The 141,231-nt window shown below is 50.0% G+C and overlaps 3 protein-coding genes and 1 long non-coding RNA gene across 9 annotated transcripts in view; 3 read left to right on the plus strand and 1 right to left on the minus strand.

Moving 5' to 3' along the window:
- Positions 1–4,582: 4,582 nt before the first annotated feature.
- NUP214 (nucleoporin 214) lies at positions 4,583–81,494 on the plus strand. 5 transcript variants are annotated; one of them, XM_029062477.2, is made up of 36 exons: positions 4,583–4,677; positions 7,565–7,760; positions 9,032–9,183; positions 9,961–10,159; positions 13,111–13,181; positions 13,324–13,387; positions 15,128–15,231; positions 16,755–16,861; positions 17,455–17,521; positions 19,207–19,333; positions 22,889–23,050; positions 24,160–24,646; positions 25,529–25,704; positions 26,858–26,949; positions 27,754–27,843; positions 28,027–28,176; positions 28,516–28,674; positions 29,934–30,037; positions 30,910–31,095; positions 31,952–32,037; positions 32,134–32,217; positions 34,477–34,743; positions 35,933–36,094; positions 37,467–37,569; positions 46,836–46,911; positions 49,264–49,321; positions 51,283–51,364; positions 54,049–54,116; positions 55,707–57,506; positions 58,381–58,451; positions 62,688–62,841; positions 70,597–70,746; positions 75,760–75,931; positions 78,416–78,555; positions 80,296–80,320; positions 81,292–81,494. In XM_029062477.2, the coding sequence occupies exons 1-36, from the start codon at positions 4,633–4,635 to the stop codon at positions 81,323–81,325; spliced, it is 6,270 nt and encodes a 2,089-aa protein (XP_028918310.1). In that variant the 5' UTR covers positions 4,583–4,632; the 3' UTR covers positions 81,326–81,494. The 5 variants fall into 5 exon arrangements, with proteins under 5 accessions (XP_028918310.1, XP_028918312.1, XP_028918313.1 ...); XM_029062479.2 differs by lacking the exon at positions 34,477–34,743; XM_029062480.2 differs by lacking the exons at positions 75,760–75,931; positions 78,416–78,555; positions 80,296–80,320; positions 81,292–81,494 and adding an exon at positions 74,090–75,386.
- A 16,568-nt stretch (positions 81,495–98,062) lies between these two features.
- On the plus strand, positions 98,063–98,983 carry LOC114811332. The gene is made up of 2 exons (XR_003759013.2): positions 98,063–98,536; positions 98,792–98,983. It is a non-coding gene; the product is annotated as an uncharacterized LOC114811332 (long non-coding RNA).
- A 7,197-nt stretch (positions 98,984–106,180) lies between these two features.
- On the minus strand, positions 106,181–117,806 carry FAM78A (family with sequence similarity 78 member A). Of its 2 annotated transcripts, XM_001506827.5 has the most exons (3): positions 116,828–117,806; positions 116,204–116,738; positions 106,181–107,316 (listed from the first exon to the last, which is right to left on the minus strand). In XM_001506827.5, exons 2-3 carry the CDS (start codon positions 116,524–116,526, stop codon positions 106,788–106,790), a joined length of 852 nt encoding a protein of 283 aa, XP_001506877.2. In that variant the 5' UTR covers positions 116,527–116,738; positions 116,828–117,806; the 3' UTR covers positions 106,181–106,787. The 2 variants fall into 2 exon arrangements, with proteins under 2 accessions (XP_001506877.2, XP_016082173.1); XM_016226687.3 differs by having other exon boundaries at positions 116,204–117,806.
- A 16,037-nt stretch (positions 117,807–133,843) lies between these two features.
- Positions 133,844–141,231, plus strand: part of PLPP7 (phospholipid phosphatase 7 (inactive)) — a 17,728-nt gene continuing 10,340 nt past the window's right edge. Inside the window, exon 1 of the mRNA XM_001506730.4 lies at positions 133,844–134,488. Coding sequence (XP_001506780.1) covers positions 134,038–134,488 — 451 coding nt within the window. The 5' untranslated portion in view covers positions 133,844–134,037. The remainder of the gene's footprint in view (positions 134,489–141,231) is intronic.

Genomic DNA, 141,231 nt, shown 5'->3' on the forward strand with positions numbered 1-141,231 from the left:
TCTAATCGGGGGAGACGGACAGACAAGAACAATAGCAATAAATAGAATCAAGGGGATGGTGGTTTGGGGATCAATCAAATGGTATTTATTGAGCACTTACTATGTGCAGCACACTGCATTTAGCGCTTGGGAGACTAGAGAGAATTAGCAGATACCTCTCCTGCCCAAAACAAGGTTACAGTTTAGAGGACTAGGGCCTGTGGAGAGCCTTGGGATGCTGTTCTGTAGATTTTGGCCCAGGATTGATAAATCTATACTCAATCACGTAGAAAATAATGGAGTCTTAATGTCTGCCTCCCCCCACCCACCAGACTCTAAGCTTGTTTTAGGCAGGTGACGAGTCTTCTTATTCTGTTGTATTGTACTCTCCCAAGCACATAGTATATGCTGTGCACTTAACAAGCAGCGTGGCTTAGTGGAAAGAGCCCAGACTTGGGAGTCAGAGGGCGTGGGTTCTAATCCCAGCTCCGCCACTTGTCAGCTGTGTGACTTTGGGCAAGTCACTTCACTTCTCTGGGCCTCAATTCCCTCATCTGTAAAATGGGGATGAAGACTGTGAGCCCGTCAAACGGCAGGGACTGTCTCTATCTGTTGCCGACTTGTTCATTCCAAGCGCTTAGTACAGTGCTCTGCACATAGTAAGCGCTCAATAAATACTATTGAATGAATGAATGAAGACCGTGAGCCCCACGTGGGACAACCTCATTACCATTACCATTACCTCATTATTAACCCCAGTGCTTAGAACAGTGCTTTGCATAGTAAGCACTTAACAAATGCCATAATTACTGTTATTAATATTAGTAGTAATTGCTCAGCAAATGTCATCGATTGATTGATTGATCACGTTGCTTTTTTTTTTTTAAAGTGTTCAAGTACTAGCCAGGTTGGCTCACTTTTGATGGGTGAATTAAGGCTGGGAACCACTGCTCGTTGTCTCTGGATTGTAAGCTCATTGTGGGCAGGGAATGTGCCTGTTTATTCTTATATTGCACTCTCCCAAGCGCTTAGTACAGTGCTTTGCTCATAGTAAGCGTTCAATAAAGGCGTTTAAGGGAATGAATGAAAATTGGTCCCAGAGATTCATTTATTCATTCAATCGTATTTACTGAGCGCTTACTGTGTGCAGAGCACTGTCCTAAGCGCTAGGAACGTACAATTTGGCAACAGATAATAATGTTGGTATTTGTTAAGCACTTACTATGTGCAGAGCACTGTTCTAAGCGCTGGAATAGACACGGGGGAATCAGATTGTCCCATGTGGGGCTCACAGCCTTAAACCCCATTTTACAGATGAGGTCACTGAGGCACAGAGAAGTTAAGTGACTTGCACAGAGTCACACAGCTGCCAAGTGGCCGAGCCGGGATTCGAACCCATGACCCCTGACTCCAAAGTCCATGCTCTTTCCACCGAGCCACGCAGATAGAGACAATCCTTGCCGAACAACGGGCTTACAGTCTAAAAGGGAGAGACAGTCCGCAAAACAGGTAGTCAAACGTCAATACTATTCAAATAGATAAATAGAATCATGGATTTATATACGATATATAAATGGGTAGGGAATGTGAATGCGTCTGTTTATTGTTATAGTGTACTCTTCCCAGGCCCTTAGTACAGTTTCTTGCTCACCGTAAGTGCTCAATAAATGCGATTAAATAAATGAATGAAAGTTGGCCCCAGAGACGGGCAGGGACTATAAATGTGTCTGTTTATTGTTACAGTGCACTCTCCCAGGCGCTTAGTACAGTTTCTTGCTCACAGTAAGCACTCAATAAATGTGATTAAATAAATGAATGAAAGTCGGCCCCGGAGACGGGCAGGGAATATAAATGCGTCTGTTTATTCTTATAGTGTACCTTTCCAAGAGCTTAGTACAGTGCTTTCCTCAAAGTAAGCGCTCAATAAATACGATTAAATAAATGAATGAAAGTCGGCCCCGGAGATGGGCAGGGAATATAAATGCGTCTGTTTATTCTTATAGTGTGCCTTTCCAGGCGCTTAGTACAGTGCTTTGCTCACAGTAAGCGCTCAATGAAGGAGATTAAATGAATGAATGAACTTCGGGCCCAGAGACGGGCAGGGGATATAAATGTGTCTGTTTACTGTTATAGCGTACTCTCCCAGGCGCTTAGTACAGAGCTCTGCCCACAGTAAGCGCTCAATAAATAGGGCCGAATGAAGGAACGATGGACCCATTTTCTTTTAACATTCAAATTCCCGAAGTCGAAAGCATCTAAACACTACTACCGATTGCCTTGAGCAATCCCCTAGCCGACAAGCTTCTCTCTCCCTCTTTCACCCGATTTCCGTCGAAGCAGAGAAGCAGCGAGGCTCAAAGGAAAGAGCCCGCGTTTGGGAGTCAGAGGTCATGGGTTCGAATTCCGACTCTGCCACTTGTCAGCTGTGTGACTGTGGGCAAGTCACTTCACTTCTCTGTGCCTCAGTGACCTCATCTGTAAAATGGGGGTGAAGACTGTGAGCCTCACGTGGGACAACCTCATTACCCTGTAATAATAATAATAATAATGATGATAGGATTTGTTAAGCGCTTACTAATTGCCAAGCACTGTTCTAAGCGCTGGGGGGATACAAGGGAATAATAATAATGGTGTTATTTGTTAAGCGCTTACTATGTGCCAAGCACTGTTCTAAGCCCTGGGGGGATACAAGGTAATAATAATAATGGTGGTATTTGTTAAGCGCTTACTATGTGCCAAGCACTGTTCTAAGCGCTGGGGGGATACAAATAAATAAATAAATACATAAATAAATGGTGTTTGTTAAGCGCTTTCTCTTTGCCAAGCACTGTTCTAAGCGCTGGGGGATACAAATAAATGAATAAATAATAAATAATTGGTATTTGTTAAGCGCTTACTATGTGCCAAATACAGTTCTAAGCACTGGGTTGGGGGGGGGATACAAGGTGATCAGGCGTCCCACGAGGGGCTCACAGTTTTAATCCCCATTTTACAGATGAGGTGACTGAGGCCCAGAGAAGTGAAGTGACTTGCCCACAGTCACCCAGCTGACAAGTGGGCAGAGCTGGGATTTGAACCCATGACCTCTGACTCCCAAGCCTGGGCTCTTTTCACTGAGCCATACAAGGTGATCAGGTTGTCCCACATAGGCCTCCCAGTCTTCATCCCCATTTTCCAGATGAGGTCACTGAGGCCCAGAGAAGTGAAGTGACTTGCCCACGGTCACCCAGCTAACAAGTGGGTGGGGTCGGGATTCGAACCCATGACCTCTGACTCCCCAGCTCGGGCTCTTTCCACTGAGCCACGCTGCTGTATCCATTCAATCGTATTTATTGAGCGTTTACTATGTGCAGAGCACTGTATTAAGCGCTTGGAATGGACAATTCGGCAACAGATAGAGACCATCCCTGCCCAGTGACGGGCTCACTGTCCATTCTGTAAGAAGAGGGGGAAGCAGCGTGGCTCGGTGGAAAGAGTACGGGCTTTGGATTCAGGGCTCATGAGTTCGAATCTCAACTCTGCCCCTTGCCCACTGTGTGACTGTGGGCAAGTCACTTAACTTCTCTGTGACTCAGTTCCCTCATCTGTAAAATGGGGATGAAGACTGGGAGCCCCACGTGGGACAAACCTGATTCCCCTGTGTCTACCCCAGCGCTTAGAACAGTGCTCTGCACATAGTAAGCGCTTAACAAATACCAACATTATTATTACATAGTAAGCGCTTACACCCACATTATTATTATTATTCTATGTATCTGCCCCAAGCGCCTAGAACAGCGCTCTGCACATAGTAAGCGCTTACACCCACATTATTATTATTATTCTATGTATCTGCCCCAGCGCCTAGAACAGCGCTCTGCACATAGTAAGCGCTTACACCCACATTATTATTATTATTATTCTATGTATCTGCCCCAGCGCCTAGAACAGCGCTCTGCACATAGTAAGCGCTTACACCCACATTATTATTATTATTATTCTATGTATCTGCCCCAGCGCCTAGAACAGCGCTCTGCACATAGTAAGCGCTTACACCCACATTATTATTATTATTATTATTCTATGTATCTGCCCCAAGCGCCTAGAACAGCGCTCTGCACATAGTAAGCGCTTACACCCACATTATTATTATTATTATTATTATTCTATGTATCTGCCCCAGCGCCTAGAACAGCGCTCTGCACATAGTAAGCGCTTACACCCACACTATTATTATCATTATCATTATTCTATGTATCTGCCCCAGCGCTCAGAACACTGCTCTGCACATAGCAAGCGCTTAACCAACACCCACATTATCATTATTATTATCATTATGATTATCATCATTATTATTATTATTATCATCATCATTTATTATCGGCCCCGAAAGAACTGCCCCAACAGCAGGGGGCTGGTCCTTCCTAGGCTCCTTCCCCCCCCCCCCCCGCCGCTCACTCTAAGTCAAGCAAACACCCCACGGCGCAGGCGCGGCCGAGGCTGGCCCCGCCCCCCTCCTCGGCCCCGCCCCCCTCCTCCCTCGCGCTCGCCAGAAGCGACCGTTGGCCGAGCGGCGGCGGGCGCCGCTCCCCGATTGGCCGCCTTCCGGCGCGGGGGGCGTGACGTCAGCGGGGCGCGCCGGAAGTGACGCGCGTCTCGGCGGGCCGCGGGGCCATGGGGGACGAGATGGACGTGCTGGTCCCCGAGCGGGAGATGAAGGTGAGAGCGGCGTCCTTTGCCCGGTCGTCGTCGTCTCTGTGGAGCGCTTACTTTGTGCCGAGCGCTGTTCTAAGCGCTGGGGGGGGGGGGATACAGGGGTATCAGGGGGTCCCACGTGGGGCTCCCGGCCTTCATCCCCATTTGACAGATGAGGTCACTGAGGCCCAGAGAAGGATAATGATGTTGGTGTGGGTTAAGCGCTTACTGTGTGCAGAGCACTGTGCTGAGCGCTGGGGGGGGATACAGGGTCATCAGGGGGTCCCACGTGGGGCTCCCGGCCTTCATCCCCATTTGACAGATGAGGTCACTGAGGCCCAGAGAAGGATAATGATGTTGGTGTGGGTTAAGCGCTTACTGTGTGCAGAGCACTGTGCTAAGCGCTGGGGGAGGTAGAGGGTCATCAGGGGGGCCCACGGGAGGCTCCCAGGCTTCATCCCCATTGGACAGATGAGGGAACTGAGGCCCAAAGAAGAAGAAGAATGTTGGCATTTAAGTGCTTACTCTATGCAGAGCACTGATCTAAGCGCTGGGGGAGAGACAGGGGACTCAGGGGGTCCCACGGGAGGCTCCCACGCTTCATCCCCATTGGACAGATGAGGGAACTGAGGCCCAGAGAAGAAGAATAATCATGTTGCTATTTGTTAAGCGCTTACTGTGTGCAGAGCGCTGCTCTAAGCGCTGGGGGAGAGACAGGGGAATCAGGTGGGCCCACGGGAGGCTCCCAGTCTTCATCCCCATTTTACAGATAATAATCATGTTGGTATCTGTTAAGCGCTTACTATGTGCAGAGCACTGCTCTAAGCGCTGGGGGAGAGACAGGGAAATGAGGCTCCCAGGCTTCATCCCCGTTTTACAGATGAGGGAACTGAGGCACAGAGAAGATTAATCATGTTGGTGTTCGTTAAGCGGTCACTATGTGCAGGGCACTGTCCTGAGCGCTGGGGGAGATACGGGGGAATCGGGTGGTCCCACGTGGGGCTACCAGTCTCCCTCTCCGTTTGACAGATAATAATGATCATCATGTTGGTATTTGTTAAGCGCGTACTGTGTGCAGAGCACTGTGCTAAGCGCTGGGGGAGATACAGGGTCATCAGGTTGTCCCACGTGAGGCTCACGGTCTTCACCCCCATTTTACAGAGAATAATAATCATGTGGGTATTTGTTAAGCGCTTACTATGTGCAGAGCACTGCTCTAAGTGCTGGGGGAGATACAGGGGAATGAGGTTGTCCCACGGGAGGCTCCCAGGCTTCATTCCCATTTTACAGATGAGGGAAATGAGGCACAGAGAAGAATAATCATGTGGGTGTTAAGCGCTTACTATGTGCAGAGCACTGTTCTAAGCGCCGGGGGAGATACAGGGGCATCAGGTGGTTCCACGTGGGGCTCCCAGGCTTCATCCCCATTTGACAGATAATCATCATCATCATGTTGGTATTTGTTAAGCCCTTACTGTGTGCAGAGCACAGTCCTAAGCGCTGGGGGAGATACAGATACAGAGCCCACGTAGGGCTCACAGTCTTCATCCCCGTTTTACAGATGAGGGAACTGAGGCCCAGAGAATAATAATAATAATGTTGGTATTTGTTAAGCACTTACTGTGTGCAGAGCACCGTTCTAACTGCTGGGGGAGACACAGGGGAATGAGATGGTCCCATGTGAGGCTCACAGTTAATCCCCATTTTAATAATGATGTCGATGTTCGTTAAGCGCTTACTATGAGAAACAGCGTGGCTCAGTGGAAAGAGCCCGGGCTTGGGAGTCAGAGGGCATGGGTTTGAATCCCGGCTCCACCACTTGTCAGCTGTGTGACTTTGGGCAAGTCACTTAACTTCTCTGGGCCTCACTTACCTCTTCTGTAAAATGGGGGTGAAGACTGGGAGCCCCATGAGGGACAACCTGATCACCTTGTAACCCCCAGCGCTTAGAAAAGTGCTTTGCACATAGTTATTCTATAATTTACACTGTTCTAAGCACTGGAGAGAGTCAAGCTAATCGCGCCAGACCCAGTCCCTGTCCCACATGGGGCTCGCATTCTTAATCCCCATATTACAGATGGGGTAACTGAGGCACAGAGAGGTTAAGGTCACAAAACAGACAAGCACCTGACCTGTGCTCTATCTACGAAGCCACGCTGCCTCTCTCTGTCTTCAGATTTTCTCTCCTTCCTCGGGAGCTGAACCTCTTGACCCGATTCAGCAGCGTGACATGGGTCCAGGAGGCACCGGAACCAGCCGGGTGATCATTTCCAGCTTTTATTGACCTACTTTAGTAGGATCATGCTTGTAACTGGCGTGGATATTGGCAGAATGACATTTAGTTTCTCCAGTCAGATCTTATTTGAGGTTGCACGAAGAATTTGGGTTTTCCATGTCGAGAGGTGTCTGCTGCCTGTCGATCAGGCTCTTGGGGACGTATCTTTGAGGAATTGTGGAGTTACAGCCTTAGAATTCAATCAGCAAATGATTTCTGTGATTAGCACAGGGTGAACAGGAAAAATGGCAGTTGATTTAGAAAACTGTTCCCCAGTGAGGGGACCAAAAGTTGTCACGAAGTGTAACAGTTCTTAGTCCCGCGATCATCAGTGTGAAGCAGTAACCAGCATTTGCTAAAATCAAACGAGAATAAAAGGATCAGCAAACACTATTGGATTTGTATCAAACTGAAGGAATTGGGCAATTATAGCCGACTGTTTTCTTGGTGATTTTTGGCTGTGCATTTTATGCTTTCAGTGGTGACTGTCGGTCTCCAGTTTGCCTTAGGAATGAATTAGGGAAAAAGAGCGAATTTGGTGAGACATCCCAGAAAAATGATCGAAACTTGGTTTCGCCCTTACCGATGAACTTTCTCCACCCCTGACTTGCTCTCTGGTTTGTCCTCTGGTGACAGGATTTTCAGTTCAGAGCACTGAAGAAGGTCAGAATCTTCGACTCCCCCGATGAATTGCCGAAAGAGCGCTCCAATCTCCTGGCTGTATCCAATAAGTATGGCTTGGTATTTGCCGGTGGAGCCAGTGGGATACGGATTTTCTGTACCAAAAATCTTCTCATTCAGAATCAACCAGGGAAAGATCCAAATAAAATTGGTAAGTTACTATTTTGTGCTAGATTTCTAGGCTTCTCCTTGTGCTCTTGTGTGTCCTTTTTTTTTTTTTTTTTAACACATACTGTTTGGGCTCTTCTTTCTGCCATCTGTTAATTATTGTATGTCTGGCTTCCTAGCTAGGTGGACAGAACTAGGTATCTTCTTGTTATTCTCTCCCAGGCTTAGGTACAATAAATACCGTTAGTGGTTGGATGGATTAGGGAGAGAGAAATTCGGTGAGGGCTAATGAAGTCGTCTCAAGTAGCGGGATCGACAACATTTGTCCAAGTTCCGTAACACTTGTGTACGTATCTTTTATACTTTATTATTTCCCCTCTGTAATCTATTTTAGCGTTTGTCTCCCCCTTTAGTCAGTAAGGTCCTTGTGGGCGGAAACTGTGTCTCCCAACTTAATTTTCCCCCTTTCCCAAATGCTTAGAGCAGAGCTCCCTGAACGCTGTAAGCGCGCGATACATACGACTGGTTGTGTCTACTATGTGCAGAGCACCGTATTAGACCAAGATGAAAGACGTCCCGTCTTTAGAGCTTAAACTGTAATGGAGACAGTACAGAACAACTGGTCCAAGTAATATGTGCAGGCATGTGTCTATTTGTTGTTATAGTGTACTCTCCCAAGTGCTTAGTACAGTGCTTTGCACACGGTAAGCGCTCAATAAATGCGATTGAATGAATGAATGAGTGGATATTGCACGGTGCTAAGGTGACTGGGGGGGTGACTTGACCAGTCAGTCGTATTTATTGAGCGCTCACTGTGTGCAGGGCACCGTACTCAGCGATTGGGACGGTCCGATACAACAATATAACAGTCAGGTTCCGTGTCCGCAACGCGCTTACAGACTAGAGAGGGAGACAGACATTAAGGAATAAATTACAGAGGTGGACATAAAGTTCCGTGGGGCTGGGAAGGGGGCGTGAATAAACGGAGCAAGTCAGGGCGATACAGAAGGGAGTGGGAGAAGAGGAAGGCAAGGCAGGGGGTGCCTCCTGGAGCAGGAATCTTTTTAAGGAAGGTTTCCGGTGGCGGGCAGGGGAGCGCATGATTCGGTAGGACTGATGGGGAGGGGCTTTCGATTAACGACTGAGTGAATGTCAGACTCGCAGTAGAGTCCGAGCATGAGGTCGGTATCAGGGCTACGTGTGTATCTTGCGTAGGAAGAAATGACAGCCTACGTAGCTCCGGATAGAAAGAATCATAGGCTCCTCACGCCCGGTCAAGAGTAACTTTTTTTCATCTTTTCTTTGGTTTTTAAGTCGACGACGTTGAAGGCACGCTGATTCCCATGAAGTTTCCGGTCCACCACTTGGCGCTGAGCTGTGATAACCTCACCCTGTCCGTCTGTATGATGTCCAGTGAATTTGGTTCTCTCATTGCCTTCTTTGACGTCCGCACGTTCTGGAATGAGGTGAGTTCCCGGCCACCGGCAGACCGATGAATTAGTCCCCGGGACAGAGTCGAACCACAGAAGGATTCCTAGGTCTGAGTCCTCACTCAGAGGGTTGGCTTCTCAGCATAGACTTGTTGTCTGACGTCAAGCTGTTTAGTGTGTCCTTTACTCTAAGAGCTCGGTTCTCTGCCGAACTTTTGTGAGCCCCTCAAGGATAGGGTCCGCACCTAACTCTCACCCGTGTACTCTTTCCCAGCATTTAATACAGTGCTCGAACACATTAAGTGCATGATAAATACTGTTACTATAACTACTGTAACTGGGGTAATGTTTATTATGATTTATTTTTCCCAACTCTTTCCCCAGTTATTTCCCCAGCTCTCCTAAGTGTCACTTAAGTCTTGTCGTAACACGTGGAATGTGCTTTTTTTTTTCTTATGGTATTTGTTAAGCACTTATGTACCAGGCTCTGTACTAAGTGCTGGGATAGACAGAAGCTAATCAGATTGGACACCATCCCTGTCCCACTTGGGGCTCACAGTCTTAATCCCCATTTTATAGATGAGGTAACTGAGGCCCTGAGAAGTGAAGTGACCTGCTCAGCAGACAAGCGGCAGAACCGGGTTTAGAACCCAAGTCCTTCTGACTCCCAGGCCTGTGTTCGATCTGCTAGACCACGCAGCTTCCCTTAAATGTGGCTGCTAGGGGGGCAGTAGGTTCCCACTGGGGTGAACTGCCTGGGACACAGATTTGCCCAAAGACGGGACGCTTCGACGGATGTGTTCATTTTCAAAGGCCAAGCAGCAGAAGCGTCCGTTTGCCCACCACAAGCTAGTGAAGGACGCGGGCGGTATGGTGATCGACATGAAATGGAACCCTACGGTCCCCTCCATGGCGGCGGTGTGTCTGGCCGACGGCAGTATCTCCGTCCTCGAAGTCACGGACGCGGTGAAGGTGTGGGCGTCCTGCCCGTCGTCTGGGGCGGTTACGTCAGGTGGGTAGCCAGATGACGTGACGAAACGTCGTAAACTTTCTAGCGGAGGTAAAGTGAATCGGTGGAAATAAAGGAGTCGATTTATCTCTCTCTTAAAAAAGGGGAAATTGATTCCTGAGGTAATCTTTCTAGAAGCAAAAATGCCCTAATGATGCAGTCTGGGCACATTCATTCCTTTCGACGAGATGATTTTGTCAGGGTTGAAAACTGAGAAAAACATACACTGTCGTCTCTGATACGGAAAAGGTCTCACACTGGTAGTCTCTATGCTTTTGAGAGGCAAATGCGCAAAAAACCTCCAAGCGAGAAAACTTTTCCAGTACTTGTGGAAAGATTTTTTCCACCATAACCTACTCACCCCTCAGCATCGTTGTCTATTTTAGTGGGTAGTCACCCTTTAACAAGCACCTTTCAGGCCTCAGCCTGATGGACAGAGTAAAGGAGTGCAACTCAGTGAAAACAGAATTATTTGGAGTTGTGGGGCCAATTTCAGTTGTGGGGAATAATAATAATTATGGTAATGATAGCATTTGCTAAGCACTTATGTGCCAAGCACTGTTCTAAGCGCTGGGGTAGATACAAGGTAATCAGGTTGTCCCACGTGGGGCTCACGGTCTTAATCCCCATTTTACAGAAGAGGTCACTGAGGCACCGAGAAGTTAAGTGACTTGCCCAAAGTCACACAGTTGACAGGTGGCGGAGCTGGGATTAGAACCCATGACCCCGATTCCTAAGCCCGTGCTCTTTCCACTGAGCCACATTGCTTCTCAAGCAGCGTGGGAGTCAGAGGACCCGAGTTATTAACCTCTTCATCACCCGTTTGCTGTGTGACCTTGGGCAAGTGACTTCGCTTCTGTGCCTCAGTTACCTCATCTGCTGTGAGCCCCATGTAGGACAGGGATTATGTCCAATCTGATCATCTTGTATCTACGCAGGTGCTTAGAATGGTGCTAAGACATGTACTAAGTGTTAATAATCATGTTGGTATTTGTTAAGCACTTACTATGTGCAGAGCACTATTCTAAGCGCTGGGCAAGATACTGGGTAATCAGGTCGTCCCACCTGAGGCTCACAGTTAATCCCCATTTTACAGATGAAGTAACTGAGACAAAGAGAAGTTAAGTGACTTGCCCACAGTGACACAGATGACAAGTGGTAGAGCCGGAATTCGAACCCATGACCTCTGACTCTCAAGCCCGGGCTCTTTCCACTGAGCCACGCTGCTTCTCAAAGCGTTTAACGAGTACCATTAAAAAAATGACACTTTCATCCAGCACACACCTCTCCATTCCTCAGAAACCTCTACTGGCTACCCATTTCTGTCTCCATCAGTCAGAAAATACTTGCCATTGGCTTCACGGTTCTGGCCCCGGCACATTGGCTCCCTTCACTTCCTACTCCCCGGATCGCATTCTTCGTTCCTCTCCACCTCCCGCCTTCTAACCCGATTTTTTCTCTCTCGACTCTCCCGACTCTTGTTCGTGTGATCCACCCTGCCTGGAAATCCCTCTCCTTCAAATCCACCAGGCTGCAACTCTCCCCATCTTTAAAGCCCTTCTAAAATCCAACCACCCCCCAGGAAACCTTTCCCAGTCGATTCGTGATATTCCAGGTCACGTCAACCCAAAAGCAACCCTTAGCGTTTCTGTATTTATATTCACCCCCAGCAGTGATGAATACATGTGTATTCCAATTATGTGTTCATTTCATCCTGACTTACTCTTGCCACTTCTGGCTATACCGTTATTCTCCCTTCTGCTCCACCTCTTTGTAAATTATTGATGTCTGCCTTGTCACTCCTGTAGACTTCTTGAGGGCGGGGACCACGTGTGTGTCTGGGGCACTTTCTCAAGCCCTTAATTCCATGCTCTGCAGTCAGTGGGTGCCCAGTAAATAATAATGTTGGTATTTGTTAAGCGCTTACTATGTGCCGAGCACTGTTCTAAGCGCTGGGGGAGATACAGGGCCATCGGGTTGTCCCACGTGAGGCTCACAGTCTTAATCCCCATTTTACAGATGAAGTAACTGAGGCACAGAGAAATGAAGTGACTTGCCCACAGTCCCACAGCTCCCAAGTGGCAGAGCCGGGTTTGGAACCCGTGACCTCTGACTCTCAAGCCCGTGCTCTTTCCACTGAGCTACACTTCTTCTCTGTAGAACTGATTGCTTTTTGAGCCGATCGTAATTTGGCTCCAGGGACTGATTACCGGTCGTGAATCGGACCAACTGCCCTAGGCCTCGAGGCTGCTTGTGGGCACTGACGTGAGCCGCTGCGGATCAGTTGTCTGGCCGAGTGGTTCCTGGCTGTTCCTTTATTTCTGGTGTTTGTTCAACGCTTACTACGTGTGCCAAGCACTTTACTAAGCGCTGAGGTGGATACAGGATTCTCAGGTTGGACACAATCCTGATCCCACATAGGGCTCACAGTCAAAGTCGAAGGAGGGAGAATTTAATCCCCGTTTTGCAGATGAGAAAACGGGGGCCCAAAGAAGTCAAGTGACTTGCTCTAGATCACACGGCAGACAAGTGATGAAGCTGAGATTCGAAATTAGGTCCTCTGACTCCGAGGCCCTCACTCTTTCCACTAGACCACACTGCTTCTCCTTTATCGCCATCCCGCTGCTCTAGTTGGCCCAGAGCCAGAGAACGGCTTGGAGCCGGAGAAGAGGGTGGATTCTTGACCCAGGGCCAATTTGAATGGCGAGACCGAAGCCGGGGAACCTCCCTTCTCCAGTCAATCAATTAATCGTATTTATTGGGCGCTTACTATGTACAGAGCATCGTACTAAGCGTTTGGGAGAGTATAATATAATAGAGTCGATAGACACAGTCTGTGGCTCTCGTAGTTTGACCCCTGAATCCAGCCCAGTTGACTCCGGGACTCTCCTTTTCTGGTTCCGACCATCTTGGTTACCGATCCCCTTTATTTGTACTTCATCTTGGTTTTTCAGTGTGCTGGAGCCCAAAAGGAAAACAGCTGGCCGTAGGGAAGCAGAATGGGACCGTCGTCCAGTATCTACCTGTAAGTTTATTCTGCGCTCACCGGTCCCCGTGGGATTAAACGCCGTCTCCCCGATGCCAAGTTGCATCTCTTCCATGTGGGGCTGGCGACCGTGATGGATATTCTGAAACGAGCGTTTGTTCCTTTTTTTGTTTCCTTCCAGTCTTTGCAAGAGAAGAAAGTAATTCCCTGTCCTCCGTTTTATGAGGCAGACAATCCGGTTAGAGGTAAAGCATTTCCATATCTTCAAGCACCCGTTCTGAGTGAAATGGACTTGGCTTATTGCTTTTTTGGCCCTGGCTTTATCCTCGGGAGGAAGAGCCCAAAATTCCCAAACTTCAGGCAGGATTGCAGCCGCTGTCCCGGGGCATTTCAGCCTCTTTTTCTGAGAGTATTGTTCCAGTGATAATGATAATTGGTATTTTTTAAGCGCTTACTGTGTGCCAAGCGCTCTTCTAAGCGCTGGGTAGATACAAGGTAATCAGGTTGTCCCATGTGGGGCTCACAGTCTTAGTCCCCATTTTACAGATGAGGGAACTGAGAGGCACAGAGAAGTGAAGTGACTTGCCCAAAGTCACACAGCTGATAAGTAACGGAGCCGGGTTTAGAACCCACGCCCTCTGACTCCCAAGCCCGGGCTCCTTCCACTGAGCCACGCTGCTTCTCCAAGGAGGGTACTGAACCTCCCTCCCCACCACCCAGTGGGAGGAAGTGTGACCCCATAAAGGAGCACTCAACAGGGCAGAGCAAACTTTATGGGCTACATCGCTCTGTTTATGAGATAATCAGTCATTCAGGGGTATGTATTGAGCGCTTACCCTGTGTGCAGAGCACTGTACTAACTACTTGAAAGAGTTCAGTACAACAGAGTTGGTAGGCAGGTTCTCTGCCTACAGTGAGCTTAGAGTCATATACTATCAGATGCAAGCAAGTAGCCCATCAGATAATAACAATAACATTAATAATAATGTTGGTATTTGTTAAGCGCTTACTTTGTGCCGAGCACCGTTCTGAGCGCTGGGGTAGGTACAGGGTAATGAGGGTGTCCCACGTGGGGCTCCCAGTCCTCATCCCCATTTTACAGATGAGGTCACTGAGGCACCGAGAAGTGAAGTGACTCGCCCAGAGTCACACAGCTGACAGGTGGCGGAGCCGGGATTAGAACCCGTGACCTCTGACTCCCAAGCCCGGGCTCTTTCCACTGAGCCACGCTGCTTCTCAGATGACGCGCGCCCTCCCAGTTATCCTCAGTCTTCTTCAGGAAAGCCGACGCCACAGTGGGTTACCTCAGGGTTTGGGGCCCGTACCAGTTGCGTTCAACAGAGTACTCTTTGTGCGCTTAGGACCGCTGAGAAAGGACCAGTCTTCCTCACAACCACTGAGCAGAACTGGGAATCTCCTGCTCCGTTTGTGTTGTTTCCTTTTGAATCTTTGACAGTTTTGGATGAACGCTCTGGTGTATGTAAATGATAATAATAATTATGGTATTTGGTAAGCGATTACTATGTGCCAAGCACTGAACTAAGAGCTGGGTTAGTTCCAGGCATTCATGTTGGACATAATCCCTATCCCACACGCGGCTCCCGGTCTGAAGAAACGGGTCTTTTCTCTGAGGATCCCCCCGGGTTTTATAAGCTCTCGAAACTGTCAGCCTCTTGAAAAATGAATAATTCATTCAATAGTATTTATTGAGCGCTTACTATGTGCAGAGCACTGTACCAAGCGCTTGGAATATACAGTTCGGCAACAATCCCTGCCCAGTGACGGGCTCACGGCCCAATCATCACTTCAGACTGAATTCGGGCTCTTCGTGAGTAGGTGTAGTCACAGAAATCTGAAGTCTGAGTGTTTTGGGAATTAGCCGGACGACTCCTGTGTTTTCAAAGGCTGCTCCAACCACTGGGAACGCCTCCCACCACCAGGTTGCTGAGCTGTCGGAGTTCACCATGTATCTCATCCTTTCTCAGTTCTGGATGTGCTGTGGATCGGTACGTACGTGTTCACGATCGTGTACGCGGCTGGAGACGGGACCCTGGAAACTCCACCCGAAGTGGTGCTGGCTGTCTTGCCTGTAGGTACTCATAAATGGCGGGGGCTCGTGTTGGTAAATTTGATTGCTCCGCTTCCTGCAGCTCTTTCTTTCCCTGGTAAACTGTTGCATTTAGAATTTTGACCCTTTTGGCCGCCTCCTTAAGGCTAGGGAGAAACAAAACTTGATCCACCACACATTGGGGTGGTGGCAAGAATTCACCTAAGCGAACCCATGATCTGATTGTGGGCTGCTTAGCTTGGTAAAACTTTTAGTTGCATTGAACCCAACAAACAAATCAGCAGAACTGATGAATGTAAAGTAAAAGACCTGTGCACCAGTATGGAAGAAAAGCCTTTTTTCCAGGGGTTGGACCTATCTATCCTAAAGCCCTTCATGCAGGGGTGCTTCGGTCAATCAGTGGTGTTGATTTTTTTTTTTTATGGTATTCATTAAGTGCTTACTGTGTGCCAGACACTGTACTAAGCTCTGGGGTGGACGCAAGGTAGGTTGGACACATTCCGTGTCCCACATGGGGCTCAGAATATTAATCTCCGTTTTACAGATGAGGCAGCGGAGGCACAGAGAAGTTAAGTGGTTTGCCCAAGGTCTTGCAGCGGACAAGGGGCGAAGCCGGAATTGGAACCCAGGTCCTCCGACTTCCAGGCCCGTACTCTATGCACTAGGCCACGCTTGAGCGCTTACTGTGTGCACGGCACTGTCATAAATGCTTGGGAAAATACAGTGCAACGGAGTTGGTAGACGTGTTCCTGGCCCACAAGAAGCTTGCGATCTAGGGGGAAAGACAGACATTAAAGTAAATGACAAATATGTATATAAGTGCTGTGGGGCCGAGGGGTGGAGTGAACAAAGAACACAAATCTAAGTGCAAGGGTGACGCAGAAGGGAGACGGGGTAAGGGAATTGAGGGCTTAGTTGGGGAAGCCCTCTTGGAGGAAATGTGTTTTTAGTAAGACTTTGAGATCCAGGCCAGAGGCAGTGTGAGGGTGAGGGGTTGGTGGCGAGATAAATTAGTGTTAGCGAAGCGATGTGAGCGTGCTAGGTTGTAGTAAGGTAAGTGGAGCAGTGCTTGGCACATAGTAAGCGCTTAACAAATAATGTCATTATTATTATAAGAGAGGGCAAAGTGACTGAATGCTTTAAAGCCACTGGGAACTTCTGTTTGATGTGGAGGTAGATGGGCAACCCTGGGAGGTTCTTGAGGAGTGGGGAAAAGTGGACCGGATGTTCATTTTTTATTAAAAAAATGATCCGGGCAACAGAGTAAAGTATGAACAGAAGGCAGGGAGTTTCAGCGAGGAAGCTGGTGCGGTAGTTAAGGCGGGATTCTTGCGATATATCTCCATTCGGAGGAGGGCGGAAGTTAAGGGAGCTCAATAAGATTGAATCACCTTTAGGGAATGGACGTCGACTGTGCTAAAACTTGCAGACCTTCGGGTGCTTTGCCTTCGTGTTGGTCGGATGACATTGCCTTTTGAGGCTCTAAACCTTTTGGCGGAGAAGGCAGGGTGACTGTCGTTTACACCTCTCCTTTCGTGTGGCAGAAAAAAGAGGAGAAACGTCCAGAGATGTTTGTGAACTTCATGGAACCCTGCTATGGCAGCTGCACAGAGAGACAACATCATTACTTTCTCAATTATATTGAAGAATGGTGAGTATATCTCTGGGAACTGTCTCTCCCCCTTCCCCCCCCCCCGCTTCCTAGGTTTAGCCACCTTTTCTCCTTTTGGCATTTTAGCGCTTAGTACAGTGCTCTGCACAGAGTAAGCCCTCAGTAAATATGATTGAATTTTATGGAGTGAGGAAAAGCGAGAATTAGAAGCAGTTGTGCACCCACTTCAGTTGGAGAGAAACTGTTGCTAAACACAATTTTTTTTTACATCCTCCTTCACTTCGACCTCTGATGATCTTTAAATTGTAAAATGCACGAAGGGTTTTGAAACTTGCAGACGGAGCCGAAGGAGAACTTTTGAGGAAGCTGCTGTTTTACAAAAAATATATTTTTTTCTCTTCCCCCAAGTACAGTGGGGCTTTAGAATTGAAAATGCTGTAGGCAAAGCTTTGACTCACGGTTCTTTTTTTGGCCTTGCGAGGTTTCTTAGCTGCAGTGCATCTCCCCCACATTGTCAAGTGAACAGCGCTGGGCTCCGCAGTGCCTTAGTATCAAACTTCCAGTCTCATGATGACCGGGCTGGAAGTCGGCCGGAACTGCTGACTTAACACTGTTTCGGTTTATCCCACCAGGGATCTGGTGCTGGCAGCGTCGGCGGCTTCAACGGAAGTCAGCATCCTCGCCCGGCAGAGCGATCAGGTATGTTTCCTTCCTTCATCTATTTCGAGATTCCTCAAAGGGCTTCTCAAGCTGCGAGGAGGGGGCGGTTAAGGTCAAAGGGAAAAGCGTGCTTGGACCTGAACGGCTCCTGAGAGAAAACGAAGCAGGTGTTGGCTAGATGGTCCATTCTGGGGGAGGGAGAGCGTGATATCGGTGATGATGATGGTATTCGCTAAGCGCTACTGTGTGCCAGGCACTGCTGGGGTGGATACAAGCAAATCGAGTTGGACACAGCCCCTGTCCCGTGTGGGGCTCCCAGTCTCTATCCCCGTTTTATTGACGAAGTAACTAAGGCACAGTGAAGTGACTTGCCCAAGGTCACACAGCAGACAGGTGGAGGATCTGGGATTAGAACCCATGACCTTCTGCCCCGTGCTCTATCCACTATACCATGCTGCTTCACTGCTTTAAGCTCACTGTGGGCCGGGAGTGTGTCTGCCAACTCTGTTATACTGCATTCTTCCAAGTGTTTAGTACAGTGCTCTCTCTGCACACAGTAAGCACTCAATAGATACGATCGATCGATTGATTCATCGTAGACCCCGGGTACAGACCAGGGAGCCAGACTCACCAAGTCAGAAGACATCTCCCACTTCCCGATCCCAGTCACTGCCTCTCTGCGGCCTCCGACTCTTTCCAATCGTAGTGACTGATGTGGGAAAAAAAGGAAAAATAAAGGCAGATAAGCAAATGCCTTTTTTCTTCCCCCTGCGGTTTCCAAACTTGGCTTTAAAAGCAAGTCTTTCTGCAACTTTGTACGACCCACTCCAAAGCCTAGCGTCCCATCTAGACACCCCACCCCTGTCGCCCTTTTTTAGAAGTGACGGAGGCAGAGAACCAGAGTCCCGGTGATCCGGGAGGGCTGGGATCGACCGGTCACTGGTATTTATTGAGCGCTTACTGTGCGCGGAGCTCTGAACCAAGTACCGTTTAACAAGAGTCGGTAGACACGTTCCTTGCCCAGAACGAGCTGGCAGTCTGGGCGCGGGCTGGGCTCCGAGAGCTCCCTGATCCCGTGCGTGGTGAAAATAGCCGTTGGCTGTAGCTTTTCGTCCCAGTATATACCACCACGGTGTTGGCTGGCCAAGGTGAACTGGTCTGAGCCCGGTCACCCCGCAACCTCTACCCCCAAGCGGGACCTGGAGGAGTAAGAAGAGATATTTTGGTTTATGGTGGAGGCTAGGACTGCCTGGAACAGGTGGCCTTGTGGCCATTTTCTCACCCTCTCTGAAGTTTCCTTGGCCATTTTTGTAGTCTCCCAAGCGCTCAGTACCGATGATGATGGTCTCCCCCGATTAGACCGTGAGCCCGTCAAAGGGCAGGGACTGTCTCTATCTGTTACCGATTTGTACATTCCAAGCGCTTAGTACGGTGCTCTGCACATAGTAAGCGCTCAATAAATACACTGAATGAATGAAAATGAATGATGATGTTTCTCTCAGTTGCCTCAGTCCAGCCCCATCTTCGCACAGATGGTTCCTAGTGTCTTCCTGCATGAACAGGGATTGCAGATATCAATCAGGGGTACTTAGTGAGCGCTTACTAGGCGCCGAGCACTTTACTAAGCTTCTGGAAGGATGCGACAGAATTAGTGGACGCGTTTCCCGCCCGTAACAGCATAGAGCGCTCGCTACTGGCGAGGTTGACACTTTCTTCCTCTCCAGACAACCTGGGAGTCTTGGCTTCTGGAAGACTCCAGCCGAGCGGAACTGCCTGTGACGGATAAGAGCGATGACTCCTTACCCGTGGGCGTCGCCATAGATTACACCAGCCAGGTGGAAATCCCCATCGGTAAGTGCGACCTCCGTTGGTTCCTTTCTCGTGCACGGAACTTCCCGGCGGGACGAGACGCGAAGTCCCTGTCAGTAGCCAGTAGATCCCTTCGCGTGCTCCTAACTCTTCCCGCTCCCAGGAAATTTCATTCGGGTCGAGAGTGATAAAAGCACGGGAGTCAGACGAGCGGACGCGTCAACAACTTGCCCAAGGGAGCTTCGTCGACGGCGCGGTTGAACTGGTTGAGAAGCTACAAAAGTGGAAATCCTCTGGGTTCTGGGAATTCCAAAGGCCCGGGCAAAGAAGCAGCTTTACCTTTGAAACCGAAGCTTCTTTTCTCCGTAGATAATGGGCCACCGTCCTGATGTCCGTTCTGCGCGTTAATGAGGTCCGACAGTATAAACCCTTCAACTCTTTGCTCTCTGGTTTTCATCATTTGCTCCTCTTGAGAGCCTTGCGAGCCAAGAAGGAGCGTGGCGCAGCGGATAGAGTACGGGCTGGGAGCCCCAAGGACCTGCCTTTCAATCCTGGCGCCGCTACTTGTCTGCTGTGTGACCTGGGGCAAGTCATTTTACTTCTCTGTGCCTCAGCTACCTCATCTGTATAATGGGTATTAAGACTGTGAGCCCCATGTGGGACAGGAGCTGCATACAACCCAATAACCTTGTATCTACCCCAGCACTTAGAATACTTTTTGGCACATAGTAAGCTCTTAATAAATGCAATCATGATTATAATAATACTTATTAATAATAATGGTATTTGTTAAGCCCTTACTGTGGGCAGGGCACTGTACTAAGCACTGGGGCGGATACAAGCAAATCAGGTTGGACACAGTCCTTGTCCCATGTAGGTTCACAGTCTCAAACCCCATTTTACAGCGGTAACTGAGCCCAGAGAAGTGACTTACCCAAGGTCACATAGCAGACAAATGGCGAAGCCGGGATTAGAACCCATGACCTTCTGACTCCCAGGCACGTGCTCTATCCACTGCACCGTGCTGCTTCAGCTACAACCCCGCAGGGTGATACGGAGGTGGACCGGAGGCCGTTTCACTGAACTTTTTGAAAAATGCCCTCCGGGAATTCTGGGTTTCAAATCAGACAGCAACGTTGTAGCTGAAGCTCGCGAGGCTTCCACTCTTTTGAGCGGGATAGGAGATCATTCCCTCAAGAGGTGATCAGCACCGAGATGTAGGGAAGAGCCAGAAGCTGAAATTTGCATTTCAGCCCAAAGAGGCTGTTTGGCTCAAATACAGTATGCGTAGGTGGGTTTTTAAAAATCATCATTACTGTGGTATCTGTTAATCGCTTACTGGTCTAGGTGCTGGGGTAGCTACAAAATATGTCTCTCTTCTTACCTGCAAGAGGCGGTGGTGTCTGAGAAAGCCTCATTTAATCGTCATCATTATATTCATAATAATAATAATGGTATTTTTTAGTGCTTACTGTATGTCAAGCTCTGTTCTAAGCACTGGGGTAGAATTAAGTCGGTCAGGTCAGACTCAGGACCCGTCCCACCTGGGGCTCAAAATCTAGGTAATAGGAAGATCAGGCATTGAATCCCCATCTTGCAGATGAGGGAACTGATGCACAGAGAAGTGACGTGACTGGCCCAAGATCACACAGCAGGCAATTGGCAGAGTCGGGTTTAGAACCCAGGTCCTCTGTCTTCCAGGCCCTGGGCCACGTTGCATCTCGTCAGATGGCTCAAAGCAAGAGCAAAACGATGAGAGTAAGCAGAAGAAATTGAGTCATGTATATTTCAAAGGGGGGGGCAGTGTTCTGGAGGTACAGAATCCCTGTCTGATATATAATGGGTTCATTCATTCAGTAGTATTTATTGAGCGCTTACTATGTGCAGAGCACTGTACTAAGCGCTTGGAATGTATAATTTGGCAACAGAGACAATCCCTGCCCAGTGACGGACTCACAGTTTAAACGGGGGAAACGGCAAAGCCAAACAGAACAAAACAAGACGACATCATCATGATAAATAGAATCGTGGAGATATACACCTCATTGACAAAATAAATAGGGTAATAAATAAGTTATACAAATAAGCACAGTGCTGAGGGGAAGGGAGAAGAGCAGAGGGCAGGGGGGAAAGGAAGGGGAGGAGGAGCCGAGAGAAAGGGGAGCTCAGTCTGGAAAGGTGGTCTGGAGAGGTGAGCTCTCAATAGCGCTTTGAAGAGGGGAAGAGAGTCAGTTTGGCGGAGGTGAGGAGGGAGGGCGTTCCGGGACCGCGGGATAGGTGAGACCGAGGGACGGCGAGGAGGTGGACGGCGGAGGAGCGGAGCGTGCGGGGTGGGCGGTAGAAAGAGGGAAGGGAGGTGAGGTGTGAGGGGGCAAAGTGATGGAGAGCTTGGTTTTGGCCGCTGAGTCGTTCCTTCATTTTAAAGCCAGATTGGAAGAAGACTTTGGGAAAATCGGCTGCCCAGAGATGTCCACAAGAAAAGTTGTTTCTCTTTCCTGGTGTCCAAGGATAGAGCTCTCTGGCTGTGAATGAATTCTCCATTGTGTCATCGATGGAACAGGAATGGTGGGGTTAGTCAGAGGGAGACGGGGAATGTGTTAGGTACGGTGAACTCGTGTTGCAATTTGGGGTCGGAGATGAGAGTTCAGTGTCGGTTGCACTGGATCCAGTCTCTTTCTAGTTCTTTGCTCTTCAGCGTTGGTGCACAGTGAGCAAGCAATCAGAAGAAATGCTCTTGGCTTCTTAGTGCCCTAACTCGGAGCCCATCACAATCCGGCACCCTTTAGTGCCACGGCAAAATCCCCTCGCACCAGCCATAATCATGTGGGAATTTGGAGCCTGATTGGATGTGGTCCGTTCGATTCCAGATGGAGAGACTGAATTGCAAAATTAATGCAAAGTAGTCTGACCTGCCTTTTAGCCCCCCGCTGTGCTCCATATTCAGACTTTTCCTGTCTCTGCTCTAACAGCTGCTCTGCCGGAAGGCCCTTCCGTTTCGTTCCGGGCCTTGGTGCTTTGAAAATGCGTCCTACGATACTTTGCGCCTTGAGAAACGGTGAACTTGCCCTCAGAGCTCCGAGAGATATTAAAACCGAGGGGCTTTGGGACGGGGCCAGAATTCCAGCTGTGATGAAGCGGTCTAGTGAGGGGCGCAGCAGGCTGCTGATTGTCTGATAGCTGCCGTGGCTCTCTTTAAACACCTCCCAACAGTGCTAAAGGCGATTCTTTTCTTTTGTGCTCGACTCCACAGTCAGAACGTTCTGACTTCAACTGTGCGCTCCTTTGCAGTGATGGACTCATCGGGCCAGCCTTTTGTGTGGATGATTGGTCTCTCCCTGTTTCCCTCTTCCTCTCCCTCTCTCCTTTCTACCCTTCTCCTCGGCCTCTCCCTCTCTCCCTCTTCCTCTCCCCCCCCCCCCGTCTTCCTCTCCTCCTTCTTCCTCTCTCTCTCTCCCTCTCCTCCTTCTACCCCTCCCTCTCCTTCCTCTCTCCTTATTCCTTTCCCCCTTTCCCTCTCTCCTCCCTCTCTTCCCTCCCCCCCAAAGTCTGGGCTCTAAATTGACTCTTTTCTTCTTCATCACTCTTGCTCTTTGACAGGTGATGAAAAGACCCTTCCTCCCGCTCCGGTTCTCATGTTGCTTTCAACGGATGGTGTATTATGCCCATTTTATATGATTAATCAAAACCCTGGGGTCCGTTGCCTCATGAGAATCCCAGAGCCACTGCCAGTAGAAGGAGAGCGACAGCCCAGATCACCAGGTATGGCACGTGTCCTTCCTCAGGTTTCCTTCGCCGACAGGCGATCGCAAGAGGATCTTTTAGGAACATTTTAAACTCCTGTAAAGGAAGCAGTCTCCGTGTTATTGCCATGCTGCCGTCTTGCAGATTCAGTGGAAAGATTTTTGGGGGTCTGAGAAGTCGTCCCAGCTAACTCCACACTTGGCGATGTCTCAGTGCTTGGTACGGCTGTAGTATGTGTGAGTGAGATCACCTCCTATTACCTCTCCCCCAAAACAGTCTGACTGTAAGCCTGAGAGAGGTAATAGGTAACTGCATTCAAAAAACTACACTCGAAAACGACCTGATTTTATTTTTGACCACCACCAGTTCTTCCAAACCAGCAGCCAAGAACGTGATCGTACACCCTCGTAGTTACACCTTGAATTTTAAAGCCCAAGATGTGAGCGTTCTTGTGCCTGGTTATGGCAAGAACCTAATCCAGATCCACTCGGTTAAATGTTGGTATTTGTTAAGCGCTTACTATGTGCAGAGCACTGTTCTAAGCGCTGGGGTAGACACAGGGGAATCAGGTTGTCCCACGTGGGGCTCACAGTCTTAATCCCCATTTTACAGATGAGGGAACTGAGGCACAGAGAAGTTAAGTGACTTGCCCACAGTCACACAGCTGACAAGTGGCAGAGCTGGGATTCGAACTCATGAGCCCTGACTCCAAAGCCCGTGCTCTTTCCACTGCGCCACGCTGCTTCTCGGTTGTGCTGTCGTGCCACGGCTGTGTTCCTAAACAGCTCCGTTTTATGGGAAGAGCGTGTAGTAGAAACCAGTAATTCAACAGGAATCAGTGGGTGAGGAGATGGGGGGTGCAAAGATGAGACCATAATTGACATTGTTAACTTCAGATTCCTCTATTGCTAGGAATTGTCCAACTTGCGTTGTCAGAAGGATCTTCTGAAATTCCCCAAGAGGGGTTTTTTTTGTTGTTTATTTGGTTTTGTTTTGAATTGCACTAAATTCAGAAAGCACTGTAGAAGAACTGAGCGTATTGCTTTCCGTTGCGTAGGGCTTGGACTTGAACTGCAGCTTCTCTCAGGAAAATGTTCACCCGTCTTCTGTTTTTCATTTCCGTCCAGGAAGTACAACCACAACCGCGACCTCCTCTCAGTCTTCTCTGAAGCCTGAAACTTCACCGGCTCTAGCCTCCGCTCCCGTCCCACCCTTATCTCTCGTTTCTTCCACGCCCTCCTCCTCCTCCTCTCTTCCTCCGGCCACCGGCTCCGCCGCCACCTTCACCTTTGCCTCTTCGACCTTGAAGTCGGGCAGCTCGTTGCCTGGCGATCCCCCTCCGTACCCCTTTGCGTCAGACAGCACCAAGCCGGCCCCGGGGTCTGCTTTAACCGGAGCAGCCGGATTTTCTTTCGCCCCTCCGACATCCAAAGCTCCGGTCCCCTCAGCGGCTCCCATGGCAACGACTGCCTCCTCCTCCTTCTCTTTTGGAGCTACCAGTTTTAAACCCACTCTGGAAAGCACCCCGGTGGCTAACGCGTCTATCCCACACGTGGGACCGAAGCAGCCTTTCCCACCTGCCGCTTCTGCCGTCAGCGTAAACCTTAGTGAAAAGTAAGTGGAGTGTCAGTGGAGTGTCCAGTGGAGCGTGTTTGGTTTTGTGCAAATGTGTGCTCACTGATCATTTGGAACACAGCTAATTCCAGTGTGGGGAGCGGACAGTGGGCGGGGACAATCCAGGTTGACCTATGGGGTCGGAAGGTTCTCCTATCTAGGAATAGCAGAGGGCCACGTAGGACCCTTGAGGCTAAAGACTCTGTCTCCTCCTCCCTCGGTAGCCACTTTCAGGGCCCGTTGCAATCCTCGATCCAGTGGGTTCTCAGTAAATGTTGACGCCCTGGCCATGTGGAATTCCATTTTCAGGGCTTTCAGGAGCGATCGCTGTGTCCTAACTCTGGATTTTTTTAATGGCATCTGTTAAGCACTTACTGTGTGTCAGACACCATCCTGAGGTCGGAAGCAGGAACAAGTTAATCAGGTTGGACGCGGTCCCTTTCCCACGGGGGGGTCACAGTCTAAGTAGGAAGGGGAACAGGTGTTTACGTTTTACGGTTGAGGGAACTGAGGCACAAAGAAATGACTTGCCCAAGCTCACACAGCAAGCACTTGACAGAGCCGGGATCAGAAGCCAGGTCCTCTGACTCCCAGATCCGGGTTCTTTCCACTAGGGCATGCCGCTTCCCCACGTACAAAGGACGTTAGGAATGTCACCTCGGGGCACATTCATCTCAGCACCTTCCCACTAAATAGTCTCTTGATATTATGGCAACTCTTGGGGAGCGAGAAGAATTTGTTTCTAAATCAGAGGAGTCAAGAATAAATGGATATCCTGACCCCTTCCAGCACCCACCCGGTCAGAGAGATTCCCAATAAATTTCCCCACGGGATGGTTTTGGGGTGGAATTGATATCTGTCACAGGCCAGGCTCTCTTTCAGGTTTGCTGCTGTGGAGGCATCTACCCCTGTTTCCAACGCCCAGAGCAGCCCCTCAGTGTTGGCGCTTTCCACCGCCTCCAAGTCGGCCCCGGGGGGGCCGGTCAGCCATTGCGCCCCTCTGTCAGCTTCAACCAGCCCGACTTCTGTAAAGTCCTCCACGTCAACATCAGCTGCAGGTATGATTTAGGAAGGTTGACTTAGTTCGCTTCCGCGTGCTTGAGCCTCGTCAAGAGGAATTCCAGTAGCTCTTTTCCTTTGCCGTCCCCTCCCAGCAGATTTTACGCTGACCCTTCTCCTCTCCTGATTGGAGAACCGCCAGGTGGTGTGGTTACATGGCCCGATATTTCCTCTGTCGGAGACCAGCAGAACGTCATTTACAGTAATGATGGTGGTATCCGTTAGGCGCTTACTGTGCACCGGGCACTTTACTAAGCGCTGAGGTGGATACATGCAGATCACATTGGACACAGTCCCTGTCCCACATGGAGCTCACAGGCTTAACCCCCATTTTTACAGATGAGGTAACGGAGGCCCAGAGAATGATAGCGAAGTGACCGTAGCGAAGGTCACACCGCAGACAGATGGCAGAGCCGGAATTAGAACCCAGGTCGTTCTGACTCCCGGGCCTGTGCTGTACCCTCTCAGCCAAGCTGCTTAATGTCCGTCTCTCTCTCTAGACTGTAAGCTCACTGTGGACAGGGGCTGTATCGACCAACTCCGTTATACTGTGTACTCTCCCAAGCATTAGTACAGTGCTGTGCGCACACTGAATACTCGGTAAATATTATCGATCGATCGATTGATTGGTAGCCGTCCATTGCATCGGGTTCTGCCCTTCTCCTCTTTGGACTCCGATGCAGTTAGAAGCCAGTGAATGAGAATGGGTCTGCGAATGGCAGTTAGTACTTGTTACCTCTGAAATGGTCTTGGTTGCAGATGAAGAGGTGAACAAGTGAACTGACTTTTCCGAAGCTCACGAAGAAACCAGACCCAAGTCGGGATTTGCCGGGCGTAGAGTATCCTCAGAGAGTTTGATCCCAGTTTTAGTGCTGGTCTCAGCAGTTTGATTTTCATAAACGGCGGTGGAAAAATACAAAGCTTCTTCTTCGTCAGCTGTTTGGTCTTTGAGTATCAGAATCAGCACACAGTTCCTTTCCTTGTTTTGGGGAAATTGGACTACTGAATTAGTATCCTAAGTTTACTTTCCAAAATTGATGAGCACTCAGAAACGCCCTTCTAGTTGGGAGAGGGGAGATGTAGGACACTGGCCAGCGAGTTCTGACCTCCGCTGGGGATGCATATTTACCACTGGGCTCTTTCGTGTTCCAGGGGTGCGCTCTGCTCAGAGTGGTCCCGTCGCCTCCATGGTACAGAAATCTGCCAGAATTACCCCCTCATCTACGAAGCCAACTTCCACTCAGGTAAAAAAAAAAAAAAAATCGCTTGTTTCGGGGGCCCAGTCTGCCCTGGTCCTTGGGTCAGGGTGGTCAGAAACTATGGGTTGACCCAGTCCTCGAAAGGATCTGTCACTCCCTTTGGACTGTAATCTCCCAAGCGAAAGTAGAATTCACCTTTTCCCTGTAACGGCTGTTCCTCCACGTTAAACCCTCTGCAACAGATGGGTGTGAGGCTGAAAGTCCATTTTTACAAACCGCCCACTCCAAAGACCCTAAGATCGCTTCCTTTCTCCTGGTCAACTGTGCTTGTGCGTCCTCTCGTTTCCCCCTTCTTTTAAAACACGCTGTGGCATTTGGGCTCACGCCATCTAAAGCAGAGGAAAATCCCCACTGGTGAGCTCCTGCATGCATTCTCATGCGCTTTCCTTGGACAACCAGGGGAATTGGCATTTGAATCCCCATCTTGCTTTTGTAAGTCTTTCTCCCAGAACTCTTTCCAATTGAGTTGGCGGCCCAGAGCCCGCCTTAATGGTATCTATTATAGTTAACCAGGGGTGTTCAAGACACCTAGCTGCCAGGTGACCTCGATTATATTATTTATATTAGTGTCCTGTCTCCCCCTCTAGACCGAAAGCTTGTTATGGGCAGAGAACATGTCGGGGAATTCTGTGGTATTCTCCCAAACGCTTAGTAAGGTGCTCCGCACATAGTAAGGACTCAATAAATAAGATTAATTAAATGTTTTGATGGAAAATCAGGCTGCCTCCTGCTGCCTCTGCAACGTGTTACAATGAAATTGATTGTTAAACTTGCTCCTTTCCATTGCAGGGTAGATCTCCCCAACCTGCCACTGCAGGGGAGAAGCAAGTACATCAGTGGAAGGAGTCAGATCCGATCATGGCCGGGATCAGAGAGGAGGTAATATTGTCTTCTGTTGACCGTAGCCAAGCAAATTTGGCAACTACAAGCGTAGCGCTTTGGTAGACTTTTAATCCCCTGCCCTTGCGCTCAGACTTCAGGAGCATCCCTAGTGGCAGTGACCTCCTTTCAAGCTCGCTCATCCAGTGGCTTCCAATCTGTCTTCTCTGTGGGATCTTGCAGATAGCTCACTTCCAAAAGGAGATGGAAGAGCTGAAAAGCCGAACCTCCAAAGCCTGCTTCCAGGTGGGAACTCCTGAGGAGATGAAGCTGCTGCGGAAGGAATCGGACGACCTGCACACTTTCCTCTTGGAAATCAAAGAGACCACGGAGGTGAGGACCTCTTGACCTTGTCCCCCCACAGCTCAAACCACCTCCTGGACCAATGACCAGCCGGGCCCTCTCTCGGAGTAGCACGGTAGGTCCTTCTGCTTCATTCTTTGGGACCAAGGACTCAGCTTCATCTTTCAAAACGAGCAAAGCCCCGTTGTAATCTTTTGGATTTTGCAGGCTGGCCATCCTTTTAGGTCACCCACTGGCTTCCTCTTTCAAGGATGCCCTTTTCGGCAGACTGTGTTCTAGCGACCTGGGAACCTGTTCCAGAAGCTGAGACTTGGTCCTCCTGCAAAACCAGGTGCCCTCCTCATGCATTTACACTTGACTCCTTTACAGTCCCTTCATGGAGATATCAGCACCCTGAAGACAACGTTGCTGGAGGGATTCGTGGGGGTTGAAGAGGCAAGAGAACAGAATGAAAGGAACCGTGACTCCGGCTATCTGCATTTACTCTATAAGAGACCTCTGGATCCCAAGAGTGAGGCCCAGCTTCAGGTAAGGGATTCTGTAGCACCTCCAAAAGGCAGTCAGCACGCCTAGGAATCTTATGACATCCCCCTGCCGACGGGTATAAGCCCTGAGCTCCAGGTTGGGGCTCTTGAGAGTCAAGACCAAATCTTCCCGACTTTAAGCCCAACCATTCAGTTGAAATCGGGACCCAAGTCTCGAAACAATTAGACGGGGCCTCAGAAATCAGGTATGTAGGTAAGAATTATCTACCTGCATGCAAGTAAGGATTTTCATCGTCTTTGTTAGCTTCACTCGTTTTTCCTCTTTGCCAGATTGTCGATGAATACTGTGATTGATTACCGATGGTTAGGGGCATTTGTTAGGCATAGGAAGGATTGATGGTGAGAATTATTATAGCATTTATTAAGTGGTCACTATGTGGTTAGTGCTGGGGTAGGTAGGAAAAGTTAAGAGGTTGGATACAGACCCTGTCCCACACAAGGCTCCCAGTCTATCTTATCCCCATTTTACAGGTGAGGAAACTGGGGCCCAGAGTGGTTAAGTGAAAGCCCAAGGTCACACCGCAGGGCTGTGGCAGACCTGGTCTCTCAGTTCCCAGTCCCACGCCAGGCTGCGTAATGAATGAAAATCGGGGGGGCACTGGTATGAATTTTTCTCAGCCAATAGGTTCTAAAAATCTACCTGTATGGTTCTTTTAACATTAACCTATTTCCGCCCTCCCTTTCCTTTTTTTTTCCCCGAATGGCTCTTTCTAGGATTATTTTGAGCAAACGCTTTGTAGGGTGATGGTGATTTATAAATGACTTACGGTACTGCAGTTAATTTCATGGGTGGCAGAGAGTAAAACAGAATGGGTGTCTGTCCGAGCGTCAGAGTGCAGTGGAAATTTCCTAGATCTCACCGAGTCGCTTCACGGGGGCTGAAAAATGAGACCTAGGCAAGAGTATGTGTTTTCCAGAGTCATGGGGACATAGATGCCCATTTGCTTTGTTTTCTCCCCTCGCTTTGCTCTCCCTTTCCCAATTGCAAAATGAAGTTTTCTCTTGATGTTATTGCTCATCCTGGCTAGAAAGTTTCAAAAGCATTTTCTGTTTCCCTGTCAAAAACCTGTACGGTAATGTCTCTTTCCAAACCTGCGGCGAGCCCGCTCTGCTTTAGAAATAAGAAGGTTGTTTGCTGTAGTTCTTTCAATCTGCTTTTTCTCTATCCCCCTCAGGCTTCATAAATGGATCTGAACTATGGGAAAATGAGTAGCTTGGCATTTTGATACTTTTTCTTGGTAGGAAATTCGGCGCTTGCATCAGTACGTGAAGTTTGCCGTCCAAGATGTGAATGACGTTCTGGATTTGGAGTGGGACCGACATCTAGAACAGAAAAAGAAACAAAAGTGAGGACGAGGGAATTCATCCTTTTCCCCGCCACATTGTCCCCCTAGTTCGTTATTCATTCATTCAATAGTATTTATTGAGCGCTTACTATGTGCAGAGCACTGTACTAAGCGCTTGGAATGTACAAATCGGTAACAGAGAGAGACAGTCCCTGTCCTTTGACGGGCTTTCGGTCTAATCGGGGGTTACCCTCTTTGATGTCTGTCAAATTGCCTTGGAATTAGGGTGTGAATTCTTCCATCATTGAACCTCCCTAGTTGACTTGTGGTAATAAACTCTCCTTCCGTTTGTCCCGTAATCAGTAAATCTGTGTGCTGAATTGGCCCTCCCAAATTTAGGAGGTCGCGACACCCCCCAGGCGTGGCCTACTCAAACAAAAACTTACTCCAGACTAGAAGACTACAGTATAAAACAAACTTTGAACCCCAGTTCTGACCTAATGTAACAAAGTGACTATTGTCATTACTGCTATTACTAGTAACGATGGTGATGATGATCGTGATATTTGTTAAGCACTTACTGTGTGGCAAGCACTGGGTTAGATACAGGATAAAAGGTCGGATGTCACCCCTGCCCCCCATGAGGCTCACATTGTAAGGGGGAGGGAGAACAGGTCTTTCATCCTCATTTTAGAGACGAGGAAACTGAAGCACAGAGAAGTTGTGACCTATGAAAGGTCACAGAGTAGGCGACTTTTGGAGCCGGGATTAGAACCCAGGTCCTCTTGAGTCCCAGGCTGGTGCTCTTTCCACTAGGCCGTGTGGTTCTTGAACTCCTTTCCTGGAAGGAAGCTGGGGGTCTGGTGCTCCCCCCCCCCCCCCGGGTATTCCAGTTACCCCCTTTAAAATGAGTTTCTCACCACCTTCCACAGGCGCCTGCTGGTTCCAGAACGAGAAACGCTGTTCAATACCCTGGCCAACAACCGGGAGATCATCAACCAGCAGAGGAAGAGGCTGAATCACCTAGTGGACAGTCTGCAGCAGCTCCGCCTTTACAACCAAACTTCTCAGTGGAGCATCCTCGGTGACACCTCCCCTCCCCACGGCAACACTCAGAGGTGTGTTGAGGGGAGGAAAACGGGCCCCAGGGCAGTGTACTTCTTGAGTTGATGATGATAATGATAATAATTGTGGTATTTGTAAAGTGTTCATTATGTACCAGGCACTGTACTTAGCCTTGGGGTTGGTACAAGCAAACCGGGTCCTGCAATGGGCTCACAATCTCGATCCCCATTTTACAGACGAGGTAACTGAGGCGCAAGAAGTTATTTGCCCAAGGTCACACGGCAGACAGGTGGCAGACCCGGGATTAGAACCCATGACCTCCTGACTCCCAGTCCCGTGCACTGTCCACTACGCCGGGCTGCTTCTCCTGAGTTGCATGATTCCCATCGTCCTTTTAAGCTGCCTATCCTCTCAAGAAATCCTTTGCTCTCCAGTCGTGCTCAGCGTTGCGCCTACCCTTCTTCAAAAGTGTATGGAGTCCTTCATAGTGGCGAATCAATTCTCGGGCTTCGGCAGACGGCGCCGTCAGCCGGCCGGCCGAGCCCCGGGTGATGTTTTTGCCTCGGGTGGTCGTCTCAGTAGTCAGTGACCCTTTCGGTCGCAACACGTCCCATCTCGGCGCTGATTTCTCCCGAATCAGGTAGTCAGGCACTGGGGGCCTAGTAATGGGGTTGTCTCTGGTTTCTCTGCTGAAGCATCCAACCCCAGGCGGAGTGACTGGGCTGGGGGTGGATACGGTGTTGGTTCACCAAGATTAATTCTGCTGTATGGGTGACGCGGTCGTCTCTGGTGTCTCCACCTAAGGCTTGAGTTCTCTCGCTTTTCACGTCCAGTTTCTCCATAGGCCGATGTGCGTATCTTCTCCCCCCTGCAAGGTTTGTGTGTATTCAGCCCTCTTCCTCGTTTCAGCTTTGACAGTGACCTCGAGAGCCTACGCAATGTTTTGATGAAAACCACCTTGGAATCTCACACCAAGTCCCTTCCCAAAGGCCCAGGTAATTTGCAACCCCCTCCCCTGACTCTGTCTCCTTTCACTGGGAACCATTTTCACTGGCTGTCGAGTGTTCATGGGGACGTGTGATCTCTTTCAGCGAAACTATCGCCCGTGAAACAGGCCCAGCTGAGAAATTTCCTGGCCAAGAGAAAGACACCGCCAATACGATCCACTGCTCCAGGTAACCACCGTCTAGCCGGAATCTGAGGGCGGGTTTTTCCGGGACTTCCTTTTCCCGTTCTCTTGTTGGAAGAGAGGAAAATGCTCAGGGCAGAAGGAAAATATCCGCCAGCACTCAGTCACTTTTCTTCCTTCGGGAATCTCAACACTTGGGCTGGTGGGAATAGTTCGCCTTCCTCTGTGCACCTGAAACTGAGGCTTATTTGGTTCAACTTAAAATTGGGACCTGCCTTTTTCACTTGCAAGTCCAGTTACCCATCAGAACGTCCAGTGCATGACCTCAAGTGCAGTGCAACAAAGGAAGGATCAAAACAGTTCTTTGTTCCTGTATCCTTTTAGCACACTGGAATACACTTTCTATGGGTTATGCAACTGAACTACAGGGCAAGAAATGGACCACAATTTAAGTAAATGTCATAATTTATTGGTGGTATTTTTTTTATTGCTAAGGGTTAGAGTTATGAACATTTAAGTTTGTCCATAAAGGTTATGTGCCTCGTAATGTTTTGTCGGTGGGGGGGTTCCCATTTCTTTTGGATTGCATTTACTGTTCAGAATTTAGGTTTTCAACCAATGTATTTATTGCACGCTTACAGTGGGTAGAGCACGGGCTTGGGAGTCAGAGGTTGTGGGTTCTAATCCCGGCTCCCTAAACCTGTCAGCTGTGTGACTTGGGGCAAGTCACTTCACTTCTCTGGACCTTAGTTACCTCATCTGTAAAATGGGGATTAAGACTGTGAGCCCCTTGTGGGACGACCTGATTACTTTGTATCCCCCCCAGCCCTTAGAACAGTCCTCGGCCCATAGTATGGCTTAACGAAGCCATCGTTATTATTCTTACTAAGTGCTTGGGAGAGTGCAGTACAACAGAGTTTGGTAGACATGCTCCGTTCCCACAGCGAGCTTAGAGTGTAGAGGATGAACTTACACCCAACCCAGGTCCAAATTGAGGAAGCAAACAAACAAAATACTGGGAAAATGAAACTTCCTCAGGGACCGTTCTTTCTCAAGTAGAGTCTGTTGAATATTTTTGGACCAAGGTTAATTAAAAAAAAACCAACCCACAGTGATTTCATTATCAAGGAAAGCATAAATAAAAGCTCAGGGCTGAGAGCATAGATCCCAATCTAAAGTTACCCTCTTTCTCTCGGGTAGCCCCATCGCTAAGAAGGTCCATAATTCTAAATTTTGTTGTTAGCATCAAGCGTGTTGTATCTCTTCCGTGAAAGCTGCATTTTACGGGTCCTGGGTACTTGTGTTGCTCACGGGAAGAACTCCAGGGGGAGTAGGCTGCATTGCACATGGGTTAGATTTAATCCTGTGATTTGAGGAGCACCGCGTTGGCTGGTTTTATCTCTTGGTTTGGGGACTTCTGCAGTAGAGCGGGGACAGGGCACATTCTGACTTCCATTGCAGGATGCTCTCCTTGGAAGTAATGGTAAAAAGTGACAGGCTCGGCAGGAGGGCACAAGCACTCGGCTCACCACGGCAATGTCCGTGTTACCGCCCCGGTGCGTTATTGCTCTCCCTGTGGCCGCTTCCTCAGAAATCCCCCATCTGTCTGCTTTAGCACCAACGAGTAGCACTCTTTGCCTCTTGCTGTTTTTGAATTCTGTTTCCTGTTTCTCTTTGCCTCTTGCTTACTTTCGATTCTTTTTCCTTTACTGAACCATCAGAATCATCTTCTCTCACACATCCAAGGATTTTCCAAGCTTCATTCAGTAGAATTTATTGAGCGCTTACTACGTGCAGAGCACTGTACTAAGTGCTTGGAATATACAGTTCGGCAACAGATAGAGACAATCCCTGCCCAGTGATGGGCTCACATCATCAGACCCTTACCATCCTCGTTGGCAAATGACAACAGTGGTTGCCAAGAATTAAAATCCATGACACTTCAGACATTTCTGAATGTCTGAGAAGGAATGTGGCCTGGTGGATAGAGCACAGGCCTGGGACTCAGAAGGATATGAGTTCTAATCCCGGCTCCACCGTTTGCCTGCTGTTTGCCTGCTGCTGTTTTGGGCAAGTCGCTTCACTTCTGCACCTCAGTTTCCTCATCCGGAAAAGGGGGATTAAGACATGTGGGACATGGACTGTGTCCAATCTGATTAGCCTGTGTCTAGTACAGTGCCTGTCACATAAGAAGCACTTACCAACTACCAGGAAGAAAAAATTCTGTCTTGGCTATGAGCAGGACTTACTTTATACCTTGATGTGCTTCCCCGTGATTGGTGGATTTTCTTTTTTCTTTCGGCAGCCAGTCTCTCCCGATCAGCCTTCCTTTCTCAGAGGTATTTTGAAGATTTGGATGAAGTAAGCTCAACATCCTCCATTTCCCAGTCTCTGGAAAACGAGGATTCTCAGTCCTTGGACCAAGATGAGGAAGTTCCTCCGGCGCCAGTCTCCCGCCATGCTCCCGTGGTTCGCACTTCCTCCATCCAACCCAGTCTGTTGACCCAGGCTTCCCCCTTTGCCAAACCCCACCCGCCACTGAACGCTTCTCTTAGTCTGATGGGAGCTTTAAGTGAGTAAATAATGGCAGAACCTGCCTTTTTCTCTAAAGGCCGTGACTAGTTTGCGAACCGGAGCCGTGCTTCGTACCATCTCAGATCGAGGTTGTGGAAGTCGATTCACAGAAGCAAGTGTTGCCGAAACCCAGGAGGGAGGCTGACAAGACTTTGCAAAGGAAAAGATCTTTTGCCTCTAGCATTCCCTGAAAGCTTTAGTTTGTAGCCGGGGCTGCCTGTGCTTTGACCCAGAAAACATCAGCTTCCAGCAGGGAAGGGTTTTATCCGAGGAGGACTGTATGTCAGTGCACCTTATCATCGGGGGTCCCCTTCTTTCCTCGTCCTGGCCCGTCTCAGTCTAGCTCAGGGAGGAGGTGTGTGTGCGCCTTAAAGGCAGCAAAGACTTTGAACGGCCGAATCAGACGGTTTTCAGGGATGAGGCTCCCTCGCAGACGCCACTCGCTCATTTCGAGGAAGCGGCTCTGATCTCAAACATCAGAACCTTTTCACCGCAAGTGACTTCCTGCCCCACTCATGAGCCACCCCCTGCTTCGAGCAGAGAGGTGTGGGTTTGGGGATTTGGGGTCTGCCTCGTGGACAGGTGAAACGTGACCAACCTGGCGGAGAGTTTTTCGGAGGAATGTGGGACTTGGTTGATTTAGACTTAGGTTAGTGGAAACATACCTTCAGATTAGTCTCAAGTTATTAGGACGAGGTTGAGGGAGTAAGTATACTGCATATGGCATTGGAAAAGCAACAGTAATAGTTGAAGTAGTTATATTGCTATTTGTGGAAGGCCAGCTGGGTGCAGTGGACTCTACTAAGTGCTTGGGAAACTACAGTAGAAGCATGAGCCATGTCTCCCGTCCACAAGGATCTTCCACTTTAATGGAGACGGCACTTAGGGTAATCAGAATAGATTACAGGCCGATGTAAAATACTTTGAAATGCTGAGGGTAGGTAGAAACCAACATGTAACTGCTAGTGCTGACCATGTAAGCTCAAGTGATTTGGGGTAATGGGCGTCACCTCTGCTTCCTTGGTCCTCTGCCCAGGTTCTAGAAAGGTGTGAATCTGCGACCGGTTCCTTATCCGTTTAGCCTTAACTAAGGGGGAATTAACATTCCAGCTCTTGGATGTACCTTCTTGTAGGGCCGCAGTCCCATTTTAACCGGAATCCCTTTCCCATTTTTTGTTTTTCCCCAGCGCCCGCGCCTGCCAGCAAAATCGTTCCACAAGGGGCCGACAGCACCATGCTGGCGACCAAAACGGTCAAACACGGGGCACCTGGTCCCTCGGTCACCATCTCTGCCCCACAAGCAGCTGCCGCTGCGGCCCTGAGGCGGCAGATGGCCAACCAACCTCCAGGTAAAGCTGCCACCGAACGGTTTCGGGGAGGCCGACTACGAACTGTCTTTGCCGCTCTTAGGCAGGTTTCTCTGGGACTCTTGCTTCTCTCTTCAAAGTGTACTTTGGTCCAGCAAGCTCCCTCCCTTTAAGCTTTCCATTTCCATTTTTCAGGTGGTGGTTTTGGTGTGTGTATTGTAATCCCTTCTGGCAGCCCTGAAGACCCTAGCTACGTCTCTAATCTTAGCTTTAACTCTCCAAGGAGAGCAGTACTGTTCCTTCATCTCAGATCTGAAGCCACGTGAAGTCCCATGAAATTGATTTAACAGACTTGGCCTCTGTCTTCCCTTTTAAAGGAGACAGGGGCTTTGCTTTTAAAGCTGTAAATGTCTAAGAGCTAATTTGTATTCATCAGGTTTCCATTTGAACCTGATCAAAGCCAATCAAACGTCTCTGGGAGAAGGCGGGTGGGAAGGACGCGCAGATCCACTTCCAGAGCGGGCTTCTAACCTGAAGGCCACGTATCCCTGGAAGTAGGTTCTAGATGACTTTCCATTTGGCCCAAATTTCCCAAAAAACTTTATATAACTCTTCTGATTCTTTTGCTGCACTATCCTGCTGCCGGATGGCCTGAGTGAGTCATCGATCTCTGCTCACCCATGAAAATCTTACCTTTTTTTCCCAAAAGTTAATGTTGTGAATTATTTTAAATTGAGTTTGAGTGCACTCCACAATCTCTGGTCGATCGGGCAAAAAGTTCCATTTTGTTGTGGCATTCAGCTTTGGTTTTTCTGTCCCTCTGATAAATATACATATTTATCCCACATCCTGCTTCTAGCCCGGAATGCCCTCCCTCTTCGTATCCGACAGTTACTCTCCCCTCCCGCTCTTTCAGAGCTTTAGTGAAGGCACATCTCTTCCAAGAGGCCTTCCCCGATTAAACCCTCCTTTTCTCTTCTCCTACTCCCTTCTGCGTCACCTCGTCTTGCTCCCTTTATCGCCACTCCCGGGCCCACAGCACTTACGTTCGTATCTGTAATTTTATTTATATTAATGTCTGTCTCCCCCTCGGGTCTCTAAGCTGGCCATGGGCAGGGAACGCGTCTGTTGTCGTACTCTCCCAAGTGCTTAGTACAGTGCTCCGTACACAGCAATCGCTCAGTAAATATCATTGACTGATATACCACTACAGTGCTCTGCACATAGTAAGTGCTCAGTAAATATCACTGACCGATATACCACTATGTATAGTTATATACGTTGCTGACTTCTATTAAACAGATATTGGGTTTTTTTAAAAAAAACAGATTTCCTGGTTGCTCAGTATACACGGGACAGTTTCAATTCATGAGTGCGGTTAATGTGACTTTTTTTTTTTTCATTCCTTTAATAGCCGTGAGCACCTCCTTGACCGAATCAACTCTGAAGAATGTGCCTCAAGTGGTAAACGTGCAAGAATTGAAGAGCGGCACCCAAACCCCGACGGCGGTGATAGGGTGTGTGATTGGTTTCCTGATATTGCCTTTTTAATCTCTTGTCAGAGTGTGAAGTGAAGCTGCAGTAGTGACCAGCTGTCAGTGAGGGGCGGTAGCTTTGCATATCATTCCTCGACTGCCCTTGCGACGCTTGGGGCTTCTGTGATGTTCTGCTATAGCAGAGTACACGCTCACATATACATGTTTTGCTATCAGAAGAATGCTGCATCTCCTTCCCCGCAGACTATTCAAAACCAGCTGCTCCTGGGTTTTCGGACAACGGTAAAGTGATTTCGTCTTCGACTGGGCTCGTGGTCTTGGTGCCCTAGTTGAATTCTTGGCTTGCTGCATCTGTGAAGGGTATAGTTATATAGCGGGATTGCCGATATGTGTATTTTCCCCTGAATATCCCGGCTCTGCCACTTGTCAGCTGTGTGACTGTGGGCAAGTCACTTCAGTTCTCTGTCCCTCCGTGACCTCATCTGTAAAATGGAGATTAAGACCGTGAGCCTCACGTGGGACAACCTGATTGCCCTGTATCTACCTCAGCGCTTAGAACAGTGCTCGGCACTTAGTAAGCGCTTAACAAATGCCAACATTATTATTATTATATAATGCACCTGCACTCTTGACCACTTTGAAGTTTGAAGAGGTTGCTCTCGAAACTTTCACGGACCCTTGCTTCCGGCGAATCGCCGGCCAACTAACGCCATTTTTTCGGGACTCCCCCTCCCTCCCTTTCTCCTTTCCATTCTTCCAAGTTCCCTTTGTTTTCTGAGCCAAGGAAGTCTCTTTTTCGAAAGGCGGTAGGTCTCTCTGACTGTAGGTCCAGCTGCTCTTTTATCCGTCTTGGAGGATGGCAGCAGCTGCTCTGCTGATGGTTTTCTCCAGCCCAAACAGTTCCCAGAATTTGAGTCTCTGCCTCCTACCAGTCTGGACAATTTAATAATAGTATCTTGCTGCATTTAGTTCAAAGCGCTTTGCCGGGCGTGGTCCTTTCGGGTCTAACGACATCCCTGTGGCCATGTTTTAGGTGGAGAATTGGAAGCCCGGTGTCACTCAGCAAGTTAGTAACTGTGATAGAGGCAGAACCGAAAATAGAAGCGATTTTCCGACTTATCGTCTAGTCCACGGGTCGAATGGGTTCGGCAGGAGAGGCTAGACCTAATGCTCGGAGAAAAACTCAGACCCCTCCCACCTGTCCCCCCCCCCTCCCCCCCCACCCTCAAAATGTCAAATCTGTTCCGATTCCAGGATGGGCTGACTGTTCCGCCCTTGGTTATCAAGCGGCCCTGTTCTCGTTAAAGCTGATAGGCACCATTGGCCTTCCCCATTCTCCACATCGAGCATTCAGCGGCGCAGTTAATTCCGGGAATTTCTCTGTTATCTCAGGGTCACGCTAGCAGCCAAAAGACAAGCTCCACTGCCTCTGTCTCGGCAGTGACCTTGAAACCTCAGTTTGCAGTTGTTTAGGCCGGGGCGGTGCGCTCGGTGGCTGGGTACTTTTCAGAGGTGGATTTTATATTAGAGAAATGGAGAATTTTTTTTACCAGTTCCTAGGAGATAGGGAAGATGAATCTGCTTCCACACAAATAACGTTATAAAAAGAGAGAAATGTGCCAGAGATGCAGGTTGTCAGAGTTTTCAGGTGATCCTTTGCACCACGGGTGCAAGAAACTCTCCCTGAGGTGGTTTCAGCTCGTCTACTGACCAGAGGATTCTTTTGCCCTGAAAAAGTCAGAAACACGTATGATCCCAGGAAATTTAGTAATGTAGAGATTCGGGCGCTGATCTCCCAAGTACCTGGACGAGGGAGATGTTCAGGGGATTGTGATACTCTCAAGATGGACTTTGATCCTCTCCCCTTTCCTGGGGCAGGTTTGAGCCACTGTTCTTTACCTACCAGATAAAGTCCAGCAAAGGTTTGTTATAGGATGGAGCTAGTGGGCTGGGCTGTGTCTGTCTGATACTTGTGCTCTGTGTATGTCATCTTAGTTCTGCAATAGTGATAACTGTGGGATTTGTTGAGTGTTTACTATGTGCAAAGCACCGTACTAAGCTCCGGGGTAGATAGAAGGTGAACAGGTCCCCCATGGGGCTCACAGTCTCAATAGGAGGAAAAACGGGTATTGAATCCCCATTTTTGCAGCTGAGGGAACTGAGGCACAGAGAAGCGAAGTGGCTTGCCTGCGGTCACACAGCATACAAGAGGTGGAGAAGGGATTAGAATCCAGATCCTCTGACTCCCAGGCCTGTACTCTTTCCACTCGGCCATGCTGGTTCTTATCCTAGAAGTCATTCCACTTAGTGGATTGCTCCTCCGGGTGGGAGTCAGTACATACCTTGTTCCCTAGTGTTCAAAGGAAGCACATCTTGATTTGACATATTAACTCACCATCCAAGATGTTCGTGCCAAAATGAAAATTTGGGAGAACCTGTGGCATGATGCGATGTTTAGGACTAAGTAATTTTAGAGAAAATCATCAGCTCCCTGGGTTCTTCAGGTCTAGTTTGTATAGTTAACCTCATTCAGAAAGAAATGAATATTGATTCTGTGCAAGACTCCTAAATATGTGCCTAGCAGGGTAGAATTCGGCCCATCTGGTCGAAATATCACAGTACCTCTGCCGCCTGACATCACTTTCCTTCCACTGGAGGTGGTTATCCCGACTCCAGTCGTTGACCTGCTTAAATGAGCCGCCTTTATTATAAATCATAGTGACGAGCTATGGTCTGATTGGTTTTTTTAGACGAGAGGGGATCATTACAAGGCCCACTCGATTGACTGGTTGTGGTATGGTGATTTTTATTGAGGACAAGTGCAAGCATCGAAGCCATTCTCATCTCTGTCGTGAACTACCTGGATGACCCCGGACTCTTATCCTACACACTGGGAAATTGAGGCCATGCGAGATAGTGGTTTCCCTTAGCTTTTTACTGCTGCAGTTTCTTAGACAACCTAATGGCACTTTACTGTCCTAAGAAATCATTTTATAATCTTCGGGCGAGGGATACCTTAAAGTCGTCAGTGAACTCTTTTGGACCAGGACCAGCAAAGCACCAGAGAATAGGAAGGAAACTCCCGGGTGACAGGTCCAACCGAGGCCATCGCTCAGTTCAAAAGTCACGAAAATCGAGACGTGCCTCCGTCGTCCAACCCTAACTACGGAGCTTCCCCCTTGGTAGCTGAAATCTTTGGTGTGCAGCGAACTCTCGACTCCCTGCCCGCTTGGCACCCGCACTGCGGATGACCTGAGCCCTTCGCGCAGAAAGTGGGCCGAGAGGGCAGTGGCGCATCTAACAGACACTCCTCACTGTTGGCTTTGAAGCACTCAATCACCTTGCCCTCCTCCTACCTCACCTCTCTACTCTCCTACTACCTACAACCCAGCCCGCACACTTGGCTCCTCTAACGCTAACCTTCTCACTCTGCCTCGAAATCGTCTAACTCTCTGCCGACCCCTCGCCCACGTCCTTCCTCTGGCCTGGGACACCCTCCCTCCTCAAATTCAACAGACGAGTAATCTCCCCCCCACCCCTCAAACCCTTATTGAAGGCATATCTCCTCCAAGAGGCCTTCCCCGACTAAACCCCCCCCTTTCCTCTTCTCCCACTCCCTTCTGCCTTGCTCCCTTTATTCATCCCCCTTCCCAGCCCCACAGCACTTACGTACATATCTCTAGTGTATTTATATTAGTCTCTCCCTCTAGTCTGTAAACTCATTGTGGGCAGGGAATGTATCTGTGCGAGGGTACTCTCCCAAGTGCTTGCACGCGATAAGCGCTCGGTAAATACACTTGACTGAGAGGGCTCCGGCCTTCCCGGCGAAAGTCACGGGGGTGTCCGGCCCTGCTCAGCGCCGCCAATCCTGCACGGAAGCTGGAAGTGTTTCGACTCGGGCAGGTGACCGCATCAACTGTTCGAGCGACTTGTCCAAGCAGGAGGTTCCCGGGCCTCTGCAGAGAGCCCAAGCTGGAAAACCTCCGGCCTCCGTGGCAAGAGCCCCCGATGGAGGCTGGAAACCCGCCCCCCTTGGACACGCTGCCCGAACCCATCAGCCGTTCGTGTTTCTTGAGCCCCTCCCCTGAGCGTAGCGAGACCTGCAGTCTGTTTTCACTTCTGCCACAGTCTAGACTTAGGGCAGACTTAGCCTGCTCGGTCCCTCAATTTGCCCATCCGTAACATGGGAAAGACCATACCTGACTTGGAATTCAGTGCTTTAAAAGATTTCTGCGAACACACAGCATTACCCCTGCAATAGGGGCTCTGTTCAATCCGGTTATCTTGTATCTACCGCAGTGCTTAGTACAGTGCCTGGCACATAGTAAGCACTTAACAAATACCACAATTATTAGTAGTAGTAGTAGTAGTAGTATTATGTCTGTCCTATTTATTGAGTGCTTACTGTGTGCAGAGCACTGTACTAAGCGCTTGGGAAGTAGAATTCAGCAACAAATAGAGACATCGTTAACCGTGGAGGTCAGTGGCGAGAATCAAAATTTGTCTGGGTGCTCTCATTGTGGAATTTCAATTAGCTGTCCGGGCAGCAGCAGAATAAGTTGCCTTAGGAAGAAGGGAAGGAAGGCAATTTTTTTCATGGTATTTGTTAAGCTCATGCTGTGTATGCCAGCCACTCTACTGAGTGCTGGGGTAGATACAAGTTAATCAGGGTGGACAAAGTCCATCTCCTACATGGGGCTCACAGTCTTCATCCCCATTTTTCAGATGAGGGAACTGAGGCACAGAGAAGTGAAATGACTTGCCCAAGGTCACGCAGCAGACAGGCAGCAGAGTTGATATTAGAACTCAGGTCCTTCTGACTCCCAGGTCCGTGCGTTACGCACTAGGCCGTGCACTGTCCTAAGCCTTGGGCGTGTGTAGTAGAGTAAGTCGATGTGATCCCTGCCCATAAGGAGTTTTGCAGTCTAGCCAGAGAGAGACACACACACAAAATCAATGACGGGGGGGGAAAGGGAATGGCAAGATGGACACAAGATTGAGTAAGCGTTTAAATAATAGAGTCTCTAAGTGGATATGTACAGAAGCGCTACGGCGGTTGTGAGGGGGCAAGCGTGGAGGGTGTGGTGCAAAAAGGCCGTGTTAGCTGGCGATGGTGCTCGTAGCGGCCTTGACCCGAAAGTCCTCCGACGCTTACAGCCAGAAACTCTTCTCCCCTCGTCCAGACTTCCCGGTTTTCCAGGGCCAGAGCCAGACGTTAGCCTGGAAACTCAGGAGCCTATCGTAGTCTGAAACGAGGAGTTGAGGATGCCGGTGCCACCAGCTCTTTGGCCACCGACGTGATTGTCTCTATCATCATAAACCCAATTTTAACCTAACCCAGGAAACGATGTCCACTGGACCGAGCTGAGCATTTTCGTAAAGATGATAGTTTTAACGAAACAAGGCGTTTTGACCCTTAGATGAAGAGTTAAGTGTCCTCGCAAGGGCTAAGGAAATTTCTTGGCCAGAATGTAAGGAATTCCACCAGGTCCAGTGATTTGCATTTATGTGGAATAAGGAAAAATTGAATCATCAGAATATAACTAGATCATTGTCCACATGGAAGAAACTTTCCAGAATATCCTAAGCATTGCCCAGACTATTAACTTTCAGCTGGACTCAACCCATTAGAGTTTTCCATAAACCAGTGGTATTTTTGTACAAACTGACATATGTAAAACTTCTGTTGTTAAAAAGTTGCTTGGCGTCGTGCAGCAAGGCAGAAACCCAGGGTGATTCTTGCAGGAACTATATTTGGATTTATCAGACCATCCAAAATAACTTCTGAAGAGCACATCAATGCCTACATCGTAGAAATAATGTATTTTAGGGGCAGCAGTTTACTTAATTGGATCCCATTTCATGATTCGAATGAATGGTAGGCTTGACTCTGAAGCACCGTCGGTATTTTTTGAGCCCTTACTTTATGCAGAGCAGTGGACTACTACTAATAAAAATAATTAATGGTACTTGTTAAGCACATACTATGTGCCAAGCACTGTTCTAAATCCTGGGGTAGATAGAAGTTAATCAGCTTGCACACAGTCCGTATCCCTGTCCATGCTACTGAGCTCTTGGAAGAGTTGGTAGGCATGATTCCTGCTCCCAAGAAGCTTTCAATTCCTTTTTTTTTTCTGTTTTTTAGTGGTATGTGTTAAGCACTATGTGCCAGACCCTGTATTAAGTACTCTACAAGATAGTGAAGTTGGACGTAGTCCTCGTCCCACATGGGGCTCCTTGTCTAAATCCCCATTTTACAGATGAAGTAACTGAAGTACTGAGAAGTTAAGTGACTTGCCCAAGGCCATACAGCAGACAAGTAACCTTTCCTTGTTAATTTGCATTTTTATATGCATATTCTCTCCCTCCTTTCTATTTCTCTGCTGCTCTTCTGAATTACACCCAATGTATTCATATCTTCTTGCCTCGCAGCACTACATTCTCACAAATCCCTTAAGTAAAATCACTTTTAACCCCTTTCTTGTAGCTGTCATAAAGTGCATTAAGCAAAAGTGCCCCATTTGAAACTATTCAAACTCTTTTCTCCTGCCTAAATAGTATTGCTATTAGTGATATTTAAAATGAAAATGCATGCAGAAGATAAGAGCAGATATAAAATTGTAACTGTTGAAAGAGACTTCAACTTCAAGAACAGACAGAAAGATGCGGCTGTTGGGTACACTTTTATTTCAGAATGAGAGAACGGATGTAAAAGCCCTGTGGAAAAGCTAAAAGCACTCCACAGATCCAAGGCACATTATTGCTGTGGTATGACTCCAGGAGGATATCAGGGAACATAATCGTAAGACGTGGTTAGAGAATCTTGAGTCAAGGAACTGTTAATAAATTGCACATAATAAGGTTCCAGATAATGCTAAGTTAGACGATGTAAGGAAATTTCAATAGCCAGGATGCAATAAAAAACCCAAGAGAAAGGTTGTCTCACAATCTCCAATGTCTGAACAATATAAAACATGTTCACTGTGGTAAATTTTTCTTGTGGTACCAAAAGCTGAGGCAAAAAGTACATTTCTTCCTGTTGCCTTTTCTTAGCCTTTCTATGGCGAGTAGAAAAGCCATTAGACTAGCCAATGCTTTAGAATTTCTCCTTTGAGCTTCTTCTTAATCTAAACCACACCATCAGTCGAATTTCTCTGGGGAAAGTTTTCATTAGGGATTTCTTGTTGTTGGAGTCCAATGTCTTGCAGTGGGGCCTATAGATTTTTAATTCTGCCGTTCATTTTTCTCGACTAGAGGTGGCAGGTCAAATCCGACCTGTCGGTTTGCCCGAAACAGCAAGCTTCCCTACTGAGCAGGTGCAGGTTTAGAATTTGGGGCTTAAGGAGCTCTGGATCCTAATCTAACATACTCTGCCATCTACAGAACCCCCAAAGTGGAGAGTGATATCCAAGCAGGTTGTTGAAGCAGAAGCTCTTCTCCATTCTACCATATTTTGGTGACCTGAGAAAGTTAAAAGTCGGGCAGTGTGTTAGTCCTGGTCTCTCGTCTTTTGTTCACCTTTTAGAAGGAGAAAATGTTCATTCGTCATGTCTTTCCCAGGGGCCAGAGTTATTTCTCTGAGCAAGTCTTCTTGGAGTGCCATGGGACTCTTTGGGCCTCAGCAGACTGCTTCTATCGTTTCTTTTCTGGGTTGCTTTCTCGATAGGTGACTGAATGGAGGAGAGGGAGCAAAGCTCCTGAGAGAGAGAATAATCCTGGCAGAGCATGGTCTGGGGTCCATGGGGAGAAGGGAGGCATGCTTACAGCTCCTTCAGGCATCAGTAGAAGAAGCTGGTAGTGAAAATTCTCCCCCTCCAAGATCAAGTTATTTTCCTCTGGGAAGTGAGAGAGAAAACACTCTTGGAAGGCTTTTTCTGAAGCATCAGGAAGCAGTCCTACCTTCCAAGCCAATTTTAGTGGTTTAAAGCATCTCATTTCAAGATGTAGGTTTGCCCCGGACTCTCCCATTCCCAATCGGTTTTTTGCTAAATGGGATTAGAGGGAGAAAATATGCATCCTCCTCGCCGGGAGGCTAGTGAGAGTTATTAGAAATAAAACCAGAGCCGTTATTCACCGCAGCTCTGCCGTCCGTCAAAGGAGCTTTCGGCTGAGTGATTTCGACAGGTAAACTGATTGAAATGGCTGCCCCTGGGAGTCAAGCTCAAAGCTTCAGCCTGCAGTGTTGCATTTACCCGTAAATAGATTCTGTGCCAGCAAATTGACTCTAAGTGAGTGTCGAATTGGCAGCCCCCCCTCCAGTGTTGAGCATTTGGGTTGCCAGTGTGAAACCTGTCATACTCTGCTAACCAAATTCATTTGTTTTTAATGGTATTAAGTGCTTATTAGATGTCAAACATTGTTCTGAACACTGGGTAGGTACAGAGGTAATTGGGTCGAACACAGTCCCTGTCCCACTTGGGGCCCACAGTCAATAGGAGAGAGAACAGGTATCCTCATTTTACAGTTGAGTAAACTGAGGAACAGAAAAGTTAAGTGGCTTGCCCAGGGTCACATAGCAAGCAGAGGTGGGATTAGAACCCAAATCCTTCTGATTTCCAGGCCTGTTCTGCCTCCACCGGGCACTGGCCGAAAGCTGAAGGTAATCGTCAATATCCTCCTGAACAGGAGAGCAGCTGTTCTGTACTGGTTCCCCTATGCCTAATCTGTTTTAATGCCTGTCTATCCCAGTAGACTGTAAGCTGCTTGTAGGCGAGGCTCACATCTAACAGCTCCGTTGTATCGTATTTTCCCAAGTGCATAGTACAGTGCTCAGCATATAGTAAGCGCTCCATAAGTGCCATTGATTGAACCACTCAGAGGAGCATATTCGAGCTGAGTCCGAAAGGGAAGAGCTTCTTCGTTCACCTCTGACAGGGTTCCCTGGGGAAAGTGGGGGTTTCTCCGTTCTGGGAAGGAAAGTACTGCCGCAATACAAGGCCTGGTAGGTAATACACACGTAGCTCCCATTTCACTTTCTCCATGGGCCCCGATTGCAGAGTTTGGAATGCAAACACATGGCCTGAATTTGGGGTAAAAAAAAGACAGGCAGAGAAATCAATCCCAAATGGAAACGAAACAGCCCGCATGAAATGTACTATGGAGGACCTACCGCTGAACTGTTGTACCATCCTTATTATTTTAACAAAATTGTGTTCGAATAAGCTCTGTCGTAGACCCGAGCTCTTGTTCTCTGGCCTAAAATGAACAATTTCTTGAGTGAAAACTACTTGTTGCAGGATAAGTGAAGTTTTCATTAAATTATTCCTTTTGGTGTCCTTTTCTTATAGATCATCAGTACCACACTCTGCAGCCAAAGTGATCCACCAGGTGTTGGCCACAGTGGGTACAAACCAAGCTAAGCAGGTACATGATTGATTTTTCTTTGATTTCTTCCTCTGGGTGACTGTCGGGCAGAAGAATAGTGTATTTTCCTCTGTACCTTAAGGTGAAACTGCATATATTGTTGTCCCCTCCTAGAGTTAGTAAAGTCCACCATCCTCTCGACCAAAGACTGTACGCTCCTTTCGGGCAGGGATTGTGTCTGCCGACTCTGTCGCAGCTTAGTACAGTGCTCTGCACATACAGAGTGCTCAGTAAATACATTGATTCCGGTTGCTTGCAATCACAAGTATTTGCATATCCTGATCTCTTTTGAATGGTGGGGTCACCATTTGCAGGCGGGGCATTGTATTCAGTTTGACAACTTCCGAGTCAAGAGTCAGAAGGACCTGGGTTCTAGTTCCAGCTCCACACTTCTCTGCTTTGTGACCTTGGCCAAGCCATTTTACTACTCTGTGCCTCAGTTACCTCATCTGAAAATGGGGAATAAGACTGAGAGCCCCATTTGGGACATGAACTGTACCCAACCAGAGTAGCTTGTATCTGCCCCACTTAAAACGGTGCTTGGCCCATAGTAAGAGCTTAGCAAGTCCCATTACAAAAAAAAAAAGAAGCTTGGTCTCGCAGGTTGCTAAGCATTTGTACTCTAAACAAATAGGCCAAGTCAGCTAGGGCCTTTCATTCATTCAGTCAGTCATATTTATTGAGCACTTACTGTGACCACTGATCTTAGCTCTGTACAACAGTAAACCGACACATTCCCTGCCCACAACTAGCTTACAGTCTAGAGGGGGAGAGACAGGCAGAGGTGTGCACAAGTGCCGTGGGACTGGGAGGGGGCCGATGAGTAAAGGCAGCAAGTCAAGGTGACTTAAAAGGGAGTGGGAGAAGAGGAAGGGAGGGCTTAGGTAAGGCCCCTTGGAGGAGATGTGCCTTCGGTAAGGCTTTGAAGTAGGGGAGAGTATTTGTCTGTGGGATTTGAAGAGGGAGGGCATTCCGGGCTTCTGTAGAGCGGGTTATCTCATCCTCTTCTGTAACCTCGTTTTGATCTGGCCGGCCCCTCAGGCTAATTTGTAGTGTGCTGCCTGACCCTGATGGAGTAATGCTAACCTCACTGTTGTTATGTCTAACTTCGTGCTCATTCCTTGCCCCTGTAAAGAACTCGGGTGAACTGTGTGTGGCCCAGGCTCAATCTTGACAAAGGAAAAAAAAAACAAACCCCTGACTTTTAAACTGTTGGGGATATGGACAGAAGTGATGGGAGATGGCTTAGAGATGCAGGGAGGAGAAATCAACAGATCTAATAATAATCTCCACAACTAAGGGCTAAAGGACCGTCTCTGCCGCTCCTAGTTATCGTTCAGTGGTATTTATTGAGCGCTTGGGAAAGTACAGTACAACAGAGTTGGTAAATGCAGTCTCTACCCACAAGGAGCTTACAGTCTACAGGGTGACAACATGGAAATAGATTAGAGATAGGGAACACAGTAGAGTATAAAAATATCCACATTAGTATTGAGCTGGGGCGAGTGTCAGAGTACTTAAGGGGTACCCGGCCAAGTGCATAGTCGATGCAGAGGGGCTTAGTCTTGGAAGGATTCTTGGGGGAGATGTGATTCGTACCCCTCTGAAGATGAACGGTTCTGAAGTGATCTAGGTTAGGGTTTGAGACTTACCCGCGACTCGCATAGTTTTAATCTCTTCACTCCTTAGTTCCTCTCATGCATAAAAGGAGGATTACAGTTTTTTGTTGGCCCGTCTTGGAAAATATGTAGGGTTAATGATGCGGAGTCAAAAATTCTTTGAAGGAATGATGTGGGTGAAGCAGTTTTGCTTGCTGTGGTTTGTTGTGTCTCCCAACAATGTAGAGAAGCAGCGTGGCTCAGTGGAACGAGCATGGGCTGGGGAGTCAGCGGTCCTGGGTTCAAATCCCGGCTCCGCCGCTTCTCAGCTGTGTGACTTTGGGCAAATCACTTAACTTCTCTGTGCCTCAGTGACTTCATCTGTAAAAATGGGCATTAAAACCGTGAGCACCACGTGGGGCAACCTGATCAACTTGTATCCTCTCCAGTGCTTAGAACAGTGCTTTGCACATAGTGAGCGCCTAACAAATACCATCATTATTATGATTATTTCTCTCCCAGTGCTCTGCATCCAGTAAACAATAAATACAGTTGATTGATTTTTTTTTGCTCTACTCTTCCTTCCTTTGATCAAATTATTTGCCGAGCAAATTCACTAGAAGTTCAAATTATGCTATAAAGCGTTTTGTGTTTCCGCTATTCCACTGAGTACCATTTTTTAATATCATTGCGTCCTTATTGAGGGTCATGCATGGTTACTTTATTTAACCTGAATGTTTGTGTTTTGCTATAGGGACCGTTAATTAACTACCTGAAGCCTCAACCCCCACCTGGACCGGCAGGAGCATCAGGTATAGTCATTTCTGGACATATATCAATCAGCAACAGTAAATAATGTTGGCAACAAAGTTCTAGGTCAGTTTGCTTTTTTGTTGAGATAAAGAATGAGAGGAACCTTCCCTTCAGACGGTTCTGAGTGTACTGGCGTGAAAATAGGGATGCGGTAGGCAATGCCGTTTTAGCTTCAAACTAAAATGTTAAAATTCACCCCAAAAAAGTCAGACCACAGTCACACTACATAGATTTCCAAGAGTTGGTCTTTGTTGGCAATTAAATATTATTAATAGCAGCAATATTGTGACGGTAGAACTGACAGGATTTGGTGTCAGATTGAATATGAGGATGGAATGAGAGAGATGTGTCATGAACATCAAGCTTTTTCTTCTAGTTTTTTGGGTTGTTGTTTTTTTTGGTCGTGAAAAGCACCCGTTTTGACAGGCTTACCAAAAAGAAGAAACAAAAAAGTGAAGTGAGAATATTTCATACAGAGCTGGTTAATGTATCATCAGTTTAGAAAGCAACCATCAGTAGGTACAAGATGTCTCCTCTGGGCCTGGGACTCAATCTTAGTACCCAACAGAAATTGGGATAAGCTTATTTCGGCCTGAATCCTACACCTCACCAAACTGCTAAGTCACCTGAAGCTCAGGAATCAAGGAACTGGCTTCATGTTCCCATTAATGTTTCTTTTCTGTAGGAAAGTGGAAAGATCCTTTCCCCAATTCATTTTTAAGAGCGTTGTCGAAGGGGATAGTCTCGGTCAAGTTTAGATCTTTGCAGAGTAAGTGAAGTAGAGAAATCCACAGAAACTTCTCCCCATGTATGCGTTAAGTAATCTGCAGCTGTTAGCCTGAATCCTAGTGTCAGAAAATCCTCACCCAGTGATGCTCATGAAATATTCCCTTTAATTTTCGGGTATGTGTTTCTCCCCTTCACCAGAGAGTAGAATAAAAGGAGTGTGTACTTTTGCACTGATGAGAGAATGAGTTCATGGCCTACCTCAGGATGTGACTTGAGAGTTTTCAAAAGCTTCTTTTCCTTCCCCATTCTTTTTCATTCCAAAAAAATTCATGAATTTTTTTTTTATACCTTTGCCAGAGCCAGTTTAACCAGAACTTTTCTTTGGAGTTTGTGGCCAGACAGGGGCAGAGGGGATGATGGGAAAATCATCATCCTTATAATCATAATCACAGTAATAATAAAAACTGTGTTATTTGCTAAGCCCTGAGGTAGAGTTTATGCAGATCAGACGCAGTCCTTGTTCCAGTCTAAGGAGAAGGGAGAACAGTCTGCCGTGTGGCCTAGTAGCTAGAACCCGGGCCTGGAAGCCAGAAGGACCTGGTTCTAATCCCAACTCCACCCCTCATCTGCTGTGTGACCTTGGACAAGTCACTTAACTCCTCTGCTCTGAAACCTCATCTGTAAAATGAGGATTAAGACTGTGAGTCCCGTGTGGGACGTGGACTATGTCCAACCCGATTACTTTATATCTTCCCCATTGCTTAGAACAGTGCCTGGCACATAGTGAGCGCTTAACAAATACCATAAAAATGGGGGGAAAAAAAACAGGCTAAGGAGGTATTAGGCAAAACAGGAGCGCGTTTGAATTGCCCTTCACAGAGCCATGGTACATCAGACCGGAAACTCATTGTAGACAGGGAACGTGTCTGCCAACTCTATTGTATCGTACTCTCCGAAACAGTGAATGCAGTGCTCGGTACGCAGCGAGCTGTAGGTAAACACCATTGACTGATTAATTGATTAGAAATGTGCTCAAGCCCTGTGTCAGAGGTATCAAACTGAAGACTTGGGTTTCCGTTCCTGAGCCCTGGCCCAGCCCTTCCAAGTGTGGCCATCCCTGAGCTGCGGGGTTCCAAGCCGAAACTTCCTTAAGCCGGAGAAAACAAGTAGCAAGAGGCATCTCAGTTAACCAGATTAACTTTGTCTAACGTCCTTGTCATCTTTTGGCCAGGTAACACGAAGATAGATACATCCGTGACCACTACCCCTTCTGCTGCTGGATCGTTCAACAAGCCTTTCTCTTTCACTTCAGGGTTAGTACCAGACCTCTCTTTTGTAGTTACAGCTGGCTTCCAGTGGCAAATATACCCACCGGCAGAATTTTTGCAAGCCTTCCCCAAAGTCAGGATTGTCCTAATAAGAATGTACCTATTGCATTAGTAACGTGATAGTGACGGTAACTTGACAGTCTACGCCAGTTCCCTGGTTTCTTCTTGGTGCAGCCTAACGTCTTTTCAAAGTCACAGATCTGTGGGGCTAAACGAATTCAGCACTAACCTCTGGTGGTAGTTTAGGTTTGAGGTAGCTTTTCCACACTGCAAGTCCAATATCCTCAAAACACTTTTAGAGGAGGAGATAAAAACTGTGGCTATTCTGAAGCACTGGGCTTTTGGATTAATCCAGACAGTCTGTTTCTCTCTTATCTTTAGAAGGTTCAAAAAGATTTCCAGTTATGAAGTACCCAGCGGTTAAGATGAATATTTTAAAAACCAAACCCTTCCAGGTCTTCGACACCGTCTTCCCTACCCCCACCCCCCGGCCCAGAGTTTGCTCACTTTGAATTGAGGAAGTTGCTCTTCTCTCAGTGTTAAAGGAGGCCGTGGCAAAGACTCCGGTTAAACTCTGTGAAAACTCATCAGTTTCCCATGCAAATGAAATGAGACTGATGGTAAAATCTCTCATGAAATTGGTGGCTGCCGATTGTACGTGCCGTTGTATCTTAAAACTGTACTAGGTTTGTGTTTTTATAGTTGGAATCACGGTAACAGTGATCATTTCTCTGATATCATCAGTCTGTCCCTCTAAAGTAAACTTTGAACCCTTCCTATTAAGGGATGGGATACGTTAGAACAGTGCTTGGCACATACTAAGTGCTTAACAAATAGCAACATTATTATTATGTGTACTCGAGGCTCGCTGAGTGTGTATATGTGTTTTTGTTCCTATGCTATAGTCTTACCTTTCTATTTTCCAAAGATAGCAATCTGATCACTCTTGGCACTGACCCAGTGTTTTCCAAATCCTTTCCAAACATTAATTAATCTACACTCTTCTGAGATAAGTAATGATTTTTCTTTTCATTTTGCAAGAGCAAGATAGGAAAGAAAGAGAGACCCAAGGTCACACAACAACGTTTAGGGAGAAAAACTTGGTGTCTTAGGTATTAGTTTATATCGCTGTCATAGATGCCAACACCATTGACCCCCATGAGTTTCCAGTTGGCGGGAGCAGGGGAAAGGGGCGCACCGAAGAGAGTGTGAAGCTGTTGTTTTTGTTTATAGATTTTGGGGCCCTACACTTCCAGGTTTCTGATAAGTATGTCCAAGCAGAACGTAGTAATATTAGTAATAGTGTATATTAAGCGCTTATTTTGTGCAGAGCACTGTTCTAAGCACTGGGAAAGAATACTGAGGTGGGAATTAGACATGGTCCCCAAGGGACCAAGAGCCCCAAGGGGCTCACAATCTGAAAATACAGAAGGGGAGAGGGGATTAGCATCAGATACATAAGGAGCGATGAAAACAAATCACTGAGACTAACTTAAAAGACAAGGAGCGTTGCACAAAATGAAAACCAAAAGTAATAGGGTAAAATCAGTTGAGAATATCAATCAATCAATCCCTGGTATTTATTGAGTGCTTCATGAGTGCAGAGCACTATCCTAAGCACTTGGGAGAGTGGTCGGTCAGTCGTATCCCCCTTACTCCCTCCCTCTGCCCTACCCCCTTTCCCTCCCCACAGCACTTGTGTAAGCATTTCCTGTGTGGAGACCACTGTGCTAAGCACTTGGGAGAGTACAATATAACAGACACATTCCCTGCCCACAAGGAGCTCCAACAGAGTTGGTAGAGACGTTCCCTGCCCGCAAAGAGCTTACGTACGATCCAGAGGGGGAGACCGACATGAGTCTTAAGAAATAATTTAGAATATATAATTTACAGATATGTACCTAAGTGCTGTGCGATGATTACCAAATGCCCTAAGGTCATCACAGATCCTTAATCAAGCCTTTCTGACTCATGAGGTCTTCGTAGTCTTCCTGCTTCTCCTGCTATGGCAGGATTAGAGGCCACTCTTCCAACTGCAGGCGTCTGGATTCGGTACCAGGTGCTGCAGGCGCTGTGAATGGCATCGGGGCAGCGAGAGTTTTCCTTAATGGGTACATCAAGAACGCAACGCTTGCGTTACGGGAGAACTGGGTGGATTTGTCTCCCAGAGAAGGGAACTATTCTGAAGCGTAGATAAAATCCAAATCCCCCTTGGAGTTCTTCAACTTGGTGTCCACCATCCCTTATCTGCACTACCGCTCCTTGCTTTTAAGTTCACTGTTTTAGCTGTCGCTGCAGCTATTAGTCATTTTCGTTACTTTATTGTGCTGAATTTGCTTTTTGGCCTTGCCGCTTTTGCTGTGAGTAACTAGAACAGAGCATCAAAGGAGAAGGATCGGGGGAAGATAAAAGGAGTCAGAAATGTCTTTGAACCCAGCTTTCTCCGCCTGTATTCTCGAAGAGGTTTCTCAAACAGACAAGGAAAATATTATTCCCTGGGCTTTCGCTGCTCTAGCAGAGCGTGACCCGAGCCTGAAGTTTGTACTTCTGTGTTCTTGCTCTATTTTCTGGACTCGTTCCCACGAGAAGGACCATAATGAGAGTTAAGTGTGAAGAGCCCGACGGTCCGCGTGCTCCCTTTCAGCTTTTTCTCTTTTCCTTTTCCCCAGAACCAGCTTTAATTTTGGGGCCATGACGTCAGCCACGGTTCCACCGCCCACCTTCACCGCCTCCCAAGGTAACGTTCCCTAAAAAGCTCAAATGGTCTTCTTGGTAGATTCCTCCAGTCCACTGCCGCTTGCTCACTGGCCTTTATTCCTCTCCGTCGCTCAGTTGAAATACCTCTTGCAAGGCCTTTTATCGGTGTTTACATTGTGATCGCATTGTGGAGACACCTGCTCCATGTTATTGCGTTGTGGAAGCATTTGCTCGGTTTAAGCCAGCTAAGGCCCAGAATCGAGACTTCCCATTTGCTAATTGAGAATAATTAAGTTATCTGCCGCTGGAATGCCGTCAGAGCATTAGCATATGAAAAACCGTGTCACAATCATTTGTTCTTCCTTTCATCTTTCATCTGCAGCTTCCAACTGGGAGGTTTATGGAGTGGCTCTGCCCTCGGCTTCCAGAACAGTAGGGGCGGGAGAAAGCTGCCGCTTTGCCCTCTTAGATTCGTCTCGCTAATCGAACTTGACCGAGCAGGGGAGGGTGCCCCCATCAGCCTTTGGGGTCTTTTAAAAGTTTTACGTGGTTTCAATCTGACCCCAAAAGAAATCGAGCAAGACCGTTCCGCGTCCTCTACCCTCCGTGACAACAGATTCGCTCTCGATAGTGAGGCGGTCATTTTTGTTTCGCCCCGGTAGACCTCGCCAATCAGGAGAAAGTCATCACTCCTTTCTTTTTTTCTAAATGAAAAACTTTTCACATTCTCAGAAGCCACGAGGCCACCCAGTGCCAGGCCCCTACCCCGCTGATTCAGATTTACCCGGTGGTCATCCCTCTCCTTCTTTCGGGCCTAGGCTTTGGCTGCTGGATGAAGGTTGCCACACAGTCTTCGAACTACAGCTTAGAAGTTACACCATCTGTCTAGAGATTGCGATGGACTCATTCAGTCGTTTCTAGCTGTAGTACCGAGAGTTCAGACGGAATAGTTTGAAGTGCAAGCGCATGATGGGTTTCTTAGGACAGCATATGAGAATGGCTCTGAAAATGATAGTGATGGAAGCTAGTTATGGGCAGGGAATGTGTCTATTTATTGTTGGATTATACTCTCCCAAGCGCTTAGTACAGTGCTCTGCACACAGTAAGCGCTGCATAAATACGATTGAATGAATGGGCATCCAAGACAGGCGGCCCCCTTCCTGTCATGAACTGTCTTCTCTAAAGGCAAGGAATTGGGAGCTGGAAAAGTAGGCCGCCAAGGGTCCTTTGGAATGCTGTAATTGTTCGGCTTATTGAAAGAAAGAAATTTTGAAAGCTGTGGGTAAAGCTCGATGGCTCTTTTAGAAGAAATGTCACCTTTCTTAAATCGAATACCCTCGTCGTCTTGTCACCCAATGGTGCAGAGAGATAGTTGCCCTTGTTTTTCCCGTTGAGGGAACCCTCCTGTCGAGGCACAGTTGGTTGCTGGAAGTGAGGGGGAAAACTTCTGTTGGGAGGTGTAAGTTCATTCATTCCTCTCCAGAATAAAACTGTTTTTGGAAGCGAGCCACGTCTTTCACTAGGAAGGGAAGAGGGAGGAGAACTCGGCTCGGTGGCGGATTCAGTGGAAACGCGAGAGCTTGAATATTGCGTCGTGTAATTTACTCTCTGATCTCTTTTGTCTCAATAGTGACAGCACCCCCCGCGAAAGAGTCAAGCCAGCATGACGCTTTCTCGTTTGGGGGAAGCGCAAAGCCTTTGTTCGAGAATGTTCCTGAGGGTCCCTTAACCTCTGGGGCCGTGCAGGCAGCCAGCGCCGCAGGAACTGCCTTCAGCTCTTCCGGCGGGGAGACACCTAATAACAAACCGGCGGCAGGTGCCACCGTCGCCCCTTCGCCGGCGACCAGCAAGCCAGAAGCTCCACCGTCCAAGCTGGGCGAGCATCTCTTTCAGAGTTCTGTGGCCGGGGAGACGCTGGGGAGCTTCTCGGGACTGAGGGTCGGGCAAGCGGACGATAGCCCAAAGGCGACCGGTAAGGCCCCGGCCGTGAACCTGGCCGGCGCCCAGCCGGCCAAGACGTCGAGCGTACCCTCCGGATTCAGCTTCGGTAGCGCGCCGCAGTTAGGGAAGCACGCGGAGACCCCCGTGACCTCCGTCGCGACCCCCGGCCCGGCGTCCTTGTCCGTCAGCCCGAGTGCCAGCGGTTCCACCGGGGGTTTGTTTGGCAACGTCCAGTTCGCCGGCGTGGGGTCCTCTGGGGGGCTTAATCTCGGAGGGGCTTCCCCGAGTGGCAACAAGCCCACGTTTTCGTTTGGCATCCAACAGACCGGCGGCGCCGCCCCCCAACCCACGCCGTCTCCCGCCCCCCTCCCGACGTCGACCTCCACGCTGTCGTTCGGAAACCTCTTGAGCTTAGCGTCCACTCCGGCCCTCGCCTCGGCCTCGGGCAAAAGCGAGACCGAGAGCAAGTTGCCGTCCTCGCCCGAGAAACCGAGCGACGGTGAAGCGCCGGGCCCGGAGCCGCCCCTTCCAGGGCAGCAGCAGTCGGCTCAGCCCGCACAACCCGACGCGGGCAGAGAGGAGCCGACCCCGTCCCAGCCTGCGCTCGGGGACTCGGGCACCCCGACGTCTAGCTCGGCCTCGGCGGTGCCCGCGACCGAGGCCGGCCCGGGAGCCCCGGCGCTCGCCGACGCGAAGACGGAGGCCGCTCCTCCCCCCGTGTCCACCTCTCCGGCCCCCGAGCGGAGCGCAACAACGGCCGGCGCGGCCGCGTCGCCCCCCGCCCCGACTGCGGAAGCTCCGGAGGCCTCCTCGTCCTCCGGCGCCGTTTCCCCTTCCGCCCAGAGCCCCGCCGTGGAGACCTCTGCGTCTGCGGCGACTTCGTCGGGGCCGACCGTGTTCTCGCAGGCCTCCGGGGCCAACCCTCCCGGCTCCGCCTTCGGCCAGCCGGCCGGCGACACAACCGCGGCCCCTCCTGCCGTCCCCGCGTTTGACCAGCCGGCCGCGACCGCCGCCTCCTCTGTGTTTGGCCAGGTCGTGGTCAGCACCACCGCCACGACCACCGCCTCCACCCAAGCTACCGGCTCGGGGTTCGGGAGCCCGGCTTTCGGCACCGCGGCCGCCGGGGGTTTCGGTCAGTCGGCCTTCGGACAGACCCCGGCGTTCGGTCAGCCAGCGAGCGGCTCCGCGAGTGGTTTCTCCTTCACCCAGAATGCTTTCGGCTCGGCACCCGCCTTCGGCCAACCCGCCGCCTCCGCCCCCGCGTCGAGCAGCGGGAACGTCTTCGGTGCCTCCTCAAGTACCAGCAGCGCCAGTTCCTTCTCTTTTGGACAGACATCTGCCAACAGCGGAGGCGGTCTCTTCGGGCAAAGCAATCCTCCTACTTTTGGGCAGGGCGCCGGCTTCGGACAGGGGGGCTCCGTGTTCGGCGGCTCAGCCGCCGCCACCACCGCTGCCTCGTCCTCTGGGTTCAGCTTCTGTCAGGCTTCAGGTAAGGAAACCCGGACGGGGACCCGGCGAGTCGGAAGTCCCGACCGGTTTTGAGGTTCACCGGTGTCGGCGGAATGGACCGCCCTGCCCCTCCTTGGCTCTCGTTTCACCAGTTCATCCTATCCCGATTCCGTCAGCCAGTTTGAAGTGAAGCAAATCCATCTCTTCTTTGAAGGTCGGGTTCCGGCCCTTAGCGGTAGCACCTAGTCTAGTTTGTGTCTTCTGAAGGAAGGTGTGATGATTTTTTTGCCACTCGCTATTTTTGCAAGTGATGCTTAGCTGATGCGTCGGTTTCTTTAAAGATGGCAGCCGTCGAGGTAGCTTTAAAAGATAATCTCTCTTGGGGGGGGGGGGGGGTAGATAAAAAGCAAACCGAAACCTCTCAGAGGACCCGTAGGCAAAACGTCAGGGCTCGAGATAGCATTCAGCAAGCACGTTCACTCCCTTGTTGGCAGACTGGTATGAGACAGGACGGCTTCCGATCCCAACACGGGGTCCGGACTCTCCAGACCCTTTGTTGGAGAAGCCTCCGTTGTCCTCTCCTCCCCACCCTCAAAAAATGCCGTCGATCCTTTGATGAGCCGTTTGTCCGAAAGAACACAAGGTGACACGGCAGGATTTCACCATCAGGGTGGCCAGAAATGTAGCAGGGAGAAGAACAGTGAGTTCCCCAAGAGGTCACCCCCGTACCCGATCCTTCCCCGCTCTTGGTATTAAGAATCTCCCCTCGGCATCCAGCTCTGGAGAAGAGGGAGCCCTCCCCGTTCCTGGGGGTTTCCGAGCCCCAGGACGCCCCGGAATTGACACCTCGGGGAAGACGAATCTGAGCGGATGTCGACTCCGCGGCAGCGACGGTGCCCTTTCTCTCTTGGCAGGTTTTGGATCCAGCAACACGGGCTCTGTGTTTGGTCAAGCGGCCAGCACCGGAGGTACAGTCTTTGGCCAGGTAAAGTGTGCGAGTGTGTTTCGGTGAATCTGAATCAGTTTATTTTGTTCCTTCTTTAGTCGGCTCCCAGGCAGGCATGATCGGAGTGACTTGCCCCATTGAAATTAAACTCGGCTGGCAGCTCTCCAACGATTATAAAGCCCGTTGCTTCTCCCGGAGAACACCCACAGCCCTGGCCTGTCTCTGGTGCCGTCGTCCCTCACTTTGCAAGCCAGCTACGATTAGTAGAGGACGGGATAATCACAATAATAGTAATAATTTTATTTTACTAATAATGGAAATAGCCTGGGACTGGGGGTCAGAAGACCTGGGTGCTAAGCCCAGCGCCGCCTCTTATAGGCTGTGTGAATTTGTGTCACTTAACTTCTCTGTATCTCGGTTTCTTTATATGTAAAAATGGGTGGTAAGATACCTGTTTGCCCGCCCCCATAGACTGTGAGACCCACGTGGAACAAGGACTATGCCTAATCTTTTTTTAAAAAAAAGAAGCTATTTCTTAAGCACTTCCTATGCACGCCAGGCACTGTTCTGAGCCATATAGTGTACTGCAGTGTGGCTTAGTGGAAAGAGCACGTGCATGGGAGTCGGAGGTCGTGGGTTCGTAACTTGAGTCTCCACCCTCGACTCTCTCCCGTGCCGCCGTTGCCCGGCACAGGCGAGCTTTGACTTGTAGCAGATCGCCTTCCGCTCACCAGCCGCTGCCCAAACTGGGAACGGAAAGGGTATGCCTCTGCTCGACTCTCCCTCCCATAGCCGAGACTGGTAGATTACTGGAGACTCTCCATGTGATCCTGAGAGGGAAGTGCTGGGGTAGATAGTAGTAAGCACTTAGTACAGTGCCTTGCACGCAGGGCTCAATAAATACAATTGAACGAACGGATGCAAGATAATGAGATGGGAGACGGTCCCTGTCCCACACCAGGCACGGTGTCCAAGAGGAAGAGGGAACGTGTGTATTGTCCCCGTTAAATCTGAGTAAATCAGATAAGGAAACTGAGGCACGGAGAGGTTGGGACTTGCCCAGCATCACACAGCAGGTGAGGGGAGCAGCCGGGATGAGAGCCTAGGTCTCGCAGCCACCTCCGAGCATGCCGCCCTTTGACGTGCTGAAGAAAACTCGCCTGGCTAGGCGAGATCGTGGCCTCTCTGATACTGTGGAGAAGGAGTCACTTAGCAAGTAATAAGAGGCAGGCATCTGCTAACAGTTCACGCATTTTTAGCAGAGAACCCTGTCTGCTCACCACGTGCCAAGTCCCACACGAAGTTCACATGAAAGCTTGCGGAAGGTGCGAAAATGTAATGCTGGAGTCCCTATTCTTGACGGTGTTTGCATTTCCCTCTACTGAAACCACCCTGGCAGTTGAAAGGGAAAATGTTTTCATGCTCGAAAATGTCCCTCTTCACCACAGGGCCTTTTCTGAACTCTGAAAGTACAAACCCTAGATTATCTGCTTCTGTGTGTGTGCGCTATAAAGCTCCTTAATACCTTTTTCTTACAAGCAGCCGAAGGTCTCCATTCCATCTCGTGAGGCCTAACCGCTGAGCCTCCTGTCTGCCGTCGAGAAAATTAAGCTGCATCTATCTTGTTTCTCGTGGCCCAAAGAGTTTACTATCCATTCATTCGATCGTACTTATCGAGCGCTTACTGGGTGCAGAGCACTGATCTAAGCTCTTGGAAAGTACAATTCAGGAGTAATATGTAGGCCCGTAATATGTACCCTACAGCAAAAATCAGCGTATTAAAAGGTAAGCAGATCTGTCCTGGGTCAGACCGGTAGTCTAGCCAGCCCGTTATTCTTCCTCCAACAGTGGTGCTGAAGGAGGCGTGAAGAAATGGTGTGATGGTTGCCCTTTTTATAATAATAATAATATAATGTTGGTATTCGTTAAGCGCTTACTATGCGCCGAGCACTGTTCTAAGCGCTGGGGTAGACACAGGGGAGTCGGGTTGTCCCACGTGGGGCTCACAGTCTTCATCCCCATTTTACAGATGAGGTAACTGAGGCACCGAGAAGTGAAGTGACTTGCCCACAGTCACACAGCTGGCAAGTGGCCGAGCCGGGGATGAATTATGAATATTTTAATGTTTGTCTCCCCCTTTAGGGTGCAAACTCTGGTCTTGCCACAGCTAGACTATCGCCGTAGCCTTCTGTGTGTGAATCAACCCTGTAGGGAAAGCGGAAGCCCATCCGTTACTCCCGAGGCAATCAATTTCGGCGAGAGAGCCTGTATATCTGCTGGCTTAGTTTTGCATAGTGGCGACCCGTACCTTGCCACGGCACGAAGATATCTTGGGCCAAATTCGGCCGTGCTCATCATTTAATCCACGCCACTGATTCGGTCTGGTTTCTACAACACAATGGAAGGCATTAAGGAGAAAAGGAGCAGGGTAGACGCATTCACAGGCAGCCACCTTGAGCACTTTTGTATTTTTGCCTCTCCGCTTCATCGGTCTCTGTGTAATCGATTGTGCCACCAATTATTTGTTCTGCTTTCTCGATCTGTAAAAATGTAATATCCTGGTAGAGTGTAAGCATCTCATGGACAGGGAATTTGGCTATGCTCATTATTAATAATAATAGTGGTATTTTTAAACGTCTACTACGTGTCAAGCGCTGTTCTAAGCGCTAGGGTAGATATAAACTAATCAGGTTGGACACACGGGGCTCACAGTCTTAATCCACATTATACAGATGAGGAAACTGAAGCACAGAGAAGTCTGATGACCTGCCCCGGGTCACACAGCAGACAAGTGGCAGGATTAGAACCCGTGTGCTCCTAACTCGCGGGCTCATTCTCTATCCCCTAGGCCTGTTATTTCCCGGGCGTTTCGTGCAGCGTACCGCACCCAGTGGGTGTTCGGTAAGTACAGTGACGACTGCCATTACCGTTAGGGCTCTAGCTGAGCGGGACCTGGACAACGTTCCACCTACCATTCCCTCGGGTTGTGTTTTAAAACCTTTCAAGGCCGAACGTTCGCTTATATCCCGTAGGAACGGGAGGCGGTTAGAAGGGGCTCAGATAAGACTTGCGAACCGTGTTTCTACAAGGCCTTAGCGGACCCTTCCGCAAGCCAGGGGAGTAACACCGTGTGGAACTTGCCTCTGGGAACGCAGTACCTAAAATCTCGCTTCACCTGAAATTCCTCCATCAGCAACTCCTCGGGTCCTGGAGAAGCAGCGTGACTTAGTGGAAAGAGCAGGGGCTTGGGAGTCAGAGGACGTGGGTTCTAATCCCGGCTCCGCCACTTGTCTGTTCTCTGACCTTGGGGAAGTCACTTAACTTCTCTGGGCCTGTTACCGTACCTCATTACCCTATTTATTTTGTTAATGAGATGTACATCACCTTGATTCTTATCTATTTGCTACTGTTTTAAGGAGTTGTTCATCCCCTCGATTCTATTTATTGCCATTGTTCTCGACTGTCCGTCTCCCCCGATTAGACTGTGCGCCCGTCAGAGGGCCGGGACCGTCTCTATCTGTTACCGATCTGTCCATTCCAAGCGCTTAGTACAGTGCTCTGCACGTAGTAAGTGCTCAGTAAATACTATTGAATGAATGAATTAATAAAATGGGGATGAAGACCGTGAGCCCCACGCGGGAGTACCCGATTATCTTGTAACTACCCCGGCGCTTAGAACAGTGCACGTAGTAAGCGCTTAACAAATACCAACGGTATTATTGTCGTTGTCGCGTGCGGCACTCCACGTATTAGCCGCTACCCTCAGCTCAGTTGCCGCAGCGTAGAGCACTGCTCCAGTGTTCCATGCTGGCTTCACCGCATCCCTCGCCACCCTCCTCCGCCACCTAACTCTGCTCGGTCCATCGGTAGTATTTACTGAGCACTTACTATGTGCAGAGTACCCCACTAAGGGCTCGGAAGAGCGCGTTCAGTACAATTAGCGGACACGTTCCCTGCCCACAACAAACTGAGGCGAGCTCAGACAGCAGAGGCCCCACCGGGGATTCCAGGCTGGAGGGTTGGGGCAGCCCAGCCCACCGCAGGAGGAGGACAACGGTCACTCTACCGGCGCCTGGGAACTGTCCCCGGAGAGCCACCCCTGGCCCTTCTCGGGCTCCCCACATCCTCCCGACCACATGTCCGCTAACAAAACAGAATCGGCCGCTTTTCTCGTCTGCCTCGGGCCGGAGGGCGTCCTGCCCAAGGATGTGCCCCGCCATTTTACAGTGACCTCTAATGCTATCTGGTTTCCTGTCTCTTTTGTTTCCCCGGCAGTCCTCCTCTTCCACCGGCGGCTTATTTGGGTCTGGAAACACGGGAAGAGGGGGAGGTTTCTTCAGCGGTCTCGGAGGGAAACCCAGCCAGGATGCGGCCAACAAAAACCCATTCAGTTCAGCCAGCGGCGCATTTGGATCTACAACCACCTCAAGTAAGCAGATGAGACTCTTCCCCCACGGGCCCCTCCCCTTCCTCCAGGGGTTGTGAAAAGGATGGCTACTCTAAGCCAAAAGGGACACATCTGGGATGCCCACGGTTCTAACTAACGGCCTATCCAGTGGGCTGTTCTGAGCTTCTGGGAAGAAGAGGCGCGTGCAGTTCTGCTAATTGCTCGACTCCCAAGGCTTTTGTCTTTCATTGTTTGGACTAAGTTGACTTGGAGCAAAAACAATACACAGTTAGAGCTGACAGGGTAAAATGTGTTTTGGAAGGTCCTTTTGGAGAAAATGTGTTCTGATCTCTCTTAGAAGCACATCTCTCTGAAAATCTCATCTAAAGAGTTTAAAGTCCCAATAATTATTTTTCACCTGTTGTGTTTTCGTTGGTTTTTCCTCTGATGCCCTATCCACCGGTGCCTTCTCTCCGACTACTGACACTCCTGTTGAACTGTCTGTAGTTGGAAAACTGCAAAATTTGTTTTTCTTAGTCATTAAAAAATAGCCTGCTGCTGCCGAGAGGAAGGTTTGAGGAAAATGGAAAGAATATAATGTTGCCCGAGTGCATCTTTGTGTCTCCTGTTTGATGTGTAACATCAGTCTTTCATGAAACAAGAGCTTGAATTCGGCCCAGCCCCTCCTTTTTTTTTTTTTTTCAGGGTATCTGTTAAGCACGTACTGTGTGTCAAGCAGTGTCAGGACAGATACAGTCCCTGCTCCACATGGGGCTCACAGTCTAAGTAGGAGGGAGAACAGATACTGAATCTCCATTTTACAGTTGGGGAAACTGAGACATACGGAAGTTGGGTGACTTACCCAAGGTCACACCGCAGGCAAGTGGCAAAGCCTGGGTTAGAACCCAGGTCTTCTGGCTCCTTCCATTAGGCCATGCTGTTTCCCAGGATCCTCAAGATGTTGAGTTCCCAAGAAATGTGAGGCCCACTGCTCTCTAAATCCCCAAAGGCTGCAAGAGCAAGAAGCTGACTTAAAAAGATTTTAAGGAGAAGGGTGGATCCCCTAGACCGAAAGCTCATGGTGGACAGGGAACGTATCTACCAACTACCAACTCTGTTCTATTGCAGTCTCCCAAGCTCTTAGTACAGTGATCTGCACATAGTGAGCGTTCAGTGAATACGTTTGATTGATTGATCCTCTTGCCCATGAGGTGGTGAGATCAGTTGGCATTCATTTCTTTCAGGCTCGCCACACTGGGCGCAATCGTAGAGACATTTTGTCAGGGGAGTCCCCAGGACTTTCTTTTGGAATTTGTTGTTTTTTCAAACCCAGCTCAGTGACAGGCCAGCTCTTCCCTACATAGATTGAACACCTCTGGGGAGGCTGTGAAATACAATCTTTGAATGCCAAGACACTACGTAGTACCATTCTTCTGTGACTGGGTTTGAAATAATAATAATTGTGGTATTTGTTGAGCCAGGCGCCGTACTAAGGGCTGGGATGGGTTCAAGCGAATTGGGTTGGACCCAGTCTCTGTCCCACATGCGACTCAGTCTCAATCCCCGTTTTATAGATAAAGTAACCGAGGCGCGGAGAAGTGAAGTGACTTGCCCAAGGTCACACAACAGACAAGTGGCGGAGCCAGGATTAGAATCACGACCTTCTGACTTCTAGGCCCATGCTCTCTCCACTACACCTTGCTGATACTTACCAGTCATCTTTTAGCTACTTAAATAATAGATCCAGACTTGGTGAGAAGAGGTTTGGGGTTTGTTTTGTTTTGTTTTAATGGACTTGAGGGTATCAAATATTCCTCATTCCCTTATATCTCCTTTCCAGCTGGCCATTACGTTGTGGACTTTCCTATGCAGATATCGGCTCGCAGTCCCGATGCTATTTTAAAGTAAATGCTCCCTGCAGATTGTCTTATCTATCTGAAAAACACCGATGTCCATCCCCAAATTTGGTGCTTTGGTTTTTGTTTAGTGAGGAGCCGTCAAGTGACTGGTGGGTTTTTAAAAGTGATTTGGCGTGTGTTTTGTTTTTTTAAAATCGGGTAGGTTTAGTTTTTTCTGTTTTCAATTTGGGGGCTTTTGTTGATTTGAAAAGTGCTTTACCAGTGTCTCTTATCTGACAATGAGACAATGACAGGAGGGTGTTCCTAGGCAAAGGAGAGAGGCAGCGTGTAAAGTCAGTCAACTGTAGTCTTTAGGATCTTGGTCCGGCAGCCGAAATGATGTAAAATCTTCTCTCTTCCCTGAGACTCTTCCCACTGTGATGCCACTGATCTCTAGTTATTTTGAAATTCGGAGCCGTTTGTTTTTTAAAAAGCCCCTCTCTTTCTTGTCATGAGGACTCAGCTCGGACTCCCTTTTGAGCACATTCACCTTGTTCAAGGACGTGAAAGGACTGTGAGTGTTGGGAGATAAAGAGGCCACTGAGTGATAACGGCTTGGTCCAGCACAACTGTGGAAGTGGAAAATCGAGATTACTTAGCCCTGTCTTTTGGAAAAAGTATATTGAAAGATTAGTGTAAAATAAGGTCCCGAAAGAAGCCATTTATATTTATATTTGACTTCCTTTGAGCGGCGAGTGACCCATTCTCTTTGCAAGCCGACCAAAATTCCACCCACGTGCCTCTCTTTTATCTGGGAGTTGCTTGTGCCGGGTCTAACCTCCGGAATTTGGGGGTCGCCAGTATACTCTCCTCTCTTCCCCTCAATTCCATGTGGTTCGGGCAAGATCCGCATTTAGACGTTGGATAGTCCCCCCCATCCCCAGCCCCATAACACATTTGAACAGACCTTTAAATTATATATTATAAATTATATTAATGCCTGTCTCCCCCTCTAGACAGCAAGCTCATTATGGGCAGGGAGCGAGTCCACTAATTCTGTTGTGTAATACTCTCCCAAGCGTTTAGTACAGTTCTCTGCACCTGGCAAGCTCTCAGTAAATACCATTGATTGATTCACCGTAGTACATTGTATTTGCATTAAGTTCTCCTGCTTGTTTGCCCTTGGGCACCACAGGAAGGGAGAAACCTCTTCCTCTCTGAGTTAACACTTCTGTAGTTTCACTCGGCAGGCCATCGGAAGACCTTAAACTCTAAGAATACTAGGTCAAGTTAATGTCCAACCAGTATGGTCCAGTATTCGGTTTCCAACAGAGGCATTACAGAACGCTCACAGCAATAATAATAATAATAAATAATGGTATTTGTTCAGCGCTTACTATATGCCAAGCACTGGTCTAAGTACAGTATTGCAACAAGGTCATCAGGTTGTCCCACATGGGGCTCACAGTCTTAGTCCCCATTTTACAGATGAGGTAACTGAGGCACAGAGAAGTTAAGCGATTTGCCCAAAGTCACACAGCTGACAAGTGACAAGAGCCAGTATTCGAACCCACGATCTCTGACCCCCAGGCCTGGGCTCTTTCCACTGAGCCATGCTGCTGCTCTAATAATGATCTCTCCGTGACTTCTGTGAGCCTAGTTAGGGAGGTGCTGCCTAACAGCCCTAATTCTTTTTCCTCTAAAAGGCCACACTGGACTTGTCATCCTTGGACTTGTTGATTGGTATTTTCCACCTGCAGAACTCCTTGTCACAAATTCCATGTGCTTCCTACATTTGTGAATGAAGAGATAGCAATCCTGATTTGCTCCCCGAAGAGAGTCCTATATATTTCCTTTTTGTTGATTCCCAGCGTGATGAGCAGTGGGTTACGAGGCATTGCTGAAACGTGGCTACTCTTCTGAACTGGTTCTCCCCGCCAGCCATTAGCCACCGCTAACATCTATTGAAATTCTGTTTTCGGGCCAGGGAAAGTTAAGAGCCTAAAGTCTTGCGGTGTTTCTCGGCCACCCTCCCCATTCCAGATGCCTAAAGTCTTACAGCACCCGACATTCGTTCTGCAAAGACAGGACCGCGGATGCAATTTTAATAGCCTGGCTCCTGTGGTCTCTGCAGTATTAAAAATATAACTGTTTCCCCCGGTCGAGCAGTGGGGTGTTGAGGCTTTTCACTTCCCCGAGCTCAAAGATAGCGGAGGGGGGGGAGGTACTGAAGATAGCCAAGAACAACTCAAAAGATATGGGGGCTCGTGAAGGGATCCTAGACCGAGCGGACCAAGGTTGTTTTCTGCGGCCACCGAAGACCTGAAATAGCCGACTGGATCCGTCAGCGATTTGACCTTTGATTTTTACAGTAGGAGGCCATGCCAAAAGTTTCCAAGAAGGAGACTTCAAGCAGTCAAACAGGCCAGAGCCCAATCCAGAAGGCCGCTTGCTATATCGGGATTTGCATTGCCAGCATTCTCAGTCAGGAAAACGCAGTCATTTGTTCTTGGGTGCTGCAGTTAAATCCCCTCGTGAAATTCCCGGCGAGACTAACTCGGCAGCGTGTTCGTATCGAATACACGGGCAGGGAAGGCCGTGGAGCCGAACCTCCGGCCCGGAGTAACTTTTACAAGGGCAAATTATAAACAGGCCACGTTCTATGTTGGGGTAACGGGCACGAAGTGCATTTTTACCCGCTCCAAAGTCTCGGCCGTCTTGTGCCTGTCACTCCTGAGACCGGCATCCGGAGCCCGATGCTTGAAGAGTTGGGGGAATCTGAGTCCCAGAGCAGACTGGAGAATATAAATATTGTTAACTTGAGCTACCGACGGCCTCACTTTCAGTCCTCTCCAGCTGGCACGGGGCAACTCCGAACTCTAAACTGGTTCGATTGCACAAGTCTTCGGATCATGGGCTGAGAGAGGAGGACTGGTTATTTTTTCCCCCTTCTTCATTTTGGGCCTGAGAACCGAATAGTCTTGAGAGGCAGATGCCCTGTTCTGTTTCTGTTGTAATAGCATAGCACTTATCTATCCCAGCGCTTAGAACAGTGCTCGGCACATAGTAAGAGCTTAACAAATACCAAAGTAATTATTATTATTATTATAATTAAGCATTTCAGACACCTATGCACAATGCACCATATTTGTGTTTTAGTCCACATACCTCTGTAGCTAAATGGTAGGGCTGGTTTAATAAATAATAAATAATCGGGGTATTAAGCGCTTACTACATGCCAGGCAGTGTAATTAGTGCTGAAGTGGATACAAGCAAATCGGGTTGGACTCAGTCCCTGTCCCATGCGGGTCTCACGGTCTCAATCCCCATTTTACCAAGAGGTAACTGAGGCACAGAGAAGTGAAGTGTCTTGTCCAAGGTCACACAGCAGACAAGTGGTAGAGCCAGGATTAGAACTCACAGCCTGCCGACTCCCAGGCCCTTGCTCTATGCGCTACACCATACTGCTCTTTCAGAGTGGATTTTTAACGGACAAAAAGTCTCGACGGCCTGGCCAGTCTTTGGGGATTTAGTGTCTTCCTTCGCTTCCCTCTGCTCAGCAGCGGCAGTTGTCGTTCTCGGCGGGTGGGGGAAGGCGTGCGGCGTTGTTCGTTCGTTCATTCAGTCGTATTTATGAGGTGCTTACCGTATGCAGAGCACCGTGATGAGCACTGGGAAAAGTACAGTACAGCAATAAAGGGTGGCATTCCCTGCCCACAACGAGCTCCAGTTGGTCACTGCGGCGCTGCTTGGCCCAAGCCAACACTGCGGAAGCGCAGCAGACGCAGTTAATCTAACTCACAGTCACCGCGTGGGACGGCGCCACGATTCAGCTGCGGCAGGGAAGGTCGACTGGCTTTGGCTCCCTCCTTCTGAAACACTTCTGACCCCTTCCTACCTATTCACCTTCTCCTTCCCCCACAACTCCATCTTCGACGAGCCTGTCCCCTCCTCACATATTAGGGCCACGGCCAAATCCGTGTGGCTTTGGGGACGGAGCACGGGCCCGGGAGTCAGAAGGACCTGCGTTCCAATGCCGGCTCCGCCGCGTGTCTGCTCCGTGAACTTGGGCAAGTCACTTCTCCGGGCCTCATCAGTAAAATGGGGATTAAGACCGAACGCCATGTGGGACAGGGACCGTGCCCGACCTGATTAGCTGGCATCTATCCCTGCACTTAGTACGGTGCGTGGTACGTAGTAAGTACTTAACGATACCACAGTTATCATCATCGTTCATCGTTGTTCTTATCATCCATGTCTCTGCCTCTGTGGGGGACAATTTGAAAAGCTCCCTTCAAAGTACCCGGCCGAGATCGGCTTTAGCCCCCATACCGAGCAGCAGACAAGCTAAGTTTGTCCTTTCTGCCTCATACTGGGGCTTAGGCCCTTCTTCTCCTCATCAGACGTGGACACGATAGGGGAGCAGAGCTCTCTGGAAAGTGGGGGGGGGGAGGGGGGAGTTTATCCTTGCCTGCTGCAGGTCGGTCTTGGCCAACCTTTGCTAGAATCGTGAATTGTCATTCTCTTGCTAAAGCAGGAGACCTGTCAAGGCTACTGGTACTTAAATTTGTGAGGCTGTGTGACCCAGTGCCTTGAGCTCTACAAACCAAGCTAAGGCTTGATTAGACAAGCAGTGTGGCCTAGTGGATAGAGCACGGGCCTGAGAGTCAGAAGGACCTGGGTTCTAGTCCCAGCTCCGCCTCTCATCTGCTCTGTGACCTTGGGCAGCCGACTCCACTTCCCTGGGCCTCAGTTGCCTCGCCTCTAAAATGGGGAATAAGACTGAGCCCTACTTGGGACAGGGACTATATCCAATCTGATTACGTTGTATCTACCCCAGTACTTAGAACAGTGCCTGGCACATAGTAAGCGCGTAACTAATGCCATTAAAAAAAAAAAAGCTCTCTGTCAGAGGAAATTCCGCCTGGAAGTCTTACAGGCTTTCCTCTGCGCCCTCAAACCACTGCCCTGATTCCAGACGGAGAAGAAGGATCGTTGTCCTCGGTCTTCCCTTGCTCATCCCGCACCCTACCAGGAGACGGCCAGCCACGCCAAACTGGAGTAGAAAATAGAAAATAATGAAATCAATTCACCACACCGATTAGATCTGAACTGGTTTGCCTGCCCCATGTTTTCGGTTGGCCTCCGTGTGAGGGAGCTGATGAAAGCCCAATTGTTCCAGAGAAAAGCTCCAATTATGTGGCTTTTTCCATAGATTGCTATTGTGGCCATAAGTGGAACAAGATGGTAGAGAGCAAGAAAGGCGTACGAGCGAATCCAGCGCCATCTGCTTTCTGCGGCGGCAAACCCCGAGCCTTTCGTTTCGTACTGGGATTTGGTTAACCCTTTGCTGCTAACCCGGAAGATGTCAGGGCTTAATTAAACAGGACCCTTTTAGTGCAGTGTCACTGTGGGGGGAGGTTTTAAATGGGCCACGCTGTCCTTGAGCATTTGCCTGTAGAATCGCATCAGGAAATCCCGACCCACTGTGCCAGAGCAATTAACAGACCGTGGTCACGATGCATGAAATCGCTGGTTTTTCAAAAGCTCAGTTTCCCTCCTTTGTCACCAAACCGCACTTCCCACCCCTGTTGAGATTTCCTTTTTTCCTAAGGACCTAGTTAATAATAATGATGATGATGATGGTGTTTGTTAAGCACTTAGAATGTGCCAGGCACTTTAGGGAGCACTGAGGCGGTTACAAGCAAATCAAGTTGGACACAGTCCCTGTCCCTCGTAGGGCTCACAGTCTCCATCCCCATTTTACAGATGAGGTGACCGAGGAACAGAGAAGTGAAGTGACTTGCCCAAGGTCACACTGACAAGTGGCAGAGCCGGGATTAGAGCCTGTGACCTTCTGATTCCCAGGCCCACGCTCTAGCCACTGGACCACGTTCACAAGGTGTAAATAAGCCCAGTCTCACCCGTGCCCTTCACGAGTGTTCTCTCCTCTCTCCAGATTCTTCTAATCTGTTTGGAAACAGCGGGGCCAAGACCTTTGGATTTGGGAGCTCATCGTTCGGGGAGCAGAAACCCACCGGCACTTTCAGCTCCGGAGGCGGGAGCGTGGCAGCCCAGGGCTTTGGCTTCTCGAGTCCCTCCAAGACAGGTACCGGCCGAGAGTTGCCTGCCTTCCCATCCCCAACCTGTCAGCGGGATCCAGAGAGGTCAGGGTGGTGGTCTGAGGAAGCCGCACCTCCTTCCTGGGGTGTTGAAAACACAGTCAGGGGCTTAGAGATCGTGGGTTCTCAAGAGGGCATTTCTTCCCCGAAAATGAACTGGTTTACCCTTGTGGGGTACATGTGATTTTGAGTCGTTCTTGCGGTCGTATTTCATTCATTCATGCAGAGCGCTGTACTAAGCACTTGGGAGGAAAGTACCGTCCAACAACAGACACATTCATTCATGGGGCTGAAGGGCCCGTAGGGCTGAAGGGGCTAAAGCATTCATGAGGATGAAGGGCCGGTTGTGGCTTCTACGGTTCGTCTGTGGGCTTCCTCCGTGGATTCGCCAGAGGACCGGACACGTAGAGTGTCCCGTGAGGGATCACTCTTCCCCCTAACAGAGAGAATTATTCATTCATTCAATAGTATTTATTGAACGCTTACTCTGTGCGGAGCACTGTACTAAGCGCTTGGAATGAACAAGTCGGCAATTACCACTTCTGCCGCGTGAAACGTAGCCCATAAAGACATAAACTGCACCGAGGAACAACTGCCCTTTATCCTTGGAGTTAGAACTCGCCGTTCAGCCAGTTGGTCAGGACAAGGCATCTGGCACCCCCCCCCCCCCGCCCCCGGAGTCCCGACCGAACAGATCGGGGCATCCTTGCCTTTGGTTAATCCGTCAGTGACTGTTTCAAACATGAAAAGATAGGGAAATTTGAGTCTTCATATTGGTAAGAGGGAGCCATTGGTTCCAAGAGCAGACCCAAGCACTGGAGCTTCAGACACTCTCTTTTAGGTTTGTATTTACACTTCAGCTCTCCCCGTCATAACCCACGATGATAAACTGTGATCATCATGAGTCCCGGCGTTCTGAGATACCTGCCTGAAAAGAAATTCCGCCTCCCTTCACGGCCCTGAGGCGATCCCTCTCATTTTCAGAATGATTTTTCTAGTTTAGGGTCTCGTGTCCCCGTCTCGGACCAGCGGTCCGAAAGGATGATGTTGCGTATTAGCAGATGAATGAAGACCAACCTGCAGACCAAAATGAGGGTATTCAGGGGTGAGGTCTTCACTGTTTTGTACCGGTAGGCCAGCCACCTCCCAACTCTGCCATAGCAGTCGTACTGATGTCCCTGAAAAAGGATTCCCAGTAGGCCGTGTGTACTGGGAATGGGATAGAACTTCTTGGAATTCTGAGTGCAGCCCCCTGCCAGAGCGGTAAAAAAACACTTGAGGCAACACTCTCCTCCCTTCCCGTTTGGAAGAGATTAAAGTCCCGCTGTCAGGCATGGTATTTTATAGGGCATTTGTTAAGGGCTTATTATATGTCATTCATCAGTCGTACTCATTAAGCAATTACCGTGTTCAAAGCACGGTATTAAGTGCTTGGGAGAGTTCCGTACAACAATAAAGAGACGCATTCCCTGCCCACAACGAGCTTACCGTCTAGAGTGGGAGACAGATATTAATATAAATAAATTAAAGATATATACACAAAGAGCCGTGGAGCTTGGAGAGGGGATGAATAAAGGGAGCAAGTCAGGGCAAGAGAAGGGAGTGGGAGAAGAGGAAAGGAGGCCTTAGTCAGGTAAGGCCTCTTGGAGGAGATGTGTCTTCAAAAAGGTTTTGAAGGAGGGGAGAGTAATTGCTCTCAGATAGGAGGAGGAAGGGAGTTCCAGGCCGGAGGCAGGATGTCAGCAATGAGATAGACGAGGTCGAGGTGTAGTCAGAAGTTTGGCGTGAGAGGAGCGAAGTGTGCAGGCTGGGTTGTAGTAGGAAAGTAGTGAGGTGAGGTGGGAGGGGGCAAGGTGATTGACTGCTTTAAAGCCAGGGGTGAGGAGTTTTTGTAGGATGCGGAGGTGGGTGGGCAACTATTGGAATTTCTTGAGGAATGGGGAAGGATGGTCTGAACGTTTTTGTAGAAGAACGATCGGGCAGCAGAGTGAAGTGGGGCCTGGAGTGGGGAGAGACAGGAGGCAGGGTGGTCAGCAAGGAGGCTACTGCAGTAATCGAGGCGGAATAGGATAAGAGCTTGAGTTAACGCAGTCTGGATGGAGAGGAAAGGGCGGATTTTAACAGTGTTGTAAAGGTGGAACCGGCAGGATTTAGTGACGGACTGAACGTTTGGGGTTCGATTGAGAGAGGAGTCGAGGATAATGCCAAGGTTACGGGCTTGGGAGACAGGAAGGGTGGTGGTGCCATCTATACTGAAGTACTGTTCTAAGCACTAGGGTAAATAAAAGCGTAACAGGTTAGACCCAGGCCCCGTCCTACGTGGGACTCATAGTCTAAATTGGAGGGAGGAGGATTTAATTTCCATTTTACAGATGGGGAAACTGAGGCACGGAGAAGTTCAATGACTAGTCCAAGGACTGTGTCCAACCTGACATCAACCCTTCTGCTTAGTAGAGCCTGACACATAGTAAGTGCTTAATACCATTTAGAGAAGCAGCGTGGCTCAGTGGAAGGAGCCCGGGCTTAGGAGTCAGAGGTCATGGGTCCTAATCCCGGCTCCGGCACCTGGCAGCTGTGTGACTTCGGGCAAGTCACTTCACTTCTCCGCGCCTCAGTTACCTCATCTGTAAAATGGGGATTAAGACCGGGAGCCTCACGTGGGACAACCCCATTACCCTGAATCTACCCCAGCGCTTAGAACAGTGCTCGGCACATAATCAGCGCTTAACAAATACCAACATTATTATTATTATCATTTAAAAAAAAATATGGCAGAGCTGGGAGTAGAACCGAGGTCCTCTGACCCCCAGGTCTCGCTCTTTCCACCAGGCCATACTGCCTAGGGGTTAAGTGTTGGAATTTCTCCCAAGTTCCTCACCAGAGGCTTTGTGGAAGAACAGTAGGTGATTGTTTGGGGGCACCATTTTGCGAATGGATCTCACGGCAACAGTGTTACAGTACTCCGAGCTCCAGTGTTGTGACGGGCTACAGATACCTAACAGGCGCACTGCAATTATTTATGTAATCGACTGGAGGCAGACATCTTTGGCTTCTCACACCCCCAACCCCCAGCATTCCCCCTTCAGCTTATGTTTGATTCCTCCTTGGGACAGTAGTATCTCAGTGAAAGTTGAGTCGTTATACTCTGCCTCTAGAAAAGACACGGGGGATCCCGTGAAACTCTCGTCTCCCCCATCGAAGGAGCGAGTCAGGCTTCCTAGAGTCGCTGCGGGGGCATTTGCTCTTTCAGTCTGATGGGGATGTGAACCAGGAAATCCCCCGGCACTAGCCTTGCACTCGCCTTCCTCCCTTCCTATTTTTTTTTTCCAGCACTGTGGTGCCTTTCTCACTTTTCCATCGCCTTCCAAGGAGCGAGTAGTCCAAACAGCAACAGGGACACGGCTCTAGGTAAAGCCCCATGTGTTTAGGAAGCAAGTGTAACCGGATCTGTGATCAGTTGTAAATAATTCATCTTGGAGAGTTGTGTTTTTTTTTTTTTTCCAGTGTGGTTTTTTCTTCTACACTGTCATATTTGCAACCAAACGAGATCCACAACTTGTGCCTAGACTGGAATTTTACCGGTTATAAAAAAAGGCACCCGCTAAACGCGAACAGCAGCTGAAAAAAGTGTCTCCCGTGTCCGCAGTGAATCATAAGCGAATAACCGTTCCGTAAAACAGGCGTTCGGAAAAAAAATCCGCCTGACGGCCCCATTCCGCGGACAGACGTTCTTTCCTGATTCAGTAGTGGTCGTCGTTATCGGTAGTATTTATTGAGCGCCTCCGGAGCGCAAATCCCTGGGGAGAACACTTGGGCAAGACGCATGATCGTTGCCCTCCGGGAGCCTACGATCTGATGGACAAAAATTCTTTACCGACGGTGGGACAGAGGACGTGTTTTGGAATAAAAGATAATAAACCAGAGAGGCTGAAGATGCGTGCCAGCCAATGAAAGCCGAGAGCCTCCACTAGATAATGGCATTTGCCTTCGGGTTACGAAGCCCCCCTCCTATCGGTCAACTCCCCAGCCTCAGTTCCTTGCTAGAAGCCGTTCATCCGCTTTCATGGGGGCTGTACCCTCTGAACCGGTCCCCCGCTTCTTTCCTCCAGCAAGCGTCTAACCAGCCACCAACAGAGGAACAGGGACGGCCCCCCCGACTCCTTGACTAAGTAGCACCTTGTTACCTATCCACCCCATCACCTTCGCTGTGTGGGTACCCTTAGGTGGAAGCGATAGAACCCGGGGGTGGAGATGGGCAGCGGGCACCCGTCCGTTTTCACGCTCACTAAGGTGCCCTTTAGCTTCCGGCTGAGTAGGTTTTGAGAACTGCGAGGCAGTTCCTGACAGCGGAAGCAAAGCGTCTGTTCTTCCTGAAGCTAGAGACACTCTCCGATGAGCACTGAGAGCCATTATGCTTTAAATAAATGAAAGCCGCCCTCCAGCGCTGTGCGTGCCTCTTAGTTTCCACTGCAACCCAGTTCGTGCAGTCTCCCCGCCTGGCAATTTCAAGGCTTTAGAATTTGGTTTTATCATTTGGAGTTTCGGCGGGGGCGACAGGTCGTCCATCCATTAGTCCACGTTGCAGCAGAATGCGGGCCGTTGCCTGGGTCCCCAGAGCCGGCAGCGATCACGGTTGCCGGCCGGGGGTCGCTTCCAGGAGGAAGCGGGGGAGGAGTTGTGCGGGATGGGGGGGGGGTCCAGAAGACACCGGGTTCGTTCTCAGGTGGGAAATCTGGTTTCACGGCACTGCCCAGCCACTGAACTCGACTCGGAAGGACTGTGGGAGCGCTCCGTGTGAGCCTGGCTCTGCTGATAACGCAGATGAGGCCCCCAGAAGTGTTCACGTGGGTCCCCGGAGAGGCCACGGGCCTACGGTCCTGCCATCCTAACACCTCCTCTCTTTCTCTCCCGTTTGTTTTCGTTTGGTTCGCCTTCGCTCGTCGTCACCCTCCCCGTCCCCTTTCCTTTCTCGTTTTTTGGTTTGCCTCTGTTTTGCTCAGGTGGCTTCGGTGCTGCTCCAGTGTTTGGCAGCCCTCCGACTTTTGGGGGATCCCCTGGGTTTGGAGGGGTGCCAGCATTCGGTTCAGCCCCGGCCTTTACAAGCCCTCTGGGCTCGACGGGAGGCAAAGTGTTCGGCGAGGGTACCGAAGCCGCCAGCGCCGGAGGATTCGGGTAAGCCCGCGTGGTGGGGGGCACGGGGGAGCACTCTAGGGCCCGGCGCCTTTCTCGAGAGCTTCCCACACTTTCCAGCTCCGCCCGCCAAGATGGAGGCCCCTACCCATCAGGAAGAGTAGTATGCCCCCTCCGGCCCAGTCTCCGGCAGGGATGGATTGACTTTTTAACTCGCCAGTTAGTTTGAGACGTTTGGGAGCCACCCCTTACAACCGTGTCCCCTGATGCGCCGCCTCCCCGTCGTCCCCGAGGGAGAGGTCACGTGACTCCTCGCCGGCCATTTAGTCCCGGGCTTCTCCGCGGCTGGGATTACGGTAGATTTCTGCTATGAAATCCTGAATCAATGGCTTCCGCGTTCTCCTGGGACTCCCCTGCATCAGGTCTATTGTCTCCGAGCAAATAGCACTTTGTCGTTCCCTGTTTTACCTCATATCCCAGGGTGAGTATTCGGTTTCACGATTCCCGGGAGCCAGCTACCGTACTAGGCAGTAACTGATCAGCTCGACGTTTTCAAGAGCTGCCGATCGCTCAGCTTTCAAAAGCTGCCTTTTCTGCCTTGCATCTCGTAGTAGCATTCCGTGTCGTGAAGGCCTCGGGGCAGGCTGACCGGACCGTGAGACCCTAAGGAAAGTGACCTCCTTTCCCCCTCCGAAAAGAAGAAATCCCAGCTGCCGTCCCGAGTGACCACTGCCGACCTCTGTGCTTCAGATTTTTCAGCGGGCCCAGGGAGAAACAGTGCAGCTAAAGGTCGTGGAGATAGCGTTGGTCTTAAGAAAGGTTAAAAAAAGTAGTGGGGATGTTTTGCAGGCAGGAAAGGAGAGAGGGAGGTAGAGGGGAAAAGAGAAGACACAAAGTAGGTCAATTGATCTTTCAGCCCCTCGGGTTGAGCTATGACTTTGGCTTGCCCATCCCCTCTGAGCAGAGGAGTCTTCTCATCCAGGCTCCCCAGGAAGTCCGGTGAATCGAGGGGGAGGAGCACGGTCTAGCCGACAGGGGTTGACTTACGACCAGAAGTGCCTGCGGCTTCAAAACACGTTGGCTTCCTCTAAGTGCCCGGGAGGAAAAACAAATGCTGTTTTTTCCTCTTCGGGCCCGAAGTTAAGGCAGTTGAACCGCAGGTTTCCGCCGCTCCAAATGAGCCCGTTTCTTACCATGCCTCGAAAAAGGGGTGATTGATTTGAGAAGCAGAAGGCCGAGAGAGGTTCGGCAGCCCACATCACCCCTTTCCCTTGTTCTCCCCTCCCAAAGACCAGGGCCGCCAGGTTGCCTCACTTCTGTAGAAGCAGCGTGAGGGCGTTGCACCTGAAAATGGGCACACATCTCACCCTCCTGCTTGTGGATTTGAGAGCGAGGAGGAATTTGTCTCCGCTGTCACCACTGGGACTCTTCAATTAAGAGGCCAGGTGAATTTTTTCATGTCCCCAGCCAAATCCTGCCTGTTTTATGCTTTATGAAGGAAGAAATCATCATGCCCACCCAGATTGAGCTAGACTAAGCAAAACCCTCACCTTTCCCTCAGGGATCTGAGTTCAGGTGCTGGAAAGTTGTCAGAGAAGTGGATTTGGGATCCGTGCCACTCTTTTTTTTTCCTTTTAACCTCCATCAAAAGTCCAACATACAGTCTCCCCCTTGGGGAGAACCTAAGACCAGAAGAGTAGAATTGAAAGAAAGGTGGGAGGGAAACTCTGCTGAACCCAGTACTGTTAGACTTTGTGACGCTGATTTTTTTTTTTTTCTTCTATCTGCCCTCTCCACCAACCCATCCCAAATCAGGGTTGGGGTGGAAAGCCATCTATTTAATAACAGATATTTTTCCATATATTATAGCACGGAGGGGTCTCGCTTTGGGCAGTATCTTTCTCCTGAGCTGCGTCCCTGAGGCATTTTAGAGTTAAATGATAGGAGAAGCTAAGGAGATCACAGCCCAGAGAGGGGGCGTGAAGATGGATAGCAAGGGACGAAAAAGATTTCGGTTTCAATTTAAAGACGAGGGAACCGGTCAGGTTAGAAATAGAAAATTCTAAAAAGCTGGGAGAGGTGGTTAGCAGCGATTAAAGTATTCACTTACTGTGCCGATTTTTTTTATGGTATTTGTTAAGCACTAACCGTGGGCCAAGCGCTACTAAATACTGGGCTAGATACAAGCTAATCAGGTTGGACAAAGTCCATGTCCCACGTGGGCTCACAGTCTTCATCCCCATTTTGCCCATGAGGTAATCAAGATACAGAGAAGTGGGTGACTTGCCCAAGGTCACACAGCGGACAGAGCCGAGACTAGAACCCAGGGCCTTCTGACTCCCAATCCCGTGCTCTCTCCGCTAGGCCACACTGCTTCTCACCCTGCTCGCACTGTAAATAAAGAAGGGGCCCAAGGGACTCCAGGTCAGAAGTGTCTTTTGTCCGAAGTGCCTCTGTTTGAGAATGCCCTTGGGTGGAGCGTGGTCACCCACACTAACCTCCCGGTGATTTCTCTTTGGGACCCAGGTTTGGCAGCAGCAGCAACACCACATCGTTCGGCACCTTGGCAAGTCAGAACGCCCCCACGTTCGGGTCCCTGTCCCAACAGACTCCTGGTTTCGGGACCCAGAACAGTGGATTCACCAGCTTCGGGACGAGCGGAACAGGTAAGAGGCACATTCCATTCCTGCTGCATATACGGGGGCCCTACCCTGGCCTTCCCTGGGATCACCGCTCGTGTGCGTTGGGTCTCACCCCCGTGTGATGAAGCGGTATAAAACCTCCAGAAGGTAGGAAATGGGAGGAACGCCTTGTATTTCGAAAATGTGCACGTCGCTTCTTGGATGGGGATGAGGTGTTGCTTATTTCCCGGGTTCGGGATCTGGAAGATGTCCATCGATCATAAATGTAGGGACCACGGTTATGCGAAACTATAAATTATTAAGCAGAGAGGAAAAATATTTCATGAGGCGATGTCACTCTCAAGGGGCCGCAGAAAGTGAGGCCAGGGGCTTAGCCACACCTTCTGGAGGCTGGGCTCCCGCTGCTCCAGACGCTGGGGCTTGGAGTCCTTAGCCTCATTCTCTAGGATGCAGGGCCTAATAATAATAATAATGTTGGTATTTGTTAAGCGCTTACTAGGTGCCGAGCACTGTCCTAAGCGCTGGGGGAGATACACGGGAATCAGGTTGTCCCACGTGGGGCTCACACACTTTTAATCCCTATTTTACAGATGAGGGAACTGAGGCACAGAGAAGTGAAGTGACTCGCCCACAGTCACACAGCTGACAAGTGGCAGAGCCGGGAGTCGAACTCATGACCTCTGACTCCGAAGCCCAGGCTCTTTCCACGGAGCCACGCTGCTTCTCTAGAATGCTCTAGAATGCTCCAGGGGGTGTCTTTGCCCAGACATCCGAACCAGCAGCACCAAAGAAGGGCTTGGTCCTGCACTTTGCCAGCAGGCCAGGTTCCTCACATCCGCTTTGGTGCTGTGCCTCTGGCAGATAGGCAGTCTGGCCAGAGTTACTGCCCTGCTCAGCCTCATGGGGACGCCAGCTCACGGGCATCAGAGGTTGGTGGTGAGCGAAAGTTGGAGAAGGGGAGAGGATGACAGAAAAGAAGCATTGATAAAATAAATGGCAAGTCCCAGAGTCCCCCACTGAGGGTTTTCCTTGGTTTTAGACTGTAAGCAAATGTTAATGGGCAGGGAACATGTCCAGGCAGTCATTCGTATTTGTTGAGTGCTTACTGTGTGCAGAGTACTGTACTGAGCGCTTGGGAAAGTGCACCACAATGGTAAACAGACGCATTCCCTGTCCATTCATTCTACTATATTGTTCTCTTCCAAGCGCTTAGTATAGCATTCAGTAAATACCACTGATTGATTGATTGATTCTCATCTGGGCCAGTTGCCTTAGCACCTCCGGGTGAGCCCTGATGTAAAGGGTGCCTCGGGTGGCTCTTAAAAGAGCAGTGGAGATGGGGAAGACAGGCCCTTGGGTCGACGACGAGGGTGATATTTGTTATGCGCTTACTGTGTGCCAAGCCCTGGGATAGGGACAAGGCAACCAGATTGTCCCACTTGGGGCTCCCAGTCTTAATCCCCATTTTACAGATGAAGTAACTGAGGCGCAGAGAAGTTAAATGACTTGCCCAAAGATCCAGTGCTGGAGAAAAGGGAAGGTGCCTTTCTCGGCGTGCCCATGCCCAGCCTTGCTGGACTCAGAAAAGATTCCCCACAATCTACCGCAAACCACCCTTCTCCCCGAACGGACGCTTGGGATACTTCCCCGTTTCCCGTCGACGGCTCTAGAGGAAAAAACTGTACTCTGAAAAGAAAGGAGGAAATTTTGAGCATTGGAAGTTTTTATCGGTTTTCGACTTGATTCTTTTCCTCTCTCTTTCAGGGTTTGGCTTTGGATCATCCAATTCGTAAGTACCTTTCCCCAGCCTCGTGGCATTTCCATTCTGTTCCTTTTTTATGCTTTTAATTTTAAAAGTCACGCCCAAAGTGAATGGAAAGGAAACTTAGGAAATAAGCCTATTGAAATGCTAATTCCAGCTGAATTTTTAAAGCAGAAAAATCAGGCCTTGGTCATTTATTCCTTGCTTCCCCCTCCTCTTTTAATAGCGTTTTTGGAGGCCTGGGGTTGACGTGGCGTCTTTATTGGTTTAGCTCTGTTCTTTTCTGTCTGGTCCACGGAGAAATGTGGTAGGCCTCAGTTGACTGAGCAGGGTGTGGCCCCCGTCGGACGCGGGGTGGGAGGGTGGGGGGGGTTAAGCTCCCTCCTCCCCTTCCCCACCCAAGACCAACACACTGCCACCAGGCAGCCCCAGATCTCACCCCCTCCCCAGGGAAAGAGGGGACAGAGAGCAGCCGCAGGAGGCGGAGCGGGTGGCCGGGATTTGGTCGGCGGCCCCCTCCGCCCGCCCCCGACCCCAGTGCGATAGGAGCAAGCCCCCCTGAGACCCAGGACGATTGCTCTGATCGACCCTCCTTCAGAGGCAGCCCCGCCTCTCCTCCCCAGACCGGTCCCCGATAAAGAGAAGGGCCCGGCAGAAAAATGAGAGGGCCTTGGAGGCCTGAGGTCGCCTACTCGCTCTGTCTCCTTTTCACTGTGTTTTGGAGTGGGTTGTTTTTCCTTTTCCTCTGCTCGTACGCTTCCCAGCTCAGTGGTGATCGTACCTTCGTCGCAAGGTTCAGGAAGGCTCCAGGCGTTCTCCCAAACCCCATTTGTGATCCTCAGTCTGTGCGGCTGGGTAGTGATGCCACGGCATTAAAAACGAAAAGAACCGAACTTGGAAGATAAGGCAGTTGCATGAGCATTAAGGGCTATTGTCCCCGCAGAGGGTCGGGGAGGGAGGAACCGATTTCAGTGCCGTGTCCCTTTGCTCCTTTGCAGGTCCGCCCCAGGATTCGGCGGCTGGAGAAGCTGAAGGGTCGAGCCCGTTTCTCTCGGTTCCTGTGGTTGTCGGCGTTCTCGGATCCTCTTCCGCCTCAAACGTCCTACCGCCTTTTTTTAACGCACATTTCCTCCTCCTTTCCCTTTTCGAAGTTGGCGAGTGCGTATTTTTTCTGCTCTCGATTAAATCATTTGGACCGCGACCGTGGAAAGCGTGTGAGGATTTGTGTTCCCATCCTCTTCCCCCACCCCCGCCTCCCACCGCCCCCGTTTCCAGACAGGAAATAGGCCTCGCCCATTCTGGAGAGGCAGGAACTAGGTCCTGCGCAGGGCGGCCCTGGGGCGGTCAGTGAGCATCACTGAAAGAAACAGGAATGTGCTATTAACAAGCAGGGGATTAGATGGGAGCCTCGGAGCCCTCCGTGTCGGAAACGAGGCCGAATGAGGACGTGAGGATTTTCACTTGTCGATAGTAGTACTCGCATCACGTCTCCTTCGCCAGCCCCTGCCGCCGAGGCATGTCTGTGCCCCGAGACGCCGAAAGCACGGGTTCAGATAAATAACCAGGAACTCACTCTGGATCATTGCAAGCATCTGTTCAGGTACCCTGCCACAAAGCTAAAGTGTGGAGGTGGAACAGGGAGAATGGGAACAGAGGTGCCAGCTGAACGGTTTCTTTGACCCTGTTGTGAGCCGGCTGCCGACTGGGAAAGGCCGCTGTCCTTCGTTGGGCCCTGGTGACTTCTCCGACGGGATCTCTGGTTTCCACAGATTCTCTCCCCCCACGTCCCTGTGTCAGTCAATCAGTCGATCACGTTTGTTGAGCGCTTACTGTGTGCAGAGCACTGTACAAAGCACTTGGGAGAGTTACAACCCAACGATACGGCGGACATATTCCCCCGTCTACAACGAGCCTACGGTCTGTAGAGTCTCCGCCTCTCTATCATGGAGGCTTGAATGAAAGCGCAGCCCTTAGCTCCAGGATCATCTCGAACCGCTTCAGACAGACCTTCTGGGGCCCAAGACGAGGTCGACTGAAAGGGGAACTTCTGTTGAGTAGCAGGAAGGAGGAGGAGGAGGGGCCGGAGAGCCGAGATCCAAGAGCTGGCTTTTGACCGCAAAAGATTTCGTCAGAGTCCGGGGGCCAAAAGACGTGCGCGTACCGACCTCCTGGATTGATGTTGATCAGAAGTATCTGTGCCTTTGCAGGCCCTTCTGACTAATCAGCACCCTACCGCTTAGGGCCTGGGAGGAGACTAGCCAGAGGAAGCTTCAGGGCGGAACAGCCCCAACGCTGGGGAGAGACCTTCCTCCGTCTCCCTTAGACTAATACGGTATTAGTTAAGCGGTATGTGCCAAGCACTGTTCTGAGCGCTGGGGTAGATGCAAGGTAATCAGGTCTGACACGGTCCCTGTCCCGCATGGGGCTCACAGTCTTAATCTCCACTGGAGAAGAAGCGTGGGCTAGCGATAAGAGGCCAGGCCCTGAAGTCAGAGGTCGTGGGTTCTAATCCCGGCTCTGCTGCGTGTTCTCCTGTGTACCACAAGTCCCTTGACTTCTCTGTGCCTCAGTTACTTCCTCTGTAAAATAGGGATCAAGACTGTGAGCCCCGTGAGGGACAAGGACTGTGTCCAACCTGATTACCTTGTACCTACCCCAGCGCTTAGAACAGTGCCCGGCACATAGTAAGCGCTTGAAAAATACCACATTATTATTTTACAGATGAGGGAACCGGGGCACAGAGAAGTGAAGTGACTTGGCCGAGGTCACACAGCAGACAAGTGGCGGAGCTGGGATTGGAATCCAGTTTCTTCTCACGCCCAGGCCAGGGCCCCTTCCGCTCACCAAGGTTTCCCTCCCTCTTTCCATCCGGCTTGGCTATCGCCACCGAAACTTATTCTGTCCGCCTTCTCCTCTCCCCTTTCCCCTGTCTCAGCTGTCCCTTCACTGGATGGAACCCTCCATCGGTTACCTTAAAAAAAAAAAAAAAAAAAATTTTCAACCATCACCCATTTCTGTTGAGTGTACGGAAGACCACTGTGACTCTCTATGGAAAGGAGAGTTAAGCAAAATTTACACATTCTCCGTCCGCTCTCAAGGGACTTCCATTTGAGCAGACACGTTGACAGACTCGGGAAAGGTGGAAAAAAAACACACAGAACAAAGCCTGGACAAACCCAACATGGAGTATTTGGGAGCAAAGGCAGAAAGTGAGCATTTGGATTTCCTTTTAAATCTCCTTTTTTTGCTTTGTAATTATTATTCTCCCTCGGTCGAGTCCCGCGATATCTTCCAGCCCACACAGCTTTTACCAGCCTTTCAGTGGGTACGGCGGCGATCCTAGTGGCATTAAGCAGCAGGGGCCTGACGCGTACTTGGAGCGAAATATAATTTCACTTTATTGAAATGCTCAGTTTCTAAGCCTTGGGAGTGTCCAATATAACAATTAACAGGCACATTCCCTGCCCACAGCGAGCTTACCATCTAGAAGGGGAGACAGACCTTAATATATAAATAAATTACGGATATGGACCTAAGTGCTGGGAGGGTGGGAGAGGGGGATGAGTAAAGGGACCATTACCCTACAGTACTATTTTGGTGGGCCAAGAAATATTTTATTTGGATCTTTGGTTTGTTGGTCTGCTCATTTGCACGGCTCCCTGATGTGGATTGTGTCGGGGCCGGGGGGAAGTAACCAGACTTGGGGAGAAAAGGGTAAAGGAAAGTCTGGTTTCATGATGAAAGCATGGGTGAAAATTTATTTGAGGCATCTTTTGGTCCAAGAAGGTTAGTGTGGTTATGAAGATGTATCTGCCAGATAGTCCCCCCTGGACTGTGAGCTCCTTGAGGGCAGGGAAAGCGTCTACCAACTGTTATACTCCCAAGCGCTTACTGCAGTACCCTGCACATAGTAAACACTCGATAGATACTGTTGATTGGCAAGCGAGGAGCTTGTAGATTTTTTTAATACCAGAAAGCCATATTTAGCGAGTTTTACTTCATGCTTTTGATGTGCTGTGTAGTCACTGTACCTTTGATATAACAATCTCGATCCCGTGGACTCTTTTTGGAGAGTTGGAATGTAGCAAGGTTTCAGATAGAAGCATTCTAACCTTATAAAAAGGACTCACACAATGTGGCAATCTTGGGTTTCAGGGCCTTAAGCTCCTCTCCCAGAACCAGTTGTCACCAGAGCCATACATTGGAATTAGATCCTTGTGCACACGGTGGATTGTCTGTCATCCTGAGGGCATGTGGTTTCAGCAAGCAAGTTAGGGAATAACAGCCCTTTTTTTGTTAGAGAATGTCTCCTTTTGGAAATTTAGGCTAAAGAGCGGCCTGAAAAACCTCCCCTTCCACTAGTGATGATTTTCCACCTCTTTCCCGTCTCCTAGGGGGAGTTGCCTTTAATTGTCATCAAGAGGTTACCTGGATCGGCTGAAGTCGAGGTATTCGTAAAGACGTGGCATTTCCCTTCAAGTATTTATTGGGCACCTAATATGTAGCGGTTGGAAAAGTACAAGAGAGTAAGAAGCCACGATCCTTGTCCCAAAGGAGCTTTTCTACTGGTATTTGTAAAGCACTTACTATGTGCTGGGCACCGTAATATTAATAATAATATTAATGGCATTTCTTAAGCACCTACTACGTACCAGGCACTATACTAAGTGCTAGGGTAGTTACAAGCCAATCTGGTTGGATACCATCCGTGTCCCACAAGGGGCTCACAGTCTTAATCCCCATTTTTCAGATGGGGGAACTGAGGCGCAGAGAAGTGAAGTGAGGTCACCCAGCAGACAAGTTGCAGAGTTGGGATTAGAACTCAGTTCTTTTGACTCCCAGGCCTGTGCTCTATCCACCAGGCCATGCTGCTTGTAATGATAGTGATAATAACAATGCCATTTATCAAGCCCTAATGTGCTAATCACTGAGGTAGATACAAGGTTTTGAGATTGGACACGGTCTCCGCCCCACATGGGGTTCCCAATCTCCTTATCCCCGTTTTACGGATTGAGAAATTGAGGCCCTGAGAGATCAAGTGCTCTACCCCACGTCATACAATAGGCCAGTGGCAGATCTGGGATTCAAACCTGGGCCTCCTGTCTCCCAGGCCTGTGCTTTTTGAGCTTAGTAATGCTCGGGGGACACCCAAAATAATTTACAGGAAGAGGAGAAAGGAAAATTGAATGCCTAGATGAATAAGTGGTTAAGTACCAGAGGATGCAAATCAATATGCACAGAGTGCTGCAGGTGGATAAGGGCATAATTGGCACAGGAATACTGGTAATAGTAGATGGGAAATTCGATTTAGGGACAAGAAGCATTTTGGGGGGAAGGCTTCTTGGAGGAGATGTGATTTCAGATGGAGAGAGAGTGGACTGGTGGATTTGAAGGAGGAGGAGTCCTGGCTCATCGGTCACCTCTAGCGCACTCAGCGTTTACGTAAATATGTATAATTGATTATCCAGTTAATTGAGTCTGGTTATTTGTAAATTATTTTATATATCTGTCTCCACTTTTAGAGTGTTGAGTTCCTTATGGGCAGGATACGTGTCCTGCTCTGTTGTGCTTTCCCAATTATTCAGTACAGCGCCTTGCACCCAGTGGGCGCTCAGTAAGTACCTTTCGTAACATGGCCCCATTGGTCTCCGTGAAAAGCATATTGCTAATGGCTCCGAGGTGATTTCACCAGTGGCCCTCTCGGCTTTATTCCTTCCCCACCAATCCATCGGTGGTATTTACTGAGCCCTCAAGGTGTGCAGAACACTGTACTGATCACTTAGGAGAGTACAATAAACCGAGTTGGTCGGGGTGATCCCTGCCCACAAAGAGCTTACAGCGTACAGCACCGTTCGAAAACTAGCTCTGTCCTCACCCAGCATTATTTAACTGATAACGGGGGGACGCTAGCGGCGAATTAAGACTGTGAGCCCCATGTAGGACATGGGCTTTCTCCAACTTGATTAGCTTGTATCTACCCCAGCGCCTAGTACAGTGCCGGACGCATAGCAAGCGTTTACCAAATATCCAAAAGCTAAGTGCCAAGGCTGCTTGGCTGACATGTAGGCCTCCTGTTTTGTATCCTCTTCGCAGCAAACTCCAGCGGTGTATCAATCGATCAGTCATATTTATTGAGCACTTATATGGGCAGAACATTGTACTAAGCTTGGGAGAGTAAAATAGACGAATGGTAGGCCCAATCCCTACCCACAACCGGTTTACAGTCTAGTGTAACGTTTGAAGGAGGGAAACAAAAAATCAAACAGTGTGGGGGAGAAATGGAAAGGCAGGGCAAGAGGTTACATGCTTACATGCTAACTAATAGTAATAAAAATGGTGTCGGTTCAGCATTTGCTCTGTGCCAGGCACCGTACTAAGCGCTGGGGTGTATACGAGCAAATCGGTTGGGACACGGAACTGTCCCCCGTAAGACTCGGTCTCGCTTCCCATTTTGCCGATGAGGTAACTGAGGCACAGAGAAGTTAAGTGAAGTGCCCGTGGTCACACAGCCGACAAGCGGCAGAGCCTGGATTAGACCCCATGACCCTTGCGTGTTATCCTGTGAGAGCCCACGCTGAGAGAAGACTGCCTGTTTACCCTTTGGCTTCCCCTGGAGTGTCTCTCTCTTATAAATAGAAACTAGTTGGCCCAAACCCTTGACCTCACATTCTTTACATTAAGCCCTGATCTCGGTGGCATGCGACACCTCCGCTCAAAGCAGTATCAGCTGTGCTCTTCCAGATAACTCCCAAACTGCTCGTTGCCAAACTGGTCAGGGCTAGAAGAATGTGCCACAGGCATGTTGGCCTTTTCGAATGTCTTTTTGGGGGCTGATAAGGGTTGGGGGATGCTGTGGGGTGGAGGGGGGAGGGTCACCCGTCCAGGGCAGGGCCCAGTTAATCTCGTCGAACGCAACCCCTGCCGCGGCTGGGAATGTAGAAGGGCTCCCTGGGAGAGGGGTCGGCTGGGCTACAGCCTCCCCTGGAATGGGGAATCGAGGAACGGACCTGGGAAGGCCTTTGTGGAGGAACAAGGTGGCAGGGAGGGAGGAATGTTGAGACCTCGTGGGTGGGGGGAAACCAGCTTTCTAGTTGGGGGAAAGAGCCCCCTCAGCCCATTTCTGCATTCGTGGCGTGGTGCCGGCCCCGGCCTCTCTGACTCGCCATCACCACCCCTGAAGGAAGTGGCATTCACGCGAGTGCCAAACTTTACCCATCCACCCAGTGCCCTCTATTGATACCAACGCGGCTTTCGCCTAGGCGGCAACGGGGAAAGGCTGTAGCAGTGATGAGGTCCCGCAACCGCACCTTTCCCTTCCATCCCTTCCATCTTCCTCCCCGACTCTTGTAGCTAGGCTCCCTTGCGGTAACGTGAGACTGGCCGACTCCAGTCCTCCTCCACCCCTTCCCCACCAAGAGCGCGCACCTGTGACAAGACTCCTTTCAGCACGGCTGTGGCCGAAATAGAAAACCCGATCGCTACGGCTGACCCCGGGACCCCGGGGGAGACAACTCAACGCCCCTCGGGATCCGTTCCTTTACCGTAAAACGGTCGGGAGGGCAGGGGATTGCCCAAACCACTAACAAATGGATCCTCCCACATCACGGGGAAGATAGATTCAAGGACACGAAATCGTGGCGAGCGAGGGTGTGGTACTCTAGAATGTGGCTGATTCCTGTGGGTTTCTACAGCCCCCTTCCCCCTTCTAATATTGCAGACTCTACCCACCCATATTTCATGTGATGCTGTAATAATTGTAAAATACTCCACGGCAATAACGTCGCTGCAGAAACCAGGTTCGTAGGAAGGCCCCCTGGAGCCAGAAACAATTGGTAGTGGGCCACGGACGGTTGGTCGGTCCGTCCTTGTTTAAAGTACAGTTTGTAGGTTGGGAAAGTTTCCGTTCTTCTGCCAAGGTGCTGTAAGGACTGATAAAATAACCTCGGCCACCTCGTCTTAGCTGGAACTGATTGCGTCGGATGGCAGGGCGGCGATATCCAAAGGGAATTTTGACTCTGCCTATTTTCAAAGGGACAGGTGGCCATATGACAGAAAGCTGCCCGGCAATCCATCCCTTAATCTCCCGGCTCCTCTTCTGGGCAACAAGGAAAGCCCCTGAAATAGCTGCAGGTTTTTTGAGGCTCAGAATGGCCGCATAGTTGAGATGCCCCTGTCTCACAGTCCGGTACCGGAAACCCTTCCTACCATAATACAGTTGGGAGCGTTACGGTTTAATCTGGTTTGATTTATCCTAACGTTTTGGAAGCTATCGGTAGGCTATGGGAAAGCCTATTGTGGAGGCACTTGTCATCCGAAAGTTGCCCAGTTTGTAGAGCTAAGCGAAAATGGGCACGTGCCTGGCCGGCATCTCGAATCCAGTCTGGGACCGTTATCAACATGGTCCTCAACAGTGGTATTTATTGAGTGTTTAACGGGTGCAGAGCGCTGTACTTAGCACTTGGGAGAGTACAGTTCAACAGAGTTGATGGGCACATTCCCTGTCCCCAACAAGCCTTCACTCTCCTCTGATTCTCTAGACCATGAGCTCGTGGTGGGCAGGAAATGTCTGTCTGTTGTTGTGTTGTCTTCTCCCGAGCGCTTAATATAGCGCTTTGAACACAGTAAGTGCTCAATAAATACGACTGAATGAATAATGGGAAGCGGCGTGGCTCAGTGGAAAGAGCCCGGGCTTCGGAGTCAGAGGTCACGGCTTCGACTCCCGGCTCTGCCACTTGTCAGCTGTGTGACTGTGGGCGAGTCACTTCACTTCTCTGGGCCTCAGTTACCTCATCTGTAAAATGGGGATTAATGTGAGCCTCACATGGGACAACCTGATCACCCTGTCTCTCCCCCAGCACTTAGAACAGTGCTCTGCACATAGTAAGCGCTTAACAAATACCAGCATTATTATTATTATTCTAAATGAAAAAATGATTCTCTAACCCAGCCCAGGCCTCCCCAGTGAATTTATAAGCAGTGGAGAAGCAGTGTGGCTTATTGGGTAGAGCACCGGCCTAGGAGTCAGCGGGACCTGGGTTCTAAGCCTGACTCTGCCACTTGTCTGCTGTGTGACCTTGGACAAGTCACTTAACTTCTCTGTGCCTCTGTTACCTCATCTGTAAATTGGGGGATTAAGAGTGTGAGCCCCATGTGGGACAGGGACTGTGTCCAACCTGATTAACTTGTATCTACCCTAGTGCTTAAAAAAATGCTTGGCACGTAGTAAGCGCTTAACAAGTACCATAATTATTATTATAATCCATGTTCCAGAGTTCATCCTCGCCTCACGTCTTTCTGTCTTTGAGCCTTTTGGAAATTTCACCTCGTTGTTCCCCACTATACTCCGTATTGCCATCTTTATCGCTTTTCCCCCACATTTTGCTATGGCCTCCTCCGAATAAGAGAATCACATTTCTGCTAGGTGAGCCTCAGTCCCTCCCCAGAGCCGGAGACGGTCTCCTCTCTTGGGATGTGCCAGCCCTCACCTCCAAACCCCATCTGACCGAAGAAAATCAAGAGAGCCACCACTCTTGCTCAGATCAGTGGATATATCAAGTAGCTCCAGGAGACCAGAGTTGAGACTGACAGTTTTTCCTTCCATTTTCATCTCCGGTGTTTCGGCTTTTGAGGTTTTCAAGAGTCCTTCGGCAGGTCAGACAACGGGGCTACTGGGCCATCGTTGCTGTAGTTGCTCTATCGTATGAACCGCTCTCTGCTTATAAGTAGAAACCCATCCACACCACAACCCTGACTGGAGATTCTCGGCGTTGTTTTCGGCCCCCGATAACCGACCGCGAAGGAATCCTCTGGGAGGGACGAAGAGGCCGCTGAAACCAAAATTCACCCTCAGTCCCAACTTGGTCTCTACTTGGTTTCTCTAGAGAGGGTGTTTACAGTTGATTGCCTGGGCTAGTTGTTCGACTCCTATTGGTGCACAGCCAGCGCATTATCGTACAATCTTGGCGTTCAGAAAGTCCTCCTTTGCCTGACTTTCAAGGGGGCGCAGGCTGGGGGACTCCAAACCCATGGTACGTTCCTGCCCCTCAGGTGAGCAAAAAACCCGTTTCCCACTCCCCCGATGCCCATGTAGAGCATTGAAGAGAATGACTGCACTGTGGGAAAAGGGGGCCCTTGGAGCAACAGTCTTTCAGTTGCCCCCTTTGCCAAACTCATTGGATTATAGAAGGAGGAGCACAGCAGCCAACACCTGAAGCCTCAGCTCTGTTGTGGATGGGCTTCCCCCGACTCTGGCCGTGCGAGAGCTAGGACAGCTGGATCCAGCTCACTTCAGCGCCGCTGAGTGAATCACCAAGCTGGCAGCCTTCCAGGTCCCCAAAGGGACCTGCTGTGTGGACCTGCTTCTCTCCCACGGGCTCCAAACCTCCGCACCGAGGAAGGCCAGGCATAGCGGTCAAAAGACAAGCGGGAAGTGGGGCCCGGAGACTTTCCCAACTGCGACTTCAGATCCAGGGGCACGGGGAAGGGCCCTGGCTCTTGGCTCCTGCCCCTTAGAAAGAGAGAGCGGCTAACTTTCTAACCTGGTGCTCCTCCAAAAGCTCCTCCCCACCTGGTCAATCTTGCTCACCCCACCTCTGCCCAGCTGGACATAGGGATTCAAACTCCACAGGAGAGTAGAGAAGGCTTGTGTGACAAATCCTGTGTCTTTTTCTGGGTTGGAACTGGCAGTCTGGCCTGATCATCTTGTGTCTACTACCCTTGTGCTTAATTCAGTGCTTGGCACAAAGAAAGTGCTTAATAAGTAACCACAACCGAATTGAGAAAGAGACGACTACGTCGGCATTGTGACCAACGGCAACGGACGACAACATGCGTGTTGTTTATTTTTCCTTAGACTTTGGGGGTTTGCATTATTCGCACCCATTTACCTCTAAATAAATGGCCCCAATTAAACTGAAACGTCCCTCTTCCTGTCTCAAGAGTCTATAGACCCAAACTCTGATGCCCCCAGCCTGGCCCCAGATTCTTTAAGAAAGCCTTCATGAATTCATACGCTTGGGAGCACTGAATTTAGAATTTTGCTCAATAAATAGCCCTCTTAGCCTTCCACTTCTTAGGGCTAACCAGGCTTGGGTTCTTCTAGCTGCATTCTGAACTTCCTCTCTCTCCTTTGAGTACTAAGCTAGAGATCTGAAATGCTCAAGCCCAGTCGAAGTCTCTGTGGTGCAGTAGCTTGAATCTCATTAGCCTCAGAAGACTTTCTTTTAAACCAGCATCATCTTCCCCCCTCTGAGAGCTTACAGTCGAAAACATGTAGCCGTTTGCCAAGAGAAATCTTCCCGAAGGCATTTTGATATTAAAAACAAAAATTGGAACGTTTGAAGTGATAGATGGTAGATGCTTCACCAAATCTCTCCACCATCAGCAAATTAGAAAAATCTTTGCTTTTCCAATAATTCATGAGGATAAGCCCAGTGAGTGAATTAATATTAATCTTAACACATCCCCAAGAGGTCTTTTCTGACTAAACTGTCATTTCCTCTTCCCATTTTCCCCTCTATACCACCTAGGCACTTGTATCTTTACCCCTTAAGGACTTGATATTCACCCCACTGGCACTTTGGCACATAGCCTTGCACTCTGCCATTTCCCCTGGCTGTAATTTATTTTAATGTCCATTTCCTCATCTAGACTGTAACCTCCTTCTGGGCAGGATCATGTCCACCAACTCTACTGTATTGTTCTTCCCAAGTGTTTAGTGCACTGTTCTGCATAGAGTAAGCACTTAATGCCATTGATCAAATAACTGGTATTTTGGTTTATGAAGTTATGGAGCAGAGTGGGATGGCAAAAGAGACGACATCATGCTTTCCCTCAAGAGGTTTATAACCTGGTTTTAATATCACATCTCCATCATTCTTTACTGCTAAAGCTAGACAGGGTGCAGGTCAATCACTGGTATATTTTGAGCACTTTCTGTGTGCAAAGCACTGTACTAAGCACTTGGGACAGTACAATTCAAAACATCATTGACTTTCCTTCCATTGACTTCCTTTGTAGAAGTAATATTTATTGAGCTCCCATTGGGTGCAATGTACTAGACTAAGCACTTGGGAAGTCCAAAACAAACAACGTATTCCCTGTCCGTGGGAGAGAGAGACATAAAAGGTTTTAAATATAGAGTAAACAAGATATTCAGATGTATAATTGAATGAATATGTAAATCCTGAGGAGGGGTATAAATAAGTGCGTAAGTGCTAGAGACAGCTGATAGGTTTATATGAGTTGGGGTGCAGGGAATTAATTGGAAAGACTTTTTGGAAGAAGTGGGCTTTGAGGAAGGCTTTAAATTGGGAAGGGTTGGAGATAGTTGGATTTGGGGAGAGAGGTGGGGGAACAGTGTGAATAAGGGAGAATGGAAATGGGAGAGTTGAGTACAAGGTGCAATTAGGAGGTTGGCTTGGGAGAAACCAAGCGTGGGTTAGATGTAGCATGTGAAAGGAGCTTAGAATAAGGTGGGGTAAGTTGGTGGAGAACACTGCAGCCAGTCGTGAGGTGGTTTTGTTTGATATGGAGGGACTCGGGGAGTTAGTGAGGGGCAAAGAAATGTATTCTAGATGATGTTTCAGGAAGATGATCCCGGGCGCAGCGTGTAGTGTAGGTTGGAGAGGGGAGAGGATAGAGGCAGAAAGATCGGTGAAGAGGCTGCCAAAACAGTTTTAGATAATAACAATAACGGTATCTGTTAAGCGCTTACTATGTGCCGAGCACTGTTCTAAGCGCTGGGGAAGACACAGGGGAATCAGGTTGTCCCACGTGGGGCTCACGGTCTTCATCCCCATTTTACAGATGAGGTAACTGAGGCACCGACAAGTGAAGTGACTTGCCCAAAGTCACCCAGCTGACAAGTGGCCGAGCCGGGATTCAAACCCATGATCTCTGACTCCAAAGCCCGGGTTCTTTCCACTGAGCCACGCTGCTTCTCTGACCAGACCAGAGCTTGTGCCCAAGTAGCTGTTAGGGTAGAGAGGGGGGGACAGATTCAGGGGATTTTGCATAGGAAGAACTGGCAGGATTTGGCAAAAAAAAAAAAAAAAAGAATGTGAGAATTGAAAGACAGGAGTCCAGAATAACACTCAGGTTGTAGCCTTCTGAGACAGGGAGGGTGATGGTGATATTAACTGACATAAGAAAGTTGGGAGAGTGAGTGGATTCGGGAGGGAAAATGAGCAGTTTGGTTTTAGACATTAAGAGGCTGGCAGGACACATAAGAGAGCTTAGAAATGATGTGACGATTAGATCTGGTTTATGTCTATACTGTAAGCTCCTAGAGGGCAGGGATCATGTCTACATTCTGTTGTACCTTCCCAAGAGCTTAGAGAAGCAGCATTGTCCGGTGGATAGATTACAGGTCTGGAGTCATAGGACCTGGGTTCTAATTTGACTCCGCCACTTGATTGCTGTGTAACCTTGGGTAAGTCAGAACTTCTCTGTGCCTCAGTTATAATATCTGTAATTCGATACCTGCTCTTTCTCCCTCTTAGACTGTGAGCCCCTTATGGGACAGGGGCAGCGTCCCAGCTGCTTCTATAGTATCTACCACAGTGCTTTGCCCATAGTAAGCACTTAAATATAAAAATTACTATTATTTTCAGGGTTCTGCATACAGTAAGGCTTGAAATTCCATTAATTGACTGATAATGGAAATTGAAATTCCTGAAAATCATAGTGGGAGAAGGCAGCGAGAGTAGAAAGGCAAGAAAAACATTAATATCCATCAAATGCAGAGGTAGGTCTAGTAGGGCGGTAGATAATGGTGATTAGTAGCTGCAGGGGGTTGGAAGGATGGAGGATGTGGGAATTCAAGGAAGGAAGAGAGAAAGAGGGGACAGAAAAGGAAGTGCCAAGAGGTGGGATGAGGAGCAGGTGACTTCTCCACCCCTTTCCCACTTCAAATTTGAAGAGGACTGTGACTTCTTGGATTTAGGGGAACAGAGAAGCAGCATGGCCTAGTGGATAGAGCGCAGACCCGGGATTCAGAAGGATCTGAGTTCTAATCCCAGCTCTGCCACTTACCTGTTGTGAGACCTTAGGCAAGTCTCTTTACTTCTCCGTACCTCAGTTACCTCTTCGGTAAAATGGAGGATAAGACTGTGAGTCCCATGTGGGACAGGGACTGTGTCATTCATTCATTCAATAGTATTTATTGAGCGCTTACTATGTGCAGAGCACTGTACTAAGCGCTTGGAATGTACAAGTCGGCAACAGATAGAGACAGTCCCTGCCCTTTGACGGGCGCACGGTCTAATCGGGGGAGACGGGCAGACGAGAACAATGGCAATAAGTAGAGTTAAGGGGAAGAACATCTCATAAAAACAATGACAACTAAATAGAATCGGGGTGATGTACATCTCATTAAACAAAATAAACAAAATAAATAGGGTGATGAAGATATATACGGTCGAGCGGACGAGTACAGTGCTGAGGGGGTGGGACGGGAGAGGGGGAGGAGCAGAGGGGAAGTGGGGAGAAGAGGGTTTAGCTGCAGAGAGGTGAAGGGGGGGTAGAGGGAGCAGAGGGAAAAAGGGGGGAGCTCAGTCTGGGAAGGCCTCTTGGAGGAGGTGAGCTTTAAGTAGGGTTTGGAAGAGGGGAAGAGAACGAGCTTGGCGGAGGTGAGGAGGGAGGGCGTTCCGGGACCGCGGGAGGACGTGGCCCAGGGGTCGACGGGGGGATAGGCGAGACCGAGGGACGGTGAGGAGGTGTCCAACCTGATTAACTTTTATCCACCCTGGAGCTCAGAACAAGGTGTGATTAGAAGCTTGGCTTGAGAGGGTTAGACATAGCAAGTGAAGAGAGCATACCGGTAAGATGGGGTGAGTCGGTGGAGAACGTTGCAGCCAATAGTGAGAATTTTGTTTAGCACGGAGGGACCCAGGGAATTAGAGCATAGAAGTACGTGTCATATGATGCATCAAGAAGATGATCCTGGCAGCAACGTATAGTATAAGATGGAGAGGATGGAGGCATGCGGATCAGTGAGTTCGAGGATGAAAGCGAGTATGACCACAGTGATGCAACTGATTGATTGATGGCGTGAGGGTTTCACAGCACAAAGTGAGTGGGAACAGTGGGAGCGAGGATGGAGGCTGCCAGGGTTACTTATGAGGTGTCAGTGGTTTTGCGGGGGGCTGAAAGGGAAGAAAAGTAATATAGAGAAAGGAGAAGAGGGAGGAAGAGGGACTGCTCGGTATGAGATCTTCCTTCCCTTCCAATTTCCATAGCCTCCCTCCTAAAGTTCGCAAAGACTTTGGATGCCTACTGTTCCTTTTTTGGGGGGGGGGGGAGACAAGAGGGTCTTCAGGTGACAAGACCAGTTAGCCCAGAGCACATGACTAGCGCAGTGTGGTCCTGAGCCGCTTTCTACGGCCAGTGTCTTCCCTCCAGGTGGCTGGAGGAGTAGTTAGCCTGGAGCACGTGGGTGCTCCAAGCAGCTTTAGGTCGCAGCTGTTTTAATTTTAAGGAAGGGATGGGGACAGGAATGGCTTCCCTCCAGGTGGCTCGAGGACTAGTTAGCCCAGAGCACGTGGCTCTCGGGTCCGGAAAACATGATGAGCACGGTTGGGTCCCCGGGGGTATGAGGGGCTTTTCGATTACCACTAGCTCTTTGAGGCGGGGAGGGAAGGGCAGGATTGGTTACTCTCTGGGTGACTTGAGGAGTAGTTTTAGCCCCGAGCTCATGAGCCCTTTTTGCCTTTCCAGAGAAAAGTCTTCAGTCTAAAATGAATGGCTTGTGGAATCTGGAGGTAGGAGATAACCTGTTCAGGGTGGCTAACCCCTAATTTCTTTCGAGCTGCTCAGAGCACAGCATCGGCTCATGGTAACCCGATAGCATTCTCACTTCTCCCTGTCCTCTGATTTGATGCCTGCCTGATGAATATCTGTTCCCTTTGGTTGCTAAACTCCTATGAAGAACACAGAGTTCCAGAAGTGTATTCTGATTGGCTGGTGTTCTTATTCTTTTGGGAGAATATGTTATAATTGATGGTAGTTAAGTTTTCCGAATATGACAAATGATGACTAGGGTTTATTTCCTACTGATCTCAATACCAGACATAAGAGGTAGGAGAAGGGAAAGAAGATGAGGCTGGGACTGGCTCCGCTCCCTAACTTAATAATAATAACTGGGACATTTGCTAAGCACCTACTATGTGCCCGGCACTGTACTAAGTGCTGGGGTGGACACAAGCAAATCGGGTTAGACACAATCCCTATCCCACATGGGGCTCACAGTCTTAATCCCCGTTTTACAGATGAGGTAACTGAGACCCAAAAAGGGAAGTGATTTGCCCAAGGTCACACAGCAGACAGGTGGCAGAGCCAGGATTAGAACTCAGGTCCTTCTGACTTCCAGGACCGTGCTCTATCCACTAAGCCACGCTGCTTCTCATTTGTCTGAGGGTATCTCCCTGTGTGGGGGCAGGTTTCCCGGCTAGCGAAATAGGAAGTTTTCTTTCTCTCCCTGTCCACCGGTTATTAAGGGAAAAGAGGATCCGGGCAGGGAACGACAGGCAGTCATCCTCCGTGCTTTCTGACACGACGGCGGCTTCTCCAGCTGCAGAACAATAACCCGGCCACACTCCCCTCCCCCCTTTCACCTTCCCAGGAAGTAACCAGGCTTGTTTGCAGGATGTCCCTTTGTCCAAGCCGTATTTCCCCTGAGAGCTAGGTTAACCAATCGACCTTCTGGGTGTGTTTGGTGAAACGGGAGAATCGAGAAAAATCAAAGACAGTTCTTCAAGGTCCCCGCACACCAACCGGGAAAGTTTCTCTCCCAGGCTCGACTCGTTAGAGATCTTACCTGTTGGTGTTATCCCCCGAACAGAGGTCCTGTTTCATTGCTGTCAACTGATCCCGGATGCTATCCAAGGTCTCATCGCAAATCGAGGGAAATTGTCCCCCTCTTTGCCCCCTAGAGTGAGGCCTTTAGCTACTCCATAATGCAGAAATCAGGCCCCTTGGGAGGCTCAGCCTTCCGAGAACCGTGCCAGGAGAATGCCTGTCCCCTCTCGCTCTGAGATAATATTAATGAGAATGATCGTGGTCTCTGTTGAATGCTTACTGTGTGCCAGGCACTGTACTGAGCGCTGGGGTGGGTAGAAGCAAATCAGGTTATGAGATCTCTGCTCATGAAGCCCCGAGGTACCAGAGGTTGGCTGCCCATTGTGGGCAGGGATTGTCTCTCTGAATTGCTCTAGTGTACTTTCCAAGTGCTCAGTATAGTGCTCTGCGCATAGTAGGCACTCAATAAACACGATTGAATGAATGAATAATAATAATAATAATAATGTTGATATTTGTTAAGCGCTTACTATGTGTAGAGCACTGTTCTAAGCGCCGGGGTAGACACAGGGGAATCAGGTTGTCCCACGTGGGGCTCACAGCCTTAAACCCCATTTTACAGATGAGGTAACTGAGGCCCAGAGAAGTGAAGTGACTTGCCCACAGTCACACAGCTGACAAGTGGCAGAGCCGGGATTCGAACCCATGACCTCTGACTCCAAAGCCCGTGCTCTTTCCACTGAGCCACGCTGCCCCCTGTCCACTGGGGGCCTGGAGAGTCTTCAACCCGAGCTCATTCTAGGACCGTGGGACCTGAGCAGCTGCAGCCTACTAGTCTCCCCTTCCCTCGAGCTTCCTTCTTCCTGATCAGAAAGACTCCTTGGAGTGGCAGGAACTAGCTCCATCGTGATTTCCGGTTGTCGTCGAGGAGATCGTTGGTCCTTAGGTCAATGTTCTAAACACCCAACATCCTAGATCGAGAGGGAGGGTGGATATCACTGGCCCTGTTTGACATCCAGGAAACAGAGGCACCAGAGGTTAAGTGACTCGCATTAGCTCACTCAACAGGACAAGGGGTGGATCCAGGAATAGCATCCTGATCTCCTGACTCTGAGTCTGGCCAGTTCTATATCCCAGGCCCCTCCAGCTTCCTCTGTCAGATTAAAAAGGCCCTAAAATATGAACCAGGGCCCCTCAACTGCTCTTTGAAACCTAAATCGGGCTCATGCCAGCAGAACAGTTAATAGCTGCTATGACTCTTGGTGCGGAGGTAGAAAGGGAGGCCTTTCTTCAGATCGAAGAGGACCACTAGCAGAAGCATCCTGGCCCAGTTTCTGATAGGGCCTAATGATGGTCCCTCTGAAAATTCCCCCTTCCTCAAGTGGAGGCAAAAACCGAGAACTTCCCCCAGGACTTGACGCTGGTGGGATCTCGTCTTGCCACTCGGTGAGTGGACCTTCTCAAGCTACCGAAGACTGCGAAAGGGAAATGGGGTGTTGAGAAACAAGAGGGAGAACTCAGTCCGTTGAGTATACAGTGCATTGAAATCCAAGAGATTTGGGCCAGGGATCTTCTCGGGGCTCATCCCAGCTCCAGGGGCCGCAGATGATATGGAGAGGGCACTATTTGCTTCAGAGGCAAACGAGACCTCCTTCGGGACACTGGGAATCTCTCACTTTCCCTTTCCCTCTCTCTTCCCAGGGATTCCCCCAAAGTAAAGCCCCCAAGGAGCCTTGCCTCGTCGAGTGTGCCACCCCCAACTAAGCCTTTGTGGATGGGTTATGTTTGGAGCTGAGAATTCAAACGAGCCTGCTGCGACACTTCCCTCGCTAAAGAGGAATCTGCCCTACAGACGGCAAAAGCTTTCAACTTCTAAAGAGTGGCACCCGAACAGCTGTGCAGTCTGGTGTCTGTGTCTGACTCCCTCTCTCGCCTTCAAATTGGTTCTTCTAAATTTAACCTGCAAGCAACATTGGAGGCTGGGGGCTTCCACCATGTTGCCGAACACCACGAGGAATTCGATTTCCTCTGCTTGCAACTTCTATCGTGACAAATTCCCTTCCCGAAAATGTGTGGCTGGTTAAAGCCCAAGTTCCCCATATCCTCCCAGACACACATCTTCACACAGATTCCTCTCCGGAGCCAGGGTCTTCAGGATCTGTTCTCTTCCTCCTCTCCCCCCACACCAGCTATACACTCCCTTTGTAGTCCCTTCTGTTATCATGTTCACTCACACACACACATAAACACACATCTTCACCTGGGGACCTGCCCCCCATCCTCCTCACACGCACCGAGGAGTGCAATCGTCATGCTGAACTGGGTCTTCCCCAAACCGTCTGTTGAGCAATTCCTTGTTTTGCCTTGTTCGAGGCATGAAAGAAGAGAATAATAATATATTATTAATATTTATTAAGGGCTTACTATGTGCCAAGCACTGTTCTAAGGGCTGGGATAGATACAAGACAATCAGGTCAGTCACAAGTCCCTATTCCATGTGGGGTTCACAGTCTAAGTAGGAGGGAGAATATGTATTGAATCCCCATTTTACTGATGTGTGATTGGGGTCCAGAGAAGTTAAGATACTTTCCCAAAGTTACACAGCAGGAAACTTGCTGGGGGGGGGGGGGGGGGAGGGGGCGGGTTGTTGCTTTTTTTTAAATTGGTATTTGTGGCAGTTTGGATTAGAACCCAGGGACTCTGACTCCCAGGTCCATGCTCTTTGCATTAGACCACACTGCTTCCCACATGGATTGATTGTATTTATTGAGTGCTTACTGTGTGCACAGCACCATACTAAGTGCTCGGGAGAGTATAATGCAAAAGAGTAGGTATAAAAATCCCTGCCCATAAGGAGCTTGCAGAGCTTAAAATAAATTACAGATGGATATATACAGAAACGCTGTGGGGCTGTGGGAGGGGTGAATATCAGAGTGGTGAAGGGGAACTATCCCAAGTGTTTAAGCATTGCCAAAGAGAAAGCTAAGACAGGGAAATGAAGGCTGTGTCGGGAAAGGTCTCCCGGAGGAGATGTGATTTTAGGAGGCCTTTGAAGATGGAGAGAGGAGCTCTTACCGGATAGAAAAAGGGAGGAGTTCCAAGCAAGAGGGAGGATGTAGGCAAGGGATTGGTAGTGAGAAAGACAAGATCGAAGTACAGTGAAAAAGTTGGCTTTGGAGGAGTGAAGTGTGCAGGTTGGGTTGTAATAGGAGATCCGTGGGGGAGAGCGGATGGAACGCTTTAAAGCCTACGGTAAAGAGTTTCTGTTTGATGTGGAGTTGGATGGACAGCCATTGGAGGTTTTTGAGGAGAGGGGTGGCGTGGATTAAGCAGTTTTTTTAGAAAAATGATCTGGGCAGCATGGTGAAGTGTGGCCTACAAGGGGAAAGACAGGAGGCAGGGAGGTTAGAGGAGGCAGGACATGATAAATGCTTGGATCTACATGGTAACGGTTGAAAAGAGAGAAAGGAGAGGATTCTAGAGATGTTGAGAAGATAAAGCAGACAGGATTTGGTGAGAGACTGAATATGTGGGTTTAAAGAGAGAAATGAGTCGAGGATAATGGCAAGATTCTGGGCTTGTGAGAGAGTCAGGGAGAAGGGTGGTGTTTACGGTAATGGGAAAACCCGGGGACTCGATTCCTCCCCATCCTCCCCCTAGCCCAGACACTCCTCCCAGGAAAAAGTTCACTGCTTGGAACTCCTCCCTTCTCCTATCCGATAAGAGCTCCTCTCTCCATCTTCAAAGGCCTCCTAAAATCACATCTCCTCCAGGAGACCTTTTCCGACACAGCCTTCATTTCCCTGTCTTAGCTTTCCCTTTGGCAATGCTTAAACACTTGGGACAGTTCCCCTTCACCACTTTGATATTCACCCCTCGCACAGCCCCACAGCGTTTCCGTATATATCCAGATGAGGGGTTTGGTTTTAGACACAAGAGAAGATTCCCAGTGGTTTACTGGCAAGTCTCCAGCCCCAGGAAGTGACCCAAATCCCGAAGGGTCTCGGTTTCCCCTACAGGGAGGCTAAAATGGAAGGAGTCAGCACTAGTCAGAGCTCATACTGATGAGAGGACTTCTTTGTGAGGGTTAAATGAATGGCTATGGGGGAGAGAACCTGATGAAAAACGGGTATTTCCTCTAAACTGTAAGCTCATTATGGGCAGGGAAGGTGTCTACCAACTCTGTTACGTTGTTATATTGTGCTCTGCATCCCTCTCAGGGTTGCACCTGGAGAGTTTCCAGTACTCTACCAGTCTTGACTATGGGAGGGAGAATCAAGCAGACGCCTACCCATTCCTAGCTTGGGCATTGACTAGCGAGTGGAAGGCAATCTGCTGCAAGTCAAATCTCACCTGTGCTGGATAGCAGGGGCAGAGAGTCGAGCGCGGAGACTCGAGTTTACCGCGCGGAAGGAGGCAACGGTAAACCACTTCCGTATTTTCACCAAGAAAATTCTGTGGATCCACTACCAGAACGATTGGAGGCGGGGCGTTCTGGGAGAGATGTGTCCAAGGTGTCTCTATGGGTCGGAGACAACTCGATGGCGTAAGTCAAGACGGTGCTCTGCAAACGGTAAGCGTTCAATAAATACAATTGATGGATAGAGGAAAGAGGGTTAGGCTTTCCCCTTAGAGGCACCCACGGGATTAGGCCGAACAGAAAGAGGAAGTAGGAGGTGGCACACAGCTGGCCCAGAAAACTTTTAGAAGCTGTTCTGTGGCCTGGTCCTCTCACCCAGCTGGCCTTGGTCCTATGACACTCTCCCGCCCACGCCTGGTGTGTCTTCGGAAAACAGGAAACCCGGTAGTGGTGTGGTGAGCCCATTTAGTATCTCTTCCAGCCAACTCTAGGTCTTGTGTACATATGAATTCCCGACCTCGGCACCTGCGCATAGGTTTCTTCAATTACGCATTCGATTATTCTGATTACTGTGTTTCCCCCGTTAGAGATTATGCCCTTCGAGAGCAGGAGATGTATGTCTTCTTTCGGTTGTACCTCCCCAAGAGGTCTGTGCTCACTAATTAATTATGGTGTTTGTTAAGTGCTTAACTATGTGCCAGGCACTGTACTAAGCGCTGGGGTGGATTCAAGCAGATTGGGTTGGACACAGTCCCTGTCCCACGTGGGGCTCACAGTCTCAATCCCCATTTTACAGAAGAGGTAACTGAGGCCCAGATTAGTGAAGTAACTTGCCCAAAGTCACACAGTTGACAAGTGGCAGAGTCGGGATACATATTACTCCTTCCGCTACTTATGCATCCTTAGTGATAGAGCACCGGCCTGGGAGTCAGGAGGACCTGGGTTCTAATCCTGGCTCTGCCCCATGTCTGCTGTGTGACCTTGTGCAAGTCACTTCACTAATCTGGGCTTCAGTCATCTCATCTGTAAAATACGGATTAAGAGTGTGAGCCCCACGTGGGACAGGGACTGTGTCTAACCTGATTAATTTGTATCTACCCAGGGCTTAGAACAGTGCTGGGCACATAGTAAGTGCTTAACAAGTACCATTATGATTAGTAGTAGTAGTATCCTCTCCCACAAAGGCAGAAGGAAGGAGGAGGTTGGGAAATATGGGGACACTGTCTGGAGCCCTCAGCGTGGAAAAGAGCATGAAGAATGGCCCAGTGTCCGAGACCCTGTCTTCCGTTTGTGTCCGTGACCCACCGAGGGGGTGGGGGAGAAGACAACACAGGGCAAAAGTCACTGTTCAAGCTGAGGGTGGAGACCGCAGGCAAGTCAAGGGGAAGGAAAATGGGCCGATGTTCAAAGCAGTACGCTTCCCTGCCTCTCCTCCACTGGCGGCACCAGAAACCCAGCCCCACCACCTCTCCTCCCACTTCCAAGTAAGCACGTTTCCTCCTATCGTATGGAAAGATCCAAAGCCTCGGCCGGGCTGCTGCAGTCCTTCAGAAACACCCACACCTCAGCCAGGCCTACTTTAAAATTCCATTTTATTTCTCTTTGTTAAAATAAAAAAAAAAGCAGTTTCCATCTTGTTTTATGTTTCCTTGAAGAGTCTGGTCTCTCCCAGTACGTTGGTGGTTTTCACAGTATGATTGCGTGTCCAGGGACGGTTTTTATTGCTGGGAGGAGTGTCCAGGCTGGGGGGAAGATGGGGCGGAATTGAATCCCCTAGAGCGGAGGTCCTGTTCGATTCGTGTCAGTGCTTCTGGGCAGGAGAGAGGACTAAGACGCTGGACTCCGGCCTCTGGAGGAATTTTCTCTTGTGCCTCCCACCTTCGGTGAACGGGGCTTCCCACCGGTGCACTCCGGTGCAGGAACGTGGCCGTCTCCGCCGGGCCCACCCCGGCCCGGCCCCAGCCGGGAGCAGGATGGGGGTCCGTAGGGGAAGGGTCCCATAGGACCCCGAGAGCGAGACAGGTCTGCCTCTTTCTCACGCCCCCGCCCGGTCCGGGGGAAGGTTAGGCCTTAGGGGAGGGGAAAAGGTGGCCTGAAGGAGTCGGCGCATCCCTTGAAATGATCCAGACTAGGCTCGTGGTGATGGATGTGCTGTGGCCAAAGATGCTTGGGCGAAAGCTCCCAGCTGAACGGCGCTTCTGGCTTCCTCCCGGCTCCAGCGGGAGGATGCCACTGGGCTTCCTCCATCAGCTCTGAGCACCGTGGAACAGACCCAAGCCCCAACAATTGAGTGGCCGGTACCGGACTGCGCCCCGGACAACTGCGGGTTCACGCTACGATCGATTCACTCCCCTCTGGGGACACTACGCTAGCTCCGAAGATCCTACCTCCACCACCTCCCCCTCTTACCCCCCGCCCCTCCTCTAGGAGCTCCCTCCGCCTCGGGTCAATCTGGAAATATCCTGGGCTCTGAAGAGCTGGCTCAGAGAGAGAGAAAGAGAGGGAGCTGGTAACTTCTAATGATCGGAAGCCACTTAGGATGAGATGATCTGCACGCACAGACGAGCAAGTTTCGATTGGGAGCATCAAGGCTATCAGCAGCCATTCGGATCACCCAGCGACGGGGTTATTAAACAGCCACATCGTCAGCTCTGCAGCACGCGCCATGTAGAGTCATCTCTGGATGGTGGATCAATCTGTCCCTGGTGGCTTTTGTAAAGAAGCAGAGACGGGAATGCCGTTATCCATCACACCAGCGTGGAGTCTTAAAGCTGTTGTGACCTCTCTCTCGCCCCAAACTCTGAGCAGGTATAAAGAGGAAACAAGGGGAGAATGAGGGCTTAATCGGACCCGGCAAAGGGAGCTCCTAAGCCTGCCGCTAACCAGAGCAGTGGACTTGCCCTACTCATCGCCACAGAGGAATCTGGATCTCTATGTACCGTGGTCAAAGGCACGAGTGGGGCAAGCCGGAAACCTGGGTTAGGAGACTGCCTTCACGCGCACACCTGAAATCAGGGTAACATCGCACGGGAAGTCGAAGGGCTGCATCACCTGGGGCTCGGGGGAGGATATATTCCCGAACTTCAGGGAGGCTGGGATAAAGGCTCATCTCTAGCAGAAACGGATTATTTTTCATTTGCAGGGATTATCTGCGGTGGGTGACCTGTCCTGGATTATTCATCTGGGGATGAAGGAGCATTAGGGTCAGAATTCAGAGAGGGCCCAGGTAGGAGGAGGGTGGGGGAGGATATCACAGCAGGGGAAGCCAACTGCTTCGGTGTCAGGAGAGTACGGATGAGGCTGCCCGTGCTTTCTGCTGGCAGGCCCTGGCGTAGCCTGAGGCAGAGGGCGATAAGCATCGAGAAGGCACTGAGAAGCGGTATGGCCTAGTGGATAGAGTGTGGGTCTGGGAGTCAGAAGGACCTGGGTTCTAAATCCAGATCTGCCACTGGTCTGCTCTGTGACCTTGGGAAGTCACTTAACCTCTTGGGCCCTCAGTTACCTCATCTGTAAAATGGGGGTTAAGACTACGAGCCCCATGTTGGGCAGGAACTGTGTCCAACCCAATTAGTTCAAATCCACCCCAGCGCTTAGAACGGTGCTCGATGCATAGTAAGCGCTTAACCGATACCATCATCACCATCATCTGGGGCCAGGGTCACCATGAGCGATTTGGACTTCTCTCTGAGGGCCTCTCTGAGCACATGTTTATGCTCCCTTTTCCTCAGGTGCTGTGAATAAGGAGGCACCAGGGAAGTGCCTCTAGGCTTTCTCAGCAAGAGAAAGGTCGTCCAGAAAATGTGGCCCTCCTGGACCTCGCCCGGTCCCCAGGAACTAGTCGGTGCCCATCAGGGAGATGACCTGAAGGGCCAGAGACCTCGTGGGACCGAACTTAGGAGCTGGAGGAAGCAGCCTCTGGAGAGCGCTGTCTGCAGCAGCTCTGATCTCACACCACTGAAGCAAGAGGAAGGTACATCTGTTTACTTGGTTTTGCTCCTGGAAACCTAGTCGCTTTGGTGGTGATCATTTTTCCAGGGCAGATGGGAAGAGACAAAACCGCTGAGGGTCTCTGCTGACGAATGGAGAGGGCCTACGCTCCAATTCAGGAGCACAGACTTGCTGAGCTTATGCCTTCTCCACCGTAATATAGTCTCTGGTTGGTGGTTCCCGTCACCCACCCTGGCCTCCACCTGTGCAGGATCCCCAAGTGTCACCTGAAGGACATCACCCCTCCCTATCCCAGAGCAGAGAGGCATGCAGAGTCCAAAACTGCAGACACCAAGATGGCTGGATGGGCTTAGTCAGGGAGGGACAGGTGGACTCCTGGAATTCTAAAGTTGAAAGGGTCCTGGAGCAATCCCCCCCCGCCCCCAAAACAAAACAAAAAAAATGAATGCCTAAAGTAGTCAGGACAGGTGGATGTGAATGCTTTCACTAAGCTCCTCAAGGATAGATGGGTGATATTTTAAATTTAGGGTCAGCAAGGCGGTTCCATTTCTGCTCGAAATGAAAAGCCGCAGCTGCTTTAGGCCTGAGCTTTGTTTCCTTGCTGCTGTTCCAGGAGAAACCCAAGAAGCTCCATTTATTTCTACGTTCTGCAGTCTTGATCACCCTCTCTCCTTCTTTCTCTGATGGAAGCTTTGTACTTTTCCATCCAGACCCACCTTCCTGCCCTGAAGGAAAGAGATTCTGCTTTTCTTTTTTTTTTTAAACGCATCTTAAGGCAAAAATTTGGCAAAGCAATGTCTATTTTAAGGCCGCATGACATGGGGACTGAGAGGTCAGAGTCTGCTAACTGGAACCTTTTCCTCTTTAAAAGACAACTGTCAATAAATAAAGGTCAGTCTGGTTGTTCTAAGAACATGGCTTCCCCACCCCCTTCCCCAAACTCAGGCTCTCTCACTTTCTCTCTCTCTCTCTCTCTTTCTCTCACTCTCACACATTCACATGCACACAAAAAGGAACTAAAACACTTTGGTTTCAGCTAGTCTGTTGAAAGGGAGCGGCTGAAACCCATATCATAACCAAAGTGGGGAAGAGAGAGGGGAAGGTCAGAGAGGCGATCCAAAGGTTCGGTGTACAGGTTGTATGGACCCGGGGAGGCCATCCCCCCCCCTTTGGAAGCAGGTGATGAGAAAACCTCCAGAGGTCTTCTCTGGAGCTTCAAACACAGTGAATTCCGTCCCGGTGGAGAAGGTAGAATGGTTGCATTTTGTTGAATGACCGCAAAGTGCATCTTGATTTTGCTTTGATATTATTATTTTTTGTCTGTTTGGAACCAGTAGTAGTAGTTGACGAGAGCAGCGTTTCCCACCCTGAGCCAGAAGCCCTGATTTCTTACCGGTGCTTGGGTGGGATCACCACCAAGGGCTGCCCATCCTTGGGCCGCCACATAAGCACCTGAGCGTCGTTGGCGTTGGGTTTGACAAGGGCACTGGGTGGTATTGGCTCATTTTTGCTCAGGATCTGAGGCGGCTCTTGGGCGGTCGGTTCCCGGAGCTTGGCACGCTGTCCCAGGGGCCGGCTGGGGTTCACCTCGATGCCCAGCTTCATGCGCCAGTGGAGAGTCTGGAGGATGACCATGTCATTGGTGGCAGTGTTCGTGGCCACCAGCCAGGTGGTGAAGCTCTGATCCCGGTGGATACTGGTCAGTTTGGCCACGTTGCTCTCGCTGACCGGCACCGCCCACGTGACGCTGGGGTAGAAGTTGTCGTTCATGCTGATGATAAACTTCGAGTCTCTCTTGGTAGGGCCCACGATGGTGCACGTCTCCGTGGTGTTGCCGTACCAGGGGTAGTTCACGCCATCGGAGTCGCTGATGGCCTGGATTTTGCCTTCCTGTAGATCTGGGAGCTCCCAGCTCGACCTAGGAATAGGGAATTCCAATGAATCGTGGATCACAGAAACCTTCCGAGCTCACCCAAGGACTCCTCTCCTTTCATTCATTCAATAGTATTTATTGAGCGCTTACTATGTGCAGAGCACTGTACTAAGCGCTTGGAATGAACAAGTCGGCAACAGATAGAGACGGTCCCTGCCGTCTGACGGGCTCACGGTCTAATCGGGGGGAGACGGACAGACGAGAACGATGGCGATAAATAGAGTCGAGGGGAAGAACATCTCGTAAAAACAATGGCAACTTGCGTACGGACACACACACACACACACACACACACAAACACACACACCTATTCTTCTGGCAGTCAGAAGACCTGGGTTCTAATTCCACCACTTGTCTGCTGTGAGACCTCGGCCAAGTAACTTGGCTTCTTTGTGCCTGTTTCCTCAACTGTAAAATGGGGATTAAATCCCACTCCCTCCCACCTAGACTGTGACCCCGACGTGGGACTGATAACCTTGTAGCTACCTCAGTGCTTAGAACAGTGCTTGGCACATAGTGCTTAACAAATACCATTATTATTGTTATTATCCTCCAGCAGAGGCTTAGTAGGCTGGGGAGAGGTGGGAAAGTCCGTCTCTCCTGCCCTGGGCTGGGTAACTCAGGGAAGTAAACTCGCTGTGGGCAGGGAATGTGACTTTTTTGTTGTACTGTGCTCCCCCAGGCGCTTAGCGTGCTCTGCACATAGTTGCTTAACTTCTCTAGGCCTCAGTTGCCTCATCTGTAAAATGGAGATTAAGAGTCTGAGCCTCATGTAGGACGGGGACTGCATCCAACCTGATTAACTTGAATCTCCCCCACTGCTTAGGACCGTGCTTGGCACACAGTAAACGCTTAAGAAATGCCATAATTTATTATTATGATTATTCTGACATGGTTTGCGCGTTTTGACAAACACACCGCCTTTCAATTGCTTGGGCTTAAAAATCTCCCTTAACGCTACCTTAACGGTACCCAGAATCCTAACGCATTCCCGCCTCTCCCGGGCCAGCTGTTCACTCCCGGGTGCCCTCCCCGCTGCAAGCAGGATAAGCACAACGGGACAGTGTGACCTTGCATCTGTAAAGCATTTACCTCCAAACATCTGGGACTCTCACCCCACCACCCACACACTGCCGCCAGGAGCCGAACACAACCCACACAGGTGAAATCGCAGGAGGATGTGCAGGGTAATCCGACCCCCTGGCTGTGAGTGTCTGACCTGAACCTCCACAGGTTTCCTGGGGCCTGTGCTCTCGATTTCAAAGAAATCATTCGCTTTTTAACAATACCCCCCCCCCCCCACAAATTAATGAATGAAGAGAGCGTACTAAATGTCCCCAGACCGCTAGGTTTTCATTCAACCGTATTAATTGAGCGCTTACTGTGTGCAGACTACTGCACCAAGTGCTTGGGAGAGTATAGTATAACGATAAACAGACACACTCCCTGCTCACAGTAGTAGTAGTAGTAGTAGTCGAAGCATTTACCGAGTGCCCACTTGATGTGGGACACTATACTAAGTGCTCGGGAAGTACAGAATAATGAAATGACACGTTTCCCGCTGACGACGAACTTGCCCTCCAGCAGGAGAGACAAACACAAAAATACAGTTACGGTGATGGGAATAAATAAACCGAGTGGACACGGATACACAAGTGCTAAAGAGGGTATAAATAAGTTCAGAAGTGCTACAGTTGGGGGAGGGGATGATAATGACTCAGGGTGCCGGGAGATGAAGCAGGGAAAGCTTGTTGGGATTGTAGGAGGGATCTGAAAGTGGGGAGGGACAGAGTTCCAGGCCGGGGGAACAGCGTGAGTTCCGGGTTGGAGGGGGAACAGTCGAGAACAAAGTACAGTTAAAAGGTCGAATCGGGAGGAGCGAAGACAGTGACGTGGGGAAGGGCGGGTGAGGAGAGCAGACAGGTAAGGTGGGCCCGAGCTGTCGGAGAGCCCAAATCGTGAGTGCTTTAAAAATAATTATTCTCTTGGTTTGGCCTCAGCTGGGCTTCAGAACAAGAGTTCATTTCACGGAAGGAGTTTTATCGGCCAGTTCGAGCTAATCGATCAGTAGTATTTACTGAGCACTTATTGTGTGCGGAGTACTGTACTGAGCACTTGGGAGAATACAATGTGGTAGAGTCGACAGACGAAATCCCTGCCCACAGATGCTGTCGAATTTACCTTGGGGTTTTCACAGACCTCCATCATGCCAGAGAGCTGTAGTGGGCCATGCCAGGGCCTACTAAAAGGTTACGTGCCCTCTTCACAGGTGGTCAGTATGTTGATAGATGAAGAGGAAGTGGGGGATCGGTGGTTTTCACGTTTTTATTTCCCCCCATTGGAGGCTCTAATTCAAGAGGAAATCTTCAGACCCACTACCTGAGCAGAATGACTTATGCCAAGTCAGCTGAAAGGAATGCCGATTTCATTTATTATGTTACTTCCTGGGAGGAGAGTGAGCTGGTAAAATTGGTTCTGGGCCGGTAAGGGATCTTATTTGCAAGCCCGCCATAAGGTTCTTCTGCCTCCAGCCTAGTCTAGAATGGCTTGACCCTAGAGAAGCAGCGTGGCTCAGTGGAAAGAGCCCGGGCTTAGGAGTCAGAGGTCGTGGGTTCGAATCCCGCCTCTGCCACTTGTCAGCTGTGTGACTGTGGGCAAGTCACTTCACTTCTCTGGGCCTCAGTTCCCTCGTCTGTAAAATGGGGATGAAGACTGTGAGCCTCACGTGGGACAACCTGATTACCCCGTATCTACCCCAGCGCTTAAAACAGTGCTCTGCACATAGTAAGCGCTGAACAAATACCAACATTATTAAAAGTCACTCCTCCTATTTCTAGTTTTCTCTTTCTTGATGCTGCTAATAATTATAATAACTGTGGTATTTGCTCAGCGCTTACTATGTGCCAGAAACCATTTTAAACACTGGGATAGATAAAACTTAATCAGCTTGGGCACAGTTCCTGTCCCACACGGGGCTCACAGTTTTAATCCCCATTTTTCCAGATGAGGTACCTGAGGCACAGAGGTGTGGAGTGACTTGTCCAAGGTCACACAGCAGACTAGTGGCAGAGCTGGGATTAGAACCCAGGTCCTTCTGACTCCCAGGCCCATGCTCTATCCACTAAGCCAGGCAGCTTCTCGTAGGCAACGGGCAATGTCTTTTGGCCTACAGAAAGGGATTCTCAAGGGTTCAGGACCCCAGTGCTGGCCTTCTATATTAGGAAGAGACATAAGACAGAACGAGGTACTGGGCAGGAGAAGAGATTGTACTGTGAGGTTAAGACTGTGAGCCCCACGTAGAAAGGGACTGTGTCCAACCTGACTTGCTTGTATCCACCCCAGCGCTTAGTACAGTTCCTGGCACTCAGTAATCACCGAATAAATACCAGAATTATTATTACTAGTGCCTAACTGGGAGCCGGAGTGTCTTTCGGCCTCAGTTTGGTTTGTTTAGAAGGTCTGGTCTGGTCCTCACGTACTTGATTCAAGTTGGAAATGGCCCGGCCCACGGGACCCAAAAGGGACTGTGGTATTGACGGCCACCCCAAGCGGTCGTATCGGGTCTCTGGCTAGCCCGGGACTGAGAGCCCTAGGGAGCCTGGAGGCCGGGAGGCTCGGATGGGATCAAATCTGCACACGAGGGCTCATAGCAGGCCCGAACATCTAATAATTGACATTACGGAACACGGCTTGGGGCATCTAGATTATGCCACCGCTCCCCTCCCTCCCCACGTCTAGTGCTCTGTTCACAAAAGTGCTCCATACATATCTATGTAATAATAGTAATAATAATAATAGTATTCGTTCAGTGCTTACTATGTGCCAGGCACCGTACGAAGCGCTGGGGCCCATACAAACAAATCGGGAGGGGCACAGTCCCTGTCCCATATGGGGCTCACAGTCTCAATCCCCATTTTACAGATGAGGTAGCCGAGGTCTACGGAGGAAGGTCAGAGTGCGAGACCCTCCTCCTCCAACATCTCCCCCGTCCTCCGGACCTTTCGGATTTGAAGCGTAGTGGCCCGGGGCTGACCCCACAAGGCAGCGGCCTGCACGAGAACAGCCGTCCTGGCTTGACTGCTTCTCCCACCTTCCGCAGCTGGGAGGGCTTGGCTTGGCTCAAATCGACCTTCTGGCCGGGATAGTCTGGTGGGACTTGAGTCGCCTGATCCTGGGGCTGCCAACATTCTTCCTGCACTTCCTCAACCCCAGTGGGTTTGAAAGCTCAGTCCCCCTCTTCCCCAGCTCCGCTCAAACCGGCCTCCCTCTCCCGCAGCTCGAGTCCGAGTTGTTTTCCGAGGGGCCTCCTGCCGAGGTCCAGATTTCAGGAAGAGATCGCAGAGCCGGTGGGATTTCCCTTTGCTGCCGGCAGTTCCGGATGAACAGCTGGGCGCTGGGCCCCCGCTGCCAGCGGGACGGGAGAGGACAAGCCTCGGTCTGTGAGCAACCCAGCAAGAGGGAGAATCCTCTGGTTCCAGCAACCTCCCCTGTTCATCTCCAGTCTTTCTGCTCCCCCTCGTCCCTCTGATGGCTTCTCTAAGCCACTGGGGAAGTTGAGCAAAGATAGATATATATACACACACAATGTATATGTAGATATTGTAATGGATAGAGCACGGGCCTGGGAGTCAGAGGGTCATGGGTTCTAATCCCAGCTCCGCCACTCGTCCGCTGCGTGACCTTGGGCAAGTCACTTCACTTCTCTGTCCTTCAGTTCCCTTATCTGTAAAATGGGGATTGTGACTGTGAGCCCCACATGGGATATGAACTGTGTCCAACTCGATTTGCTTGTACCCACCCCAGTGCTTCGTACAGTGCCAGGCACATAGTAAGCACTTAACAAATCTCACTATTATTATACAGTATTCATTCATCTACTCATTTACTTATTAATAATGGTGTCTGTCTCCCCCTCTAGACTAGGAGCTCATTGGGGGCAGGAATGTGCCTGTGGTTACGCTGTACTCTCCCAATCGCTTAATATACAGTGCTTTGCACAAAGTAAGCACTCAATAAATACGACTGAATGAATGAAGGAGCGGTACCTGCCTGTCAGTTGCCTGCCTGCCCTAGGCCCAAGCCCTCCTGAGTGATCTGCTCCCTCTACTTCACCCAGGTTCAAGGGAAAGGGACACAGAGCACGCAGGGCCAAAGCCACATGGCCTAATGGGTAGATCACGGGCCTGGGAGTCAGAAGGAACTGGGTTCTAATCCCAGCCCCACCCCTTGTCTGCTGGGTGACCTTGGGCAAGTCACTTCACTTCTCTGTGCCTCAGTGACCTCATCTGGAAAATGGGGATTAAGGCCGTGAGCCCCATGTGGGACAGGGACTGTATCCAACCTGATTAGCTTGTTTCTACCCCAGCGCTTAGAACGGTGCTTGACACCTAGTAAGAGCTTAACAAACGCCATGATTATCATTATTATTATCTGGGTTCATTGTTGGACTGGATTAGGCGGTGATCCCAGAAAGGCCAGTTGAAGATTGTGGGGGATAGGACCGGGAATATGGACAGAACTGTTATTGGGGTGGGTGGATCCGCGTCGTCGTAGCGGGCCTGTTCTCTACGGTCAGGGGGCTGGAGGGGGGAATCTCCCACCCTGATGACTAGTCCGAGGTAGCACCGAAAGCACCAGACTTCCAGGTTTGGGGCTGGGAGGCTGCACTTAAGGTCCTCTTTGCTGGAGCCCTGCCCCACCTCCGGCGGCGGAAGCAGGTGTTCCGAAAATGGACAAGGGTTGGAGGGACCCCCGGTGTTTCCACCCTGGAGGTCGGCCCAAAACATTATTAAATATATGTCTATTTATGTATGTATAGATATATAGCATACAAACGCCCTTCGCCGTACTGAGCCCCCTCATCCATCAGGTTGCTCTTTTATTGCTTTCCAGCTATATCTATCCTGGAACTTGATTGTCTTACCAGGTTTCATCTTTGATTTCAAACAGCTGCCTGGATCATTGGTTGTTGAGTAGTATTGGAATTAGCATTTTCGAGGCTGTGCGGTGATGATGAATGCAATCTTCCCCCTACCCTGGGGAAACTGTCCACCCCTCCAATTCGATGAAAACTCAGCAGATCTAACTTTATTTTCACAATCTGAGATCTTTCTTCCTTTCCTCAGCTGGGGCAGTGGGTTAGGCTGATCAGAATCCCGGGTTTTTAGTCAGTTTGCCTGATTAGCTGCTTCAGTCAGTCTATCGTACTTATTGGATAACTCCACTCCTAATGCAGGGGTTGGGGAGGGTGGGATGGGTGGAGCGGGGGTGGTGTAAGACCAAATCCTCCCCCCGCAAAAAATACTGTGAATTTCCAAGGGGAGGAAAAGGGAAGAAATAGGAGGGGGTTCCACTGCCCACCTTTTTTTCCAAAATGAGTTTGGAAAATAAATTTAAAGGAAGCACACTCACTCATTCATTCATTCAACTGTACTTATTGAGCGCTTCCCGTGTGCAAAGCACTGTACTACGTGCTTAAATTTAGTACCCCAGCCTTCCTGCAGGTGAACCGTCACAGTGTTTAGTGAGTTTCTGCTAGCCTCTCGTGGCTTGAGAGAAGCTGCATGGAGGGTGGGCACAGGGTCCCACCCAGCAGAGCTCGGGGGGGGTCTGGGCCTGGGGAGACAGAGAACAAAAGGAGAGGAAGGGGAACGGAAGAGGAAGGAAAGCGGGCTCTGCTAGAAGAAAAACCACTGTTCTCCGTTCCGGGGGCTCAGTGTGAGAGTGAGGATGTGCTTAGGGAGGAAATACGGCCCTTTGAGTACAGTAACGTAGGATGTTGATCACCCTCCCACTCACTTCAGACATTCAAAGAGCTTTACACAAAGTAAAGGCCCACCCCCGAGGGGGGGGGGGGGGATCCGTTCCCATTTTTATAAAAATGGGAAAGGGAACAGAGAGGAGAAGCAATTTCTCCCAGGTCACCCAATGAGTGGAAAAGAGTCCGACTCGGGTCTTCCGACTATGAGCCCTGGCTCCAGCCCTCTCTGCAGATATTTACTTAGCGTCTTTCATCCGAACGGCTAGCAGGGTACTTCACACTGCTCTCCCTAAAGCTCTCTTCACTAACGGCAGCTGCTTCCCAAAAAAGGAGAACCATCTGGCTTCCCGATACATAATGGAGTAGTAAGGAGAAGGTACATTTGGGTTCTTGACATCTCATGACAGTTTCCCTGGGAGAACCTGAATATCCCAGGAATGCTTTTGGTCTTAATGTTCTTAGAAAGCCCCACTTCCGACCAACTGCATGGAGTTCCTTTCCCAGCGTCTTCCTGTGATGGGGAAGGCTGCAGAGAGTCTCTGTTACCCCCTCCCCCATCCGCACCCCAAAGAATGGGGATGGTTCCGGCTCTATTTGATTCCCAGATCCTCCCGGTTTGTCAGGAGGGGATGTTCTTTTGGGTAAAAACATTTCCTTTCAATCTCGTTTACCGAGGTTATAAAGGAGGGCCTTAGTTGGCTCCACTCCAGTTCCATGTACACGTTTCCATCTCTTGGCTCGTCCCTTCCCCTTCTCTTCTCGCCGGATCTGATCCGAGCCTCTCTTACCGAGCCAAGCAAGGACGTCCCTGCAGGCCCTAGTTAACAGAAGGCACCGAGAGGACGGTGCTCCAGCCGTCTGGGGAGATTGGCGGCCGTCTCGACCCACGCTGACGGGCCCCGCAAAAATCCCCCGAGGGATGGGATCCCCAGTGCCCAGACCATGTGCCAAGGTCCCGCATCATGCTTGGCGGCCTGAAGAAGCAGGCTGAAATCCTGGGGACCCCGAGAATTGGATCCTTGTATGGTCTGGGACCTGAACCCAGTGTGAACCAGCTAGGTCCAGTTTGAAGAGTGCTTCCTGTTAAAGGGAGAGGGGACGGTCTATATTGATCTATATCGAGGACCAAATAGATTTCTCAGCCCTCCCATTGGATCATTCATCCCAAAGACCATTTGGAAGAAGAAAGTAAAATTAAGCCAGTTCCCCACTGATGCTAAGAAAATGAAACCGAACGTTAGAAAAAGGGTTTGGCGGTCTCTGTAGTCCTCACACGTGGTTGACCTCTCCCCCGCCCCCAATTAAAAACCCAATGCCACTTATTAGGAATCTACCCTCTCCCGTGTGCCCGGTGACCTGTCAACAGAATACCACCACCCAACTCAGGTTACCTAATAGGCCAAGCCCAGCTCGGCCGCCACAATCACACGGCACAGGTCGAAATGTTCCCGGGGCCGGAGACGGGGAGCGGAGGGAAAGAGGACCTGAGGTTGCAGGAGGGAAAGAGGACCGGCTACATCTAAAACGCAGTGAAATATGGAACAGCAGGCCTGGGGCCCTGGAACCTCTCCCTTCAGTTCCAGGCTCCAGAATGCGGTTGGGATCCCAAAAAGAGAAAAACCCCAATCACTCCTCTCCCCCTCTCTTTGTTTTTTTAAGATATCTGTTAAGCGTTACGTGCCAGGCACTTTACTAAGCACTGTGATAGACACAGGCTGATCAGGTTGAACACAGTCCATGTCCCACACGGAGCTCGCAGTCTTCATCTCTGTTTTACAGATGAGGGAACTGAGGCCCAGGGAAGTGAAGTGAGTTGCCCACGGTCACACGGCAGACAAGTGGCAGAGCAGGGATTAGAAACCAGGTCCTTCTGGTTCCCGAGCCCGGGCTCTATCCTGCTCCTCTCCTTTAGGGAGCGGTACGCTGGGATGATTTCTTCCTTGCTGACCCTCCGGCTCTGCCCAGGGAGTAGGGTCCAAAGAGATGGGAGTCTACACCTGGGGGAGTATCCGTCTAAACACAACAACATCCTTCCCCTCCCTGGGCCCACTGCAAGGAGCCCCCCAACGGTTGCCCCGGCTCCCCGAGAAGCAGACAGCGGGAAATACTCACATGCCCTGATCGCCGTAGTGGTTGTAAAACTCCATATGGCTGCAGGCCTGGATCCAGCCCACGATCCAGGTCTCCTTCTTCGGGATGGGTGGCACGACCACTTGGGCGGAAGCTCGGAAGTGTGGAGTCCGGTAGCGGAGGACCACGCTGGAGGACTCGTCGATGCTGGTGGGGATGGGATCAATGGAAGCTTTCACGTCGATCACCGAAATACTTTCCCGGAAAACTTTAGATTTGCAGTTGATGCTCTGAATACAGCCCATGGCATACAGTACCAGGTCAATATTTAGTAAACGCCAGCAGTCCCACAGAAGTTTAGGCATTGAAATCGTCAGAGCGGCTAGATCCAATACAGATCTTCCCGTGGGGTAATCTCAAGACCAATATCCATAGGATACAAAAATTTATCAGCTGGAGGGGGGCGGGGACGCTTCGGGTCAGTATCTCTCGTCCTCTTACGAATAAGGACCGGGCAGCATATCAGAAGCTTGGAAGGCCTTGTTCTCCTCGAGCAATGGGTGCAATCTCAGGTATTCTTTGGGTTAAAAAAAAAAGTTTGGAGTTCAATAAATAAGCATTCCGCGTCGCTATCCGGCCCTTTCCTCGCTTCCTCGCCTTCCTCACCTGGCGGGGGACGTTGGAGGCCTGGCCTTGATTCTTTGGATGAAGAAGCAGAGCGCTGACACATACAAATGAAAAAGGATGTCCCCTCTCGGCCTTGCCACCCCGAATGCGGCGAATCTACTTCCTGCTCCTCTTCCTTTTCTGCTCTCTCTTTCTCCTCACACACACACACGCACGGTCCCTCTCTCTCTCTCTCACACACACACACAGTGTAATAAATTAAATAACAGTGTCTATGCAATCAGCGAATGGACGCGACGGCAACTCCTCCAACTTGAGGCTTCCAGGAGGAGAGAGGTTGAACCTGCAATAAATATAACTCCCGGGAGGTGCGGTGGTCGTCCAACGCCTGTCACACTTTGGTTGGCATTCCAAAAAAATAATAATAATAATAAGGGGGCGGGGAGAGGAAAAAAAAAAAGGAGAGGGAAGGAAAAAGCCACCCCGAATAAAGCTATTCCCGATCTCCGGAACGGTTACATTGCACCACGTCGCCCACCGCTCCGCAACTTGCTCCCGAGCCGGGGGGGCCTCCGGGCTAGTGGGGGCTTGGGCTAGCGGATTCCGGCCAGGGGTCCGAGGGTCCTCCCGGCCCCCTCCCCACCTCCTCTTTTCGATTTTCTTTTTCCCGGGTGGGGGGTCTCGACCCGGCTGAGCTGCGGGAAGGGAGAAGCCCTCGCAAGCCTCTCCTGAAAAGTTGGGTCCAACTTTCGTCCCGGAGGGGTAAAGGGGGGGAGGTGTTTTTAGGGTCGGGGGTGGGCGTCGAGGAGGGGGAGTCGAGGGGTCGACTCTCCTGCGGGCCGCTGAGCTGAAAGTGCAGCTCCTGGTGAATTTCCCCGTGCCCCCTCCCCTCCCCCCCTTTTCCTCGCCCCTCCCCCTGGTCAGTGGCAGCCTCGGGACCTCAGATCCCAGCGCATAATCGCCGGTCGTGACATCTTCGGTGATACCCACCCGGTCGGGGGGCGGGGGCCCCCCACCCCCACCCCCAAGCCCTCCTCCTCCTCCGGGGAGAGCCCGGCCTGAGCCCTCCCCTCCCCCTCCCCGGCCAGAGCGCTTCTTTCAGGCGATCCCCGCGGTCGATGGCATCTCGCTGCTCCGGGCAAATCTCTGGGCTGGCTCCGATCTCACCGCCTGCTCCTCCTCCTCCTCCTCCTCGCCTTCAGCAGCCAGGAGGTGCCCCGTTCATCTGCAGGCAATCGTCTCCTCCTCCTCCTCCTCCTCCTCGTCCTCGGTGCCTAGGGCACAGAGAGACAGGCGCGCACCATGGCACCCAGCCCGGGCCGTGCGCCCTGCATCCAAGAGGCTCTATTTCCCCTCCCCTCTTCTCCCTCCTCGGGGGTCACGCCAATCTCCCCGTCCTAAACGTCCCCCTCCTGCAGGGGAACTTTTCCTTCCCGCTCCCCTGGCCCGAGATTCCCACGCCTGCCCTGCAAGCCCCATTTATCCTCCCCACCTGCCGCCTCCTCCGGGGGCACCTCCGGGGTGGTCGCTCGCTTCTTCCCCCTCCCAGCCCCAGCCCTGGTGCATTTATTCATTTGGATCGATTTCTTCCCGACCCCCGTTTCCCCCTCTCCCCACGCACCCCCTCTTCGGGGCCGAGTGGGGGTGCGTGGATGTGCACGGGTGTGCATGGGTGTGCATGGGTGTTGCCAGCCTCACGTGGATCTCTGCTCCAGCCTCTTCGCCTCGGCTGCTGCGGAAAAGGCAAACGGGTCAAACTTTGCAGGAACTCATCCCTCCGCCTTCGCCTCTTCCCGGCCCGGGGATTTCTCCCGCAGCCTTTCCAGACAGGAGGCTCCCTCAATGACAGGCGGCTCTCTCGCCCTGCCTCCCTGGCTCGCCTTTCCCCCTCCCTTGCAACCCTCTCTCCCTCTCTCTCTCTCTCTCTCTCTCTCTCTCTCTCTCTGAAGCTGCAGCTGTTAGAGCTAAACCTCTCTTTGTGAAACGGCATTTCCTTTCCCTTTTGGGCTTGGATTCTGGGTAATGTAGTTTCGAGGAGGGGGGAAGTGGAGCGAGGGTAATGATGTTGCACGCCTCTGCAGGAACTTTGGAGAAGAGGAGGCGTTGGTTGGTTCTTTATTTCAGTAGCCCCGAGCTTCCACGGTGATCTCCTGTCTTAGGGCAGTGCCCTGACACACCCAGCCGTTCCCTTGGGGGGTGTTGGAGGGGCTTATCTGGCTGCCCGGGCTTCCACTTGGGGTGTGGATCCCCATCTGGAAACTGGTAGTTATCGGCTGACGCAAGGAGGCTTTTTAGGAACCGGTTGACCCCTGCACATGACCTTCTCTCACCAGCACTCCCCCCACCCCTCCCCCCGCTGCCTAGAATGTCCTCTTTCCTCCTTCAAAACTACTTTTTTAAAAAAAAAAAAAACCCTCCAGGAAGCCTTCCCTGATTGACCTGCTCTATCCACTCATCTCAACAGAGAAGCAGTGTTGCCTAGTGGAAAGAGCAAGGGCCTGGGAGTTAGACGACCTGGGTTCGTCTGTTGAATGACCTTGGCAAGATGCTTGGCTTTTTCTGCGTTTCCTCATCAGTGCCCGTTTCCTCAGCAGTGAAATGGGGTTCGACAACCTGTTTTCCCTCCTACTTATTGGGTCCTGTGGGGGACAGGGATTGGGCCTGACCTGATCATCTGTGTAGTGCTTAGCACATAGAAAGTGCTTAAATACCAGTATTGTTATTATTACCAATTATTCAGAATCGGTTCCCCAATTAAGCCCCCTTTTCCCCGGCTCCCTCTCCCTTCTGCATCTTCTGTGCACTTGGATCTGGGACATTTGGGCATTCGATATTCTCCCTACCCTCGGCCCCAGAGGACTTATGGACATATCTACGAATTATATAGTTTACATTATTTATTTATATTAACGTTGGTCTCCCCGGGACCGTAAGCTTGTCGTGAGCGGGGAATGTGTCTACAGGGTGTGTTGTGTTCTCTCAAGAACTTAATACGGTGCCCTGCACACAATAAGCGCTCAATAAATACCATCGATTTATCAAACGATAGCCATACAGGGCAGGAGCTGTGACATGTAAAACGCCCCTCTAATTCCTTATCTCCCTAGTGGTGTTCAGGACCCAGAGGGATCACAATACAAGCTGTCCTTTAGAATGTAAGCTCACTGGGGGCAGGGAAGGTAACTGCTATATTGCTGGGCTGTCCTCTCCCAAGCGCTTAGTTCAGTGCCCTGCACACCCTAAGCACTCAGTAAATATGATTGTTTGACTGACAGACTCTCAGAATGAGAACAGACTAGAACAATCTGTGCGGCAAGTTTGGGTGAGGATGCTTTAATGGGGTCGTGTTGGAGGGGAGAAGGGACATCGGGTTCGTGCCTGGACTCACCGCACAGCAGTGCGTTCCACCGAGAGCCCATTCTTCATCGTAATGGACCCCAGAAGCTCTCAGAAAACTCCTGGGCTGAGTAATCAGCCCTAGAACTCTGGCCACTCATGTGCCAAACCCAGCCCAGAGGAGAGGGGAGCTATGAATTCCCTAGTGGAAGCCACCTCTCAAGAGCCTACGTGACAGCATAAACCACGACAGCAAAACCTAAAGGGCTTGTGACATCACAAGACCCAGCAACGAAATTACAGCCTTGGGCCCCGTTTCCTGTTTTACGAGTCGTCGGGGTGTGATTACCCACACTGCAGTCAGGAGGTCATTTCATAGAAACCACTCTAGAAGCTGAAAAGCTGCTTTGACCTTCGGTAGCGGGGTGATTTTCATTCTTTGCCCCTCTCTGAGCCAGAATTCAAGAAGTCGAGGCAAATAGCACGGGGTGACTCACCTCAGCCTATCCCATTTAAAGCCACTCCGCCTTACCTGAGTCTTCTTTGAAATGCCGCCTCCCTAAATTCAGCATTCTCAAGTGAAAACCTGGAATCGGTTACCCGTCCCTTATAGCCCCGGGCAAGTTCTCCTGCCTAATTCATTCAAATGAGTTGCTAGTCCCCATCCCTTTCCCTTCTAAACCAAAAGAGATGAAGAGACAGCTCCATCCATTTGGGACTCCGAGGTTTTAGGCATTCAGTTGCTTAGAAACAGGGGACTGAACCAAATGACACCTACGATTCAAGGGTTAGGAGAGGTAGGAATTGTTTGTGTCTAATCACGGCCGGTAAAAATCGAGGGGTGCCTGCCTTCCAACTTGAGAAATCCTTAGGTGTCAGAAAAAGTGCCAGACCACCAGAAACGTCAGCAGACTGGATTTCCTAGACTGTGGATTAACTGACACTGTGAACCCCATGTAGGACCTGGACTGTAGCCAACCTGATAAGCTCAAAAGTACCCCAGTGCTTAGTACAGCGCTTGGCAAATAATAAGCGTATAACGAATATCACAATTATTATCGTCATCGTTATTATTATTTCTCTGCGTTGGACTCTCCCCCAGGCTCGGTTAGGAGGAATCTCCCTGTCAGAGTGATGTTGACCGAAGCAACGAGAGAAGCCCGGGGCCTATTTCGGTGGGATGGTAGTTTGGGAAGACGTTTACAGTGGGTCGGTGGCATCCCCCAGCTGCTCGCAAGGATGCTCTAACTGCAAATCTTGGCGGCTAAGCCAGCCCAGCAAGGCTCCGCCAGTGCTTCCTCCTGCAGCGGGTAGCCTCCTGGGCACCGTGGGTGTTGCACATACGGCAGACGGCCGTCTGGCTGCACATGACCGTCACGGTTGCATTTCCATCCTAAGAATGAATGGTCCGGGCATTCAGAATGGAGGAAAGAGGGCATCTGTGGGAGTGGCGACGCCTTTTACCAAACACGCCGCCAAACTCCGACGCCTAGAATTTCACAGATCCGCTCTCCGCCAGTGCTGATAATATGCACGAGCAGCATCACTCGGCTGCAGCCCCCAGCCTTCTGGAGGGAATTGGGCTGAGCTCTCTCTCTCTCCTGCAAGGGGGAACCGGCCCACAGGCATTGGGAGGGCAAGAGTTATGAGACGACCTGACGTTGGGTGGGCTAGGCACTGCTGAAGTGCGAGGCAGAACCTTTGGAGGGGATCTTCCCCCAGAAACTGGGGAGGTGGGCTTCACATCTCTGCTCCTCTTAAACTTCTGCATCCCCTTAATTCTGCCTACTCCGAGAGGGGACGAATATCCCTCTTCCCATTGGACAAATGGTAAAACAGACTGCGAGGTCGTGAGTAGCCTGAGGTCCCACCGGCAGGGAAACACATCTGCCAGTAGCCAGGAAAGAAGAAGAAGAAGAAGGAAGAATTTGGTATTTGTTAAGCGCTTACTATGTGCCGAGCACCGTTCTAAGCGCCGGGTAGATACGATGTAATCAGGTTGTCCCACGTGGGGCTCACAGTTTTAATCCCCGTTTTCCAGATGAGGTAACTGAGGCACAGACAAGTTAAGTGACTTGCCCAAAGACACAGTGCTGATAAGTGGCGGAGCTGGGATTATGGGAGTACCAACCCGGGATTCCTTACCCACAATACAGGGGGCCTTTCTTTAGAACATTTTTCTGAAGCTCTAGCTTCAGGAACGCCTTCCAGAGTCTCAGAACAGAATAAAGCAAGGAGCCAGTTGGCGCTTTCACTCTGTTCGGCGATGAGGTTATAAATTCCTTAAGGGCAGGGGCTGTGTCTTGTCCTCCTCCTTGTCACTCCATCAGGGTTTAGTACGGTCCCCTGCCTCCAGTGGATGCTCGGTCGTTACCATTATTCTGGGGTTTGGTGAAATGTCCAGGGGCTCCCAAAAGATGGTTTTATGACTTGGTCTAATCCTTGGTTTTTTGCTGCCTCCCAAATTATTGGAATCCCCATACAGACGACTCCCTGGTCCCAACTCCTGCTGCTTAAAGGTAGTAGTAATAGGATTTATGATTTATTGCGTGCAGGGCATTTTACTAAATGCTGGTAGAAAATACACAAGAGGGAATTAGAAGGGGTCCCTGCTTCTCAGGAGGCTCACAATCTAGGAGTAAATTGGAGACGGACGCATCAAGAAAGAAGCAGCATGGCAGAGTGGATAGAGCACTGGCCTGGGATTCAGAAGGTTGTGGGTTCTAATCTCAGATCTGCCACTCATCCGTTCTGTGACCTAGGGGAAGTCACTTCATTTCTCTGGACCTCAGTTACCTCATTTGTAAAATGGGGATTGAGACTGGGTGTCCCATGTGGGACAGAGATTGGGTCCATCCCAATTTGCTTGTACCCATCCCAGCCCTTATTCAGTCATCCATCCATTCATTCATTCAGTAGTATTTATTGAGCGCTTACTATGTGCAGGGCACTGTACTAAGCGCTTGGAATGTACAAATCGGTAACAGAGAGAGACAGTCCCTGCCCTTTGACGGGCTTGCAGTGCCTGGCACACAGTAGGGACTTAAATACCATTATTATTATTTATTATTCATCCTTGCTCTGCCACTTGTCTCCTGTGTGATCTTGGACAAGTTACTTCGCTTCTCGGTGCCTCGGTTACCTCACCTGTAAAATGGGGATTGAGACGAGTCCTATGTGGGGCAGGGGTTGTGTCCGACCCGATTATTTGGAATCTACCCCAGTGCTTTATTGGCTGGCACGGGAAGTGCTTAGGAAATACCATTTTAAAAAAGAATGATGGAACATTAAACAACACAGAAAAGTACATAACATAACAACACGATCCATAGGAGGCTGTGGGCAGAGGAGCAGGATTTCCGGCTCCTCGTGGCCCAGAGTCCAAGGCATACCCTAACCACAGAGACCTTTGCAGCAGCCACCGGTGTTCCAGAGGTTTGGGGGAGTCCTCATGCTGCGGGTGTTTTTCAGTTTCCCCCTGGGGTGGCGGAAGGCAGGACGGGATGGAGTCTCCTCGGTGGAATGGAGGAAAGCGGTGCTCTTTCCTGGGGAGGCAGTTTGACTTGCCGTCCGGGGGGGGGATGGAGAGAGAGGAAGAGGAGGGATGTTGTGTGGGTGGAGTCCTTGACCCACCCAGCAACTCCTTCCCTCAGAGGAAATGTCCAACGCAGCAGGCGGGTTAATTATGAACCACGGAAATATTTTTCAAAGGACAGAAAAACTGAGGTAATTACTTTTTCCAAAGTGAAAAGTTAAAAGCTGAAATGCCGTTGCCCGGGAGACGGAGTTCTGTTTACCGCCCTCTTCTTTTCCCTGCAGTTACAGATCAGAACCAATGGGAGCCAGTGGGAAAGTCGTGTTCTAAAATCCAGAATCCGGAGTGTCTTTGCCCCTGACTGTGCTCCCTGAATCCTTGTGGCCATGAGGGTGGGAGGATGGGGGGTGGTGTGGACAGAGGGTGATAGGAGGGGCGTATGGTTGGGTTTGAGATATGTGCATTACAGGGTCGAGTTGTGTAGGTGGGTATATGTGATTCAAATAATAGAGACGCCTGTGAATACTTAATGAACTCCATCTCCAAGGAGGCAGAGAGAGAAGTGCTTGAAGATTGGGGGCTGAGAATGGGCTAGAAAAAATTGGGAAGGGAAAAGTGTTGTGGGGGGGGGGGGGTATTTAAAGAGCAGGGAGCAATATGTTCAGCGCTGGCTTGGATACAGATCCCAATTTCGGGCTAAATCAGTGAGACCTTCTCCAAAGGGGATCACCGATCTCTGTCCTATCCACCTTCCCAGCTACCTGGGGCATTTTCCAGGCCCTGCGTGGGTATTCGGTGGCAAAGATAGTTTAAGCATATTTTATGGTGTTTGTTAAGTGCTTACTGTGTGTCTAACACCGTTCTAAGCACTGGGCAGGTACAAGTTAATTAGGTCGGACACAGTCCCCGTCCTCATGGGGTTCACAGTCTAAGTAGGTGGGAGAACAGGTATTTAATCCTCATTTTACGGTTAAGGGAAATGAAGCATAGAGAAGTTAAGTGACTTTCCCAAGGTCACACGGAAAGCAATTGGCAGAGCTGAGACCAGGATTCTATTCCTTGTGCATTAAGGCGTTTACTTGGATTGGGAGATGTGGATATTCTGGTGAAGGTGTGAATCCATGGAATATGTGTGTGTGTGTGTGTTTTTATATATGAGTGTGTGTGTTTATATATATGAGTGTGTGTTTTACCGAGGTCAAGTGGGGCCCTGAGATTCCCAAATCACAGTTTCCATCATCAGCATCATCATCATCATCAAATTAATAATAATAACAATAGAATTTGTTAAGTGCTTACTTTGTGTCAGGCACTGTACTAAGCCCTGGAATAGATACAAGGTGATCCTGTCGGACACAGGCCCTGTTCTTCATCAGCCTCTCAGTCTAAGTAATGGGGAGAACATGTGCTTAGTCCCCATTGTACGGTTAAAGAAACCGAGGGACCGAGAAGTTAAATGACTTTCCCACAAGTTACCGAGCTGGGATTAGAACCCACGTCCCCTGTCTCCCGGTCCCAGGCTCTTTCCCCTAGACCTCGCTCCTTCCTACCTTAGTTCTCTTTACCGCTTCCTTTGCCAGAGCACCTCAATCTTATTTATCTCGATGTAACCCTCACGATAATAGAACCAGCTATTATCATCCCCGTGATAACGGGAGCCGAGACATGGGGAGGTGAGTGAATAGCCCAAGGCCTTCCGGGAGACAGATGGCATCTGCGGGACTAGAACCCAGGTCCTCCACACCGCCAATCTGAAAATCTTGCCCAGTTCTTCCCCGCAGCCGGACTGTCATTCCTTCTCCCCGCTCCGCCGGTGCCATCTCTCCCGCAGGAAACTAGTCTGGCTGCGTCGAGGAGGCCGGTGGCAAGCGTCAGATGCGGCTGTCCGGCACGGATGAATGCTCCTTCATTCCGGGGTACTGACCGAACGTCTCCCGTGTGCATATCGCTGTGCTGAGCACTTGGGCGAGCCCGATGTAACGACGAACAGACACATCCCTGCCCTCCGCGAGCTATTGCCAGGGCTCCGGCCTTGGCCGGTCGGGGCCCTGACGGCAGCTGCAGTAGCTCTGCTCGGGTCTGGCCATCCTGGCCTCCTCCGGCTGCCCCCCGAGGGGGCCAAGGGGGAGGAGGATGCTGAGGACGGTTGGCGGGAGGAGGACCCCGGAGGGCATGCGGGATTAGGGAGAATCAGGGAGCCGTTTCAGCACTGGGCGTTCTCCAAGGTGCTAAATTAAACCTTGCTAAGGATCGGATTTCCAGCCCGAAATAACCCAAGAGCAGCCCCGGCCATCTAAACGGAGAGATCCACACTCGGAGGTTGAAGTGGGGGGCGACGAGGGGACCAGCCTTTGCTAATAATGGTTTTCTCCCGCCGGTGTTCTCGAGGAGGGAAGGCAGAGCCCTCTGCTTCTTCAGCCCAGCTTCCTCTATCCAGAAGCCGGTCTTCTCCGCTTCAGAGTCTTACTGAAGGCCCTCCTCTCTTCTCCTCCCACTCCTCTGGCTCCTTCATTCGTCCTCCCTCCCATCCCCCCTCCCCCCCCCCCCAGCACATATGTGTATATCTGTATATAGCTGTCATTTATTTCTTTGTTTATTTTAAAAGTCTGTCTCCCCCGCTAGACCGTGAGCTCGTTGTGGGCAGAGAATGTGCTGTAGTTACAGTTTACTCTCCCGAGTGCTTGGTACAGAGCTTTGCGCACAGTACGTGCTCAATAAATACGACCGAATAAATGGGTCCTCCTCGTTCACCGTAGCCTGCGATTGAATGCCATCTGGATTCAGCTCCGTATCTGCTTTCCCCCAAAACGATCCCCTCTCTTTACCTCCTCTATCTCTCTCCCTCTCACCAGTTTCATTTGGGGGCTTTCTATGTACCAAGCACTTCACTAAACACTGGGGTAGATACAAGGTGACCCTGTCGGGCACGGCCCCTATCCCTCGTCAGCCTCACAGTCTAAGTAGTGGGGAGAACGTGTGCTCAATCCCCATTTACTGATGGAGAAACTGAGGGACCGAGAAGTTAAGTGACTTGCCCAAGGTCACACAGCAGACCGTGGCCGGGCCTTAAAAGCTTGGCAGAGCTTGGAGGTAGCTTAGAGTGAGAAACCCGAAGGGCTTTAACCCTGGACCCGGTGACTGGTGATGTTCTCCCCCTCTTGTTCCAGTTCTTTTTGCTCCAGGTGAGGGAGGGAAGTTGGAGGAAGTCCACAGTTGAGGAGGGAATGGATTGCCCCCGGCAGAGCAGGGAAACAGGGGTGCTGATGCTCCCCGAAGAGAGCACTCCATCTTCACCTTGCACAAGCACTCTTCCAGTTGGGGGATAGTCTTGCCTGTCCCCGATAGATTGTAAGCTCCTTGAGGACAGGAAGCGGTGAGGCCTAGTGAATAGGGCATGGGCTTGGGAGTCAGGAGAACCTGGGCTCTAATCTCATCTCTGCCACTTGTCTGCTCTGAGACCTTGAGCAACTCAACTTCTCTGTGCCTCATTTACCTCGTCTGTAAAACGGGGATCAAGATTGTGAGCACCATCTGGGACATGGACTGTTGTCCAAACTCATTATTTTGTATCTACCCCGGGGCTTAGTAGAGTGCCTGGTACATAGGAAGCACTTAACAAATACCATGAAAAAGAAGGAATCCTGCCTACCAATTCTACAGTCTCCCAAGCCATTAGTAACTGGACACACTGTGTATGCCTGATACACAGTAGGTGCTCAGGAAATATTTTTGATTCATTGATCTTTTGGTTGAGCGAGGTGGTTTGGCTAAGATTTTAGCAGTCCGCTCTCTGAACTAGGCTCCGACCCCTCAAGATCTGAATTGCTCCTCGATAGGAGGCATAGGTCACTTTGACGTCTCGAGCAGCACGAGAAGCATCATCGTCTAGTGGGAAAAGCGCAGGCTTGGGAGTCAAAGAACCTAGATTCTAATCCTGGCTGCACCAGTTGTCCTCTGTGTGATCTTGGACGAGTCACTTCATGTTTCTCTGCCTCGGTGACCCCAACTGTAAAATGGGAAGTAAGACTATGAGCCCCACATGGGATTAATCCCTCCTACCTCACCTCCCTTCTCTCCTTCTACATCTCAGCTCGCACACTCTACTCCTCTGGCGCTAACCTTCTCACTGTGCCTCGATCTTGTCTGTCTCCCTGCCGACCTCTGGCCCACATCTTATCTTTGGTCTGGAATGCCCTCCCTCCTCAAATCCGCCAGCAATCATTCTCCCCCTCTTCAAAGCCCTACTGAAGGCACACCTCCTCCAAGAGGCCTTCCCAGACTACGCCCCATTTTTCCTCAGCTCCCACTCCATTCCGCATCACCCTGACTCCCTCCCTTTGCTCTTCCCCCCTCTCCCCGCCCCACACCACTTGTGTGTATATGTTTATATATACTGTCTCCCCACCCCTAGACTGTGAGCCCATTGTGGGCAGGGGTTTCTTTATTGCTGTACGCTTTATTGATTTCTTCTTTCTTTATCGCTCTATGCTGCTTCCCAAGAGCTTAGTACAGTGCTCTGCACACGGTAAGCACTCAGTAAATACTATTGAATGAGTGAATGGATATGGGCTGTAACCAACCTGATTCGCTTGCATCTACCCCAGTGCTTAGTACTGTGCTTGGCACATAGAAAGTGTTTAACAATTACCATTTTTTAAAAAAAATCTCTGAGCTCAGAGAGCAGGCTCTCAGCATTCGGAGAAAGAAGAAATTGGAATGCCAGTTAACACAGTCAGAATCTCCTGAGCAGTCCGAGGGTGATCATTTCTTTCCAAGCTCTGGCTCAAGTCAGTTAATATCCAGAGAAGGAGTGTGGTCATGCCCTATTACTGCATTTTATTCCAACACTTTCACCATCCCCTATTGGATCAGGTTCAGTGTCATTCTCCCACCTTCCACCTTCCCCTATTGGACGGGTTCAATGTAATCCTCCCCATTTTGCAGAAGCCCAGAGAGGGTTAGTAATTCTCTCGAGATCACCCAGCAATTCCATGGCACAAATGGATTAGAACCTAGTACCCGCTGTATCCTGGTGGCTTAACCTGTGGAGCCTTAGACCAGCTGTGACAGGGACACAGACTCTCTGGGAAACCTAAGAACCCTACTGCAACACCCAATCAACCCCTAGAAGTTGATAGATGTCAACCAGGTATTAATAGCCACAACCCAAGATATCTCAGCCTCCCTTTGAGAGCACACGGGGTCACGTCCCTGGGGTAGGAACAGCGCCTGTGTTTTGGGTGGGCAAGGTGGAGTGTTGTGCCACCCTACGGAAGAGGTCGTCTGTGCGGCTGGTAAGATTGTGGCCCGGGGATTCCCTGGATGCAAAAGCAGAGGGAACTGCAGTCAACAGCACCCGCTTCCCTGTGCTATATGTTTCCCTGCAAGAGTGGCGGGCAATTGATCTGATGCAGGAGTCAATGACAGCACGGAAGGAACCTGATTTCGTGCAGCTTGACGACCAGGAATTTCGGTAGATGTTCATTTCCCAAAAGGCATTTGTCCAACCTTTGAATGAGAGGGAGAGGAGTTTTTTGCCCCCCCCATTTTCAGGCAGTAAACTGAGGGTCAGAGAGTGGTTAAGTTGCTTATGCTCTAAGGAAATGGCACCTGTGACATACGCTGTACTTGTCTTACCTACATGGCTCTGCTGGCCATGGCTTCATCTTCCCCAGGACGTTGACCCAAACCTGGGGAGCACATAACCCTGGGAAGCCCAATCAGGGAGCACACGAGGAGGAACAGAGATGAAGCCGTGTTCGATCTCATCGTCAAGTGCTCATGAATGGTCTGGCTGGGAATCAGGGAGGAAAAGAGATGAAGCCACATTCAGTCTCATCATCATGTGCGCATGAATGGTCTGGCTGGGAATCAGCAGCAGATGGAGGTGACTCAAGAAACAACTTAAAAGATGTAGAAATGGGAAAGTCCCAAGCTCTCACCACCCCTGGCATTTTCCCTATCCAAGGAAGAAAGGAACAGGGCCCAAAGGACAGTCAGCTGTGGACTCAGTGGGCTTTGCCAGCCGGGGACTGGTCTTTCACTTCAGCACCATAGGGAGGCTTCTCTATTGGACTGTAAACTCCCGGAGGGCAAGGAATGTGTATCTGACAGCTACGTGGAGTCACCCACGGAGGACGCAGGTCCCCAGGTGCCTAGATCAGTGCTCCGCACACAGACAGCTAGGTAATTGCTATTAATGATAAATGCGAAAGTCCAGCCCAAAGGGCCAGGAGGACAGTTAGGTCCAGGAGAGCCAGACAGAATCCCTGGATGCCCTCAATTAGCTAACTAAGAATGGAACCTCGATTGCTTGCCTTGTTCCCAAGGAAGTTGGAGAGTGATAGATGCAAGTCCTCCTTTTGTCCGGGCCACTAGAAACCGTCACCTAGATCCTGTAGTCCACTTCTTTTTGAACCCCATTTTCATCACCCCCGACCACTTACATGGCTCAGTGGGAAAAGCCCGGGCTTGGGAGTCAGAGGTCATGGGTTCTAATCCTGGCTCTACTGCTTGCCAGCTGTATGACTTTGGGCAACTCACTTCACTTCTCTGTGCCTCAGTTCCCTCATCTGTCAAATGGGGGTTAAAACTGTGAGCTCCACGTGGGACAACCTGATCACCTTGTATCCCCCCAGCGCTTGGAATGGTGCTTGGCACATAGTAAGCGCTTAACAAATGCCACCATTATTAATAGTATTATTATTATTATTATTAGCACTTGACATGAGAAACCACGTGGCCTACTGGGAAGACCACGGGCCTGGGAGTCAGAGCAGTGAACTAATCCTGGCTCTACCACTTATCCGCTCTGTGACCTTGGGCAAATCACTCAAGTTTTCTGTGCCTCAGTTCCCTCATCTGCAAAATTGGGATTCAATACCTGTTCTCCCTCCTACTCAGACTGTGAGTCCCACGTAGGACCAGATTCACTTGTATCTGACCCCAGCATTTAGTAAAGTGCTTGGCATGCAGTAAGCACTTCAACAAATACCACAATTATTATTATTATTACTATTATTAGAACTCTGCTGCTAGCTGGATAATCTTCCTGAAGCATCTCTTGGCCAACACCTCTCCTCCCCTCAAAACCCTTCACTGGCTTCCCGTAGCTCTCTCTACCAACGAAAAGCTCCTCACAGTAATCTTCAAAGACTCTTCGGTATCCTGGCCTCATTTTATTTATCTGTTCTCTTCTCCCAGTATTCCCCCAACTCTCCATCTTCATGCTTCCCAAGGCAACCTTCTTAGCTATACCTCTCTTTCGGCTCTCCCTCCTCCATCCCTCTGCTCGTGCCATTCTCCCAGTTTGTAAACATGAGGCAGGTTACAGCTCTCATATTCAAACCCCTCCTAAAATCGCACCTCCTCCAGCAAGCTTTCCTCCCTTAATCTCCCAGCACCCTGAGCCATATCGTCCCTTCAGCCGACTCTTTCTAACCTTTATTTATTTCCTTCTACCCGCCTCGGCACTCACAAATAGATGGCCTCTCAACATATTTAGTTTGGCTGCACTGTAAATATTTTTATGTCTGTCTCCCCTGTTAGAGAGTAAGCTCAAAGGGTTGTGTGACTTTCTTATTCTGTACTTACTGTGCTATAATTTATTAAATTATAGTTCAATAAATGTTACTTCTACTACTGTTACTATTCCTTCTCCTATTATCACTACTATTTTCGCTACTATTGCAGGATCCACTCATCCCAACAACCCAGCCGGGGAGAACCAGGAACTGGTTCTCGATGCAGAGGCAGAAACACTCCAGAAGCGACATTAGACTCTTCCTCCATCAATCAATCACATTTATTGAGAGCTTACTGCGGGCAGAGCACTGTACTAAGCACTTGGAAGAGTATAGTAGAACAGAGTTGGTAGACATGCTCCCTGCCCACAGGACGCTTACAGGCTAGAGGGATGGGGAATGGCCCCAGTCAAAGTCTGAGTCACCCAACTGCTCCCCTTATCGTGCTCTGTAGCATTAGAGAAGCTGCATGAGCAGCAGCATGGCTTCCTAGATGGAGCACGGGCCTGGGAGTCCGAAGGTCCTGGGTTCTAATGCCAGCTCCACCACACGTCTGCTGGGTGACTTCAGGCAAGTCACTTCACTTCTCTAGACCTCAGTTACCTCATCTGTAAAATGGAGATTTAGAATGCGAGCCCCATGTGAGACGGGGACCGTGGCCACGATTAGACTGTGAGCCCGTCATTGGGCAGGGATGGTCTCTGTCTGTTTCCGAATTGTACATTCCTAGTGCTTTGTACAGTGCTCTGCACATAGTAAGCGCTCAATAAATACTACTGAATGAATGAATGAACTTGATTAGAACAGTGTTGGGCACATGGTAAGCACTTAGCAAGTGCCATCATAATTACTAGAGAGAGCTTCTTGGGAGCAGATCCGTGCCCCAGGCCACTTTATCGCCCCTCTCTCTAATGGAAAGCGAATTCTACAAATTTCAATGAGGTTGGATTCATTGTACCGATGCCGAAGAGAGGACCATACCAGAAACGACTACCGAATGAGGTGAAAGGCTCTACCGGTGGCTGTGTTGTCTGCCACTTGTCAGCTGGGTGACTGTGGGCAAGTCACTTCACTTCTCTGTGCCTCAGTTCCCTCATCTGTAAAATGGGGATTAACTGTGAGCCTCACGTGGGACGACCTGATTACCCTGTATCTCCCCCAGCGCTTAGAACAGTGCTCGGCACATAGTAAGCGCTTAACAAATGCCAACATTATTATTAAAGCCCAATACCCGGAGGGGAAATACTCATCGGTGGATTTTAAGCAGTCAATCACCTTGCCCCCTCCTACCTCACCTCACTACTCTCCTACTACAACCCAACCCACACAATTTGCTCTACCACTGCTAACCTTACCACTGTACCTCGATTTTGCCTATCTCGCCACCGACCTCTCTCTCGTGTCCTGCCTCTGGCCCGGAATGCCCTCCCTCCTCATATCCGACAGACAATTACTGGCCCCCTCTTCTAAGCCTTACTGAAGGCACCTCTCCTCCAAGAGGCCTTCCCTGGCTAAGTCCTCCTTTCCTCTTCTCTCACTCCCTTCTGCGTCACCCTGACTTACTCCCTTTATTCATCCCCCCTCCCAGCCCCACAGCACTGCAATCTGTAATTTGCTTATTTATATTAATGTCTGTCTCCCCCTCTAGACTGTAAACTCTCTGTGGTCAGGGAATGTGTCTGTTTATTGTTATATTGTATTCTCCCAAGCACTTAGTACAGTGATCTGTACACAGTGAGCACTCACTAGCACTCAGTAAATATGATTGATTGATTGACTGACTGAATGCTCGAACCCTGATCCTTGTTCCAACACCATTCATTCCCTTGATGGCCTGTGGCAAGGCTTCCCCATCTGTATGTGGTACCTGAAAAGAGTGGGTAAGACTGAGTCTATGAAAGGATTGTATTTCTTCACCTCTCCAAGCTTCCCCTCTTTACTTCCACCCTTTCCCCTGCATTCATTGTAACGGTCCTGGTAAAGAGGCCGGAGCTCACCCCCACATCCCCCGTTCAATCATTCAACCAATTCGGTTATTTTGTACTCTCCCGAGTGTTTAGTAAAACGCGCGCAGTGAGCACTAAATAAATGTGGTTGATGGGTTGAGCAGACCACTATACTAAGCACTTGGGAGAGTCGGATGGCCCGAAGGAAACAAACATTGGTAGTTGGTGGACGCCATCCCTGCCCACAGTGAGCTTAGAGTCTTGCAGAGGGGGAAATCTTTTAGAAATAAGAAAAACCAGTGTTTCTCAATGAGACCGACAGGCCCTTGAGCGGCAATCGCCACATCTCCCACCCCTCTCTGCTTCACCCGGGCTTGGCCGAAGGGTGAATTGGTGAAAGTCTGGAAAGAACTGCGAGGCCTGACGGTGGAGGCAGGTGTGCTCTCCCTGGCCCGGATTCTAGCCCTCTCGGGGCCTGACTGCTGCTCACGTCAAGAAGAGGCTAAACTGGTTTATGAAACATGGCCCAAGCCAGGAACTACATTTCCCAGGGTTCCCGGCAGCTTGGGGAATGAGCAATTGGAAGATTTAAATAGCCTAGGCCAAGAGGCAGCTGAGCCCCAGAGCAGGGATTCACCCTCCTCTCCTTCCCATCCATTGGCTTCCGTCCCTCTTTGAGAAGGCTCGATTGGCTGTCCCACCTGGCAGTCCGGCTCCTTTTTAGCTTGGTCGCAGCATGAAGTAAATAACCATGTGCATTCCTTTACTCTATATTTAACAGCTGCAGTCTGTGCAGGAGCAAACTGCATGGGGAGGAAATTGTGGTCGCTCACAGAAACAGCCATCTCGGGAGAGAAAGCTGCCTAAGGAGGGAAAGGCGCTGGGGATTTGTCTCGGCACGAGTGCACCATGCCAGCCTCTCAAAGCCGGGCCAGGGCCAGGGAGCGAAATAACATTCTGAATCGAGCCGAGTTCCTCTCCTTGAATCAGCCCCTGAAAGGGGCCCAGGAGCCCCGAGGTGGCGGTAGGAAGGCCTCGGGGCCTTCGATCCCCCCTCCCCCGACCAACGAGGGCTCCAAGGAACGAAGACAGTCCCAGCAGCTGCCGGAGGAGGACTGCATGCAGCTCAATCCATCCTTCAAGGGGATCGCGTTCAACTCGCTGCTGGCCATTGACATCTGCATGTCCAAGAGGCTGGGCGTCTGCGCCCACCGGGCAGCCTCCTGGGCCAGCGCCCGCTCCATGATCAAACTCGTCGGGATCACGGGCCACGGGATCCCTTGGATCGGGGGCACCATCATCTGCTTGGTCAAGAGCAGCACCCTGGCTGGACAGGAGGTCCTTATGAACCTACTGCTGGGTAAGTGAAACCCTGGCTCTGCAGGCCGGCTGAGAAAGCCCAGAAGGGAGGGGTTTCTCCCCGCCCCCTCCATTTCTGGACCTCCCCGCAACCGAATCCTGGAAATGGGCCAGAGAACTGCAAATGAGGTTAAGTGGGGCCTGTTTGGGTACCAGTGCTAGAGATGGCCTAGAAATTATCAGACGAAGGAGCGGATCGAAACTCTCCGCCGAGCCAGATGAGACGATTGCCCGTCGAAAGAGTTAATTCTGGAAGGGAACAGAGAAGCTTTCTGATCAAACTTTCCAGGAATCCCTCAGAGACAGGGTCGGGGCTCTCTCCAGGGCTCCGGAGTGGGACAAGTCGGGAAGCTGATGCCCTAAAGCTTTAATATACTCCAGAGGGGCCGATGAGAGGAGATAATCAAGTTCCAGAACAACTCGGGAGAGTGAGGAGTGGGCTGGAGGAAGGGGATCTGTTTCCAGGCGGGAAGGTGCAAACCCCATCCAGGGAGACCCCACTCTGCCTGGCTCGGTTTAGCTAAGTCCCGAAGGAGACGTGAGAGCTCGGGTCCGAGCTTGGAGTTGGCTTGGGGTTGGGTGGACCTCGCTGACCCTTCGAGACAAGTGTCGGTCCAGTTCCTGGGTTGACTCTGAAATCTTGGCTTGACTCTGAAAATCAGCCCCTTTCAGGGAGCTGTTCTTGGATTGAGTTCTAGTTTCTCTCCAAGATCCTCACCTGCCCTAACACAACCAAATGAGACCAATTCAGAAGTCCCCAGAGCGGAAAACTGAAGGAAACTCATCTTTACATGGCGGGTGGTCAGCATATGGAATTTGTTACCCCAGGAAGTTTGTACAGCCGGAGCACATCGGTATTGGCTCATTCATGGACGGTAGGCCCCAAAAGGAGAATGTTAGGGATGTAGAGAGGAAAAGTTGGAAGTATTGAGGATGGTTGTCGAGGGCAACCCTCTTGTGGTTCTTCCAAGCACCCTGTTGCCATGCCTGAGATGGAATCCTGGTCTGGCCCAGTGATTTCTCATGGATTGCACATGGTTTTATAATCTTATGCTCGCCCAACCTCTGAGAGGCCCCTTTTGCCTTATGGTGGGCCCTCAGTTCTTTTGTTTTTTCAAAAGTCTTCATCATCGATTAATATGGATTGGTTTTCCACAATGCACAGTACTAGACACTCAGGGGGCTCCCTTTTTCCCCCTTTTTTATGTAGTTGTTAAGTGCTCACTATGTTCCAGGCACCGTACTAAGTGCTGGGGTAGGTACGAGATAATCAGGTTGGACATAGCCCCTGTCCCACATAGGGTTCACAGTCTTAATCTCCATTTTACCGATGAGGTAACTGAGGCACAAATAAATTAAGTGATTTGCCCAAGGTCAAACAACAGACAAGTGGCAGAGTCACCATTAGAACCCAGGTACTCCGAATCCCAGTCTTGTGCTGTTTACACTAGGCCACGTTGCTTCCCCTACCATCTAGGAGGAGGCATTTCAGAGGAGGCAAGGTGGTTACAAGTGAACCACTCTTTTTCAATGATGTAGCCCCTCTCCTTTCAGGTTGATGATAAGGGTTTGGTAGGGGGAGATGATGGCTCCCTTCCCCACTACCATTTAGTCAGGAGAGGTTTCCTGGAGGAGGGGAGACTTGCCTTCGATTAGACTGTAAGCCCGTCAAACGGCAGGGACTGTCTCTATCTGTTGCCGACCTGTTCATCCCAAGCGCTTAGTACAGTGCTCTGCACATAGTAAGCGCTCAATAAATACTATTGAATGAATGAATGAATGAATGAATGAAAGGATGGGAAATGAAAGAGGAATGAAGGGTCATTCCAAGCCCAGGAAAGAGTCCAGAGTCCAGCAGAGAGCTGGGAAGAGAGATGGATGAAGAGGATTGGAGAAGCACATGTCCTAGTGGATAGATCATGGGCCTAGGAGTCCGAAGGACTTGGGTTCTAATCCAGGCTCTGCCACCTGTCTGCTCTGTGTGACCTTAGGCAAGTCACTTCACTTCTCTAGGCCTCAGGTACCTTATCTACAAAATGGAGATTAAAACTTTGAGCCCCGCATGGGACGTGGACTGTGTCCAACCTTGTACCCATTGCTAAAGTACAGTGCCTGGCACATAGTAAGAATTTCACAAATACCATAAAAAAGGATGGGGAGAAGGTCATTTTGGTTAGAGCCAAGGCCCTGAACTGGAGGGTGGGAAAGATAAGGAAGGCAGCCGACACCTTTGCCACAGCTGGAGAGGTCAGGAGAAGCTAATGAGCTCCATCCCTAAGAAAACCATTAGGCCCCCTCCCTTCGCCTGCATCCCAGAAAAAACTTGCCCTTCTGTCCAGTCCCCCAGTGGGAAATCAGAGAAGGGGCAGGAAATGACAGAATGGAGGATTTGGCTCTGCCCTTCCTCCCCAGGGACTGGTGCTACAGATGGAAAGACTCCAGAAGGTAAGGGTCCCCTGGGTGGGCCAAGGCCAGAGCAGGACGGGCCAGGGCAGGACAGGCTAGGGAAACTGGTTCCTGGTGAGAGCAGGGAATTGAGGGCTTGCCAACTCATTCAGTTTCAGGAAAAGGACCCAGGGTCACTGCTGAAAGGACAGTTAATCCAGGAGTTTGGTTAGAGCAATAGGCAGGCGGTTCAGGTTCTGGAAAGCCCGGAGCAGAGCAGACCTCCATAATGAACCAAATTCACCCCTAAACCCCGCGGTGGACCCGCCCCAAGGTCTGTGAATGACATAAATAAATAATAGGTGTTTTACTATCGACTGACTGATGACATCGCATCCCTCTAGACTGTAAGCTCACTGTGGGCAGCGAACGTGCCTGTTTACTGTTGTATGCTCCCAATTGCTTGGTTCAGTTCCCCGCACACAGTAAGCTCTCAATAAATGCAACTGAATGAATGAATAAATCCCCAGCCTCTTTTCAGGGCAGGCAGAAGGACAAAAGTTGAGGGGAAAAGCGAGGGAGGAAAAAGAGTCAATCCTGGGGCAGAGGTTTACGACAGACTTGGAGGGCCCTTTGAGGAAGTGCGTGGTGGGTACTACGGGCAGTAGGTTCTGTTTAGAGCCCCAGAGCCTCATGACTCTGTCTGTAAATGTCGTGTCCGATGGCTTGCCCTCCTACCACAGGAGGCTAGTAGGGAAGAATTGGAGTTGGATCCTGTGAGTCAAGAGTTCTGGGTTCTAGTCTCCACTCCGCTATGGACTTTCTCTTGGTCACTGGGCCTCTGGACCCCAGTTTCCCTACCCATACCATAAAAAGAATTTTACTTCTCTCTCTCGGCCCCGCGATTACCATTTGTTGTGTTGGTGGTGGCAGCCTGAGACTTGGGAGCCAGTCGGAAGATTGATCAGTCATACCTGGATCCTCAATCCCTCAGGTCGGACCCGGGGCAGGTCGCTCACTCCCTGCCAAAAGGCCCAGCTGAAGAGAACCGGAAGTCCCTAGGTGTTGATCGGACATTGGAGGTGGTTTGTTCTGCCCTGGGGGGCTTATCGGACCCGGTTACCGCTCTTCCAACCAAAAGGTTGGGATTTTTCTCAGATAGGTTCGGTTCACAGCCTTTAGTTCATCCTCAGAGTCTTTTTCTCAGGCCCTTCCTCTCCTGAATAGCTGCTCACTTGATTTAATACCATGCATATTCTCTCTCTCTTTCTCCCTCTTTCTCTCTCACACACCCACTCATGGTCACACATAGCTCAGTTCCACCAACGACTTTGAGATCCAGTCTTGGTGACAAGTTTTAATGGCCACTGGGAAAGGGAGTCCCCTAGTCTCCTCCCGATTCCCGTGGCCCGTAGTGCTGAACAAATACCACAATAAGGATTATTACTCCCTCCCTACCCCTTCCCCACAGTGTTTCTGAGCCCTCCCCCCCTCCCTCTCAGGCTGAATTTCTGATGCGGTCTCTGGCAACCGGCCAGTCTGTCCCCCGGTGAGGTGGAGCTTGCTACATGAGGCTATCAAAGGAAAGCAGTCAGGCAACCTCAGAAACAGCACTTAGGGGCCCAAGGTGGAAAGAGCCCGAGAGCGGAGCATCCAGCAGCTTCCTGAGACAAAGAGGCCGGAAAACCATCTCAGTTGTGCTGTCAGATCAATCTTTTCCCCATCCTTCAAGTGGGTCGGCGGCAGCTATGGATGATATGACTCCGCTCTGGGTCCTGTCGGGCCAGACCCAGAAGCCATTCACCTTACCCAGAAGCTCTGGGGAGGCAAGTCACAAGGAGGAGTTACAGTCAGGTTTCAAATTGGAATAGGAGTCAGGAGGCCCAGGTTCAAATCCCTAAAGAAGCAGTGTGGCCTAGTGGAACGAGGGAGGGCCTTGGAGGGAGAGGATCTGGGTTCCAATCCTGACTCCGTCACTTGCCTGCTTTGTGACACTGGACAAATCATAAGTTCCCTGGGCCTCACTTGCCTCATCTATAAAATACAAATTCAATGCCTCTTCTCCCTCCTATTTAGACAGTGACTGTATCCAACCTGATTGTCTTATCTACCCCAGTGCTTAGTAACAGTTCTTGTCACATAGCGCTTAACCGTACTGTTGGAATTATTATTATTCTTGTTGTTGTTTATTATTATTATTATCATTATTACTATTATTATTAGCGCTCTCCCACTGACCAACTCCTGTAAGATCTTAGGCAAGTCACTTACCCTCTCTGGGCCTTATTTTCCTCATCTGTAAAATGGGGATGAGAAAGATAGTGACCCCAGGACAGGACAGGTACCATCTCTGAACTCAGAAACCAGTTGTGAGTGCTTAATAAATGCCAAAATTACTATTATAATTAAGGGGCAGGAGAAGTGGTGCAGATAATACAGAATAACAGAGAATGCAATTGGAGGTTAATGAATTTGGCAGTAAAAAGGTGCAGTGCCTGAACATGTCTAGGTCATGGAAGATGGATGAGGGGACGTGCGACATGACCCCTGGAGCCCAGGGAGAGCCCAGGAGAAGGTTGGAGGGAAGATGAGCTGGTAGCTGATGAGTTTCAGAACTTCTATGGGTGATCCACAGAGTGGGCGATCCATATATTTTTTATGGTATTTGTTATTCATTCATAATAATAATAATAATAATGTTGGTATTTGTTAAGGGCTTACTATGTGCAGAGCACTGTTCTAAGCGCTGGGGGAGAGACAGGGTAATCAGGTTGTCCCACGTGAGGCTCACATTTTACAGATGAGGTAACTGAGGCACAGAGAAGTTAAGTGACTTGCCAACAGTCACACAGCTGACAAGTGGCAGAGCAGGGAGTCGAACCCATGACCTCTGACTCCGAAGCCCAGGCTCTTTCCACTGAGCCACGCTGCTTCTCATTCAGTCATTCAATCATTTAATATACTTAGCACTGTACTATGTGCTTGAAAAGTACAATTCGACAACAAATAGTGGCAAACCCTACCCAACAACGGGCTCAGGGAAGAGAGACAGGAAAACAAAGCAAAACAAGTAGACGGGCATCAATAGCATTAATATAAATAAATAGAATTATAGATATATGTATATCATTAATCAAATAAATAGAATAATAAATATGTACATATATTCACAAGTGCTGTGGGGCAGGGAAGGGGATAGAGCAGAGGGAGGGAGTCGCAATGGGGAGGGGAGGAGGTGCAGAGGAACAGGGGGGTTCAGACTGTAAAGACCTCCAAATTAGACACTCACTATGTGCCAGGCACTGTACTGAGCGCTGGGGTAGATACAAGCTAATCAGGTTGGACCCAGTCCATGTCCCACTTGGGGCTCACAGTTTTAATCCCCATTTTGCAGATGACGTAACTGAGTCACAGAGAAGTGAAGTGACTTGCTCAGGGTCACCCAGCAGACAGATGGCCGAGTTGGGATTAGAACCCAGGTCCTTCTGATTCCCAGGTCTGGGCTCTCTCCACTAGGCCAGGCTGCTTCCAATAATGTTGGGCCCTACTCTGGCTCCAGTCCAGGCCTCTGCCCTCCTTCCCCATGTCACTGTGGAAGTCACCGGGCACCTGGGTGAACCCCTTCAGCCCCTCCCCTCCTCTCCCTCCCTTCACTGCTCTCTGCATTTAGTCTGCTTCAACAATGCCAATTAGCTCTGCGTGTCAGCCCCATTGTCAAAGGACCCTATACAGTGACAAGATCCTGTTGGACGGCCCACCAGGGAGGAGAAGCATCGTGGCTTAATGAATGGACCATGGGCCTGGGAGTCAGAAGGACCTGAGTTCTAATCCCAGCTCTATCACTTGTCTGCTGTGTGACCTTGGGCGAGTCACTTCACTTCTCTGGGCCTCAGTTACCTCATCTGTAAAATGGCGATGAAGACTGTGAGCCCCGTGTGGGACAGGGACTGTGTCCAACCCAACTACCTTGTATCTACCCCAGCGCTTAATATAGTGCCTGTCACCTAGTAAGCACCAAACAAATACCGCAGTTTTTATTATTATTATCTTGGGTATGGCTGGATGGGATGCTTCCTTAGAGAATCATGATGGATGGAGCAAATTTCCCATCTTAATTCCCTTTCAGAGTCCAAAGATTACTGGGATCTGTCTATAGTATGATCTCGTAGCTGGGACCAGGGGACTCAGTCAGCTACGCAGGTGGAGACCAGTTTGCCAAGTCCTCAAATGGGGACTTTGAGAAAAAGAAGAACCCCAGTATCACAGCCTTGGTGCTTCGACCCATTTCTTGTGATCTGTCAAGCCTGAGGCAGCAGTCGAGGGCATCTGACAAGCTGTCATTCCTCCAAGTAAGAAAAT

The sequence above is a fragment of the Ornithorhynchus anatinus genome, chromosome 4, assembly GCF_004115215.2.
Source record: "Ornithorhynchus anatinus isolate Pmale09 chromosome 4, mOrnAna1.pri.v4, whole genome shotgun sequence".
NCBI classification, from domain to species: Eukaryota; Metazoa; Chordata; class Mammalia; order Monotremata; family Ornithorhynchidae; genus Ornithorhynchus; species Ornithorhynchus anatinus.

Excerpts from the sequence above, each read along its gene's own strand:
- NUP214 (XM_029062477.2), top strand. The coding sequence starts at position 4,633 with ATGGGGGACGAGATGGACGTGCTGGTCCCCGAGCGGGAGATGAAG. Across the intron at positions 27,844-28,026 it reads TGGCCGGGATCAGAGAGGAG|ATAGCTCACTTCCAAAAGGA; the intron begins GTAATATTGTCT and ends GGGATCTTGCAG. Across the intron at positions 58,452-62,687 it reads GAGGTACAGTCTTTGGCCAG|TCCTCCTCTTCCACCGGCGG; the intron begins GTAAAGTGTGCG and ends TTTCCCCGGCAG.
- FAM78A (XM_001506827.5), bottom strand. The coding sequence starts at position 116,526 with ATGCCTAAACTTCTGTGGGACTGCTGGCGTTTACTAAATATTGACCTG. Across the intron at positions 107,317-116,203 it reads CACTACGGCGATCAGGGCAT|GTCGAGCTGGGAGCTCCCAG; the intron begins GTGAGTATTTCC and ends CCCTATTCCTAG.